Raw genomic sequence first — 142,408 nt, 5'->3', positions numbered from 1 at the left:
GTGTTGCCTGCATGGCTGTGTGGGTCCTCAGCTCTAACATTCCACCAGGAACTTGGGACTGCTAAGAACACTGAGGCCCAGAGAGCTGAAGTCCCAGCCAGGGAGAGGACAAGTGGGGATTTAAAACCAGTCCAGTGTGTCCAATGGCTGTGTGTCCCCCACAGCAGACTGGTGGAGGTCAAAGCTCAAAATCTCACTCCAAGCTTTCTGACAGTTGCAGGAAGAAGGTGAATTATGTCCCACAGATAAGAAGTTCTTACCTGGGCTGCTGCATTTCGTCCTTGGGACAGCTTGCAATTTCCTGAAGAGGGTGACACCTGCAGTTGTTTATGAAGGAGTTTTTTTTATAGAAGTTACCAAGATGGGCTAAATGAGGTGGCTCACATCAGTAATTCCAGTGCTTTGGGAGGCCGAGGTGGGAGGATCACTTGAGGCCAGCAGTTCAAGACCAGCCTGGACAATATAGTGAGACCCCTATCTCTACAAAAATTTTTAAAATTAGTCAGATGTGGTGGTGCATGCCTGTAGTACCAGCTATTCAGGAAGATGAGGTGGGAGGATCAATTGAGCCCTGGTGTTTGAGGGCACAGTGAGCTATGATGGCATCACTGCACTCCTGTTTGGGTGACAGAGTGAGACCCTGTCTCTTAAAAACAACAACAAAAACAACAACAACAAAAGAAAAAGAAAAAAGAAAGAAATTGCCAAGATAGAAGAAGCAGGGAAGAGCATCTTTGGTAGTGGGAACAGTGTATGCAAAGGCACAGAGTCATGAAACAGGATGATGTTTGCAGAAAAGAGTGTGGTAGTTCCATGTGCTGGAGTGAAGGACCCCCAAAGGAGTAAAATATGAGTAGACATTTGGGGAGGTGAGCCAGGATGGAGTGCATTTCTGGCTGGTGGTGGATGGTCTTAAGTAGATACACATTTAGAAAATTCTTCCTGGGGGCTGAATTGGTAAGAAGTTGGCAGGGACAATACTAGATGGGGGAGACTAGTTCACAGGTGGTGGCTGTGGCAGTAATCCAGGCACAGGAGCCTGACTGATGGTCAGGTAAGAGGAGTCCAAATTCAGAGATGCTTAGGGGTGAAATTTATGGCACAGCTTCTGGTGCCCAGTGGGAAGAGTGATGGTGTCTCAGTGGGCAGCTTGGAGGCAAAGAAAGTGAGTTTAACTGGGCATATATCAAGGCTCAGGAGCTGGCAAGTGTATCAGTTACCTATGACCACAATAATGCTGCATAACAAACAGCCACTGACACTCAGTGGATTCAACCTTGGACATATATTTAGCTCATGTATTCATGAGGTTCAGCGTCTCTGCCAGGCTTGCTGGGCTGGGCAGCTCTGGGCTGGGCTTGGCTGATCTTGGCTGGGTTTACAAGTCCTGGTTGGCAGCTGGCTGATCTAGACTGGCTTCATCTGGCATGGCTGGGATGACTGGGCTCAGCCTCACATGTCTCATCCTCCAGCAGACTAGCTCGAGTATGTCCTCATGGCCTTGGCAGAGGTACAAAAGTGAGAGTGAGCCCAATCACACAGTGCTTTTGATACTTCCACTTGCCTCACGTTTGCTAACATCCCGTTGACAAAGCAAGTCACTTGGCTGATCCTAGAGTCAGAGAGGAAGGGCACTGGGTGCCCTTCCTTGCCAACGGTCAAGGTTGGGGATACAGAGAAGGGAAAGAATAGAGGCCCATGAGGGGTTGACAAACCAGCAAGTGGAGAAATGTGTAACGCTCATGGATTTGAGGTGGTTGACAATGGACGGTCTCTGGAGCAATGGGAGGGAAGGCCACTGACCACCAGGCCAGAGGCTGAGAACGATGTTGGATACCTGGGGGACCCTCTCCATTTCTCTTTACCTCCCAACCCTCCTCTGCCTTCTTGTGGGAGAGAAGACCTCAGAGCTCAGGGTGTCAGTGGAGGCCCCCTCTGGCGTGAACATAGTACATACTCAAAAAAATACAAGTTGCAAGAACACAGCTAGTCAGGTTGGCAGGTTAACCCTTTATGGGTCAGCAGGCAAATCCCGGCACCAGTGTGCGCTGTGCATGGTTGTAGGAGCTGGCATGAGCCACAGGGCCTCTCCCTCCAGGGAAAGCTCTGTGGAATTCAATCAGGGACATGTTGTTGTTGCAGGCCCTGCTTTGAACAAAACTGGTGACACATTTTCATTCCAGAATGGCATTTGACCTGAATGAGCTCCCTTGTTATCTCCAAGGTTCCAGAGCCTTCTGGTCTATCTCATTCCATCCTCCCGACAGCCCCCTCTGCGCGCCCCCCGCCCCCAACCAGGGGATACAGAGCTGGTCCCTCATTTTGCAAATGAAGAGCTTGGAAGTGCAGCAATGCCTGAGGTGAGGTCACCAGCCAGTGAAAGGGCAGAGTTCGAAGTCCAGTCCAAGATTCTCAGACTTCAGCTCTTCCCCATGCAGCCCCCAGCCCCACTCTGGGTGGGTTTCATTCTTTTTTGTGCAGCACAAGATCTGTGGTTCGGCGGGGGAGTGTTTAGTCAGGCGGCTTGCTGGTATGACGACCCCCCACGGAGCCACCCAGCCCTCCTCCTCAGCCAAGACCGATTCCCTTGGAAGGTATTTTTTTTTTTAAAGGCAAGAAACAGCAGGAAAATCTCTCTCCCGCTGCTTCTTGTATTTCCTTTATAGTTTCCTTTGTTCTATATTTAATTTTTTGTTTTAAACCCAGTTGAAGAGAGATGGGCGAATCACCGATGGCTATTGATTTATTATTTATGGCAAATCATACGTTGCTTTAATTGTGTCTTTCGTCCTCTTCCTATTCAACATAGTTGAAGGACAACCCAAGGAAATCGTCCGAGGCGTCAAGAGACTCTTGGCAACGTTTCTGTTTATTTCTACACTGCAACCTGTTAGAACCAAACTAGAATCACTTCTTGGGGTAGGATGGCTCTGTCTTTTCTATCTTTTCTGAGACCTGACCCTGGGTCTCAGCTGAGGAAGTGGAATGAACAGATGTGACCTCTCCTTGGTGATGTGGCGTGGCTCCTGGGGGACGCCAAAGGGTTCCCAAGGCCGCTTTTTGGCCCCGTTGCTAAATAGCCCCAATCTCTGTGTTTTCTGGTGACACCAGCTTCTTCCCCTTTCATTTCCTAGCCATGCCAAAGCTTGCTTTGAGGAGCAACTCTCTGCCTCATCTCTGGCATCACGCACTGCGAAATAACAACAACCATCTGCCGAAATAATCATACAAAGAATCGCGATGAACAATAACACATAAGAGCTCTACGTGTTAGAGCTTTGCTCTAACCAACTTTGCTCTAGCCAAATACTTGAGAGGACTCATCTCATTTAGACTCAGATCCTCTTGGTGGATGGTTTGGTTATTACCATTTTACAGGTGAAGATGCTGAGGTCAAGTGGGTATAAGGACCTTGCCCCAAAAGGTAGGGGAGCCAGAACTGAACCTGGGGCCAACCGACTCTCAAGCCTGGGATCTGATCACTAACCTATTCTGCCTCCTTGGAGGACCTGACCCAGAGATTCAGTCTACACGTTCCTGTTACCCAGATACTGCAGTGGAAGGGCTGGGAGGGCATCCTCCTGGCTTCCTGGAGCACGTGTCTGTCCAGCGCTGGAGTCAGCTGTTGCAGCCAAGACCTTCTCCAGGGGCTGTGTCCTGCACCAGGCACCACACTTCCGGCCAATGTGAGGCTTCCGACCTGGGCAGGGGATGCTTCTGGTAGCCACATAGGTATGCATGAGTCTCAACATTTGAGTATGTGTGAGCATGCGAGTGTGAACACGTGGGCGTGTACGCAAGTGTGAGTGTGGGATTGTATGTGAACGTGTGAACATGTGGCTAAGCATGTGAGCGGGTGTGAGTGTGTTTGCATGTGAAGGCGAATGTGTGAACATAAGCATGTAAGTGTGTGTAAGTCTGTGTGGAGCGTGCATGTTTGTAGGAGTATGTGTGGATGTGCATGCACAGGGATGCATTTTGGGGATGCTGCTTTTCCTGTCATTATTATTCCCTTCCTCCCTCTCATAGTGACTCTAGGTCAGTTCCCTTCAATTCTCCAGGACCCCTAAAGGCCATAATCATATGGGTGGAGAAGCCGGCCCAACAGAACTGAACTCATCTTCTGTTTTTCACCATCTGCAAACCATATGACCTTGAGCAAGTTACCTCCCCTCTCTGGGCCTCAGTTTCCTCATCTGTAACATTGGTTTAACTACAGTACTCACTTCATGGGGTGATCAGGAGGTGCCTGGAAGATAGCAGGTGCCCTTTCAATGGTAGCTGCAGCCATGAACAAATTCCTGAGTGCAACAAAAGGAGCTTTCGGTGTAAGGGCATGTGTTCTGTGTTCAGTGTATCTCCTCAGGTGGGACAGAGTGCATGCCTGCTTGCTGCCTAAACAAGGTCTTCTTCAAAAAGGATCCTGGCTCTTGGGGTCAGGGCCAGGGAAGGTGGAGAGGCCCTGAAACTATGAGGAGTCATAGGACAGACCAAAGAGTCTCTTTCTGATTTCACAGGCTCTCACAGTGCAGGGCTCTGTTCAGCAGCTGTCTCTGCAGAAAGGAAGCAGTTTCCACCCAGGGGTCTGTGGTCTTTGCTATTTCACGGCAGGCAGACGTCCCCAAAGGAGAAGGCATGTATTGGGCATGAGTGTTGGCAGAGCTGTCTGGGGCACAGAGGATCGAGAATGCTCAAGTGGGACCCCCAAGTGATGGTAGAAGGGAGGGCAGAGACTGTTGTGTTCCTGAGACTGCTGTTGATGGGGACAGTGTAGGTGACAGCAGAATAATGATGGTAAGGCCTCCTGCATGGACTGTCTTTCCTTCCTGTCATCCCATCAACAAGCATTTATGGGGTCCTGGTGCCATGCTCTGTGCTGGGCAGGAGGGGCGATGGCAGGAAACAAGACATCCCCAGTCTCATGGGGAGACAGCATTGTAATTCAATAATAACCCAAATGATTGTGTGATTATAAGCTGTACTCCTCACTCTCATGGCGAGCCACTGGGCTTAATAGAGAGAATACATAGCAAGGGAACCAACCTGTTAGGCAATCAGGATGGACTTCCTGGAAGAGACAACGCTTTGGGCAGAAGATCAAAAGTATGAGGTGTGGTTAATCAGCTCAGAGGAGGTGGGCAGAAGAGCATCTTAGGCAGAAAACATTGCGTGGGCAAAGGCCCTGGGGCAGGAGGAACGGTGGTATGTTTAAGAGGGGAAAGGGGCCAGAAGGCTGGAACACTGAATGATGGGAAGGGAGGGAGTGGTGGGTGGGGCAGTCAGAGAGATGCAGAGGTGCAACCTCACAGAAACTTGGCAATTTTGGTGAAGATGTCAGAGAATTAGATGATCAAAGCTAGGTGTGGTGGCGATCTGATTAGATTCACATTTTCAGAATCTCAGATGGCAGGCGTGGAGCTAAGCCCTTCATAGACATCTGAAATCCAGTTCTCATAAGAATCTTCAGGAGGGTAGGTGGGTGTGGTGGATTAAAAATGACTGCCGATTCTTTGCCATTCCTACCATTAAGAGTGGGAGAAATATGCCTCTTTTTGAATCTGGGTTAACCTTGCAACTTGCTTTGACCAATAAAAAGTGGCGAAAATGATGTTCTAGAACTTTTGAGGCCAGGTCATCAGAAGCCTTACGGCTTTCACCCAGCTCTCATGGAGCTCTTGCTCTATGTGTTCTGAGCTGCCATGTTGTAAGGAAGCCCAAGTCACATGAAGAAGGCCTGGAGGATGAGATGCCTGTGGGAGTGAGGAGAGAGAAAGAGGGAAAGAGAGAAAGAGAAAGAGAGAGAGAGAGAGAGAGACAGAGAGAGAGAGAGGCAGACAGACAGACCAGGAACCCTGAAGTGCCAGATGTGTGAGTGAGTGAAGAAGGCATTTTGGAAGCGGATTCCCCAATTCATTTTGCCCCGGCAGATATCTCATAGGTCAGAAATGAACTGCCCAGCTGAGCCCTTCCCAAGTCCCTGAACTCACAATGTTGTGAGCAAGACTGATTTTTTTTTAAAACCACGAAGCTTTGAGATAGCTTATCACACAGCAAAAGATGACAGTGAGTATCATTCTTATTTAAGAGGTGAGAAAATGGCTGCTAAGAGGGAAAGGACTGTTCTGTTTACCCCAGAATCAGAACCCAGGGCAGGCTAGGTCCCAAAGCACTGTTTAAATCATGGTACAAATTTACAATTTATTTATGTTTATTATTGTAGAATAATTTAAAAAAATGGAAATAAGGAAACACAAAGTGGGGAGATCATTTGTTGTCAACACCACAAGTGATAGTAACTGTTAGCCCGTGGCTGTGAGTCCTCTCTCTGACTCTTTCCCTGTGAAGATATCAAGTGAGTTATTGAAATGTGGAGATTCTACAGATATTTAGAGACAGCAGTGGATGGCAGGAACCCTCAAGCCCAGTCTCTCATCAGATGTTTTTGGTGACTTTGCTTTTAGCTGTCATTATATATTTCCAAGATGGGCAGGGGTAGGGAAGAGGGATCAGGCCTAGAATTCACATATTTCCTTCAGGACTCATGCTTTTGGGCACTTCTCATCCTCACCTGGGCGCTGCCAGCTATGTTTATATTGGGTTTCTTCTCTACTTTGCAGAGGAGGAAACTGAGGTCCAGCAAAGGGATGCATCTTGCTGAGAGGCTACCACTTGGCAAGTGGGAAAGCCTGTAACGTACCAAAGAAATCATCAGGGACCATCCCAAACCACTCTTTCCCAAACCGTGTTCCCCAGAACACTAAGTGGTTCTGTGGACAAATAAGTTTGGGAAATGCCACATGTATTTCTTCAGTCTGGATGGTCAATGTACATGAACATAGTAAAGGCACTGGCAAGTCCTGCCAACTTTTAGAGCATGTATGTTCATTACCTCACTTTGCTTTATTATTTTGTACTGACAAATAAAAATTGCATATGATGCACAGTGTATTGTTTTGAAATAGGTATGCATTGTGGGATGGCTAAATCAAACTAATTAACATATGCTTTATGTCATACAGCTATTAACATTTTGTGGTGAGAACACTTAAAATCTACTCTAGCAGCCGGGCACAGTGGCTCACACCTGTCATCCCAGCACTTTGGGAGGCTAAGGAGGACAGATTGCTTGAGCCTAGGAGTTTGAGACCTGCCTAGGCAACATAGTGGGACCCCAGCTCTACAAAAAGTAGAAAAAGTTAGCTGGGCATAGTGGTGCAAGTCTGTAGTCTCAGCTCTTTGGGAGGCTGAGGTGGGAGGAATTACTTGAGCCTGGGAAGTTGAGGCTGCAGTGAGCTGAGATCACACCAGTGCACTCCACCCTGAGTAACAGAGCAAAACCCTGTCTTAAAAAGAAAAAAATCTGCTCTAGCAATTTTCAAGAATATACTACATTGTTATTAACCATAGTCACCTTGTGGTACAATCAATCGATCTCTTGAACTTTTTTTTTTTTTTTTTTGAGACGGAGTCTCACTCATCACCCAGGCTGGAGTGGAGTGGCTTGATCTTGACTCACTGCAACCTCCACCTCCCAAGCTCAAGCGATTCTCCTGCTTCTGCCTCCCGAGTAGCTGGGACTGCAGGCATTTGCGATCACACCCAGCTAGTTTTGTATTTTTACCACGTTTTAACATTCACCATGTTGGTCAGGCTGGCTATAAGCATGTATCCAAGGATTGCCATGGGGTGGGCCTTGTCCCAAGCTCATTTTATACTTTTACCACATGTAATTTACAGTAGATGAGAGAATGACTGTGAAGCCCTTTCAACTGCAAAATGTAATATGACTTTTCATCAGTAGGGTGTAAGTGACCGAAGCCCTGGTCATTTGCTATGAGCAGGTCCTCCAGGGGTGGTTGGAAAAAGAGGAGCAGAGCCTTGGTAATGATGTGCAGGGGGAGGAAGACGATGGAGAAGGGAAGGAAGATGTTGGAGAGGGCAGGAGAAGGAGTGGCAAATGACAAAACAAGAACCAAAAGATCTTGCTGAGATGACCAAACTGTGCGCCACCCTCTCCTCCTCTCAACAATGGAGAGAACTCCAAGGTCTTTTGTGCTTTGACCTTTAATTAAATACATTTCTCCAAAAGGAACTAAAAAGTAAAATCTCCCTATATCTGTTAGGAGTCTTTGGTTGTAAAAAACAAACAAAAAACCCAGCTCAAAGTGGCTTAAACAAACAAACAAACAAAAAGGAATTTATTGGTTTCTATAACTGAAAAGCCCCAGTGTAAAATAGCCTTCAGGTATAGTTTGAGCCAGAGGCTCCCTTCATGATAATGGATGTGGCCTCATCAGGCCTCATATCCTCATTCTGTCCCATCTGAAAGGTCATGGATGACCCTCTGGTAACCCTCACTTAAGAGAGAACCATGTCTTCTGATGTCTCTGCACAATCTCTTTTCATGTCATGGGCCTGATTGGGTTCCATGATCTCGTATCAATCTCTGCATCCAGGAGAATGAGAAAAGTTGATCAAGTAGCAGGTCCTACTCTTTGGGAAGGGTGGGGCCAATCCCACCTAAGCCACACAGGTGAAAATGAGGAAGAGATGTTCCCCCAGAGAAAACATCTAGGTGCGCTTGGTGGGAGGAGGAAATAAATATGGAGCAGAAGTCAGCAGAGACCCAAGGAAGTCCCTGACACTCAGCATCTGCTCTGTTCTGGAGGACTCAGGTCCCAGTCTTACCCCATTCCATTCCCTTCAATCCTGGTATTCAGAGATCCCACCAGATGGCCCTGAGCTCTTTTCCTTATACATATTTATCTTCCTAGAAGATAGATAAGTCTTGTGGGGGTCTCCCCACAAGACCCCCAATAGGCTCATTTGTTTCTCCTCAGGCAACACCTTTTATTTTCCCACCTCCACATTTGCTGCTGCTCTTGTCTTTGCCATGAGCTTCTCTCATAATCTCCTTTGCAGATGCTTTCCATTCCTCAAAACCCTGCTCTGACATCACCTCCTCTATGAGGCACTCATGGAGAGATACCATCTCTGGGACTCTCAAAATGCAATCTGTACCAGAACATAGCTGTCACCAGGGAGGCAGCTGGTTTGATTCACTGTTGTATTGCCAGTGTCTGGGATGAACTGATGAGTAAATAAATTGCTTTTCTCCTCTGCTGTGCCATCAACTTTAGGAGGTCAGAAACTATTTGGAAAAAGAAAGAGGGTGGATTTTGGAATCAACAGACTGGTTTGGAGTCCTGGCTCCCCCTTCTGATAGCCGTGGCACCCTGATTCTGTGTACATTTGCAAAATGGTGATAATTACACTTCCCTCGATGACTGTAAAATACCTGGCCCATTGTGGTACATCATTGGTGCTCACTGGTGAAAAAGAGCCCAGGAGCCAAAGCCTCCTTGCTTGGAGCAATGATCAAAGTTTCCAACATAGGGTCTGTGTCTTTTGAAACAGACAGGGCCATAGGCCCCTTTCACAAGGATCTGTTTGCACATGTGCTGAAGAAAATAGTGTTGAATATGATGATTACAGGCAGCCAATCAATTAGCCCTTGTTCAGGAATCTGATCATGGCAGTCAATCGGTGATTGCCAATCTGCATGTTTATTCAGCATCATTAATTATGCATCACACAGCATTAATCCCCATAATATGCATGTGTGCATGCTGTGGAACAAGGCTGCTGGTCCTGTCGTGGGGAGGATATGTGTGTGTGTGTGTGTGTGTGTGTGTGTGAGCAGGGGCACCTCACATGGCAGCAGCCCATGAGCATTGGGCCAGAATGAGTGCTGCGTTTGCATTGGTCATGGAAGCTGGGACTGGACTGGATTCTTCATTTAAATCTGGAGTTGAAAATGGTGGATGGCAGGCCTGATCCAACTTGCAGATGTGTTTTGTTTGGCCTGAACAAAATGACTCTTTAAAAAAAATGGCTATAATATATATAGTCTGGGCATGCCAGTTTGCCACAGTCCCCACCACTCCTTATTGCCTCCTATACCATCTACTTTCAAAGTTTCCTGCCTGGCCCCTATGTGCATTTGAATAGGCAACCTATAGATCACCTTCACCTTTTTTTCTTCACTTCTTTTTTTTTTTTTTTTTATTGGCCCCTAAGTAACTCTTTCAGACATTTTTCCCTACTCACTCCCTGCCCCCACCAATGAAATTTTAATAGCACAGATATATTGGATATCTGTTTATGCACTGTATGTATGTCTGTAAGACTTTGTGCCCTCCAAGGGGAAAACTTCACCCCTGTGGAGAATCCAGGCTCTAGGTTATAAAGTCTCTGCCTGTCTCTGATGGTTCTCATGATGCAGTAGGGATGGAAAGTGGGTTGGCAATGAGATGAGCTGATCTTTGTAATCATTTCTCTCTTATATTCCCTGGATGAGCACTCCATTTTGGCCTTGCTGCTCTCCTTACTTCCCCCTAAATGACCTCTAGGCAGTCCAGACTCATTTTGTCATGCTGTTCTCCCCCTGACACCCAACTCATCCAAATCCTCAAGATCCAGGCATCCCGTCCTCTAGAATCTTTCTGGCCAATTAAAATACTGGTCCATGGGTATTGAAATGTCAGAGGGGAAAGCTCTTAGGGAGTAACAATTTCTAAACTTACACTTTGCAGATGAGCAGACAGAAGCCCAGAGATGGCAAGAAACTTATCCAAGCTGCACAGCAAGTCAGGAAGAGGTAAAAAACCATGACCAGATTTTAAGGCCAATACTTTCCATCCACACTACTTACTCCCTAAGGCAGATTTATTTACCTTTGCATCACCTGGGCCTAGCTAGCACAGAGGTGATGCTTGTGGAGTGTCATAATGCACATTGACACCTTAAAGCATTAAAGGCTTTGACAAGTCTTGCAAGAAAACAAACCATTTTAGTTTTGTGTAATACAGCTTTGTTTGAACTTGTGCTTGACTCTGGAACCTGTTTGTGACTGTAAACCCTGCTATGTGCCAGGTACTTGGGCTAAGACTATTTCTAGTTTTACAACATCTCCCAGCTGGAAATGACCCAAACCACATCAACAGTAAAACAGATTTTAAAACTCTGGTATGTTCACACAAAAGAATATTATACAGCAGTGAAAATGAATAGACTATAGCTCTGTGCAATAACATGGAGAAATCTCACTGTATAATATTGGAAAGAAGAAACCAGACACAAAATAATAATAATATGATTACTATGACTATTCCCTTTACATAAAACCCCAAAACAGACAAGGCTAAACTATGTTGTTTTTAGGTCTGAAGAAAACGCAAGGAAATCATGACCACAAAAGTCAGGATAGTCATGAAATATTGTGGGGAGGGAGGGAGTAGAATCGAAGAGAGTCAAGAAAGTGCTTCTGGCTGGGCGCGGTGGCTCACGCCTGTAATCCCAGCACTTTGGGAGGCTGAGGCAGGCAGATCACTTGAGGTCAGGAGTTTGAGACCAGCCTGACCAACATGGTGAAACCACTTCCCTACTAAAAATACAAAAATTAGCTGGGCATGGTGGTGGACGCCTGTAATCTCAGCTACTTGGGAGGCTGAGGCAGGAGAATTGCTTGAACCTGGGAGCTGGAGTTTGCAGTGAGCAGAGATCGTGCCACTACACTCCAGCCTGGGCAAGAGAGCGAGACCCCGCCTCAAAAAAAAAAAAAAAAGAAAAAAGAAAAAGAAAAAAGAGAAAGTGCTTTAGGTTGTTTCTTGCGCTGGCTGGTGGTTACATGGGTATTTGCTTGATAGTGAATCATTCAATTATGCAAAGTCATATTTTCTGCATTTTGCTGTAGTTTTTAAATGTTTTATAATTGAGAGAATAATAAAGGTTGTGCTATCCTTAGCTCAGAGAATGGACTCTGAGGGCAGGAGTGGAGGTGGGAGGGTTTGAGAGGAGGCTGCTGCAGTCACCACTGCACCGATGGTGGCCTGGACTGCAGTGGGGACCACTGGGATGGAGGGACCAGAGGGATTCACGAGGGACTTAGCAGATAATTTGGCAACCCCCAGTGTGTTCACCAATGTGTTTGAGCTCCTGGCTTTGAACCACTGGCTCCAGGACTTCCTGTTCATAGTCCCTGACATTCAGAACCAGGAGGCCAAATGGGCCTCATTGGGGTGCCCCCAGGACAGAGAATGTGAAGAGCTTCGGAGAATGCCATGGAAAGGCGGCCAGGAAAAGAGATGGGGAAGTTGAGTGCAAAGAGAGAGCGGTGAAGAGGCGGTCCTTTAGAGCTGTCAGCATGGGGCCCCAGGCGCTCCGCGTGCCATAAGCAGCTTCTTTGGATTGTTTTTTGGCCAACACGCACAGGTCGGGTGGTGAGCTGGCCAGGACGACCCGTGCAGATGTGGTTGCAGCTGGAGGGGGGAGGCGTGCAGTGATCAACGAATAGATGAAAACCCAGTCCCCAGGTAGCCCCTCTCCGGCTCCCCAGAGCGTGTTTTCTTGCGTCTTCTTTCCCACCTCCCGGGGGTGGCCGTGGTGTTTTCTGTCTGGCTGGCGATGCCTGGCCGTGCTCGGGAACACAGTCCCCTTCAGAAGTGCCCCCCGAGTCTACCGAGCCATCCAAGCCCTGACAAACTCTTGAGGGAAGCGGGCGTCGCAGGCCCAGCTGTGTAAATGTTTTTGGTTTTCCTGCTGAGGCTAGGGGTTGAGTCCATGCCAAGACAAGCCTCGCTTGAGTTTTCTTTGGCAAGGCGGCCCGGCTCAGGAATGTCAGGCAAACTTTCCAAGTGGGATGGCCTGTTGGTGGGACCTGGGGCTGAAAGCTGAGCCTGGGGTGTACTTTGCCATCATCTAATTACCACATCCCCAATTAGAGTCAAGAAGCTGTGCCCAGGCTGGTCAGATGGGAGCCATTTTCTCGGTGTGCCCTCCCCTTTCCTGGAGGGATCAGGGCTATTTAGGGGGCTTTCTGTGGGCTTCCCCAGTGGGCATGGGTGGGAAAGTGGCATTCAGCATCCTCAGAATGATGGAGCTTTGAAGGGGATGTGCCGACTCCATTCTGGGCCCAGGCTGTGAAATTGGGAGAAGTGGCCACACCATCACTGTGAGGTGTGTGTTTTTCTTCTTCTTGTTTAACTCCATTTGGCTAACTGTGACTTGGAGCTTTCTTGGTGGATCTCATGGAAGAGAAAATCTAGAGCAGGGCTTCCAGATGGAAAATACTCCAGTGGTAGGCAAACTACGTAAATGAATGGAGCTGGCCAAGAGTGAGGCAACAGGGAGCGGCGGGGACTGGGGCAGAATGGGAGCTCATACCCTTTCTAAAGGGGCGGGTGCCTGTAATTTCAGCACTTTGGGAGGCTAAGGCAGGAGGATCACTTGAGTCCAAGAGTTCAAGACCAGCTTGGGCAACATAGTGAAACCCATCTCTACTAAAAATACAAATATTAGCCGGGTGTGGTGTCACACGACAGTAATCCCAGCTACTCTGGAAGCTGAGGCAGGAGAATTGCTTGAACCCAGGAGGTGGAAGTTGCAGTGAGCCAAGATTATGCCACTGCACTCCAGCCTGGGTAACAGAGTGAGACTCTGTCTCAAAAAATAATAAATAAATAACTAAATAAATAAATAAGGGAGTGGGTTCTTCTCAGCTCTAGCAAAGCCCAGCTGCTCTGGGTGAATATAATTCTCATGTGGTCCAAACATCTGAAATTCCAAGAGAGACCCCAAAGTGTATTTTACGCGAAATCTCCCCATCTCTAAATATTGGCAACTAATTAGATTTTTTTAAAAAAATCAATGAAGTGCTGTATTAGCCAAACAAAATACATCTGGGAGCTGGACAAGGTCTCCAGATCACCAATGTGTGACCTCTGGTCTCTGAATTCCTGACCCATAACTGCAAGCCGAGTGGACAGATGGAGACAATGACATCATCCACAACAATAGCAATAACAAAAACCTTTTGTTTCTACTCTGGGCCACCCTAGGTGTCATGCAAGCATTTTGTATGCGGAGCTTCATTGAAATCTCACATCAACCTGATAGGAAGATATCATCACGCCTACTTTATCGACAGGAAAACTAAAATCTCCAAGAAGGGAAGTGACTTGACCAAGGGAACCGATTGGTAAGTGGCAGTGCAAGAATTTGAGCCCGGGTCTGTCTGAATCCCAGCACTGGGCCAGAGTAAAGAGACTCGCCTTGTTCATTGATTCATTCATTCATATATTCAGCAAACATTTATTGAGCTTTTACTGTGTGCCAGCCACTATGCTAAGTTTGCAAGGGTTAAATGAAGGAATACATGTAAAGTGCATGGAGCAGGTAAGAACTGCTTGGTTTCCTAGCTCATATTATTATTATTATTATTACCAACATGGATCAATTTACAGCAGGGTGTGTCCTGCCCAGGCATAGAGGTGGGGTGGGCAAGAAGCTGTAAAATATGAGTAATGTGTAGCTTCTTCTTTTGAAGATGCCCAGCCTCATGGGTCTGAGTTAGAAGCTTCCATATAGGCCCTGGAATTGATCCCACCATTTCTAATCTATGGAATGGGCCACAGTTTGCCCCCAATCAGAGTGATGGGGCAAAGAAGCTTAGTAGCTTGTGCTGGCAAAGCTCTAGACAGTAAGCTCTGGGAGGAGGCCTTGACTTTCTTGGTGGCCCCAGGGACAGCACTGATGCTTGTGAAGGTGCCCAGCTATGAAGGGGTGCTAGTGGGCTTGGGAAGGAGTCAGCCAGCCCTGCAGCATTGGGTAGGTAGAGTCAGGGAGTGAGGGTGTTCCTAGCTGAGGCCCTGAACCTTTCTCTGTAGGATCAAGGGGGTCTGGACTAAGGTCCCCAAGTAACCTGTCTGAATCCCAGCACTGGGTTGGAGTAAAAAGATTTGCCTTGTTCATTCATTCATTCATTCATTCATTCATTCATATATTCAGCAAGTTTGCAAAGCCAGACTAAACTCAGCCCTCCTCTTCTCACAAGCATTCACTGGCTCCCTATTGCCTCTTACATTGCCCATAGGGATCCCGCAATGAAAATGTGAATGAGTGTGTGTAAGTGAATAAGTAAACACCACATACACGCAGGCACCCTCGGGCTTGATGAGTCCTTCCCTATCCACCTGTCCATGGCCTCCTCCCCACGTGGAAGATATTTTGGACAGAGTTGAGTGGGGAGAGCCCAGAGCTTGGCATTCCCACTGAATTCCAGGAGACTGAGGAGTTGGGGATGCCTAGTATAGACACACGGCAAGCCCGAGTCCTACTTTTTGGATGATTCCCATGCAATTATTGGACGAGAATTTCTACTAGGAGAGAGGGTCCACCTCAGGCCTAAGGTAAACGCCAGTCTTGACATCAACAGCCACAATCCCTCATGTTTATGGAGCACTCACTCTGTGCCAAGCACAATGCTCCACATTGCACAAGGAATGTCATGGGATCCTTACACTTGCTTCGTTGTTCCCATTCTGCAGAAGGGGAAACTGAGGCCTAGAGAGAAGACATCATGTAGCAGATGTATGGCGGGGCTAGAATTTCAATGCAAGCTTGCTGTGTCCTGACGCTGCTTTTAGGAGCGCATTTGCTGACTTACATGTCATCCCCACTTTACAGGTGAAAGAAGCCCCAGAGAGGCCCGCCCACTGGCCCACAGCCATGTGGAGTGAACCGGGAACTGAGGTAGTTCCCTCTGCAACGGCAGGGCTACCCCCCATCCCATAGCCCTACCCCTGCCATGCCAATTTCAACCAATGCTTCCCACCCACCCATCAGTTGCAGTTCAGGGCTGATCAGACGTGAACACCCCACCCAGGAAGGTCTCTCAGGGCTTGTAGATGCTCCCAGGTGTGCAGTAGGCACGCAGCCCCTCCCCTGGGGTCTTTGCAGAGCCTGGAGCCCAGCGGGCCTCCAGAAGAGGGTGATTTGGGATGGAAACACACAGGCTCTTCCCTGTACATAATGAGCAGGGAGTGAGCTGATAGATATGCTAATTTCATTATTCATGTACATAATTACAATCTAGAAGTTGGCAGCTTTCTAGGTAATGACAGGAGGGAAGGGGAAATTTACCTAACTTTTGTAATATATGTGTGGTATTATTTAACTCTTAAATTAAGATCAGGGACCTAATTCATTTCAGGAGGCTCGAGGATATGAGGCTCCGAAACAGAGTTCCACCCCATCCCTCCTTCCTTCAGCAAATACCTACCTTGAGCCAGGCCTTGGGCCAGTTTTGGAGTTGCTATGGTGATGGAGGCTCAGCAGTGTGAGAAGGGCAAGATGGAGGAAGAACAGGCAGCCAGGGGGAGCACGGAGGGACCTGCCCACTAAATCCTGGGGAGGCAGGAGGGAGTCAGAGAGAGCTTCCTGGAGGAGGAGGCACCTGCTCTGGTCTGAAAGATGATGTGTAAGAGTCGTGCATGCTAAGGAGAGAGAAATGTCTTTGAGAGGGTGCTGGTGGTTGGCAGGAGTGAGGAAGAGCTTGGACAAAGGCCAGGAAGTGAGGCCACAAGGCATTTTTGAGGATGCTGAGCTGGCTGGAGAATGGAGGGGAGGAGCTGGCGTGTATTTCTGAGAATGGGCCTATCAAGATTCAGATCTTAAAATCGGACGTGCTCAGCCTCACTGGGAACCCCAGCCTGCCAGCCCGATGTGTCTGGGGCCCACAGCTCCTGCCTTGCTCCCCCCACCTGATAAGGCCTGGGGAAGGGTGATAAGGGGAGAGGCCCTTTTGGTGCCTGCCAGCCTTTGGCTGGGCACCCAGCTGGGGGAAGCAGGATTCAGGCATTCAAGAGCCCCCCACCCCCCGCCCAACACGCCAAGATGGGCAAGTTTTGAGCCCTGGCCTCTGAGCAGGGAGGGGGTACGCTCCGGGAGCAGGCCCCCTGCTGTCCTAGGGAGCCTGTTAACAAAGCCAGCTCTGGGCTTTCTTCCAACTGGATGTGGGGGCTTTGCAGAGGGGCCGGGTCGCTGTAGGGGGGTGGGTGTGAAATTCTTGATTAGGGCTGACTGTGGCCTGCCCCCTCCCCTGATGTTGCTCTTCCTGCCCCCTCCCCACACTTGAGGGAGAGGGAACAGCTGCACAAACACAGGCCGGGGGTGCCAGAGGGGGCCGGGATGTGAGATGCCGTGTGGAGGGGGCGGGAGGGTGGGAAGGTTGCTGCATGAATGTATTTGTGTGTATGTGTGTGTTTGTGTGTGTGCGTGTGGCATGCCTGTGTGTTTCACACATGCATGTGCTGGGCACGTGGCTGTGAGTGCGGGACATGGATTAGGATGTGGGTATATCACCTGTGTGTACATGTAAGTGTGTAAATGCGAGTGACTGGGAGTGTGCTTGTGTGCAGGTGCAGATGTTAAGTCTGTGCATATGCATATGTGTGTGCACATAGGCAATTGTGTTGCCATGCACGTTTGAAGCATGCACGAGGGATGGTGTGGTACATTATGTGGGATGATAAAGAATGGACATGTGGTGTGCCTGTAGGTATGATTGTGTAGGTGTGTGTGTGTAAAAGTTACATTTTGTGCATGCACATGTGTAGGTAAGGGATGGGTAGGGGTGTGCACATGTGTGTGATTGTTGGTCGTGCCTGTGTATATATGTATAAGCTATGGTATGTGCACGTGCATGTGTGGATATAAGGGTGTGTGTGTGTGTGTGTGTGTGTGTGTGTGTGTGTGTGTGTGTGCATGTGAAAAGGGGAAGGGCTTGTTTGTGATGCTTTGCAGGGGAAGACCCAAGTTAGGGCTCAGCCCTTGTCCAAGTTCTGAGTGACAACCACGTGGAAAGCAGCCCCCTCCTGGGATGCCCCTGGTCTGCAGTCCCTGCCCACAGCCTGGCATCTCCCCCAGGGCCCCAGGTCCTCCTGCAGGCTAGTCATGTATGGCTGCATTCCTAGGAGGGAATGATTTGTTTTCCCTTGAAGTCCATCCTTCTATAATTCTTTCCATGTATTTCTCTGGATTTGTAGGTTAAAATCCATCCCTGGCGGGGCACGGTGGCTCACGCCTGTAATCCCAGCACTTTGGGAGGCTGAGGCAGGCGGATCACCTGGGGTCAGGAGTTTGAGACCAGCCTAACCAACATGGAGAAACCCCGTCTCTACTAAAAATACAAAATTAGCCGATGGTGGTAGCGCATGCCTGTAATCCCAGCTACTCGGGAGGCTGAAGCCGGAGAATCGCTTGAACCCGGGAGGCGGGGATTGCGGTGAGCTGAGATCGTGCCATTGCACTCCAGCCTGGGCAACAAGAGCGAAACTCTGTCTCAAAACAAACACACACACAAACAAACAAAAAACAAACCATCCCCAGCCTGCTCCAGTCCCCCACCCAGGGCTCAGCTCAGTTCTGGGAATGCAAATGGTATCCTTTCTGCTGGACAAGGGGCGGATGCTAGGTGAAGACCTACTATGTGCCACACACCTGGCAGGGTCAGTTACACTCCTGCAGTTACTGAGCCCTTGCAAGTCTTGAGTGAAAGCTAAGATTTTGCATTAAAAAAGAGGACGCTGGGATTTACTATCACCACGACTAGACAACTTGCCTGAAGCTCATGGAAGTTGGGAACCTTGTATCAAAATAGAACAACTGGGGACCTAAGCCAATATGGGAACCCAGATCTGACTCCTGAATTTAAGCCCTGCCTTGCCTCATGGACCTACTTCATTGCATCCTTCCTGGCCACCATTCCTCAACCAAACCTTCTTCTTAAGGAAGGGGGAAAAATGAGCTAACAGCTGCTAGGAGATTTGGAATGAATGTGAAGTTCTCCAGGTTAAAATGGAGACCAAGGGAAATTCATATGATTCCACTTTCCTCATCTCTCTGGATCCCTCATCGAGCCAGTAATGTATTCCCCCTTCTTGCTAACACACTTTTTAAAATGTTAATAGACTGTAAATTACTTTTCTTTTTATACTTCTTAAAATAAGCGTTTCCTCTTGTAGATGGCAAGACGACGCTGGAGTTACGGGCTTGGTTTTATTACTGTCGAGATGAGATGGACTGGAGAGAGCTCATACAGCTTTTATAGGAACTATTTTATTTATAAGAATTTTCCTAATGTCAGATGGATGTGACATGCCTGGTTTCTTTCTGCCCGCTATTGAGAGAAGAGAGGTATTTAGCATGGACTGGGTCTGGTTCGCATTCCTTTGCCCTGGAAATTCTAGAATTGTAGAAGGAATTTTCTTTAGCAGCCTTAATGCGATAGTCTTCCAGTTTCTCCTTGCATACCTCTGGTGATGGGGAACTCATTTCCTGTTAAGACAGCCAGTCTCAGGTGCAAGCTCCAACTCCTTTCCTATACTTACCTACCCTAGCTCTGTTCTCTGGAACTGGGGGGGGAAACCTCTCCACAGTCAACTTTGGGAGACTCTCAGGGATTAGAAGGCAGCCACTATTTCCTGTTCTGGGTCTTTTTTTTCTGCATAGTCCTCTGACTCTTTAAATCCTTCCCCATCACTTCATCATCTCACCCATCATCCAAAATGTATTCAGAATTCTTTTCTCCAGGGTCAGAAGGACTGTTTCAACATCTCGTAGTTATCAAGACCAGTATTTCTCATGATCACTTCTGAAAAAAATCCCAATTCTGGTCATGTTTGTAAGAATTTTATGTTCGGATGAATTTTGGACATGCTGGGTTAGGGAAATATAAGCTTGTTGCTTTGCAGCAGGACTTATCAGAGCCTTAGATGATTGATACACACTAGGATTCTCAAAGGGAGTGGAGTAGGCAGCACTTCACAAACTCAAGTGACTGTGGATTCAGGGGTTTCCAAAGGGCATCCCAGAGGGCATGCATCCCCTAAAAACAATTCCAAAATGCTGTTTTGGTGTGGCTCTGGAGTGGGAAGTGGCAAACCAAAGGATAATGCCCGTTAGCCCATAGAAAACCAGCCTGTTGGTTCTGTTACAGCATCTCCTTACAGTGGCTTCTTATATTGTGGGTGCCTCAAAATGGCACGTGTGATGGCTGATGCGAAGTTGAATTCATACGTGACTCTCAGCATAGGGGTGTGCCCTCTATTTCCCTCTCATCCCCCAGTCCTAGCTCAGTTTTCCCATTATGAGCAATGAACAAGGTGGATCTGTTAGCCTTTCAAGGTAACTTCTAGCTCTGACCCACTGGAAAGCTGGGGCTTGGGATGGTTGGGTTTGGGCTTATGAGAGTGGTGTTAAAGGAGGAACAGTTGGACTGTTGGGGGACGGGGAACAAAAAGGAAGAGAAGAAACAGTTAAGGTGCTCTGGAAACAGGTCCCAGCCTGCCATGTTTTCCCTGTGGGACTTTGGCAATGATGTCACCTCTCTGACGTTCCGACTTCTCATCTGGAATGTGTAAGAGATTCATCTTGGCACCTTCCTCAGAGGGCAGATGGAACACGAGACCGGGCACAGAGGAAATACTCGATCCATCTGAGTGCCTCATTTACTGAGCTCTTGGAAGAGCTGCTTTCCTCCTGGGAACCCTCTCTCCAGCCAGGCAGGACTTCCTGCATTGCCTCAAATGTGCCAAGCCTACTGCTGCCTCAGGGCCTTTGCATATGCTGCCTGCTCAGCCTGGAACCCACTTTCCAGCTGTATCCCCATGGCCCATGGTAGGGGCTTCATAACCATTGCCTGAACTGTTGTGAGATGAAGGTCCTTGTATGTCTCAGAGAGGCCGCCCAGCTCATGCTCACAGTCTAGCAAGGCCTGAAATCTGCCTTTGTCCTACCTTGAGGGAACAAGCATCAACTCCCACACATGCACCCGTAAGTCTCCATTACAGCAGTTTCCAGCAGCCCCAGGGACAGGAATGATGTTGGCTGGGGGGTTGCCAGTTACACACCCTACCCACCCAACCCAGCCCATGGCCCTTGGTCAAGGTCATCTCTGCAAAGTGCAGACACTGTATTCAGGGCAGACTGATGATGTCCCCTTCCTAGGTTGCCCATGCTGGCCACCAACTTCATCAATCTTGAACAATTGGCCACAGGCTTGTTTTCTTAAAAGTGATGTTACCTCTAATTATCTCCGACAGGACGTGGCGTGTGCTCCTTATTCTCCCTTTTCAGCTCATCCGAGCACGTGCGAGCACTGCGGCTGAGATAATTGAATATCTTCTTTAAACCAACAGGCTGTCTGTTCTCCCCTGCACTGGGCAGGCATCTTAACGTGGTTCCGTGAGGCCAGTCTGGGGCGTCTGCCGAGAGTAGGAGAGGATCTACAGCACTGAAAGGCTCCACTCACCCAAAACGCCTCCTCTCATGGCTTTGTCATGTGCCTGATACTCTACCCTTTGTTGAGTCTTTGGGTTGAGGGGCATTGGGGTTGAGACCCAGGTGGCTGGGTTTACATCCCAGATGGGCCATCTTTGAGCTGTGTGATCCTGGGGAAATTGCTTAACCTCTCTGTGCCTTGGTTTCCTCATATGTAAACTGGAGGTACTAGTCATATCTCATGGGGTTTTTGTATGTAGAACAGCACCTGGCATGTAGTAAGTTCTGTGTCCATGTGGCCATTATTTCTGTCGCTGTTACTGTTGTTTTTGGGGAGTTGTGGGCAGGGCGAGGAAGGGGACTTAATAGAGGATCAATGCAGTTTATTCTTTGCTATTGTTTTTTTTAAAGACACGGTCGGGCACTATCACCCAGGCTGGAGTACAGTGGTGCTATCATGGCTCACTGCAACCTCTGCCTTCCAGGCTCAAGTGATCCTCCCACCTCCATTTTCCAAGTAGCTGGGATTGCAAGCATGTGCCACCACGCCTGGCTAATTATTTCGTATTTTTAGTAGAGATGGGGTTTCACCACGTTGCCCATGCTGGTCTCGAACTTGTGAGCTTAAAGTGATCCGCCTTCCTTGGCTTCCCAAAGTGCTGGAATTACAGGCGTGAGCCACTATTCACATTTATTATTGCAGGCGTGAGCCACTATTCACATTTTTAAGTTAACCTTTTAATCCTTGGGGCTGATCTCCTGAAAAAGGGTGAATCCAACTGTGGTGGCAGAGAAATTCACGAAGTTCAAGGGACAGAATTTCCAACCGGAAATGGTAAAGCAGCAAGGATCCCAGAAGATCATTTGGGCCCAGCCCTTTGCTTTTCAAATGGGGAAACTGAGGCTGACAGCAGGATCAGAACTTGCGCAAGGTGAACTCAGCGTAAACCCAAGGCTTGACGAGAATGGCCGTGATAAAGAAGATGCATTTATTGAGCGCTTATTATGTGCCAAGCATGCCCCTTGCACTGTTTTGTTTAACCCTTAACCATAGCTGTATGAGGTAGGTCTGAGAACTATTCCATTTTTCAGATGAGAAAACTGAGTCTCAGAGAGACTGAACAGATCAATCAGTCTGTAAGAGTGGAATCAGGATTTGAACCTCAGTGTGTTCAGCCCAGAGCTGGCATTCATGCCCACTTGGCTCTCCAATGGGGGACTAGGAGGCACTGGGGGAGGCTGGAACCCCTTTGGCAATTCAATGGAAGACTCTTTGCTTCTCTTGGTTTGATACATTGGGGATCCGGGTATGTGAGCCATGACTACCAGGGTTTCCACCCCCAGCAATGACAACCTCCTAGGAGAATTCTGCTCCCCATAGGCAAGCCCTGAGTGGTCTTTCCTGACAAGGAGGAAACCAGGAGACTCCACAAGGCTCTTGTGTGGGCTGGGTCAGTGGGAGCTTCCCTCAGCCCAGGCTCCTTCCCCAGCCTGCCCCATCTATCCCCAGAAGCCCCAGATGGCAAGTGGCCATCTCTGCAAAGAGCTAGATTTCCTCCCTCTGTCAGCTTCAGGTAATGGAAGGATTATTTCCCTGTTCCCACAATGCACGTGGCCCCGGGGTTATTGCACCAAGGAGATCTTTAAGGACAATCCATACACCTCTGCCTTTCGGCCTCAGAGCAGGATGCAGGCTGTGTGTTCGGATAGAAACGACTGTCCCCCAAAGAGAGGGCTGAGGTAAGAAAAGAAAGTTTCCCCCATTTTCCAAAATATCCCGGGAGTCTGTTGGGAGTGCTGGACACAGCAGGCCAGCAAAGCATCACCTGATCTTGCCTCGGTGCCCATCATTCCCTCCTCCAGCTCCTTGGTCCACACACCTTTCTCTTCCATCTCCAGAGGCCTGCTCTAGGTGCACACCGGCCCCTCTGCAAATCCCCGGCTGGCCGAACGGTGCCCTGGCAGACAAATGGCTCTCAATAATTAAACTGGTATTGGTTTGTTGAGCAGGTGGGAGCTTTGATGTCAGTGGCAGAACTTTGTGGAAGGAAAGCATTTCATTTTCTGAGTAAATGTTGCTCAGCTGCTATGAGATTTTTTTTTTTTTAGATGGAGTTTTGCTTTTGTTGCCCAAGCTGGAGTGCAATTGTGTGATCTCGGCTCACTGCAACCTCCGCCTCCCAGGCTCAAGCAATTCTCTTGCCTCAGCCTCCCAAGTAGCTGGGACTACAGGCATGTACCACCACATCTGGCTAATTTTTGTATTTTTAGTAGAGACAGGGTTTCACCATGTTGGCCAGGCTGGTCTCGAACTCCTGATCTCAGGTGATCCACCCGCCTCAGCCTCCCAAAATGTTGGGATTACAGGTGTGAGCCACCACGCCCAGCCTGCTATGAGGCTTAAACATGTTCTCAACCTTACCCTCTGTATGCTCACAGGACCCTGGCCTCAGGAGAAGGCAGTGTGGAAGTATCAGACTTCTGGGATGGAGCAGTGGGGCAGCTCAGAGCACAGGACCACAGGAGTCCTGAGACTTGAAGGAGGGATATAATAATAATTACAATAATAATAATTATTATAGAGTGCCTGTTATTGGGTCCTTACCATATGCCCGGTACAGTGGAAGCAACCAACACACCCAGACCTTTGGAGAAAAAAATGTCTACTATTCCCATTTTGCAGAAGGGGAAATTAGGCTCAGCAAGAAAGTGACCCTATAAGCGCAGGAGCCAATCAGAGCCTAGGCCTATCTGGGTCAAACTTATGGGCTTTTTAGCTCTGTGGCTGCTCAAGCTCTGTCTAGGTCTGTAGCAGACAATGACTTCCTGAATTACCCTGGTCGAGTTGTTTGCCCTTGAAAATGATGGTGATGGATCAGTCAGCCTCTACTCCCTTGTGGTCGCTTCTTGCGGGCTTGCAGAAGGCCGTGCGTTTGCTTGTGTGACAGTGTATCTCCACGCCTTTGCACCCTGTGAACTATGCATTCCTGTGTCAATAGAGCCTGCGCAGTGTGAACGGATATTCGAATGTGTGTGGATCAGATACGCACCCTCAGGGGAAGTCAGCAGAAAGGAAGCCCCAAGTTGGCCAGCAAGATCCAGTCAATCTATGCCATTTTCCTGATACCCCCAGCTCTTGACACAGAGTCTAGATGCCGTGGTTCTGCACGAAGTGTTTGCTGAATGGCTAAGTGAAGGTCTGTGCAGGCCTGGAGGGATGTATGTGTGTGTGTGTGTGTGTGTGTGCGCTCACGAGTCTATGTAGGTCAGTATGGGAGCACACAGGTGTGAGGCATAGACTTCCATAGTGGGTATGAGGTAGTTACGAATAGGCCAGGCAACAGCTGTGTGCGCTCTGGTGAACTCAAATTCTCTCGTGAGTCTGCATGTGCTTGTGTAAATCCATGCAACCTTTTCATGAGACCACTTAGGTGTGTGCTGGGTGCGTGTCACCCAGAAGGTCAGGGGAAAATGTGCAGCGATCGGGCTAAGGCCTCTAGGGCACACGAATCTGGGGTGGACTGCTAGCTCTGCCACAGGCATGCTGTGTGACCTGAACCTGGTGGCCTTCCTTCCCAGAGGCCCTACTTTCCGTAACATGCACACAATTTCCACACCTCCCTTGTAGAGATGTAGAGGCGTCCCCAAGACAGTATATGTCAAATACTTTACCCAGTGCTTGGCACGCTGTAGGTTCTCAATTAATATATTTTTAAAAACTTCTTGTGTACCACTGGAGTTGGGGGCTGGGCTCCTGAGGACTCCAGGTTCGAGGCTAAATTTGCAGGTCTGCCACCTTCATTTAACAAATATTAATTGGGAACCTAAACTAAGGCCAGGAACACCTGGCGGCACCGCTAGGTATTGTGTCGGGGGCAGTGGCTCTCACAGTCTCATGGAGGAGTCAGGCACAAAGGAAGTTATTGCATTGATAATAATTCCAGCTACCTAACAGGGTACTTCATGGAGGGATAAGGTCAGAGATGACAGGAAGGGCGTCCCTATGGAAATGGTACTTGGCCTGGAGTCTGAAGGATGAGTTAGCTGTAAGGAAGTGAAGAGAAAGAAGGAAAAACATTGCAGCCAGTGGGGACAGCATGTACAAAGGCCCTGTGGTTTGCAGAAGTGTGGTGAGGGGAAGCCCTGACGGGAGGAAGTTCCATTGTGGGTGGAGGCTGGGGAGGAAGAGAGTGTGGGTTAGAGGGGCTGGTAGGGGTTGGTCTTTGTGGCTATGGGGGAGAGGGAGAGTTTGGCCTCCATCCTAGGATTCCAAAAGCCATGGAAGGTTTAAAGAAGGATGTGACAGGCTCAGATCTGGGTTTTTGAAAACTGCCTCTGGCTACCCCAAACCTGGAGTGGACAGCAGCCTTAGGTTGGGAGAGACATGTAGCTGATCCTTCCATGTTAACCTGTCCTGCCAGGGTGACCCCAGGGGAAGGATGTGGCCAGCACAGCCTGTCGGGAGGCAGGGAGCCCAGGTCCCCCTTCGCCTCCAAGCTGGTGGGCTCATTTACATGATTCCTGCTTAATTCTCCCAGGGTATGCAAATGTATGCAAACCACAATCCAGGAGAGGCAAAAATAGCAGGGCGCATTAGCATCCCCCACAGGAATATTGTTTTATGCAAACGATGTGCTTGGAGCCTGCTGAGCAGGCGGAAATGAAAGATGCCTTCCTGGGGGCTCCGGCGAGTCCACCCACCTGACCTTTGCCCTCCAGGACCCTGGCCAGGCCCCTGCTGGGAGGGAAAAGCTCTGGGGTATGGAGGCAGGTGGTGGGTGGAAGACCCTGGCTGCCCAGTGGACAGGGGCCAGTTCAGGGTCCACGGGGTGGGAGGACCCCTGATCCCGCCGCTACCCTCGTCGTGCCCTGGCCTCCACCCTCTGACTGTCTGGTCTTCCTCCCTCCTCTATTCCCCTTCCTCTGCCCTCTGTATGTTGTCGCCTTCCTCTTTGCTTCTCTCTCTCTGATCATTTTTTCTCTTCTCAGCCTCCTCCGGCCTTTCCTTCTCTGCTGAGTCTCTGCCTGACCTCCTGGTCTGCTACCCCAGAATTTGCTCTCGTGCCCCTTGGTCCTTGTCTCACCCCGGGTCTCCATCTTCTGCCCCTCCTCGCATCTCTCCCTGTCTCTGTGGCACCCCGCCGCTTTGTCCCTGTCTGTCTCTGCGATTTCCTGGCTCCCAGTCTCTGTCTCTCTCTCAGTCTGTATCCCCGTCATCTGTCTGTCTGTCTCCATCTCAATATGCACCTCTCTTCACTCCCTTCTTTCTGGCTCTGTCGCTCCCTCTCTGTTTTGTTCGGTTTTGATTTAATTTGTTTTTCTGGCGCTCTCTCTTGTTCTCTTCCTGTCGTTGTCTCTACGCTGCGTCTCCGTCTATTTCATGATCTCTCTGTCACTTTTGCTCTGTATCCCCCACCCCACGTCTCCCTCCTTGCCTCTGCTCTGCTTCTTCTTCCTTAAGAGACCTGGAGACCATCCCAGGACTCACGGCAGCAACCCTTGCTCACATCTGGAGCAGGGGCTATTGGGCGATGTGGGGAGAAGCAGGGACGCCTTCATGCCCCCAAATTCCAGTGGTCACCCAGACCCCTGATGGCAGCCCACAGGAAGGAGCCTGGTCTAGACAGGCTGTGGGTTTTGAGAAGAGGCTGAGCCTTCCCTGATCCCTGGAGGCCTAGGTCTGGCTATGCTGGCCCAAGCTTGCCTGAGGCTGAGGCTGGAATGTTGGGGAGAGAGTAGATAGGAATTAGGCCTGGTTCCCTCTGGGCAGGGACATGTCCTGGCAGCAGATACTTCCTGGCTGTGTGATCTCTGCAAATGGTTTCATCTTTCTGAGCCTCAGTTTCCATCTCTGTAAAATGGGTCAGTACTGGTGTCCAAGTCTTGGATTGGTTGTGGGACTGGCCTGACTCATTGCCATTGTTTACATGTGTTGCACTTACTCAATATTAACCACTACTGTCATGATTGTCATTGCTCCCATATTTCCACTTAAGCTCTTGGTGCCTCAGTTTCCTCATCTGGAATATGGAAAGACTATCTCCTGCCTTTGGGTTGTTGTGGAAACTGGATGATACAGTTGCAAACTTGGCACATAGTAGGTGTTCAATAAACTACCTTTTAAAGTCTTCTTAGACTAGCTGCATGACTTTGGTAAAGGCATGGCTGCCCCTTTCTGGGCCTCAGTTTCCCCACCTGGAAGGAGGTCAGCGCAGAGCACCCTCTGAGGTCTCCTGGCCAAGCTGCACTGGACTGGGGCTCCTCGGGTGGCTGCCAGTCGGTGGTGACTCCACAGTGCCACCAAGTGGCCACCCATGTCACCATGGGGCAAACTTGGGGGCTGGGGACCGACCTGTGTCTAACCTCCCTATCCCTGCTGCAACCCCAGGCCCATTACACAGATGTAACAAGGGCCCAGAGGGGAAGAGCTATGCCCAAGGGCATGCGGCCATGAGTAGAGAGGAAAGCCTAGATTTCTGGGGCTGGATCTCGCTTAGACTTGCTGGGTGACGTTGGGGCAGTGCATTCCCCTCTCTGAGCCATGCTATCCTCACCACATCAGACTGGCCTGGAGGCTTCCTCCAGCAGCCACATCCTCCATCCCTGTGGCTGGTCCAAGGCTACATCACTTCGGTAGTTCACAGTTTTATTAAGCGCCTACTCTGCGCTGAATAGAGGATAAATAATACCAACAATGACAATGACAGTGATAATAATAATGGTAATTATTCACCAGCAATGAAAATGTTCTGTGGGTCAGGCCATGTGCTCAGCATTTGCTCAGTGCCAGCTCATTTAATTAACACGAGGTGGAACTTTCTAAGCACTTTACAGCAATTAACTCATTTAATCCTCACAACACAGTGAGGCTCAGAGAGGAAGGAGAATGCATGTTTTTGCCATTAAATTATTTCACTATATATTTAATGAGCACCTAGTATGTGCTGAGCCCTGTGCTCAGCCCTGGGGGTCCAATGGTGAAGGGCATAGAGATAGTCATGGATCACATGAGCTCACTGTTTAGTGGGGAGAAATACAGTAAACAAACAAACAAAAAATGCCCCGGAATGCAAACTTAGGAAGCATTACAAGAGATTGGAAGGGAATGAAGAGGGAACAGTGAGAGGGAAGAGGGAGGGAGGCAGGTAATCAGGGAATGACAGCCTGAAGGAGGAGGTATTAAAGCTGAGGCCTAAGGGAGGATTGGGAGCCTGCAAACTGTGGAGGTGGAAGGACCAGCCTGCGCAAAGGTCCTGTAGTAGGAGGAGGCTTGCCCCATCAAGAAACGGAGAAGAAGCTATGGCAACCCTCCAACCCAGGAACCCCTCTGCAGCCCCAGATTCCGGTGAAGTTTATATCAGGGGTTCTCAGCCTCTGAGAAAATTACCAGGGAGCTTAAAAAAAAAAAAAAAAAAAAAAAGCCAGGCACAGTGGCTCACACCTGCGATTCCAGCACTTTGGGAGGCCAAGGAGGGCGGATTGTTTGAGCTCAGGAGTTCAAGACCAGCCTGGCCAACGTGGTGAAAACTCCGTCTCTACTAAAAAACATACAAAAATTAGCCTGGTGTGGTGGCGTGCACCTGCAGTCTCAGCTACCCGGGAGGCTGAGGCATGAGAATCACTTGACTCCAACGCTGTGGTTTTGATAAACTTCAATGGCTTAGCATTGTGTAGGGGAGGAGGGTTTCTTTGAAGATAATATTTATCAGTAATTTTCCCCTTTGTGGCCCAGCCCTACCCTGGGGGTCACGTGAGCCAGGATGACTCTCTATGCAGAGTCCTGACTTCCTATCTTATAGACCCCATGTAACAGTTGTGCTAGTAAGTTAACCACAGGTGCCATCTGGGGTAATCTTTGCACCATAATGACCCCCGTAGAGCCTCAGAATGCACACCTCCCCAAAAAAAAGAGTGACCCAAATAAGGCAGCCTTAGGCAGGCTCCACTGAGCTGTGCCCAGAAAAGTGTCCCTCTGGCCATTGCTGGCCCATCCATGGGAATCTTGATTAGAGAGACTGAGGCCACATCTGCATGGGAATCGATTAGAGAGACTGAGGCCACATCTGGGCTGAGTGAGAGTGCTCTGGGATGAATTAGTAATGTCTGCTCTGGTAGCAGCCTGGGGGTTTGGAGGGGTCATTTCTGATAGACTGTAGCTACATTCAGGTTTAGGACATGAGGCCACCCCTGAGAGGTAGGAAGGTTCCAGGCCGACTCCATGGCTTGCCAGCTGTGGAGCCTGGGGAGGCACTAACTCTCAGAGCTTTGTTTCTCATCTGGAAAGTGGGTCCAATAGTTGTATTGTATTAGTTTGCCAGGGCTGCCATATCATAGTGCCACAGACTGAGTGGCTTAAACAACAGGCATTTCTTTCCCCAAGTCTTGGAAGCTAGAAGCCCATGTCAAGGTGTGGGCAGAGTTGGTTTCTTTCAAGGCCCCTCTCCTTGGCTTGCAGATGGCCGTCTTCTCCTCACTGTCTTCATGTTATCTTCCTTCTGTACATGTCAGTGTCCTAATCTCTTTTGCAGATAGGGACACCAGTTGTGTTGGATCAAGACCTACCCCAATGACATCATTTTACCTTAATTACCGCTTTAGAGATCCTATTCCCAAATAAGATAACATTCTGTGCTACTGAAGTTTAGAACTTCAACATATAAATTTTTGGGGGACACGATTCAGCCCATGAGTGCTGCAACTGAGGGTTTCCTATCCATCCAGTTGCCTGAGGCTATACAACAACAGCATAACAAAAACTTTTAAGTGATTTTTAATGATTTAACTAAATAAAAAAAAATTTTTTTGAGACAGGGTCTCACTCTGTCACCCAGGCTGGAATGCAATGGTGTAATCACAACCCACCACAGTCTTGAACCTCCTGGGCTCAATCCAACCTTCACCTCAGCCACCCAAGTAGCTGAACTACAGGTATGTGCCACCATGCAGGCTAATTTTTGTATTTTTAGTGGAGATGGGGTTTTGCCATGTTGCCCAGGCTGGTCTCCACCTCCTGGGCTCAAGTGATCTGCCCAACTTAGCCTCCCGAAGTGCTGGGATTACAGGTATGAGCCATCACACCCAACCTAAAATGTTAATTTTGCTCGTGGATCTGTGAGTTGGGCAGGGTTCAACAGGGTCAGGTTGTCTCTGTTTCATGTAGCGTCAGACTGAGATGGCTCTAAGGGTGGGAGTGGGAAACTTCTGAAGCTTGTTTGCTTACATAGGTAGTTGATGCCTGCTGGGGCTTTTGGGTGAAATGCTCGAGCACAGCCTCTCCATGTAGTCTGGGCTTCCTCACAACATGGCAGCTGGGTTCCAATCACAGCTCTCCAAGGAGAGTGTGCCGTGAGGAAGCCATAGTACCTTTCTTGACCTCATCTCAGAAGTCATGCTGCATCCTTTCTGCTGTATTCATTCATCTATGCTATTGCAAAGACCTGCCCCATTTCAAGGGGATGGGAATTTTTCTGCACTTCTTGTTCAGCAAACTTGGAAAACACAATTTGCTGTAATTAGAGACGAGGCTGATGAGGCTCAGAAGAGGAAAGGCTTTGTGCAGGCCCACACGACATGGGATGCCTGGCCCCTCCATTCATCCTAGAAAGCCCCTTTGAAAGTGTCCACTCCCCAAGCAGGAGCCAGTGAGGTGGCCTCCCTTCCCTAGGTCCCACATAAAGGCCTGAGGCTGGACCTCCACTTGGCCTGTGGAATGGATTTGACACCAGGAGAAAAATATTAATAAGTGAATTTCTGCCTTTTTCTTAGCTCCTTACCCAAATATTGCCCAGCAGGAAGTAATCAGAGTCTCCGTGGTCCTCCTGGCTGGCTTAGTTCATCTAAGACCCCCTGTTCTTCTCTCCTCCTTCCTATTTCTCTGTTTCTTCTCTTTTTTTGTTTCTCTCTCCCTCTCTCCAGGTCTCTATATGTTTGTCCCTCTATCTATCTATCTGTGTCCTTGTCTTTCCCCTTCTATCTCCCTCATATATTTGGATCCCACAGAGACCCTGAGGGAGGGACCTTCCTGCCCCCAGGAAGCATTGTCTTCCTTGGAACCATGCTGCTGGTGGTTCAGTACCTGGGTCCATTTGCTCAGGATGCCCGCCTACCTCACTTCTGGTCCATCACGGTGCATCCAAGAAGGAGGCTGGGAAGAAATGCACCAACTGTCTTATTGGTTTATCTTACTTAAATTTTAAACAATTAAGATAAAATTCACATAACGCAGTATTAACCATTTTAAAGTGGCCTTTGGCACATCCACAATGTTGTCCAAATACCACCACTGTCTAGTTCCAAAACATTCCCAGCACTCCAAGATAAACCCCTGCACCCGTTAAGCAGTCAATCCTCATCTCCCCCTCCAGCAATCACTAGTATTTGCATTCTGCTTTTCATGAATTTACCTGTTCTGCATATTTTAGGTAAATGGAATCATACAATATGTGGCCTTTTGTGACTGGCTTTTTTCTCTTAGCATAATGTCTGCAAGGCTCATTCTTGTTGTAACACGAATCTGTACTTCATTCCTTTTCATGGCTGAATAATATTCCATTGCACAAATAGACCACCATTTGTTTATCCATTCATTTGCTGATGGACATTTGGGTTATTTTCAACTTATGACTATTATAAATAATGCTGGTAAGAACATTTGTGAACAAGGATTTGTTTGAGTCCCTGTTTTCAATTATCTTGGGTATATACCTAGGACTGGAATTGCTGGGCCATTGGGTATGTTTAACTTTTTGAAGAACTGCCAGTTGGCCTCACTGTTTTACCGTGAAGACCTTGCTGATATGTTTAAAGGGATCGCTTTGGCATCCTGAACCTTCTATTCATCATCACTGTTTTGCCCATTTGTGTCTGAGGGCAAGAATTTATACTCACGAATCATGCACTTGCTATTCAGCAATGAAATGCTGGAAGGAATGTGGAAGGAGAGACTAGCACAGTAAGTAGACAGGGCTGGAAGATCAAGAATCATCCATCCATTCATCTTTCCATCCATCCATCCATCCATCCATCCATCCATCCATTCATCCATCCATCCATCCATCCATCCATCCATCCATCCATCCATCCATCCATGCATTCATCCATCCATTCATTCATTCATGGTATAATAACATTTACCAAGCACCCCACTGTGTGCCAGTCCCTGTGCTGGGCACTGGGAAGAGATGAATAAGATAATATCCATGCCCTCAAGAAGCTCACAATCTGGGGGTGGGGAAAACAGGCATATAAACAGAAAATCAGGAAGGAGTGTGATACATTCCCCATAGGGGAGGCTTTTTAAGGTGTTAGGGAAGCACTGAGGAGGAAGCAGCTGTCTGGGAGGGCCAGGCAAACCTTGATAGATGGGCACCATTTTGACCTGGTATTGAAGGATGAGTAGGAGTTCTTTCTGAAGCAAAGGCAGGGAAGCACAGCCCAGGACTAGGGAACAGCATGAATTGAGTTAGAGAATGTGTAGCTATGGGCCGTTCTTACATGTGGCTGAGGTACAGGATAAACCTGGTGGAAATAGACTGAAATGATTAGTAGGTTGTTGTAAAATAACTAGTGCTTTGAATAACATGCTAAGGAGCCTGCGTTCTAACATGTGGGAGGTGGGGAGCTATCAAGATTTACACTTCAGGGACTGGAGGCAATAAATGTAGCCTTCATGTCCCTGTCTATGAAATAGAAAAATTGTAGTAGCTTGTATATGTCAGAATAAACTGGGCTATGATGCAGTAACAAACAGCCCCCAAATCCCAATGGTACAAAACAACATGTTTGTTTCTGGCTCTCACTGCATGTCCACTGTGGGTTGGCTGGAGGATGTGCTGCTCATTTCCATTACCTGTAGTTTAGAACTTTGGGGGGGTAGAGCAGTCACCTTCTGGAGTATGGTTGGTCACTGTCCCAGAAAGAAAAGAGAGCAGAAGACCACCATCCCGAAGCTTCCATGCACAATACGACATATGGCATCAAGGCCAGTCCCGCAGCCACACCTCTCTCTAAGTGGGCAAGGAAGTGGAGTTCTACTATGAGTCCTGGAGAAGAACAGGGCATATGAAGTGAGCAACATGAATGACGACCACGTAGGTCATCTCTGAGCTCCTTCCTTATTTATGATAACAGACCTTTTGCTCAGGGATGTTCACTGCCACATTGGTTGCAACAGACTAAAGCCAGAGGCAATGAACATGTCCATCAACGGGGGATTAATTAAATGTTGCTATAGGCACGCTTTGAAGTATCACACAGCTATTTAGACAAAAATGAGGTCGATTTTTTATTTGTTAAAATGGAAAGAAATGCCCCAAATATATTATTAAATTAAAGAAAAAGTCACACCAAGGTACAGATTAGTATATCTGGTATGATCTAATTCATTTCAAAAAGATAAATATGTGTGTGTGAGTGTAAGAGAGAGAGAGATTATTCACAAATCATTTCTAGAAAGGTAATGCAGGGAACAGTTAACATTGATTACCTCTGAGGGTGGGAATTGGGGCAGAGACTTTGCTGTTTTGTTCACTTCTCCATCCCCAGAGCCTAATACACAGTAGGTGCTCAGTATTGCCCTGCTTGTAGTAGGTGCTCAATAAACACTTGGCAGATGGATGGATTACTATTTCTAAGGAGACAGATTTGACCTTTGCATTTTATCCCCTTCTGTGCGTTTATAATTTGTTTTAATTGCATGTAAATATAAAACACAGAGAATTTGATATTTTTAAAATGCGATAATTCTATCTTCTAATCTTCCTCCCCCATCACTCTGTGAAGCAGACAAAGATTTGGGGGTCCCGTTTCTCTCAAGAGGTACAAAGAGCAGTAAGTAAGTGTGGCTTTGAAAAATCGGGAAAAACTGCCACGTCAGTCCTATAAAAAAATACCAAAAAACAAACGAGGGTGTTCCTGCTTCTCGTTCCATGTACTGCGGAGATATTAGTCTTGCACGGAGCTCTAGGAGGCCTCCTTCGCTTGCCTCCCGGAATGAGACTGCCAGGGTAGATGGATCACTCCTGAAGTCCCCCCACCCGCCAGCCACACTACATCGAGGCTTCAATTAGCCGAATGTGTTCCACGTTCCAGGGACAGAACAGCGCTCAGCCTCTGTGAGATCTTCTGCCACGATCTGCAGCTCGCGTGTGCAGAGGAAGCAATATATATTTTTTAAATCTTATTTTAATTGTTTATGTGCTGATTTCTTGCCTGCCAACGCCCGTCCCCGCTCCCCCCGCCCGAATCGCTACCATCACCAGAGAAACCTCGCTTCCCTGTAAGAATGATGTTCTTGCCTGCAAAACAGCTCAGCTTCACTGAATCATGGGGAATGGGTGCAACGGGGTGGAACTCCTAGGGTGTGATCTCTGGGGTGTTGGTTTGGGGGTGTCAGGGGGTGGATGGTGCCCTGACTTCCAAGCTGGCAGAAGGAGAAAGACCTCAGCCACCACAGAGACCTATCATTGGGTCTAGACTGCCTGGGTCCCAGCAGTGCAACCCTTGGGTAAACAACTCCCCGTCTCTGGCCTCATTTTTCTCATCTGCAAAATGGGGACAATAACAACAGCTTCTATAATAGGATATGACATGAGCATTTAGGGAGATAAAAATTGTAAAGAAGTGCTGAAATGTGTTCACTATGAATATGTGTTTCCTTGTAAAGTCGCTGTCTGATAGACCGGTCACAGATGGAAGAGTGATTTGAGGGCTGAAAGCAAGTACTCTATCCTGGAAAGTTGATATTCAGAAAGCTAGCAGCCAACTCTGGGGGGTCTGATGGATGAGTTTCTGGAAATGGAAATACTACTGGACAAATGACCTCTAAAGTTCTAAATTTAAGTGGAAATAGAGAGGAAAAACCTGAACATTTCCTGCGATCTACATGCCAGGCACAGTGTTACTTATGTATGTATCAGAGGTCTGCAAACTACATCAGCTATCTGTTTTTACAGGACCTGTGGGCTAAAAGTAATTTTACATATCTAAATCACTGCAAAAAAATCAAAAGAAGAATAATATTCTGTGACACATAAAAAATATATGAAATTCAAATTTCGGTGTCCATAAATACATTTTGATTGGAACACAGCCAAATTCATTCTTTTACGTTTCATCTAACGTTGCTCTTTGTCATGCCACAGTGGCGGAGTTGAGAAGTTGCAACAGAGGACATCTGGCCTGAAAATATTTACTATTTCGTCCTTTACTGAAAACTTTTGCTGGCCTCTGGTATCTGTGACTGTATTGAAGTTTCAGACTGGCCAGATGCGGTGGCTCACGCCTCTAATCGCAGCACTTTGAGAGGCTGAGGCGGACAGATCACTTGAGGTCAGGAGTTGGAGACCAGCCCGGCCAGCATGGTGCAACCCCGTCTCTACTAAAAATACGAAAATTAGCTGGGCGCTGTGGTGCATGCCTGTAATCCCAGCTGCTCCAGAGGCTGAGGCAGGAGAATCGCTTGAACCCGGGAGGAGGAGGTTGCAGTGAGCCTAGATCTCACCGCTGTACTCCAGCCTGGGTGACAGAGTGAGACTCCAGAGTCTCAAAAAGAGAGAGAGAAAAAAGTTTCAGAGTAACACAGTGAGGCCTGTTGTCATTATTAACCCATTTTATGGGCACATAAACTGAGGCTTTGAGATGCTAAGTCATGTGGCTGGCCCCAGGACTGTGGAGAGGGTGGTTATTGATAAAAATTATTATTACTCCCAATCTACAGATGAAGAGACTGAGGCCTGCAGAGGATAAACTGCCTTGCTCAAGATTATCCAGTGAGTGAAAGCAGTGTAAGCATTTAATGCAGTGTAAGCATTAAAATCCCACTTTTAGGACCAGGCTGTTTCTCTTTGCAGCCACTCTTCTCCTATGGGGGTTAGAAGTGGATATTCCAGAGAAATTGGAAGGATCTGTCTCTGGTGGTTGGCTCATTCCAAATGCTCCTGCAAGCTGGGAACTGAAGCAGGGCTGCTAGTGGATTAGGCGGGTGGTCGTGGGTCCTGGGCCAGGCATGAGCTTTGAGAATCAGAGTGGGGAGAAGAAGAGGAGGAAGAGGTGACAATCAGGACATCCATGTCTGTTTGCTTTCCAGATTCCTCCCAAGACTCACCACATAGCTGCCCATTGCTCCAATGATGGAAGCAACTGAGATGCATAGTTCTTGAGTTCTTATCATTACTTGGGAAATACCCATTGGTTTGTGTTGTAACAATCTCCAAACACAGACTCTGAAAAGACCTCCTGTCCCAGCCCTGGGAAGGACTGGAAAATATTTTGCCCTTAAAATGATTTTCATTCAGACTCAACCTAAATGCCCATGGAGAGGGGATTATCGTGGGGGCACCCACACACTGAAACACAATGCTGCTACTGACTGTGCAGAGACAGAAGCATGAAATGACGTGGAGAGACACCGATGCTATGTTACAGAATAGAGAAGCAAGTTTTCAAAATGCATTCTGGGGCAATCACATTATTGCAGCAGAGTTATATTTACACAGAATTTGAGTGTGGACTCTGTCCATGCGCCATTGGCCTTCAACTCTTTCTCCTCCTTTGTTTTCTGTCCTGTAAAATGGGGGTATAAAATGCCGCCTCTCAGGGTTGGCATGGCACTGCTTATATGTGATGATATATATAAATCCTTAGTCCAGGCTTATTAATTTTAAAGAAAAACAAAAGAAAGAATGATGTCTATTCCATAAAAGGTGGGGAACTACTGGTTTACACCAACCTAGGTATTTTTAAGTAAGGTAATTTTGGCCCAGAGGGGGTGAGTGACTCACTTGCCCAAGGTCACATAGCAAGTTAGGTGGAGTGGTGGGAACTAAGACCTAGGGCTGCCTTAGCACTCTTTCGACGAGATCTCATTTTGCCCCCCAGAAAACACAGGGTTTTCAGGGAGCTGGTCCACACTGATACTCCTATGACATGGGTGAGGCATATGTTATCTACATGGTATCTATGTGGCTGAGTGTGGTGGCTCATGCCTGTAATCCTAACACTTTGGAAGGCTGAGGCAGGAGAATTGCTTGAGGCCAAGAGTTCGAGGCTGCAGTAAACCATGATTGCTCCACTGCATTCCAGCCCAGGTGACAGAGTAAGACCCTGTCTCTTAAAAAAAAAAAAAGAAAGAAAGAAAGAAAGAAACAAGACTGTCAGCCTTTTAGTTCTGGAATCCAGGGCAGAAACCAAGGCCCAGTGAGGTGAGTGTGAAATCCAGAGGCATACAGCTGGTCTTAGATCTCTCTGACTCTCTAAAGAAAATTCCAGTGAGATCCCTCAGTTTGGGAAAGTACAGACACCTCGGCCTGGGTGGCCACTGGAACTCTATTCCCAATGGGGAAGAACTTAACAGTAGGAGGAACTCAGAGTAGATAACACTTTTTTTCAACATGAAGCATAGAAAATAGAATATAATTCCCTCCTTTAGGTTTGTTTGGGAGAGACATGCTATAGAATGAATAATTTGTTTTGCAAAACCAGGTGTTTAAGTCCTTTGGCTCTGGGGCTTGTGCTGAGATATGAGAAGTCCAGTAGACCACCTCCAGAACATTTGTGGTGGGAGGAGCCTTTGTGTTGTTCTCTCTCTCTGTGTGTGTGTGTGCATGTTTGTGTGTGTGTGTGTGTGTGTGCGCGCGTGTGCAGAGAGGCATGTACATGGTGGGACCCTAGCTGAAGTTCTGGGAACCTGACAGTGCATGAAATGCCTGTAGTGACCAAGAAATGGGAGGGAAACAGTTGCCATTCAGAGGTAGGAATGGCCTTTCAGAGGGAGAAACAACACTTGGGCATGCAGGGAGTATTTCAACTTTTATCTTTCTTCTTCCCATCCACCCACCCTCTCATCTACTCACTCATCTATCCACCGTCCTACTCACTGAACTATACACACCCTCATTCATCCATCCATCCATCCATCCATCCATCCATCCATCCATCCATTTACCTACACATCCAACTAGTCACCCACCTGCCTATCTTCCCACCCACCCATTCATCCATCTACCTACCCACCCACTCACCTACTCATTCACTCATCTATCCATCCATACATTCATCCACTTACCCACCCATACATCCATTCATTCACCCACCCATCATTCATCCATCCATGCATCCACTCACCCACCCATCATTCATCCATCCATGCATCCACTCACCCAACCATCAATCTACCACACACCAATATCCATCCATTCGTCTACCCACTCTTTCACCTGCTCACATACCGATTTACCCATCTATCTACCCACTCATTCATCCATTCATCCATCCATCCACTCACCCAACCATCCATCTACCCACACATCATCCAGCCAGCCATCTACTCATCCCTCATCCATCTGCTCACTCACTCAACTATCCATCTGCCCATCCATTATCTATCCATTCACCCACCCACTAATATCTGTGTATCCACCCATTCAACCACTCAAACACCCACCCACCTATCCATCAATTCACTCACCATCTATCTATCCATCCATCCATTCATCCATCCAACCACTCACTCACTCAACGATCCATCCACCTACCCAGTATCCAGTTGTTCACCCATCCACAAATATCCACCTGTTCACCCACTCAGATACCCATCTACGTATTTATTATCCACCCATCAACTCTTCCACTCACCCATTTATCAACCCATTGACCCATCCACCACTCCATCCATCCATGCATCTGCCCACCCACCCCTCACCCTTCAATCCTCCTTTCCATTTACCCATCTATGCCCTATTCCAACTGTCAGCCTTGCATACAGCAGTGGTTTGCAAGATGACCACTGGCCTGGCTCTTCCCATTTTATATATGAGGAAACCACCATTCCAGTAGGATGACAGAGAATGCAGATTCTGAGGTCAGATCGAGCCAGGTTCAAATTCTGGCTCTCCCATTGGGTGGCTGTATGATCTCAGGCAAGTGACTAATGCCTCTGAGCTTGACTTACTCTCTGTAAACTTGAACTAAGGATGCTAACTTCCTCACACCTGTGGTGAAGACGAAATGAGATGCCGCCTGTAAAGTGCTTAGCGTGGGGTCTCGCCTGAAGAATGTGCTCAATACGTGCCCTCTGTCATTACCTACTGAACATTTACTATGTGCCTGGGCGTGCTTCATGTGTGCTTTCTCATCACTATTCCCTCCAGGCTGACCTGACTCTCCTCATTCTACAGATGAGAAGACTGAGTCTCCGAGAGGTTAAGGAAATGGGCAGGGCCCAGGAGCCCAATCCAGGCTGGTGGAACTCCAAATTCTACTTTCATGCTGGTCCCTGCTCTGCCACAAAAACACATTGTGACCTCAGGCAATATGGGGGCAATATGGGGAAACCATCATTTCCCTATATGTACCATGAGAGGGTGGACTAAATGATTCCCAGGGCCTCTCTTTGCTGGAAGTGTGAAGGGCGCCCTCTCAGCACATATCTGTGGAGCCTCAGATGGCTCTGACCCTGCACGTTGGAGGGCTGTGGCTATCCAAGACCAGGCACTGTACCCTCACCACCCCTTGAGCAATGGCTGACAAGAGGGGTTGTGGAGACAGTCACACCTGGTTCAACCTCTACTGCTATGCCTTTCTCCCTGAACAACCGCAGTTCATAGTGAAATTCCTTAACCTCTTGGAACCTCAATGTCCTAACCTTTAAAATGGGGATAGGAAGAATGCTCATCTCATTGGGTGGCTATGAAATCCAATGAAATAATGCTTTGAACTGACCGAGAAGGGTGTTGCAGTCAGAAGAAGGGGAATGAGCAAAAGCCAGAGGCCACCATCCCCAGTCTGTAACATCTGATCCTATACTCACACAACAAATACCTGAGTCACTACTGTGTACCTGGCCCAGCGCCCAGCATTGGAATACAAAGATGATGGAGATGGACAAGGAGACACATTCTCCTGGAGGAAACAAAATAATAGCCAAGTCTGCAAATAGATGAATAAATCACTTTTGCGGGGGGTGCATGGGTTAAATTCGGTGAAGAACTTAAAACAGGTGAGGGGCTAATGAGCCTGGACAAGGGACAGAATTAGAAACATGATCCACTTTGGGAGGCCAAGGCGGGTGGATCACCTGAGGTCAGGAGGTTGAGACCAGCCTGGCCAACATGGCGAAACCTCATCTTTACTAAAAGTACAAAAATTAGCCGGGTGTTGTGATGCGCCTGTAATCCCAGCTACTCAAGAGGCTGAGGCAGGAAAATCACTTGAACCTGGGAGGTGGAGGTTGCAGTGAGCCAAGATTGCGCCATTGCACTCCAGCCTGAGCGACAAGAGTGAGACTCTATCTCAGAAGAACAAAAACACATGTTTGGGGAAGGCCTCCCCAAGAGGGTACTATCTGAGTTGAGAACTCACCAAATGATGGTTTGAGCCACGCTGCCAAGGCGTCTAGGGAACAGAGTGTCAGCAGAGGGAAGAGCAAGTGCAAAGGCCCTGTGATGGGATTAGGCTGCTGGGCAAATGGAACTGGGGACCAGGGGCCATGCCTGCCCTCCTCTGGGGGTACTTTCACATGGCTTCTCCACATCACATTCAAATCTGGTCCCTAATTACCAGTGGCCTCTTTCCTGCTACCTGGGAGAGCTGGGTCCTGCTGCCTCTTACTTATAATTCTCCCTCATTTTAACAACCTACATTTCAATATTATGTCCCCACATCCCAAGGCCTCTGGGTACCAGGTATATTTCTCCAAATCCCAATAAATAAATACAGTAAATCCATGTGCCTTCAGGGATTTTTATGGGCCAGTCTGCCAGGAAAATGGGCTGGTTGCCTCGGAGGGCCAAGCTGACAGAGCCAGCAAGGTAATTAGCTGCTGAGTTATGGGGGCCACTTGAAGTCTAATTATTGAGAGATTTGAGGCACCCGCCTCATTTGGGTCCAGATTTACATGGTGCTCGACGGGCTCTTTTGGTAGGTGTCTCCGTGGGGATGCAGACAGGAAGGCAGCTACTGGGTCTCAGAGAGGAGGGACTTGGAGGTAAAAGGCTAGAGGGACACCTAGAAATGGGGTGTGCCTGGCGTGGATGGTGGGCCAGGGTGGTGCTGCCTTCTTGGGAAGCCATCTATCTTTTCCTGCAGCACTTGCATACTCTCTGCTTCTATTTTGTTTCTCTGGTTTAGAGCTATCTCATTATACCTATTTGTTCACAAGTGTCTCCTACGAGTCTCATTCATTCATTCATTAAAGAGATCAAGAACACCTGTGATGCATCCGTATTTGATATAAAGGTGCAAGAGATGAGAGAGGTTCTCTTATTAAACTGTGGGTTCGACAAATGGTGCACAATATATATTTGTTGTAAGAATTCAACAATGTGCTGTCTCAGTGCCATAAGACCTTGCCCTGCTCACCACTTAAATTCCAGGCTATACAGGTTTAGATTGTGTGTGCGTGTGTGTGCGTGTGTGCGTGTGTGCGTGTGTGTGTGTGTCTATGTGCACGCGCGCATGCGTGCTCTTATGCAAACACCCAAATTGAAAGTCTCCCATGCTCCAGGCAGGTGCTAGATATTCAAGCCATTCAATGTCCCATACAGGTCACCATCCTCTGTAGCCTGAACAGCTTCAAAAGCTTCCTCCCTGGTCTCTTCCCTTCTCCCTTCCCCACCTTGCATTCCCTCCCACCCCCCCGCCCCCAGAGCAGCACAAGCTGAGCTGGAAAGTAAGACAGATCCTCCTTTTCCTGGGGAGAAGCCAGAGTCTTAGAATGTTCCACAAGGTCCTCTGGGATTTGCCCTCCTACTATCGCCCTCACTGATCTGCTCCAGCCACTCTAGTCTCCTTGCAGCCCCTCCCACACCCCGGCCTCAGTCCCACCTCCAGGCCTTTGCACTCACTGAGCCCTCTGCCAAGAGCGCCGTGCTCCCAGCTAAACATCGGCCTCATTCCTTCAACTCTGTCATGCCTCTGCTTGACTCTAAACTCTCTGTTCTTTCTTCACTCTATTTTTCTTCTTAGCCCTTATCACTGCTTCTCATAGTACATATTTATTTGTTCCTGGATTCTTGTCTGCTGCCTCTTCTGTCTACTACTAGAATTTCAGTTCCACCAGGGCAAATGTGCTGTCTCTTTTTATTATTATTATTAATTTTTATTATTTTTTATATATTTATTATTTTATATATTTATCATTATTTTTTGAGACAGAGTCTTGCTCTGTCACCCAGGTTGGAGTTCAGTGTCACGATCTCAGCTCACTGCAACATCCACCTCCTTCAAGCCATTCTTCTGCCTCAGGCTCACCAGTAGCTGGGATTACAGGTGCCCACCACCACACCCAGCTAATTTTTGTATTTTCAGTAGAGACGGGGTTTCACCATGTTGGCCAGGCTGGTCTCAAACTCCTCACCTCGTGATCTGCCCGCCTCAGCCTCCCGAAGTGCTGGGATTACAGGCGTGAGATGTGCTGTCTCTTTATTTGTACACTTTATTTTCAGTACCTGGAACAGTGACTGGAATGTAATAGGTGCTCAATAAGCAATTTTTTAAATGAATGCATGAGTTTACCTTTTAATCTACAATAGCTAGTGCGGTAGCTGGCCCATAGTAGGGATGAAATAGCTGTTCAACTAAATGTGGAGACAAGTGAATAGACTATGTGCCAAAGGGAGATAAATATTACCATGCATATGCATGGCCCGAGTGCCATAGGAGGGTGGGGTGCCCATGGTGGGTCTAGGGGTAAGAGATCAGCCATGGGCATTTCCCATGAACTAATGACACTTGAGCTGACTGGTGAAGCAGGAATTTGACAGATGGCTCACGTGGGAAAGGGTCTGGTGGAGAGAAACATCACATCACTCAGGGAGGCTTGACAGTACTCAGTGTCAACATAGCAAGGAGGGTAGGGGACTCAGGGCTGAGACAGAGACCTAATCTTGGAGAACCTTGAATATAAAACTAGGAATTAGGATTATTCCTGAGGGTCCTGTGGGGACTTGAGACAGAGGTATGCAGGGAGGGACACAGTCATATTGAGATTTCGGTGTAATCTCTTCCTTGCTGGTGAAGACAGTATTACAGGAGTGAGACCAGCTAACCGTTCCGGGAGGGGACAATGAGGGCTGATTTGAGTTGGTAACACTGGGGGTCAAGAGGAGGGGTAGGTCTACCAGGGGCCGCAGATAAGATTCTTGCATGGCTGTAGAGATCACACGTGGAGAGACTAAAGATTAATAATTCCCAGGTCTGCAAGACAGGCCAGTGTAAGCCACCTCACTGTGGGACCCACCTGGCCCTAAGCTCAATTAACCAGATTTTTAAAGTGTCATAATTGCAATCCCCATCCTTCTTCCCTCCTTTCTTTTCTCTTAAAAAATTTTTATTATATATGTTTTTTGACAGCAAAAGACTCTCAGATACTTGATGTGCTGTATATTAAGCAGAGTGGCAGCTGTGATATTGCCAAGCGAAACAAAATACAAAATTTACAGCAGTAAATTCTTCTCTCTTCAGGGTGGTTAATTATCTTAATTACTTTTATTATCTTTTATCTTTTAAGATCCTAAATTGCTTATTTCTGCCTTTCCTGCCAAAGGCAACCACATATCTTTTATTGGTGCATGCTGAGTAAAGACAGTCATATGTACATCTTTCTGGTGAAATTTAAAGGAAATTTGATTTACACCCGGCTTCTCCTTGTGATTTTAATTGTAGTAACTAGTGAAAATAAAGTTATGGGAAATAGCAACTGCTGGAAACACACACACACACACACACACACACACACACACACACACACTGCCTGCACTCCAAATCTGACAAATGCTTTTTCTTTTCTTTTCTTTTCTTTTCTTTTTAATGCCCCCTCCTTTCTTCTGTGCACTCTTTGTGCGACTTGGGGGAAAACCATTTCTCTCGAGCAAATCTTAACTCGGGAGAGAAGAATTACAGGCTTTGCAAACTGTCACACTTTCCCCAGGAAACGGGGAAAGGTGATTTGGTTTGAAATAAATCCATTCGTGGTTAACATTTTAAAGCAAAGGGAAAAAAGGGAAAAAAAAATCACCAGGCATCTAGACCTGGGGATATTTCAGCCTAGGAGATTTGGTGACAGCTGAACCGGTGGAAGATGAAGAGCACCGCAGCCTGAGCTGGGGAGACCTGGGAGTGTGGAGGGGTCAGGTACCTAGCGAGTGACTTCATTAGGGGAGGGCGCGGTCTGTGGTTAAGAGCTTGAGTTTGGAATAGATGGCTTAGGGTTGGCGGAGTCTGAAAGGAAGCCACGATCCTATAGTCAGAGACTCTCACCGAAGGCATCCTGGAATTTAGAATTATTGCTGGAGGTTAGAGCAGCCTCTCATGGAGGTCACCCTGTAGAATCATGCCTGGAAGCTACAGCTTGGGATCCAGGTGGACCTGCGTTTAAATCCTGCCTCTGCCAAGTTTGAGGTGTGTGACTGGGGCACACCACCTGTTCTCTCTGAGCCCATTCATCTCTACAATGGGGATGATACTAATGAGGATTGAATAGAATGATGGCGTAGGTGTGATGCCATGAGCTCTGCTATACCCCCACTGTGATGGGAAATGAAGGCTCAGAGAGGCCAAGTCACCTGCCGAAGACCACACAGGTTCATGCAGGGAGATGATCACACCATTCCACTGATGCTTCTGATTCCATCTGGGGTTTGGGATTCTGCAAACTCAAAGGGGGAGCCTCAAGACTACCTGGGAAGGGGTGTGAGAGAGAGGCCCAGATGGGAGAGGGCAGAGGGCGGGTGGATGTGGAGAACAGGTCTCTGTGCTCCCTGAAGGGGCAGGGAGAAACCTCTGTGGTTTCCTTTGCTGAAAGCACTTGGTGGGGTGAGGGGAGGTAGCACTAGGGAGGGACAGGTATTCCCTTCCTGTCTCTGTTCAGAGAGGAATGTCATGTACAAGAGCATTTTGTGTGTGTGGTGGGGGGGGTGGTTCTTTGAGCTTCATTGAGGCCTATGGGATTGGAGCCCCAGGTCTCAGAGGCAACGCCATCCATAAGCATGGCCTGGAGGGAGGCACCTGCCAGCCCCTTTGTGACCCCCTCCCTGCCTCTCTCCCTCGCATCCAGGCAAGCATCACTTCTTGCTGTCTGTGGTTCTTGGTGAGCTGATCAGGGGACTTCCCCAATTTTAGCACTGAAAGTCCCACATCCCATGAGACCCTTTCGGTCCCTGTGGCAAGTTGGTCACCAGTGTCTTGGCCTTTTTCTGTTTCTCTGCCTCTCTGTCTGTGTCTGTCTGTCTCCTTCCACCCTTTCTCCTTCTTTCTCTTATGGGTTCCTCTGCCCCCCTGGCCAACAAAGCACTATTTTCCACCTCCTGAGGTGGCGGGAGCGTGGGGCAGTGCTCAAGACAGCCATGTCAAGCGACAGAACTCAGAGGGGGGAAGAGAGGAAGCCAGGTGAAGGGGTTGTCTGGTAGGAAGAAGGGGCTTGCCTTGGGGGAAGGGGCTGCATTCTCCACCCCACAGAGAGACTCTCTAAATGCTCCTGGTCTTCTGCACGTGGGCCTGCTTTCTCATACATTTTTTTTTTCTATACTGAGCTCAGGGAGAGGCGGGGTGTGTGTGTGTTTATGCACGTGCACTCGTGTTGCCTGTGAGCGTGTGTGTGTGCTTGTGTGCATGCCTGTACAGGCTCACCGTGGAAGGGCCTGGAAAAAGAGAGCTTTCCTGGGTGGGTAGGGAGCCTGACCCTCTCCTGCCAGAGGCTGTCTAGTGCTACAAACCTCTCCTGGACTGTGGCCTTTTGGGGAGTTGGGGCAGGAGACACTAAAAGATAGGGAAAGCAGGATTCAGGGGTAGGGTGGGGGGTGGGGGGTGGGGTGGGAGCTTCCCTGCCCCTGAGAGTCCTCTTGGGTAACCCCTTGTCATATGTGGCCAATGAGCACGTGGCATCTGGCTGGTGGTACCTACCTGAGGAACTGAATGTTAAATTAACCCATTTCTTCTTTGCCCCAAGAACACTGTGCTGGCGGCAAGCTGCACTTTTTTCCTAAATGGAAAATGGGTTACATTTAATTTTAGTGATTTAAATTTTAAAATGCAGTTATTGGGAAACGTTTAAGTATGTTTGGAATCACTGATCCACATGCATCCACATTTTCAACCATAGTATCCGAATAGAGATGTGTTATAAAATACACACTGGATTTCAAAGCCTCAGTACCAAGAATGAATGTCAACTCCCTGAATTCAACATTTTTAACACTGATTGATTGCATATTGGAATGATGGTATTTCTGTTAAGTTGGGTTAAATAAAACATATTATTGAGACTAATTTCATGGTTTCTTTTTACTTTTTAAAAGCACGGTTTCTACAAAATTACAAGTGACACAGGTGGCTCCTATTCTGTTCCTCCTGTCCCTGTCACCGAGGAAATAATCCATCAGCCTCACTGCACTGAGACGTGAAGCCACCTTGTCTGCAGTTGTTTTTATCCTCTTCATTGTTCTTTTATTGTAGGAATAAAAAGTTCCACCCCACTGAAATGAACAATTTTTAGAATGGGAGATTAACGAAACCTGGGTTGGTAATGTCGGTTTCAAAGGCCCCCCTCCTCAAACTGTATTTCTTGTCTACTCTGGGTTGTGGGGGCAGGTGGCAGAGAATGAGGTCTGTCTGGACTGGGAGTCATTTTTCAGATTTTGAGGGCTTGAGAGTCTTTCTTCTTCTTGCTGCTGCTGGCTGGAGCTTCATCCTCAAAGAACTGGTTGCGTGAGATGCCAGATAGAGAAAGAGACCCGCCTCTTGGTTCCCCCAGGCTGATGTGGTTTTGCTAGGACCACTGTAGTACCCTGAGGAAGATGAAGAAGTTGGCCCAGGACCCAGATAGATACCTGTGGCCAGGCGGGAAGCTGATGTGTAGATCCACAAATATGCTCTGAGTGTCTTCAATGTGCCAGGCTATGGATGGATAGACACCAGCCCTGCCCTCAGGGATTCCAGCCCTGTGGGAGACAGACGCTGAACAAGAACAAACACATGCACTGCTAAGAGACACCGTGCTTGTTGGTTCCATGCATTACCTCATCTAATCGTCATGTCAGTTCTATGAGGCGAGGCTTACTGCTCACCTTATTTCACAGACGAGCCTGAGGTCAGAGAGCTGGGAAGCCTTGGCCAGGGCATGCGCATTGAAGCTGGGGCTCCAAAGTCAGCTAATCCCCTCTCCTGGGCTGCCTCCTGAGTGCTCCTAAAGGGGTGTGGGTTACAGGTGGCCCACCTGCCCTCTGTGGCTTGCTCCTTCTAGGCCAGTTCCCTCTCCCAGCTTTCCTTCACAGCACTCTCTGAATCCGTCATCCCTGCTTTTAGTGAAAACCCTCAGTGAACCAACGTATATTTTTAGCCTGCACCACCTCTTGGGATAATGAGGCTCATACGTTGACTTCCCACTGAGTAAAGCACTCTAGCACTTTAATTTTTCCTAAAATGGCTTTGAGCGTCCCCAGGAGATGCAGGTGAGAGGAGAGAAGTTACTTGTCTTCCCCCCAATCCGGCTCCCTGTCACGGAGACCGTGTCTCTCTGAGGGGTGGCCGGTGACGATGGGCTGGCCTTGCAATGGAGCCACTTAGATAGGAGTCTGTGCCTTCTCCTTGAGTCCGGGATTTGAGGCTGCGGCAAGAGACTTCCAGCTTGGCCAGTCTGGATTTGCCCGTCTGTAAACGGGGAACAGGAACACAGGTCCTGCAGGGTGTGGGGACTCCATCAAGGGCTTGGGTGTAGAGAAGGAAGCCTTCCTGGCCATCTCAGCTTTGGCATGGCTGCGCTTCACGGATACACGTGGTGGTGGGAAGGGGGTGGATGGAAGAGGAGCATAATGTATAGATCTCCAGTATAAAACACATAGGATGTCAGCCAACATTCTTGCTGTGGCCCTGACACCTCTCTGTCCTCATTCTTTCTCCCTCCCTCTGCTCCAGTGCCCCTGGTCTCTTACAAGCCAGGCATACTTCTACCTCAGGGCCTTTGCACTGAGAACCCCTGCCTGAAACACTCTTTCTCCAGTTACCTGCACAATCACCTCCCTCTTCTCCTTCTAGTTGCTGCTCAAATGTCCCCTTCTCAGGGACACACCTCCAGACCACGTTGAAAATCGCAATCCTGTCCCTGCATTTTCCCGTTTGCCATTTTTTTAATGTATCACCTTCTATCAAACTCTATAATTTATTTATGATGTTAATTTTGTTTATTTTTGCCTGCTTCTTCAAGAGCAGGGATTTTTTTATGGGTCTTGTTCCCCGCTATGTCCTCAGCACCCAGCACTCTGCCTGACACACACCAGGTGCTCAATACACATGTGTGTAATCTGTGCTTTGTCTTCCCAAAGTCTTCTTGACAGGTTGATAAATATTATTATGTGGCTGGGTGCAGTGGCTCATGCCTGTAATCCCAGCACTTTGGGAGGCCGAGGCAGGAGGATCACTTGAGCTCAGGAGTTTGAGACCAGCCTGGACAACACAGGAAGACCCTGTCTCTACAAATAAATGTGAAAAATATTAGCCAAGAGTGGTTGTGCCCGCCTGGAGTCCCAGCAACTCAGGAGGCTAAAGCGAGAGGATCCCTTGAGTCTAGCAGGTGGTGGTTCCAGTGAGCTGAGAGCATAGGTGACAGAGTGAGACCCTGTCTCAAAAAAAAAAAGTTATGCAGCCGAACAACAATAACAATACAATCTTGGAGGGGATGTTTATGCTCAAACACATTTAATAATAAACTAATTTTTTTCAGGAGGGCATTATTTTGGGCTGGGTGAATCAGATGCACATCCAGGAAATAGAGGCTGGGAAAAAACAATCTAGACCAATCTGCCCATTTCACAGCTCAGGAAACTGAGGGTATTGGTCTCGGACTCTTGACGCAGATCTCTGACTTCTAGGACAGCTTTGCCTTGTCCTACATATATACTCCGTCTCTCAGTCCCAGGTCCCCATTCAATAGGGGCTTCTTTAAGACATCACGTGGTTGACCAAGGACTTCAGGAGAAGAGGGATCCTTTTCTCTGCCAGGAAGTATGCAGGGGTGCCGGGGCAAGTGTGGAAGAGACATGGATTTGAGCATGGCTTACTTTTATTAGTCTGTGGCCCAGATTCAGAGCCATTATAAATATTTAAGAAAGCTGTGTATTTTTCCATGCACAAAACGGAATGGCCTTTGATCAGAAATGTCTAATTTTAGTGAAAATGATCATAACATTGCCAGTCATTTGATATGTGCTGACCAATGCTCAGGTTAGAAGCAAGGAAGAACCTTATACCTTGATTTTGCCCTAATTGCCCCACCATGGCCTTTCAAGGCTTGATTAGGCCCATTTTACAGATGAGAAAACTGAGGCTCTGAGAAGGGAGTAATTCGTCCAAAGTCACAAGGCTGATGAATGCAGGAACCAGTTTTCAGCTCCAGACTGAGCCTTTTACCTCTATGCTCTGTGTGGAAAGGGGCTAAGTGGTGGGGAAAACATCATAATTTCTTTCCTTTTATTTTATTTATTTTTTGAGGCAGAGTCTTACTTTATCGCCAAGGCTGGAGTGCAGTGGCATGATCTTGGCTCAATGCAACCTCCACCTCCTAGGTTCAAGTGATTCTCCTGCCTCAGTCTCCCGAGTAGCTGGGACTACAGTCGCCTGCCACCACGCCCGGCTAATTTCTTGTATTTTTAGTAGAGACAGGTTTTCACCGTGTTAGCCAGGATGGTCTCGAACTCCTGACCTCGTGATCCGGCTGCCTCGGCCTCCCAAAGTGCTGGGATTAAAGGCGTGAGTCACTGCGCCCAGCCCCCATAATTTATTATAAGGAATAAAAAGGATGGACTACATAGGGAAAAAAACATCACAAAACCAAACAGAAGAGATGTCTTAATTCCCGTTCCCATCAATGCAACTAGAGGGTATTTTATTGTTTTGTTGTTTTCAGAGTCGTTTGCATCCTTTTTTTTCTTTTTCTCCTTTTAATACTGGGCATCATATTTGCTGTGTCATGTTATGTCTTGTTCTCTTTTGTCTTTTCAATTACTATTATGTTACAATTATGTTTCCATGTTGTTATTCATTTTTGTCAACATTGGAACGGCTGTGTAATATCCTCTCCTATAGACAAGTCATAATTCATTTTTCATTTCCCCTTGGGTGGATATTTAGGTCGCTGCCCATTTGAGGGCTCATATTTAATGTCACAGGGAGCATCGTTCCTTGTGTGTCGTTTTCTTCAATATCTAGAATGTTCCATAGAAGCTGGGACACAGGTCCGAGGAACGCGTGTTTGTAAAGAGCTTGAGGTGTAGCACCACGTTGCTTCAAAGACGCGCTGCCCTCACCACCAGCAGCAAACGAGGGGGCCCTTCTCACCCATCCTGGTTCAGGTGATGGACACATAACCTGAACAACAGCAGCAACAATGTGCTGTGAGAAAATTAAGTGAAAACGGCATCTCCTCACTTGAATGTCTTTTTCTCTGATTCCCACAAAGCTGAGCTTTTCCCCATATGTTTGTTAACCAGATACATTTCCACTTTTGTAAAGAGTCTGTTTATGGGAAGAATATTCTTAAAGTTAAAATAGAATTTGAAAAATATTCAGAAGCAAGAAATTAAGGTGGAATCTAGAAACCAGGCAACGGACCCTGAGCTTGTCCGTTAAACTCATCAGCTAATCTCACTCCCCTCTGTGGACGCAAAAGGCACTGATGCCCTGTGGGCAGGGGGTGGGCAGTGGGTGGGTACTGGGTCGGAGGTTGAGCTGGGGAGACTCAAATGTGGGGAGGGGTTCCCACACACAGATGGACCTTGGGTTGGGGCTGAGAGGGTGAGCTCATCAAGGGATGAGACCCACCTGTCATCCGGAACTCAGACCGCTCCCCATTCCAGTACAGAGCCAGGCAATTATGTTTCACTGTGCTCTGGGCTGGGACGAGGCTCGCCCAGGGGCTGGGAGGGATGGGTACAAGACAGTCTCTGACCCAGCCTGGGGTTGGGGGAAGGCAGCTGTCTGGGGAGGCACTGTCTCCTGGCTTCCCCACAGCAGGTGCTCCTGGCTACCACCATCACCTGTTGGGATGGGACCAGAGCCTTCCCCACTGGCCTCCTTTGGCCATTCTAGCACCTCTAGAGTCCAGCCTCAGTCAGTCAGTCCAATACAGCAGCCACATACTCTGTGATGGATCCTGTCACTCCCCTACAGGGGGAGTCTGCCTTCTACCCTAAAGGAATCCAGCCTCCTTCACTCTGCCCTCTTGCGTTCTCCAGCCTCATCTCCTACCCTACCTCCCATCTCATGCATTTCCAGGAACACCCACTTTTCTGTTCCTGAAACCCACTCAGTGCACTTTGCACATGCTGTTCCCTGTGTTTGGAATGCTCTTCCCCAGATCTGCACAGGGCTGAATGTCACCACCTCAAGGAGGCTGCCCTGATTGCTGCTCACATTCTCCCTCTTGAGACCCTGTTTCTTTTCTTCCTGGCACTGGACTGCCTCGGAAATGTCCTTGGAGCCTCTGCCTGCCACTGATTCTTCACTTTGATTGCCTGTAGGATCCTCCTGGGAGCTTTTAAAAATACTGATGGCCGGGCCCCACCCCAGACTAATTAAATCAGGACCTCTGAGAGGTGCATGGGGGCCTGGGTTACGCTTTAAAAGCTCCCCTGGGGATTCTAATGTGCAGCCAGGGCCAAGACCACGGATGTTTGAGATGCTTATTTATTGCTCAGTTATTGACTTGTCCCACTCACTTCCTCCCCAATGTCAGCTTCACAAATGACAGAAACCACAGCTCCACCCTCAGAGCCCAGCACCTGGTCTGGCACATCTGAGATGCTTAATTTGGGGAATGATTTTTCAACAGAAAATCCTGACTTGCAAAACTCAGCCACTGCAGAATCTACACTACGTCTGAGAACCTTCCAGTAGTTCCAAATGGCTGGGAAAAAAAAAAAGAAAAAAAAGACGGATGGGTCACAGTACTGTCCCCATTTTCCAGATAAGGAATCCCAGTGTGTTCGGAATAGAAGCATCTTGGGTGCTGTTCCCAGTGTGGATTGGAGGAGAGTTAAGTAAACATCGGAATAAAGAGGGGAGCTTCATTTTGTCAATTCAAAGACTGACGATTAAGATTTGAAAAATAATAGAAGAGAAATTAGCAGGCCTTGCATCTAACTCTTTTGAAAACAATAAATAAAAGGACTGCGTGTCTTTAAGGCAGTGAATGTGGGGGAGAAAATAAGGTACCTCATTCTGCGCCTGTTCTCTGGGCTTGTCTGTATTCCTGTCGGCAGCCGGGCCCACATAAACATTCGGCACGCAGCACTTGCAGACACTTTTTAATAGAATCGCTTAAAACAATTAATTACCAGAGTTTTCATTCAAGCTGCACTGCAAAAGATACGCCGGCAATAAAAGGCATTTATCCGCGGGTTTCTCGAGGCCTGTTTGTTATTAAGATGTAAATTAAATCATCACAGATGTTCCATTTTTTAATCTAGGCCTGGGAAGATCAGGGCCAAGCGTGGCCTAAACGGGTTTATTTCATTACCCGCACATTCATTAGAAACCCACCGTCTTATTGGATATCATTTTTCTTGGGTGACTTTTTTTCCCCTTCTTAAACAAATTATCAAGATAATTTGTTCATTTCCCTTTCTGCTCGTTCTTAGCGCTCACAAGCTCCAGGGTGGGGTCTGAGGGCTCCTGGTGAGGGGAATTTGTTTGGGGTTCTGGGGGAGAGGTCATTTGCCTTCCTGGAGATGGGAGAAACCTAGCACCATCTCCAGACATAGAGGTGGGGGAATCTTCTGGGAATTTCTGGAAAATAATTCTCTTCTACAACAGAGATGCATTGGAGAGTGGGATTGAAATCTTTGGCTGTAGCTCACAGAGAGTTTAATTTCTGAATGGGAAGGGACTGTCACACGCCCCGCAGCCTAGCCCCACTCTTTGCCCTTGTTCTACTAAGATGCTTAGAGTGTGTGTGCCACCATCTGAAGGCACCTGCCACCCTTGCCTGCTTTTTTGTTTACATTCCACCTCCACGTCAGGGCTGCGACTGTCTTGTTTACCACTGTATCCTCAAAGACTTGCACAGTGCCTGGCACAAAGTAGGTGTTCAGATGGTAAATAAACGAATGTTAGCAGTTACTGTTTAAATGCCCGGCATGGTACTTAACACACATAATTTCACGTAACTCCCCCGCTTATCCAACAACCTAGGCAGGAGAGACTATTATCATCCTCATTTTAGCGATGAAGTCAGCCTGTTGCAGAAAAGTACGGGAATTTGCCCAAGGTCCCATGACCAGTGAGTGGAAGGGTTAGGATTTGAACCCACGTCTGCCTGGCTCCAAATTCCTTTGATTTAACTCCTCACTATTCCACAGCTAGGCATTTGGGCGTCATTGAGTCTAAAACTCACTGGGGTGTTTAACATTTATTTAGTGTCAAGCACCTCGCTGGGCATAGGGAAGTGCTTACCAATAGCTCAGGAAGGCTCTCAGAGGTGGGCAGGCATCACCCTTAGCCTCCCTCGGTCCCCATCTAATGTAGCTGTTTTGCAGATGCAGAAGCCGAAATGCAGTCATAGAAGGGCTACATAGGCTGAGACTCAGGATTAGCAAATAACTTGCAGGACCCAGTGCAAAATGACAATGCAGAGACCCTTGTTTGGACAAGGGATCTTATCCCATAATAAGAATTTCATGACCATAGGTGACAGAGCATTAAACAGAGCTCCAGGCCTTCAGGGTTCTGAGAGACTGCAGGGGTCACAAGCCAGTGACCTGGCCCTGCTGAGACTTAGGGCCCATCTCAGTTTTTTCCACCACGTGCTGCTCCTCTTCTTCCGGACTGCCCTACTGCACCTCTCCAGCCCACCTGCCCTCCCACCTTTTCTCCATGTTTATCTGAATTTTCAGTAGAATAAGCCCATCTGAGCTTGTGCAGCCCTCATGTATAGGAGGGAATTAACACATAGGATCACACGCTGGGGTGAGCCACTGAGTAGGGTTTGCTCTGATCATGATGATGATGATTACAGATGTGGTTTTGTTGCATTGTGCAGGCTGGAGTATAGTAGTACCATTATAGCTCACTGCAGCCTCAAACTCCTGCACTCAAGGGATCCTCCCGTCTCAGCCTCCTGAGCTGCTAGGACTACAGACGAGTGTCACCACACCTGGCACTTGTCCATGATTTCCTTGTGTTTCTCCAACAGCCAAATGCAGCAGATGTCCCTATTCCCATCCTGCAGGGGAGGAAACAGAGAGGTAAAGTGACTTGCTCAAGCTCACACAGCCTGTGGATTCCAATCCTGCTCTCCTCTGTGGCACCAGTGGCTGCTGGACCTGCTTCTTTTGCAAAAACAATCTTTTGCAGAAACCTGACCCTCCTATAAGACAGAAGCCCAAACGATTTGTCTGAGGTGGGAACCAGCGTCTGAGGCTTGCCCCTGTTGCCCAGTGGCTGCAGGTGGAGGGGCAATGTTCCTTCCCAGAGGTATGCTGTTTCCCAAGTTCAAACAGTTAGTAAGAAGTGGAGCAGCACATGAACTCAGGGCTGCTAGCATCCCTGAACATCCTCTCCTGCTAGAAATCAGAAGGCATTTGCTTGGCTTCTTTAACTCCTAACGCCCCCACAGCAAAGCGCATGGCTCACCTAGAGCCTGGACTTTACCCAGGGAACTCAGGGTATCCGAGACCATCAGAGCAAGGAGGTCGCGGAGACAGCGATCATGGGGGTGCTAGGGCCCGCAGAGGGAAGGGGCCCTGCCAGGCTGTGGAGAGACCATCCCTCAGAGGCACCAGCCCAGACCGCCCCCCTCCCGCTTGACAGCGCACTGTGTACAGCCGCAGCAGCCCCCTGCTGTGAAATGATCATTTTCTGCTTCCTGCCTGTGGATGGTTTCATGTTTTCATCAAGTTCTGAAGAAAAGGAATGGGAAAATATCGTGGCTTTTATCCCCCCACCACGTGCTACAGAAATTGCCTTTTTATGAAAGTCCTTGTGGTTTCTTGAGTATTTCACAAACTCTCAGAGCTGGGAGATCCCTTCAACATACAGCTTTATATTCCCAAACTTCTCTGTCTTTGAAAACTCCAGGAAAACTGGGTTGGAGTTTCGGGAGTGAGCAGGACAAGCGAGAGAATTTAGATGGGAAGGTACTTTTTGCAGAAGATACTTGAGACGACACACATGACTTCAGCTCCCGCGAGGCTGTTACAAGGAGGCAGTGCTGCTGTTCCCTCTGGCACCCAGGGAACAGCTGGTGTCAGGCAAAAAGCCACAGGCTTTGAGAGCAAACACACCAGGTTTCAAACCCTATCTGTGAAAGCTGAATGACCTTGGGCAACTGCCAGGACCTCTCTGAGCCCAGTTCCTCATCCGTGAAATGTTATGGTGATCCCTACCATGTAGGGGTGTTACGAGGATTAAATGAGAGGCTGTTTATGAAGCCCCCAGCGTGGTGCCTGGCACACAGCATGCTCTCAGTGCAGGACAATTTGCCACTAACCCAACCCGTTTCTCTTTAAGTCATTTTAGGACAAAAAAAAAAAAAAATAAATCGCATGAGATTAAAATCTCTCTGTTTTTTTTCATCCCCCCTCCCCCCTGATTTGGTAAATGCTGAATGTATAAATAGTTTCAAAAAAGGCTTGGACAAATTCCTGCATAATTACGCCATGGAGTTATTAAAGGTAAAACACCTACTCTAAGACACTTAGCCGACTTCTGCTCGCACGTCCCTGGGCTTCAGGTTGAACTCGTTTGCCTGGAGTCGGCATGGTTGGCACAGGGAGAAGCAGGCCTAGGGTGTATGGTCTGCCCAGCCAAAGGCCTTTATCATTATGCAGAGTTAATTGAAGGATTAATATGTGTTTTCACGAAAGGTTCCTTTCCTTGTTCAAAATCGAGTTCTCCATAATGAATGAGTAATTGCAACATTCAAGAACAAAACATATACATCTACACAAATACATGTCCACATATATATCTTATTATATATTTTACATAATATATTTTATTTTATATATATTATAAGATTTGTTTTATTTTATTTTGGAGGCAAGGTCTCACCCTGTTGCCCAGGCTGGAGTGCAGCAGTGTGATCATTGCTCATTGCAGTCTTGACTTCCCAGGCTCAAACAATCCTCCTGCCTCAGCCTCTAGCTAATTAAAAAAAATTTTTTTAAGAGAAAGAGTCTTGCTATGATGTCCAGGCTGGCCTCAAACTCCTGGGCTAAAGCAATCCAGCCACCTTGGCCTCACGAAGTGCTGGGATTACACACATAAGCCACTGCACCTGGACTATAAAATATATTTTAAATCCTTAAGTAAGATTTTAACTGCTAGGTACAAATATGTGTCTTTCTCACTGTTTCTTAACAGTTTGTCTTCAGTCTCTCCCCCAAAATCGCAAAACTAAGATTGTTCAGCAACTGAAAACAAAGCAACAAGAAAAAGCACTCTAGCAAATACTTGCAAGGAACAGAATTAGATCACATAAGGATATATTTTTGCAGAATTGTATTTACTGAAGTGATGCCATTTTAAAACAGTACTACGAATGTTGCTCCTTTGAAGGCATTGTTCATAAATTCAATCTTTAGTCTCTAAGTGAAGTCCCATTTGATACATTTATTTCAAAATGGAGAGTAAGGACATATTTGGCCAACATTAAGAAAATTTTCTGAAAAGGGTTTGCAACTTATTTTTTAATTAATTTTATTTTTATTCCTTTTCCCAGGCCTCTAGAAAGTTCCAAGTGAGATTTTATTTCTCATGCCAGAGCATTCTTTTTTTTTTAAAAGCTGATTCCATTTTCCTCTGAATTATTTTTATTTTTATTTTTTATTATATGTTAAGTACTAGGGTACATGTGCACAACATGCAGATTTGATACATAGGTATACATGTGCCACGTTGGTTTGCTGCACCCATCAACTTGTCATTTATATTATTTCTCCTAATGCTATCCCTCCTCCAGCCCCCCACCCTCTGACAGGTCCCGGTAGGTGATGTTCCCCGCCCTGTGTCCAAGTGATCTCATTGTTCAATTCCCACCTATGAGTGAGAACATGCAGTGTTTGGTTTTCTGTCCTTGTGATAGTTTGCTGAGAATGATGGTTCCCAGCTTCAACCATGTTCCTGCCAAGGACATGAACCCATTCTTTTTTACGGCTGCATAGTATTCTGTGGTGTATATGTGCCACATTTTCTTAATCCAGTCTATCATTGATGGACATTTTGGTTGGTTCCAAGTCTTTGCTATTGTGAATAGTGCTGCAATAAACATACATGTGCATGTGTCTTTATAGTAGCATGATTTATAATCCTTTGGGTATATACCCAGTAATGAGATTGCTGGGTCAAATGGTATTTCTAGTTCTAGATCCTTGAGGGATTGCCACACTGTCTTCCACCATGCTTGAACTAATTTACACTCCCACCAACAGTGTAAAAGTGTTCCTATTTCTCCACATCCTCTCCAGCATCTGTTGTTTCCTGACTTTTTCATGATTGCCATTCTAACTGGCATGAGATGGTATCTCATTGTGGTTTTGATTTGCATTTCTCTAATGACCAGTGATGATGAGCATTTTTTCATGTGTCTGTTGGCTGCATAAATGTCTTCTTTTGAGAAGTGTCTGTTCATATCCTTTGCCCACTTTTTGATGGGGTTGTTTGAAGTGCGATGTGGTGCTGAGAAGAATGTATATTCTGTTAATTTGGGGTGGAGAGTTCTGTAGATGTTTATTGGGTCTGCTTGGTGCAGAACTGAGTTCAAGTCCTGGATATCGTTGTTAACCTTCTGTCTCGTTGATCTGTCTAATATTGAGAGTGGGGTGTTAAAGTCTCCCATTATTATTGTGTGGGAGTCTAAGTCTCTTTGTAGGTCTCTAAGGACTTGCTTTATGAGTCTGTGTGCTCCTGTATTGGGTGCATATATATTTAGGATAGTTAGGTCTTCTCATTGAATTGATCCCTTTACCACTATGTAATGGCCTTCTTTGTCTCTTTTAATCTTTGTTGGTTTAAATTCTGTTTTATCAGAGACTAGGAATGCAAGCCCTGCTATTTTTTTGCTTTCATTTGCTTCATAGATCGTCCTCCATACCTTTATTTTGAGCCTATGTGTGTCTCTGCATGTGAGATGGGTCTCCTGAATACAGCTCACTGATGGGTCTTGACTCTTTATCCAATTTGCCAGTCTGTGTCTTTTAACTGAGGTATTTAGCCCATTTACATTTAAGGTTAATATTGTTATGTGGGAATTTGATCCTGTCATTATGATGTCAGCTGGTTATTTTGCCCGTTAATTGATGCAGTTTCTTCCTAGCATTGATGGTCTTTACAATTTGGCATGTTTTTGCAATGGCTGGTACTGGTTGTTTCTTTCCGTGTTTAGCGCTTCCTTCAGGAGCTCTATAAGGCAGGCCTGGTGGTGACAAAATCTCTCAGCATTTGCCTGTCTGTAAAGGATTTTATTTCTCCTTCACTTATGAAGCTGGATATAAAATTCTGGGTTGAAAATTCTTTTCTTTAAGAATGTTGAATATTGGCCGCCACTCTCTTCTGGCTTGTAGGGTTTCTGCTGAGAGGTTCACTGTTAGTCTGATGGGCTTCCCTTTGTGGGTAACTTGACCTTTCTCTCTGGCTGCCCCTAACATTTTTTCCTTCACTTCGACCTTGGTGAATCTGACAATTATGTGTCTTGGGGTTGCTCTCCTCAAGGAGTATCTTTGTGATGTTCTCTGTATTTCCTGAATTTGAATGTTGGCCTGCCTTGCTATGTTGGAGTTCTTCTGGATAGTATCCTGAGGAGCGTTTTCCAACTTGGTTCCATTCTCCTTATCACTTTCAGGTACACCAATCAAACATAGATTTGGTCTTTTCACATAGCCCCATATTTCTTGGATGCTTTGTTTGTTTCTTTTTTCTCTAACCTTCTCTTCTTGCTTTATTTCATTAATTTGATCTTCAATCACTGATACCCTTTCTTCCACTTGATCAGATCGGCTACTGAAGCTTGCGCATGCATCATGAAGTTCTCATGCCATGGTTTTCAGCTCCATCAGGTCATTTAAGTTCTTCTCTACACTGTTTATTCTAGTTAGCCATTCATCTAATTTTTATTCAAGGTTTTTAGCTTCCTTGCATGGGTTCGAACACGTTCCTTTAGCTCAGAGAAGTTTGTTATTACCGACCTTCTGAAGCCTACTCTGTCAACTTGTCAAAATAATTCTCTGTCCAGCTCTGTTCCATTGCTGGTAGGAGTTGCAATCCTTTGGAGGAGAAGAAATGCTCTGATTTTTAGAATTTTCAGCTTTTCTGCTCTGGTTTCTCCCCATCTTTGTGGTTTTATCTACCTTTGGTCTTTGATGTTGGTGACCTACAGATGGGGTTTTGGTGTGGATGTCCTTTTTGCTGATGTTGATGCTATTCCTTTCTGTTTGTTAGTTTTCCTTCTAATAGTCAGGTCCCTCAGCTATAGATCTGTTGGAGTTTGCTGGAGGTCCACTCTAGACCCTGTTTGCCTAGGAGCAGTGGAGGCTGCAGAACAGCAAATATTGCAGAACAGCAAATATTGCTGCCTGATCCTTCCTCTGGAAGCTTCGTCCCAGAGGGGCACCCACCTATATGAGGTGTCTGTCGGCCCCTACTGGGAGGTATCTCCCAGTTAGGCTACATGGTGGTCAGGGACCCACTTGAGGATGCAGTCTGTCCATTCTCTGAGCTCAAACGCCGTGCTGGGAGAACCACTGCTCTCTTCAGAGCTGTCAGACAGGGATGTTTATGTCTACAGAAGTTGTCTGTTGCCTTTTGTTCAGCTGTGCCCTGCCCACAGAGGTGGAGTCTAGAGGCAGTAGGCCTTGATGAGCTGTGTTGGGCTCCGCCCAGTTTGAGCTTCCTGGCTGCTTTGTTTACCTACTCAAGCCTCAGCAATGGTGGACGCCCCTCCCCCAGCAAGGCTGCTGCCTGGCAGTTCCATCTCAGACCGCTGCGCTAGTGGCGAGCAAGGCTCTGTGGGCATGGGACCCGCTGAGCCAGGCATGGGAGAGAATCTCCTTGTCTACTGGTTGCTAAGACCTCGGGAAAAGCACAGTATTTCGGTGGCAGTGTCCTGTTTTTCCAGGTACAGTCTGTCATGGGTTCCCTTGGCTAAGAAAGAGAAATCCCCTGACCTTTTGCACTTCCCAGGGGAGGCGACACCCCACCCTGCTTCAGCTTGCCCTCCATGGGCTGTACCACTGTCCAACCAGTCCCAGTAAGATGAACCACTTACCTTAGTTGGAAATGCAGAAATCACCCGTCTTCTGTGTTGATCATGCTGGGCACTGCAGACTGGAGCTGTTCCTTTTTGGCCATGTTGGAACAGAGGCCCAGAGCATTCTTATCCATTTTTTTGATCTTTTTTTTCTTCTTTTGAATTCCCATTGTATTAGTCTATGGTATGATTCTTCTTATTTTTCTAAACAAGTTTTTGAACTTATTTTCCCAAATGTTATGGGGTACAAATATTATTTTAAAAAGTAGAAAACAATGAATCAGATTTCTCTTTGCTTTGCAATGCTCAGTTTGGTTGGTATTTATGCATAATGTTTGTCCACTGTGCTTCATACAAAGCACTAAGGACTTAGGTAATAGAGATGCCATACCGAAGTATCTTTCAAATGGGAACATAATATGTCCCTGAAATCATTTGAAGTTCACACATGGCAAAATACAGACAGCACTAGATCTCCTGGAAGCTGAGAGGCCACCTTCACTCTGAGGACCCTGTGGTTTCAGGTGGGCCCAGGGAATGAATGCAGAGAGGCTCATATGGACAGAGTGGGGTCCTGGTACCCAGGAGGGTGTGAACCCAGCCAACCTGAAGACACTCTCAGTTCCACAGAAAGGCAAAGCCCCAAGTGTTCTTTGCTGCTGAGCTGCTGCTTCAGCTCCTCTCTGGGGCTGCTGGGGAGCTCAGGATGAATTTTCAGCTGCATTTCAGGTCATCCCAATTCCATGCTGAAGGGCAGAGAAGGTAAATTCACTGGAGCCTGGCTACTTCCCCTTGCTGTTTGGTCTCAGGGTTTCTTGGGGTCTGCCTGACAACTGCCATCATGAAGGGTCATGAGAAAACATGGGTGTCTCTGAGTCTCTTGGGCAGGGCCCTTGAGGCATTTCCCTTCTGTTTCATCTTTTTATTCTTTTTATCTTTCTCTCATTCTCAGTCATTTCTTCCCTTTCCCATTTTCTGTCTTGAGAACCGCTTGCCTATTTCATTTTCTCACTCCTTTCTGTCTCTCTTTTTCTTTGCTTCTCTTTTATTTCTCAATCTTTTTTTTTCTTTTCTCTGGCCATTTTGCTAATTTTTTGTTCCTTGTCTCCTGTCTGTCTGTTCTCATTCTTCACTTTTTTCTTCTCCCTTCTCTTACCACTTCTCTCTCCTGCTCTATTTCATTTCCATGTCTGTCTTTCTTTTCTCTCTCCTTCTATTCTCCTCTTTACCCTGCCTGTCTCCTCTTCTCTCCTCCCCATTTCCTCCCTCTCTCCTTCTCTCTGTCTCTCTCTCTCTCACACACACACACACACACACACTTTCTTGAGAACATGGCAGGAGATCAGGAACCAGACACATTGTGACTTTGGTATGTATTGAAGGTACAGTGTCCTTACAACCTGACAGGCCAAAAAGACAAAAAAAAAAAAAAAAAAAAAAGAAAAAAAGAACTCACCAAGTCTTGCAAGCACTTTGATGCTGAAAGCCCCATGTTTGACACAGGCATGAGGCACCTTGAGGCTCTTATATTGATTAGCTCAAAGGGGAATTGCTTCCTCTCCCAGACCTGTCAGCGTTTTCGACATTTCTGAAAATGATAGGAGACTGGGAACAAAAACCTCCTCTCTAGGCTCCCTGAAATCCTGCGTTAAGCAAAGGTACATGTCCAGTTGAATTTTCTGGTGGCCAAGACTCTGCTGTGGCATGGCTGAAGGTCACACGTTTTGGCTATTTCAAAAGATGTTGTGGCCCAATGGGAAGGTGAGGAGCTCTGCATTGCGAATGTGTCCAAGGCTGGAGACACCAGCAGCCAGTGCCAGGCTGGGTCTGCTCAGCTGCTCAAGTGCCTGCCCCTGGCACCACTCCCCAATCCCCCAACCCTGTCCTCCTCACATGCAGGGCTGGTTACCCTCCAGACATCATCCCCCTTCTGCGTCTGACTCCCCAGGTGTGGGGGAGCAGGTAGGGGTGGGGTGAGATTGATAGGCAGGCCTGGATCTGCCACCTGGGTTCACTGATGCCTTTATTTATGCAGCAAGCATTTATTAAGCACCCACTGTGTATAAGGTATTGAGCAGAGAGCAGTGAATACTGACAGAGACCTGGCCTTCGAGGCCCTTAAGCATAGCTGGGGAGATAGACAAGTACGAGAGGGCAAGAAGGATCTAAGCAAGTATATCTGGACATGCACTTACCTATGAGCCAGCAATTCCACTTCAATGTACACACCCAACGTCAATGAGCCCATATGGTCACCAAATATTTATAGCAGTAGTATTTGTAATAGCCATCCACTGCCCATCAGTAGTAGAATGGATACATAAATTATGGTCTATTCACATGATGGAATACTACACAGTAATAAAACGAATGATCTACAACTGCGCATAAGAGTTTGGATGAATCTCAACACACAATTGTATTCGTCCGTTCTCACGCTGCTATAAAGAACTACCTGAGACTGGGTAATTTATGAAGAAAAGAGGTTTAATTGACTCACAGTTCTGCAGGCTTAACAGGAAGGATGATTGGGAGGCCTCAGGAAACTTACAATCATGGCAGAAAGTGAAAGGGAAGCAAGCACTTTCTTCACATGGTGGCAGGAGACAGAGGAAGCAAAGGGGGAAGTGCCACACACTTTCAGACAACCGGATCTCATGAGAACTCAGTCACTATCATGAGAACAGCAAAGGGGAAGTCCACCCCATGATTCAATCACCTCCCAGCAGGCCCCTCCCCCGACACGTGGGGATTACAATTTGAGCTGAGGTTTGGGTGGCGACACAGAGCCAAGCCATATCAACAATATTGAGTAAATGAAGTGAGATGCAAAAAAGAACATATTGTATGTTTCCATTTTATAAAAATCAAGAATAGGCAAAGCTACTGTGGGGGGTCAATGGGCAGGGTAACAATTATTTTGAGGGGGTTGAGTAAAGTGGGGTGCAAATGTGGCTTCTAGGGTGCTGATAGCTTTCTACTTCTTAGTCTGGGTGCTAGTTACACAGGTGTGTTGACTTAAATGAGGATTCTTTGAGCTGTAAATCATGCTGCACCTTATGACGTGTACCTTTTTAATGATTTTGCATGTGATGTATCAATTTAAATATTTCACTAAAGAAATAGTAAATCATGGAGGACTTTCAGCATCATGGTTGCCTGAGCTGGTGTAGCATTTCCCCTCTCTCAATACAAATGCATAGAATTGTGAATACAATATAATCAAATAATAAACACAATTATAAAAATTTTCCCAGTGTGAACAAAAGAAGGAACATCCCCGGGATTCAGAAACAAAGACAGAAGACAGAGGTTCAAGCTGGGGCCGTGTGAGAAGCTGACGTTAAGAGTAGCAGGCTGGTGTTAAGACCTCAGATCCCAGCCTCAGGGCCAGAGCAGACACAAATCCTGAGGCTGGGGTCTGGGGTCCTAGCACCATGGGCAACCAGATCTGTCACAAAGCAAAGGGCTCAGAAACAAGCCCTCCTCCTCCCCCTCACTCTGTAAAGTGCTCCTGGATCACATAGACTGAAATAATTCACCCCTACCTCCAGCCGAGAGCAGCAGGCAGAAACTCCACAATATGGGGCTTTAAGAGTGGCAAAGGATCAGTCAGGCACGGTGGCTCACACCTGTAATCCCAGCACTTTGAGAGGCTGAGGCAGGTGGATCACGAGGTCAGCAGTTCGAGACCAGCCCGGCCAATACGGTGAAACCCCATCTCTACTAAAAATACAAAAAGTAGCCAGGCATGGTGGCGTGCTCCTGTAGTCCCAGCTACTCAGCAGGCTGAGGCGGGAGAATCGCTTGAACCCAGAAGGCGGAGGTTGCAGGGAACTGAGATTGATCCACTGCACTTCAACCTGGGTGACAGAGTGAGACTCCTTCTCAAACAAAAAAAAAAAGTGGCAAAGGATCATAAAAAGAGAAGAAAATATCCCCCAAAGAAGTCAAAACCTTATCCTGCCCTATGCATGGATGTGGAGTACAGATGCCCTCTTCCTCTGTAGTGTGGGAACCACAAATAAGATAGTAACATAAGAACTGGCCCAGGACAATAGAAGTCTCTTGAACTGCAAAGTAGGAAGCCAGAAAGCCCTCAATGTGGATTGTACTGTAATTCAGGGTACACTAGAATCCCCCGGAACAGTCAGTTCTGCTGAAGACAAGCTCACAAGCAGAATCACAGAGAAGCATAGGAAACAAATCAGCCAGGGGAGGGCCAGCAGCAGGAGCGATTAATGAAAAATCAGTACCTGGAAAACTCAAACATATAGAGTAGTCTGAAGGAGATTTTTTAAACGTGATATTTAAGAGGATTAAAAAGATTTTAAAAAGTACAAGAAAATGTAATAACAAAGAGGATGCTATAAAAGGCAGGTTTGAGGCTGGGTGTGGTGGCTCGTGTCGGTAATCCCAACACTTTGGGAGGCCAAGGTGGGTGGATCACCTGAGGTCACCAGCTTGGCCAACATGGTGAAACCCATCTCTACTAAAAATACAAAAGAACTTAGCTGGGTGTGATGGTGCATGCCCGCAGTCCCAGCTACTCAGGAGGCTGAGGCAGGAGAATTGCTTGAACCTGAGAGGCAGAGGTTGCAGTGAGCTGAGATCGCGCCACTGCACTCCAGCCTGGGTGACAGAGTGAGACTCTGTCTCAAAAAAAAAAAAAAAAAAAAAAAAAAAAAAAAAAAAAAAAAAGAAAGCAGATTTGAAAAAGAAACAAGGAGCATTTGAGTATTTATTATTCTAAATTATCTGTCTATCTCCTTATGTATTTATCTATCTACTCACAATCATTAAAATCTCAATAGATAGGACCAACAGCAAATTACACAAGGGAAGACAGAAATTATGAATAGGAAGATATGCTTGAAGAAACTATCCTGGGTACGTCAGGGAGAAATAAAGACATGGGACATATGGAAAGGCAACTGAGACACATGGATGACAGAATGAGTGAATCCAACTTAAGTGTGATAGGGCTTCCAAAAGAACAGAAAAATGGTGATGGGAGAGAGCATGAGTCAAAGAGATAAAGACAAAACTGAGGAAAGGTGTGTTTTCGGATTGGTGGATCACAGAGCCCTTCTTCTCAATAGAGAAATGAATGAATCAATCAATCAATAACAAACTGTCTTGACCAAGGCACATCTTGATAAAAGTGCAGAACACCAAAGACAGAGGGAAAAATCTGAAAAACTATTAGACAGAAGAGACAAATGGCCTTCGAAGGAACAAGAATCAGACTGACAGTGGATTTTTATTTAGCACCAGTATATGTGGGGAGGCCAAATATAATATTTTCAAAGTGTTGAGGGAACTGATTGTCAGGTTAAACTTTTCTTTCTTTTCTTTCACACAACTAAACCATTATAAAAGGGTGGAGGTTAAATATAGATACTCTAAAACAAAATGAAGAGAGCTTACTTCTCAGAGACACTCACTAAAAGAATTACCAAAGGATATAAGTAGAAATTGGAATGTAGGGAGAAGAAATAGAATGGAAGAAGCAACACTGAGCAAAGAAATAGATAAAGATGTTAAAGAAATCCAAACCAGCACAGAGAATATAGATATAATAATGTCTATGGTTTAAGAGAATTAAAAAAAATGAAACTAAAATATCAGTTACGAAAGAAAGGGGAGAGTTAGGAGTTCTAGAGTTCTTATATTGCTTGACAGGAAGATAATAACAATGATAAATCTTAGCATTCAAGACAAGTTTGCATGTTAAAAATGTATGGGTTGGCACTGGAAGAATAAAATAGAACAAATAACTTCTAAATCAGTAGCGTTAAATAAAAGAGAGAAGGGAGAGGATGTAAGGAAAATATCACACAATAGAAAGTGAGTAGGGAGGATCAGAAGCAGGCTAAAATATATCAGAAGTCATTCTGAAAATACATTTATTTAGATTAAATAAGGACAAAGTTTTTAAAAAATCCACTTCTTCTTATTATTATTATTATTTTGAAGACAAGGTCTCACTCTGTTGCCCAAGCTGGAATAGACGTGCGATCTTACCTTACTGCAACCTTTGCCTCCCAGGCTCAAGCCATCCTCCCACCTCAGCCTCCTGAGTAGCAGGGACTACAGGTGCGTACCACCATGCCCGGGTAATTTTTGTATTTTTTGTGGAGATGAGGTCTCACCAAAAGAGGAGGCTGGTCTCAAACTCCTGAGAGCAAGTGATCCACACACCTCAGCCTCCTAAAGATCTGGGATTACAGGTGTGAGCCACTGTGCCTGGCCACGTATATATTATTTGCAAGTGACCCACCTAAGACTAAAGAAAACCAGTTACTGAAAGTAAAGAATGTAAAAAGACAAACCAGGTAAATATTAAACTAAAAGAAATACTGTAGCAATATCAGATAAAGTAGAGAAATCATTAGGGAAAGGCTCATTATGTAAAGTTGGAAGCCAAAATGTGCCAGCAAGACAATTCTGAACCTATATGTCCCCTCTTACAAAGCCCCAAAGTATATGTTAAAAAATTGACAGAAGACATAGGCAAATTCATAATTGTAATGAGAAATGTTTAGCATAGCTCTCCGAAAATGATAGATCAAGGAGACAAAAAGTTAATATGCACGTAGGAAATTTGAATAACGAAACTTGTGAATAATGAAACTCTATAAACTGGTGTTTATAGATGTGTGCCTGAAGTGATTAGAGAATGCAAAACATTTTTAACTACGTATAGAATATTTACCATTTACCAGACTACAGGGCTAGTCTCAGTATATTTCAAATAATCCACATTTTGTCATTGACCATTATGGAAAAAAAGAAAAAAAGACAAGTTTTTCCTTATCATATGTTTAGATATTAAAACACGTATAAGTAATTCAATTATTAAAGAAGACATTGTAATGAAATTAACCACAAATATTTAGTCTTGAATGATGATTAAAAACAGAGAAAAAAATTACAGATTTCTGGCTTTTAATCCAGCATGTAAGGAACTTAAAAATTGCTGCTCTGTCCTAACAACAAGTAAAAGAATGAAAACAAGGAAATGTCAACAACACTTGTTAAACATGTCGGGGGAAAAGAGATCACAGAGCAAACCACTGCCCCCAAAACTGGAGCGATGAACAGGTGGATACAGAGAATCACAATTTATCATAGCAGAAATCCATTAGCAGAAACCTCAGTGGGAACCAGTGCCAGAGATGGAAAACCTAAACTGGAATCGACAAATTTCTGGATGCTTGGTGTGGACAAGTCTGAGAGTTAAAAACTCCCGGGGGATCCAGTTTATAGGGAGCTACCACATGTTTGTGAGTTTTACCTCCAGGAAGTTTGCCAGGTTCTCATAGTAAATTCATAGTAAATACAGGAAAAAAATATTCCCATGCTTCCATCAGAGTATGTGGAAAAGGACCCATTTTGCCATTTTGATTGTTCTTAGCAAGTCCTATCCTCAGAAGAACCGAACCCATCTGGGGAAAGGAAAATATCCTATTCTAGCTGGCTCTAGCCTTCCATGTGGGGAAAGGCAAATACCCAAATCCACCTACCTCTAGGAATTCTGTCCCACCTAAGAGGGGAAAATAACTTAGCAGCACTAGTGAAATTCATACCAAAAGACTGAGACCTAATCACAGGGTTATAGAATACTTTTTCTCCCCACACAGCTTACCACCACATTACTAAAGGGCTATTTATCATAGTTCCTTGTACCCAGTACATTATGTTCACCTTTTAACAAGAAATTACAGGCATACAAAAAGTAGAAAAAGCACAGTTTGAAGATATTAAACAAGCATCAGAACCAGATCATATATGGCAGGAATGTTGAGATGATCAGAACAGAATTTTTAAAAAACTATAATTGATATTAAGCCCTTTAGAATATTCTAAGGGCTTTAATGAAAAAAGTAGACAACATGCAAAAAGAGATGAACAAAGTAAGCAGTGAGATGGGAATTCTAAGAAGGAATAAAAAATTCTAGAGATAAAAAACACTGTAACAGAAATAAGAATGCCTTTGACGGGCTCATTAGTAGACCAGACATGACTGAATAAAGAATATCTGAGCTTGAGGATATGACACCAGAAACTTTCAAAGCTGAAAAGCAAAGAGAAAAAAGACTGAAAAAAAAAACCCATAACAGAATGTCCAAGAACTATGAGACAGGTACAAAAGGTGTAAATAACATATGCATAATGACAATATCAGAAGAATAAAAGAGAAGAGAACAGAAGCAATATTAGAGCAATAATGGAGAATCTTCCCAAATTAATGTCAGACATCAAAACGTAAATCCAGGAAGGTCAGAGAATACCAAACAGGAAAAATGCCAAAAAACTTAACACCTCAACATATATTCAAACTTCTGAAAGTCAAAAATTAGAAAAATTATTGAAGAAACCAGAGGGAAGAAACACCTTACTTATAGAGCAGCAAAGTAAGAATTACATCCAATGTCTCCTCAGGAACCATACAAACTGGAAGAGAGTGAAAGTATAACAGAAAAAAACCCCACCAATCTAGAATTCTGTACCCTGCAAAATTATCCTTTAAATGTGAGAGATAAATACTTTCTCAAACAAAAATTGAGAAATTTTGGTGTCAGTAGACCTGCCTTGAAAGAAATGTTGAAAGAAGTTCTTCAGGGAGAAGGAAAATGATAATGTAGCAGAAGTTCAGCTCTACACAAAGAGCATCAGAGAATAAATAATTGAAATTAAAATGAAAACTTCTGTTTTTCTTATTTCAAATTGTGTTAACTGATAAGAATTTGTTTAAAATAATAACAGCAACAATGTATTTGATTACATACACACAGGCACACACACATATGCATAAGTGAAAATAATGACTTCAATGATACAGGGTCAGGAGGGAGGAATTTGGAATATTTTGTCATTACAAGGTAGTTGCACTAACAATGAAGAGGTATAGTGTTATTGAAAAGTAGACTTGGATTCGTTGTGAATGTATGTTGCAAACTCTTGAAAAATGAGTATAACCGATATGTTAAGAATGGAGAGAGGCTGAAATTGTATAAGGTGCTCAAGTAAAGCATCAAAAGTCAGAAAAAGTGTAGAAGACAAAATTAGGAACAAAAAACCAAAGACAACAAATAGGAAACAGTAACAAATATAATAGATATTAATTCAATTATATCAATAATTACTTTAAATGTCAATGGTCTAAATATACCAATTAAGAGACAATGATTATCAGAGTGGGTCAGAAAACAAGACTCAACTATATGCTGTCCAAAAGAAACCCACTTTAAATATAAAGATATATAGGATAAAGGGAAAAGAGTAGAGAAAGGTAGCTCATGCTAACACCAATCAAAAGAAAGCTGGAGTAGCTATATAATAATTTCAGACAGAGTAGACTTCAAAGCAATGAAAGTATCAGGAATAGAGAGGCATTATATAATGATAAAGAGGTCAATACTCTAAGAAGATATAATAATTGTTAATACAGAGGTACCTAACAACAGAGCATTGAACTGCATGAGGCACAAACCAATAGAGCCTCAAGGAGATATAGATAAATCCACCAGTGTAACTGGAGACTTTAACACCCCCCTATTAGAAAGGAACAGTTCCAGAAGGCAGAAAATCAGCAAGAACGTGGTTGAACTTGAACTCAACAGCACCATCAATCAAGAGGATATAATTGACATCTATAGACAATTTTATCCTGCAATAGCACAATGCACATTCTTCTCAAACTCATATGTAACATCCACCAAGGTAGACCACATTTTGGGCTATAAAATATGCCTTAACAAATTTAAACAATAGAAATCATACAATGTCTGCTCTCAGAGCACAATTAGGAATAAATAACCGAAAGATAGCTGCAAAATCCCCAAATACCTGAAGATGAAACAACATACTTCTAAAATAGAATTGGATCACAGAAGAAATCTTAAGGGAAGTTAAGAATTATTTTGAAATAAATGAAAATGGAAATACATCTTGTCGAAATTTGTGGGATGCAGTGAAAGCAGTGCTTAGAGGGAAATTTATAGCATAGATGCATGTTTTAAAAATAAGATTGAAAATCAATAATCTAAATTTCTACTTTAGGAAACTAGAAAAAAGGAGAAAATCTAATCTAAAGTAAACAGAAGAAAAGAAATAATAAAAACTAGAGCTGAAAGTAATAAAATTGAAAGCAGGAAATCAATTGAGAAAATCAATGAAACGGAAAGCTGGTTCTTTGAAAAGATTAATAAAATTGATAAGTCTCTACTTGGCCTAAGAAAAAGAAAGAAGACACAAATTACTAATATCAGAAATGAAAGAAAGAACATCATTATATATCCCACGGACATGGAAATGATAATAAAGAAATATTATGGACAAGTCTATGTCCACAGATTTGATAATCTAGATGAAAGAGACCAATACCTTGAAAGACACACTCACACAAGAGGAAGCAGACTATCTGAATAGGCCCGTATCTATTAGAGAAATTGGATAAATAATTAATTACCTTCCAAAACAGAAAGCACTAGGCCCAGATACACTCATTGGTGAATTCTAACAAACATTTAAGGATGAAATTATGCCAATTCTCTACAACCTCTTTTACAAGATAGAAGCAGAGTAACTACTTCTTAACTAACTCTATAAGGCCAGTATTACCCTAAAACCAAAACCAGAAAAAGTATTACAAGAAAACTAGAAACCAATATCTCTCATGAATGTACATGTAAAAATTCTCAAAATATTAGAAAATTGAATTCAACAACATATAAAAATTATATACCACAGCTAAGTGAGATTTATTCTATATATGTGGCACTGGTTTAACATTCAAAAATCAATAAGTGTAATTCATTACATCAACAGGGTGAAGAAAAAAATTTGTTTTCAATAGATGCAGAAAATGCATTTGACAGAGTTCAATACCCATTCATAATAAAATCTTTCAGCAAACTAGGAAAAGAGGGGAACTTCCTCAACTTGATAAAGAACATCTAAAAAAAAGCTACAGCTAACCTCATGATTAACAGTGAGAAACTCAAAGCTTTCCCACTAAGGTCAGGAACAAGGCAAGGATATCCCCTCATAGCACTCCTTTTCAATATACATCCTGGCTAATGCAGTAAGACTAGAAAATAAAATAAAAGGCATACAGATTGGGAAGAAAGAAATAAAGCTGTCTTTGTTCATAGATGACATGACTTGTCTATGTACAAAATGTGAAAGAATCAACAAAAGAATGCCTGGAACTAATTATAGCAAGGTTACAAAATACAAGGTTAATATACAAAAGTCAATCACTTTTCTAAATGCCAGCAATGAACAAATGAAATTTAAAATAAAAAGCATATTATTTCCATTTAAAATAAAACATTTAGGTATAAATCTAAAAAAATGTACAAAATCTATGTGAGGAAAACCACAAAACTCTGATGAAAGATACTAAATAATAACTTAATAAATGGGAAGGTATTCCAAGTTTATGGATAGGAGGACCCAATATTGTCAAGATGTCAGTTCTTCCCAAGTTGATCCATCAAGATTCAATGCAATACCCAATCAAATCCCAGACAGTTATTTTGTGGATATTGGAAAACTGATTATGAAGTTTATATAAACTGGTGAGCACAGTGGCTCACACCTGTAATTCCAGCACTTTGGGAGGCTGAGATGGGAAAATGCTTGAAGCCAGGAGTTTGAGACCAGCTTGGGCACAACATAGCAAGACCTTGTCTCTACAAGAAGAAAAACAAAAGAAAACAACAAAACCAAAATTTATATGGAGAGGCCAAAGACCCAGAATAGCCGACTCAATACTGAAGGAGAACAAACAGACCTGACACTATCTGACTTTTAAGACTTACTATTAAGCTACAGTAATCAAGACAGTATGGTATTGGTGAAAGAAAAAAACTAGAGCAATGGAAGAGAACAGAGAGCCCAGAAGTAGCCTCATGGAAATATAGTTAGCTGATCTTCACAAAATGAGCAAAGGCATTGCAATGGAGCAAAGATACTCTTTTCAATAAATGGTGTTGGAACAACAAGATATCCACATGCAAAAAAAAGTCAATCTACGTGCAAATCTTTTACCCTTCACTCAAGATAGATCACAGACTTAAATGTAAAATGCAAAACTCTAAAACTCCTAGAGATAACATAGGAGAAAATCTAGATGACCTTGGGTTTGGTGGTGACTTTTTAAGTACAACACCAAGGGCACAATCCATGAAAGAAATAATTGATAAGCCGTACTTCATTAAAATTAAAATTAAAATTTTCTGCCTGCAAGAAACAATGTTAAGAGAGCTTGGAGAAAATATTTGCAAGAGACATATGTGATAAAGGATTGCTGTCCAAAATATACACAGGACTCTTAAAACTTGACAACAAACAACCCTATTAAAAAGTGGCCCAGAAACCTTTACAGACACCTCACCAAAGAAGGTATAGGTGGGAAATAAGCTATGAAAAGATGTTCTGCATAGTATGTCATCAGGGAAATGCAAATTAAAACAACAATGAAATACTACTACAGACCTATTAGAATGACCCAAATCCAAAACACTGACAATACCAAATGCTGGCAAGGATATAGAGCCGCAGGAACTCTCATTCATTGCTGATGGGAAGGCAAATAAATGGTACAGCCACTTTGGAAGACAGTTTGGCTGTTTCTTACAAAACAAAACATACTTTTATCATACAATCCACCAGTTGAACTCCTTGGCTTTTACCTGAGGGAGTAGAAACTTTTCACAGAAAACCTGTATATGGATATTTATAGAAACTGTATTCTGAATTGGCAAAATGTGAAAGCAACTGAGACGTCCATCAGTAGGCGAATGAGTAAACGGTGGTACATTCAGACAATGAAATATTATTCAGCACTGAAAGAAATGAGCTATTAAGCCATAAGAAGACATGAAGGAAACTTGAATGCATATTACAAAATGAAAGAAGCCAGTCTAAAAAGCCTACATACTGTATGTTTCCAAATATATGACAGTCTGTAAGAGGCAAACCTGTAGAGATAGTTAAAAATATCAGTGGTTTCTATGGGGTAGGCTCAGGGAAGGATGAATAGGTGGGGCACAGAAGATTTTTAGGGCAGAGAAACCATTCTGTATAATACTACAGGTATGGGTACATGTCATTACACACTTGTACAAATCCATAGAATGTCTGACACCAAGAGTGAAGCCTAATGTAAACTATGGACATTGGATGCTAATGATGTGTCAATGTAAGTTCATTTACTGTAGCACGTGTACCACAGTGGTGGGGGATTTCAACAGTGAGGGAACTTGTGCATATGTGGGGGACAGGGGGCATATGGGAGCTCTCGGTTGTTTCCATTCAATTTTGCTGTGATCCTAAAACACAGTAAAGTTTATTAGTTAAAAAAATTATGCAAAGCAGCTATAGCTGCACTTAGTGGCAGATATACAGACCTAAAATGAATCTGTTTCAAAAGGAGGATGACTGACAAGTAATGAGCAATGTATTTGACTTGAGAAATTAGGGAAAGGAATAGTAGGGCCAACACTTTAATGCTTTCTATTATACTCAGAGTAAAATTCCAACTCCTACCATGGTCTATGAGTTCTGCATGGTCTGGACTTTGCTCACTACTTCAACCTTGACCCCATCTCCTCTCACTGCCCTCAGCAGAGGCATACAAGTGTGCATTTGTGTACACACACACACACACACACAAACACAGTCTATGCCAGGCTTCTGACATCTCACACACCAAGCTCTGCCCTGTCTCAGGACACTTGCACTTGCTGCTGCATCTTCTTGGAACTCCCACTTTTCTCTCTCTCAAACCCCATACACATCTCTTCAAATGGCTGGACACTTGACATTTGTCAGGCATTGGAGAAGCCTTCCTGGGCCACTCTATGGCCTTTCTTTCTTTGTTTCCAACATATCACTTATCATGGGTAACTATTTTATTTTCTTACTTGTTTCTTTTCTTTCCCCCCATTAGACTCCCAGCTCCATGAGGACAGGGCCTGGGATCTTGCTTATGGCAAACTGGAATGATTGGACACCTTAGCTCTTACAGTGTGTGCATTTTGATATGAAAGTGTTCACATTAAATTTCAATGACCTGGTCTAAGAAAATAACTGCTATCCTTCAATAGAGCTTACATTTTACTAATCCCCATATAGATGATCTTATTTAAATTATTTCATAGGACAATCTGCAAACTGTGCCATCATTCATATACTCTGTTTGGTCTACAAACCCAGGAGCAGGGACCCACATCTTTTCCTAGGTACCTGGTTCTACAGTAGCTTTGCTGCTGGCCTGGCCAGAAGCTGGGCCCCAAGTTCTGAACTCCGGATTAAGCAGCGTTTGTGTAACTTTCTCATTTTGTAAAACGATTGTAGGTCAAGAAATCACAACAAGAGAAGGACAAAAGGCTGGGCAAATTGCTCTATTAACTGAGCTAAAAGGCCCAGTAGGTGATAGCTTTGCTACCTATCAGGTAATTAGCTGCCCTGGAAGCCTGCTTTGTCTAAGGCCTCAGAGAAGAGAAGCCCTCCTTTGTCGCAGGTAAGCAGCCCATTTTCCAATCAGTGGCTCTAATTGCCAGATCACTGGCTTGCACACCTGCTAGGGCCAGACTTGCTCTGTTGGGGAGGTGAATATAGACACACAATCTCCTGGGACCTAGTCACCTGGGTCAGTGGGAATTGAGTGGATGTCCTGGTGCTCAGAAGTGTTTGTGGCCAAGATAGAGACGGTGGGGGATTCAGCTCTGGGAGGATGCCACTTTGTGTTTAGAGCTGTCCATGGCTCCCAGTGTCCTTCTGAAATATACAGACCAGCACTTTTCCAGTGCGAGTGTGCTTTCCCAGGGGATCTTGGTAAAAAGCAGATGCTGATGCAGTAGGCCTGGGTGGAGCCGCAATTCTACAATTTCAGCCAGCATCCAGGTGACAGAGACTGCTGGTCTGTGGACCACACTTTAAGGAGCAAGACATGGAGCTCCAGGCTGACTTTGGGAGAAGGGGAAGTACAGGATTTGTCTGGTACCCCTGAAGTCTTGGCTCAGGTTTCCACTCCCACATCCTGGGCTATGCTAGGTGGTCCTTCGGCGCTCTTGTGACCTCCGTGAAGCCCATCACAGTGTGGACCACACCGTATTGTAAATGCTTATTTACCTTTAAGGCCTGGGCACCTCCTGTGAGGCCACTCCTGACAGCAATGTCCACCGTGGGGCTTGCAAAGGGCACACATTGTCATTGTTCACCAAACTGAACTGGATTATGTGCCTAGTTCTGCCACCATAGCCACATGTCACTTCTTCACTCAAAGCTGCACTTTTCTCATCAGCTGAGTGGGCACAGTGAGAGGCAACCTATATCACCCACTCACCAGGTTGGGAATACAAACAAGGTTGTGCTGCTCCTTCTTTCTCTTTTATTTATTCTTCAATTGAGGTATAACTTACTTCAATAGGGTAAAAGATACAGATTTCTTAATAGAATTTGCATTTGTATATACCTGTCTTATTCTGCTCAGGCTGCCATAATGAAATACAACAGGCTGCATGGCTTAAACAACAGAATTTTATTTTCTCACTGTTTTGGAGGCCAGAAATCCTAGATCAAGGTGCTGGCTGATTTGGTGTCTGATGACGGGTCTGTTTCTGACTTGCAGAGCACCACGTTCTTGCTGTGTATTCACATGGTCTTTCCTTGTGCTATGCATGCAGAGAGCAGGAGGAAGAGAGGGAGAGAGGGGGAGACAGACAGAGAAACAGAGAGTGAAAGACAGAGTGAGCGCACAAACTCTGCTGTTTCTTTTATAAGGATGCTAATCTTATGGGATCAGGGAACCGATGGTCTCATTTAACCTTAATTCCCTTCTAAAAGCCCTAGTTTTAAACATAACCATATTGGGGAATAGGGCTTCAAAGTATGAATTTGAAGGTGTGGGGAGACACAATTTAATACATGGCAATACCCATACAACACTACCCAGATTATGACAAGAATATTTCAGGTATCTCAACAGCCTCCTTTATGTCCCATTTTGGTTAATGCTCCTCCTTCCAAAAGTAATCATATTCTGACTTCTGTCATCATAGATTAGTTTAGCCAGTTCTTGAATTTCATATAAATAGAACAATGAGTATGGTATACTTTTCTGTATGTATTTCTGGTTTCTTGTGCTCAATATTAGGGCAGTGAGTTTCTTTCATGTTGTTACATTCTCCTCATCCTTCTTCTTTCTGAGTAACAATGCATTATAGAAACATACCACAATTTATCTTTTTTTAACCTGTTGATGGACATTTAGGTAGTTTCTAGTTTTAGGCTATTACAGATAGTGCTGCTATGAATATTCTTGCGTAGGCACTTTGGTGGAAATATATAAACATTCCTGTGTATATATGTGTAGTAATATCCAGAAATGAAATTACTGGGTCACAGTCTATGCTTTCAGCTTTTGTAGCTACTGCTAAACAGTTTTCCAAAGAGATTGAACCAATTTGCACTCCCAAATTGAGTATGAGAGTTCTAGTTGCTCCACATCTTCCCCAACACTTGATAATATCAGTCCTTATTTTAGCCATTTTCAAGGGTGTGTGGTGATATGTCATTGTAGTTTTAACTTGAATTTCTTTGATGACTAATAATGTTGAATAGGCTTATTTACCATTTAGCTATCTTCTTTAGTGAAAATAACATCTCTTTTAAATATTCAAATTTGTTAATCAAACCCCTAAATTACCAGGAAGTCCACTTTTTTCCTCTTGTGGTCTCTTCCTCTGCCAGCAAATTGTCCAGAAAGTCTGTTCCAAGGAGGTCAGTCTTGCTTCTGAAGACAGGTGTAGAGTAAACTAGAGTTTCATTCATAAATTATCACTATCTAGTCTTTAGTCTCCACAATGTGCCACTGTTGGGAACTTGTCTGGTGAAGTCTGGCACCTGTTTCCCAAGTTTTGAGGATGTTGTTCCAGATTCCTGTCCAGATTACAGAACTGCTCCATGCTCAGGGTCTCAAGTAGTCTTTTAGAAGCCACAGTCAACCACACAGTCACTGAACACTATAGGTTGGTGGTCGTGTTTTAGAAACAATCAAATCAGGGGGCTGTGACTAGAGGGTCTATCCATTTCAGCTATGGTCCTTTTCCCCAAGCACCCAGATGTTATTATGAGGCTGCATCTCTAGACTAGACACCCCATTTCTTCACAGTGATCTCCACTGTAGGGCTTTAGATGTCCACCCCCTGAACCCGCCACCAATTTGCTTCATCCAGGACCTCCCCAACCCTGCAAAGAAGTTCTAAAAATGTTGAATTTTGCAACAAAGTGAGTTCAGGTCTCAATCTCTCTGCTCCCAGGTGGCTTCTTTTCCAACCACAATGTAAATTTATCCTTGCCCATTGAGAAATCTTGGAGGGGAGAGTGGCAGTCATGTGCCAATGGTTCTATTATACCTTTCCTTCAAGGAATGGGTTTTCACCTTAACTGGAGACACCACTTATGTGGCTCTTTTACAGTCCAAAATTTTACCACAGGGTGACTTACCATGTCAACCTAGAGAAGTGACTGGTGGGTTCTTTTAGTGAAAATAAACTAATTTATTAAAATAATATTTTAATGAAAATAAAATAATAATTACAAGTTCTGTTTCACCAAGTATCTCATTACAAATATTTACAGGGCTGTTATTATGCTTAGTGATAATGGATTAAAGCATTTAAGACCCTTGGGTTTGAAAGCTGGTTGAGAGGCTTGGGGTTTGGGGAATGATCTGGAAGCCATCAAGAGTGGCCTCTAGGTTTGATATGGTTTGGCTGTGTCCCCACCCAACTCTTTTTTATTTTTATTTTTTTGAGATGGAGTCTTGTTCTGTCACGTAGGCTGAAATGCAGTGGCACGACCTCGGCTCACTGCAACTTCCACCTCCCAGGTTCAAGCGATTCTCTTGCCTTAGCCTCTGGAGTAGCTGGGATTACAGGTGCGCACCACCACGCCTGGCTAATTTTTGTGTTTTAGTAGTAGAGATGGGGTTTTGCCATGTTGGCGGGGCTGGTCTCAAACTCTTAACCTCAGGTCATCCACCTGCCTCGGCCTCCCAAAGTGCTGGGATTACAGGTGTGAGTCACTTCACCCTGTTCCCACCCAAATCTTATCTTGAATTATAGCTCCCATAATTCCCATGTGTTGTGGGAGGGACCCAGTAGGAGATAATTGAATCATGGTGGAAGTTTCCCCCATACTCTTATTCATTGTAGTGAATAAGTTTCATGAGAGCTGATGGTTTTATAAAGGGAAACCCCTTTCTCTTGGTTCTCATTATCTCTTGTCTGCTGCCATGTAAGATGTGCCTTTCACCATCTGCCATGATTGTGAGGCCTCCCCAGACACGTGGAACTGTGAGTCCATTAAACCTCTTTTTTTTGTTTGTTTTCTAATAAAAAATAAATTACCCAGTCTCAGGTACGTCTTTATCAGCAGCATGAAAACGGACTAATGCAAGGTTTTAGCCGGTAACTGAAGCTGTAGAAGTGGATGAGAGTGTTCAGGAAGATGACATGGAGAGAAGAGAGATGGATGGGACTGAATTCCAAGAGCATCAGCATTTAAGAGATGGTCAGAGAAGATGCAGGAAGCTCAGCAGGTGCAAGGGCACATAATCAGATGTGCCTTGAAGAAGATACCTCTGCCACTCTGCAGAATAGGCTGCAGATGTGCAGGGTTAGATGCAGAAAGACACCTGGGGGTTGGAGTGGAGGTTCAGGAAAGAGATGATGGGAACTTGGGCTTGGGGATGTGGCATTTGGGGAGTCAGGTCAACGGGGCAAGTTGGAGATGAATTGGGCAGGGGGATGAGTGGACAGGATAAGTCAAAAGGTATCCAGCTTGTGTTGGTGACATTCTGCTAGATGGGAAATTCTCAAGGGCATCAGGGGCCTGGGCGGAGGTTCAAGGTCATGAGGATTCATTTGGACATGTTGAGGTTGAGGAGTTTTAGAGATAATCCAAGCAGAAAGACAAGCTGTTATAGGCTGAATTGTGTCTTCCCTCCACTCCCCCACCAAATTTATATGTTGAAGCCCTAACCCTCAGTACCTCAGAAGGCAACTGTATTTGGAGATAGGGCCTTTAAAGAGGTGATTAACATGACCACATGTGTATTTGAGAGTGGCAGGTGGGAAAAGGGAGAGGATGGAGAAACCACCTATTCAGTACTATGCTTATTACTTGTGTGATGAAATAATCTGCACACCGAACCCCCATGACATGCAATTTACCTATGTAACAAACCTGCATATGCACTCCTAAACCTAAAATAAAAGTTAAAAAAAAGGTGATTAAAGCAGGGTGCAGTGGCTCATGCCTATAATCCTAGCACTTTGAGAGGCTGAGGTGGGGGGATCGCTTGAGCCCAGGAGCTCAAGACCAGCCTGGGCCTGGGCAACATAGAGAGACCCCGTCTCTACAAAAAATTTAAAAAACTAGCCAGACGTGGTGGTGCATACCTGTAGTCCCAGCTACTTGGGAGTCCAAGGCAGGAGGATGGCTTGAGCCCAAGAGGTTGAAGCTGCAGTAAGCCATGATTGCACCACTGCACTCCAGCCTGTACGACACAGCAGGACCCTGCCTCTAAATAATAATAATAATAATAACAATAAATAAAGAGATGATTAAGTTAAAATGAAGTCCTTAGGGTGGGGTCCTAATCCAGTCTGATTGGTGTCCTTTTAAGAGGAAACTTGGATACAGAGAAAGACACTCTGCATGCACAGAGGGAAGACCATGTTGAGGACACAACGTAAAGGTGCCATCTTTGAGCCAAGGAGAGAGGACACAGGAGTAAACAACCCTGCTACACCTTGAACGGGGACTTCCAGCCTGCAGACCAGGGAGAAAATAAATTTCTGTTGTTTAGAAGGTAGCCACCCAGTCTGTGCTACATTGTTATGGCAGCCCTTTGCTGATTAATAAAGTTGTCCAGGAGCTTCAGCCCTACCTCAGATGCTGTGATTGACCAGGACGAGCCTAGGGTACGGGAGCCCTTACTGACTCTTCCCTGGTCACTCTAAGCCCAGCCAAGAATACCTAGCTCAGCTTTCTGAGCACCATAAGACTTCCAGTCAGGCTGCCCTGAAGGAGAAAGCTGAACGGACCAGTATGTAACATGAGGCTTGACTTGGAGGCACCTCACTGCCTCCCTCACCCTTGGGTGCTGGCGATGCCAAATTGCACATCACCTCTGACGGCCCATTGTCTGCGCTCTTCACAGACCTCACAATGGCATTTCATGAATATTTACTGAGCTGCTCAGATATGCAGCAGGGAGAACAAACAGAAAGAGAGAGAGAGACAGAGACAGAGAGAGGGAAGGAGAGGGGAAGGGGAAAGAAGGAAAAAGGGGACCTATCCTAATATTTGCGTCACTCAGAGACAGGATGGAGCAGAGGATGCTGGTACAAGGGGAATCTGGTTTGAGAGTGTGAGCTTTTCCAGGGGGATAAAGGCAACAGCTTCTTGTATAATGAGATTGACTTTTAAATTGAAAGTGCTAGTGCTTGTGCTGCGGTTCAGACTTCCCTGCTGTGTGTTTATTCCCAAGGCTCTAACATTAAGACATCGTACATACGAGCTGGGAGCATTCAATTAGGTTTTCTGTTATTAATCAGCCAATTAAGCAGCAATCTCTGGGATATACATTTTCACTCTTAAAGAGGTGAGAAGCGTGCTGGGGCCCCCAGTCTGGTTTGAAACGCCAGCATGGTGTGGAGGGAGAGGCCAGGGATCTGAGAGAGCCAGGAGGAGACAGGATGGGATGCAGTAGCAGGGGAGAGTGGATCCCATCCTATGGGCAGTGTTGGTGTTTTTGTTCTAGAGACTTCTGGGAAGATGGCCATGGAAGGTTTTCCTGTGGAGGAATGTCAACTGGAAGAAAAACCGTTAGTTGTGAAGTTTGGCTGACTTTGGAGTCAAGTCTGCCACGAGAAATACTGCTTGGCTATGCTGAGCCTCAGTTTTCCCATCTGCAAAACGGGAACTTTTAACCTCTATTTTTGAGTCCTTCCTCCTTTATAAGAAGCAAGTCCAATAAGATAATGAATATGGAAAATTTTTTTGTAAGCTATCACATGCTAGAGAGGGCATAAGGAAGCAGTAGTGGCCATGATGGACAAAATTTCTGCATAAATACATTTGAGGACAGTAATAGGTCTTTGAACATGAAAGATTAGTATATAGACTGAGTGGCTAATAAGCACCTATACTTCATTCATTACATTAATTTGATGGTTCCAATGAAACAGACAAAAGGAAGAGAACACTCTTACCCTAAGTAATACTTCTCAGCCTGCTCTAATAGATAAATCCTGGCTAGGTGCAGTGGCTCACGCCTGTAATCCCAGCACTTTGGGAGGCTGAGGCGGGTGGTTCATGAGGTCAGGAGATCGAGACTATCCTGGCTAACATGGTGAAACCCTGTCTCTACTAAAAAAATACAAAAAAAATTAGCCAGGTGTAGTGGCGGGCGCCTGTAGTCTCAGCTACTCGGGAGGCTGAGGCAGGAGAATGGCATGAACCTGGGAGGCGGAGCTTGCAGTGAGCCAAGACCATGACACTGCACTCCAGCCTGGGCGACAGAGCGAGTCTGCATCTCAGAAAAAAAAAAAAGGTTAAATCCTTCAATTCACTATACCCCAAAATGTAATCAGACTGCAACAATTGGGCAGAATTGGGGAAGGGAGAATAAAGAGAAGATCCCAAAACCTTTGTAAATACAGACTCAGACATTTTATTTATATTCATAATAAGTACCAATCAGAAGAAAGCTGTCAATCTGTTGAGATGGTGGGTCCTTAAAGGAAACAAAATAAGAGCAGCTAACCATTAGGACATAAATCAATTGTAAGTGTTTGGATTTGTGATTAGCATACAAATAATTTGTTGTTAGACATTTTTGAAATTAAGTGTCGGTGTAATTAGCACATAAATCATTTGCACATGGGTGTTCCTGAAGTGTCTGATGTGTAATTAGACATAAATCATATGTATCTGGGAGTTTCTAGGGTGTTTGTTATGTCATTAGCACACAAATCATTTTTACATTGGTGTTTTTAAAGTGTGTGTTGTGTAATTAGCACATGGATTATTTGCAAACACTGTGTATGTTTCAGATTATTTGCTGTGTAACTAGCATGAAAATTATTGGTACATAGAAATTTCTAAAGTATTTAGTGGGCAATGAGCATGTATTTAATTTGTAAATGATAGTCTCTAAAATGCCTTTTGTAATTAGCACATAAACCATTTGTATATGTGTATGTTTAAGTTTCTTGATTTGTAATTAGCGCACAGATCATTTTGTGAATGAGCTCTCTTAAGCAATTTATAATTTGCATGAAAATCATTTATCAATGGGTGTTTCTAGAGTACTTGATTTATAATTAACATATAAGCAATTTGTAGATAGGTCTTTAACAACTGCTTGAAAAAAGTTCTTCCTCTTTTAAGAGATACTCTTTTATCCTGTTTACTTTTGCTTAGCCAGCCTAATTGCACTTGTAGAAAGAATTTATAAGTTGATAAATTTTTATGCTTTTTTACTCACTGAAAGTTTGGAATGCATAGCTGTATACTCAAAGTGTTTTATGAGAGTCTATTCTTGGCTTGTATGAGATCAAAAGTCTGGTGCCTTCTTAGAGATTAGGGTCAGATCTCAAAGTCTCTTTCACCAAGGTGGAGTTGTATCTTATGTTTCAGGGGATCATAAAGTGTCCTGTCTTGGACCTATTACTAGGGATCTAATGAAAATAATGACAGGCAACACCAATTTATAAAAAATATGAGCTTTATCCAAATAAGAAGCCCAAATACCCTAGAAAATGACTGTAAAGGAGACAGATAAGATAATTAAAATTGTTGAGCACTCAGTGGATGCCAGGCATCACCCTAATTGTTTTATGAGAGAAATATCAATTAATTATAATAACCATCATGAGAGTCAGGCATTATAGCACCAGTATTAATCAAAGATACAATGGAAAAAAGTTCCAGAGTTAAGGAAACCTTAATAATGTGTCTTGAAAAATATCACCAGGTTATGAACAAAGTAATGAAAAAAATGACCATGACTAGATTAATTCTGGCTTTGAATTCCAAAGGTAAATGAAAAATCTTCTAAGGATTTAGACAGAAAACATTAAACATTAAAATAATAATTTAACTTCAAAAGACTAAGATTTCTCCCTGCAATAATAAATGTCCCCAAAAGGGCAACTTAAAAGAATAAAAGATGAGACCCCATAATTTTATACCCAGCCAAACTGTTTTTATTGTCTGGAAGTGGCAGAAGAAAACATTCTTATCTATTTTTAGTATTAAAAAGCATATCTTCATATTCTCTTCTAGAAAAAATTACTTGAGGATGGTCTACAGACAACAAATATAGCAAAATGTGGAACTCAAGAATGGCTAAATGGTGATAAGAAAGGACTTGCACATAAACCATGTCTTGGTTTGAATCCAGCAAGAGATTCCATCTGACCAATATAGTAAAGAATGCAGCTTAGAATTTGGTCCCAGCAAAGGAAGAGAAGGGGGAAACTCTCTCTATATTACAGGTAGTTAGGAATGAGCAGGGCAGGAGAGGGTTCTCCCCCCACCCACTAGAAATTTGTGGTGATGGCTCAGCAATTATTACATTGCTTCTCTGAAAGTGATAAATTGGCAGCTGGCACCAGGGAGAGGCTATTTCCTGATGGTCCACACTTATTAACAATAAAGTGTTAATTAAAGCCAGGCCCCAGGGAGAAGCAACTCCCTGGGCATACACATTAAGAGACAAAAATGGCAAAGTATGATCTTCTGGGTACACCACCAGAAAAAGGATGAAAGCCTCAGATGGGCATGCATGTAACTCCCTAAATACACTGCACATCCTCAATTCCCAAGGGTGAGGAAAACACTGAACATGCAGAAAGCTCACCCTAAGGGAAGAATCATGGGAAATAGGTGAGCCTATAAAGTCCTAGGATCAAGATTAAATGACCTACTTTTTTCTCTCTCTTTGACCTTCAGGTGCCCACTTGGATCTCTTCCAAGGGTTCTTTCCTCTCTTTCCTGTTCTAAAGACTTTTTAATAAACCTCCACTCCTGCTCTGGAACTTGCCTCAGTCTCTTTTTCTGCTTTATGCCCCTCAATCAAATTCTTCTTTCTGAGGAGGCAAGGGCTGAAGTTGCTGCAGATCCACACAGATACAGAGCAGTAACTTGGGGTAACCCGGATCTCTTCTGCTGGTAACAAGATGTCTCCAGTCATAAGAGATTCTCACTCAGTATTAAGAAAGTCCTGGAGATGACGTGGTACCAGCCTTGCCAAATCACTTGTAGTGAGATTTCACAATCTTTAGTTGTTCATAAACCAGCTTGCAGTATCTGTATCCATAGTGTTATAATTGAGGTTTTTCTTTAAATCAATCCACTTGATTTTTAAAAACATTTATTTCAAAAGATAATTTATGTAACACTTGTAAATGTAAAACCGTCACCATCAGCCATAAATAGAAGGCAATCATACATATAAAAGCAGTGAGAATATTAAATTTTGACATTACCAGGACATACAGGGTTTTGTCTGTTTCTTTTTTTTATACTTTAGCAACTTGGGAATTAAAATGTAACTTACAACAAATGGTCTTTTACAACTAATTGGAAGATTGGTTTTCTTTCTTAGAGGTATGCAAAAATAATGGCGCATTTGAACAATCATGGCATCTTAGAGTGGGTGGAATACAGTTATAATATTCTATTACATGTAGCTGGCCATATAAGCAATTCTCACCAAAAGTTTTGTGTTTGAAGACTATTTGCTGCTTAAAAAGGGAGATTAGCAAGTGCTAGAGAAGTGTTAAAAACAAGTATAACAAGTGAAATCTTCCCATATAATCAGATCGAAAGGGATTTGTGGAAGGTCTACTTCATTCCATGGGTCAAGGCTATTTAAAGCTGTGTCTGCATATGCCCCAGAAGCAGCTCTTCCACGCCCAGTGGGAAGCAGTCATGTGTAAAATTCTTAAACAAGTTCCTCTTAACAACAGTCTTTAAAAGAGTAGTGCAGGGTTTTCCTGGCCATACCTCCGGCCTCACCGCCAAGCCAAATTTGCCCAAATACAAGAAGATTGTCTCCAAGACCCCACAAAAGCATAATGTATTTGTATACCTTTCAAAGAAAACGCAGTGGAGACTTGTGATTTCTATAATGGTATCAATACCGAAGCCCAGGCTCAAAGAGGTTTTCCAGCCTGTTCCTGTAAGTGAGCAGACAGGCTGGGGATTGGTGGGGAGCAGCCAAAAGTCCTACTTAATCCCTAACTCACTGGTACAGGACCACACTGATGGCTCTTAAGCACAGCCATTCTGTTCTAGCACTTTCCGGCAATGGTGGAACCATTTGCACAAGAGTTGGGGGCTGGGGGGCGTTAGGCGGAAGGTAAGGAGAAAAGGATGCAACCAATATGGCCTATTCTGTGTCCACAAAAGCAGAGCTTCAGAGAGCAGCATGAGAGTTACTTTTCCTGTCAGAAACCTGAGAAAATATTTTCTAAATATTAAAAACTGACATTGAATGACCTGATTTCACTGGACTTTTTTTTTTTTTTTAATTGAGAAAGACAAACTGGTTGCCCAGTGGTAAATATTAGGGAATTCTGAAGGGCTCAACCTGTTGTCTTCTGCCTGGGATTCCTAAATGATCCAATGTTAACTTTACCTTCTTTTGAATGAATACACATACATGATGTATGATGTACAGTATATATTAAACACAGAAAAAGAGGGTGAAAAGTTAAAAAGCAAATCCTATAACATTAACAGAGATGACCTCTTTGTTGGTTGAATTCTGATTGATTACTTTTACTCTATACTTCTCTCTCTTTCCCAAATGTTTGACCATGAGTGTTTATTGACCTTAGAATCAGAAAAGAAGACAAACATTAGAATTTACAATATTTACATACCTATCAATCTTAAGGATGTTTGAAAAAGCTTAGGAAAAACTACGATTATTTTTGCATGACAGGTTTTGGGTGATTTTTATTTTTTTTTCCCACTTTTTAATATATTACTTTTTTTTCTTAAACAACAATGGATTCATTTTGTAAGAGCAATGATAAAGTTATTTTAAAAGGGAACAAAAACAAATGGACTCAACTGTACCTTAAAGTAGTCCAATAAACTTCCCAGTTACATGAACAGATGTGTGTGCCATGTGCACACACACGTATATTTACACACACATATATTTACAGTTATGCATCACCTAACAATTGGGGTATTTCTGAGGAATGCATTGTGGGAACATCATACATGATTTCACTGTATGAACATCACACAGTGCATTTACACAAACCTAGATGGTGTAGCCCGCTACATACCTAGGCTTTATGGAACCTAGGAGCTCTTACTCCCAGGCTACAAAGCTGTACAGCATGTTGCTGTACTGAATACTGTAGTCAATTGTAACACAATGGTAAGTATTTGTGTATCTAAACATAGAAAAGGTACAGTAAAAATGTGGGCCGGGCGCTGTGGCTCACGCCTGTAATCCCAGCACTTTGGGAGGCCGTGGTGGGCGGATCACGAGGTCGGGAGATGGAGACCATCCTGGCTAACACGGTGAAACCCTGTCTCTACTAAAAATACAAAAAAATTAACCGGGCGTGGTGGCAGGCGTCTGTAGTCCCAGCTACTCGGGAGGCTGAGGTAGGAGAATGGCGTGAACGTGGGAGGCGGAGCTTGCAGTGAGCCGAGATCGCGCCACTGCACTGCAGCCTGGGCAACAGGACGAGACTCCGTCTCAAAAAAAAAAAAAATGTGGTATCGTATTCTTATGGGACCAGTGTTGTGTATGTGACCTGTCATTGACTGCAATGTCATTATGCAGCATATTACTGTATATATAGTTATATAATGTATTCATAGATATAGTTATTATATATTCACTAACCTAGTTTGAGTTGGGTTTTATAATTTATAGCAGAAGGAGTCCCAATTAATACACTGTTGCAGACCAAGTTGGACTTTATCTTCCTGCAAACTCATGTTCATCCCTAGGTTCCTCTCACTGAAAAGCCCCTTAATACAGGTCATTTTTAATGGTTTGCTTTCAAACTGGTTTTCTAAGAAAACAGTCCCAGCAGGTTTGACAGAGTGAGAGCAGCCTGGAGTGGGTCCGGGAGAAGAGCCCTCCAGATTAAGTTACCGGCTGCGGAGGAGAGTGGACTGAGAATGTTTTCTAAATAAGCCTCGACACAGCCTAACGGCACATGCCTGCTTTATTTCTCCTTGTTAGCTCTGACCTCTCTCCCTCACCCAGCACTCCGCCATGCACTCAGGACTAATTTGTTCAAATAAAACCTGACTGTTTGCAAGCCCAGGTGAAAGCGATATATTTAAATACATCTTTAAAGTCAAATAATATATATATACACACATATACATACTATGAGAATGCTGTTCTTGCTTTATTAGCCTCAACTGGAGAAGGAAGAGGGGGAGAGGAGATCTTTCTCAGGGCTGATTCCCTGGCTGTGCAGCCTCAGGTAAATTCCTTGCCTTCCTTGAGCCTTTCAAATGGGTCAAGATGACCTACAGATGTTCCCTTCCAGTGCTGACATTTTTATTATTTGTGAGAAATGAGAGGAACCGCAGCTATGTTAAACATTGATGCATGTGTTTACTCACTTCTTCCTACCACTCCATTCATTCATTCATTCTGGTGCTTGAGTGAACAAGTAAGCTGGTGAGGTGGGATGGCAAGCGTAATTAGACAGACCTATATTCAAATGTCAGTTCTGTTACCTGGGACAGCTCCCTCAAAGGCCTGGGACCTCACTTACCTGAGGACCCAGGGACCTCTATAAAGTGAGTATAGCATTACCATCCCCAAGTACCGGAGAGGGGAGATCTACATGAAGGTAAAATTAGAGGGCCCGGTACAAAATAAATCCCTAGATCACACCAATTTCCCAATTTTAGAGCCCCTCTTCATATCTTTATTATTTTTTTTTATGAGAACTTAATCATACAAGGACTTTTGCTTCCAGCAAGATGGGATAACAGGGCCTGGATTTACCCTCCCATATGAAACAACTAAAACAGAACAAAAGAAAACACATAAAACAATGGTTTTCAAGACATCGAACATCAGATATCAACGAACAGTGATCCCAGAGAGATGGCAAACAAATGAGGTGAGCTCTACAATTGCCCCAGCTTATACCTTGAGAGAGACTCCAGTCCACAACATAGGGAGAGGGAACTCAGACAGATCTGGGTGTTCTTAAATGGAGGAGATAAGCCTGGGTGTCCAGGGAGGCCAAATCTGCTACAATTGGCAGAGCCAAGTACCAGAGAGAGAAAGCTGGAAAAGAGAGCTCTGGGGATTTGCAGAGGGCTCTCCTTAAGTACTCAGCAGAGTGCTTATCAACAAATGCTTGTGAGGAAATGACCAGAGGCAAAGAGGAAGAAGCACTTGAAAGGATTAGATACCATAGTACTCAGGAATAACTCCTGTTCCATCAGGTGGAGCTCTCAGAAACATTTTACCTTAGTACTCGGAATAATTACTCCTAGTTCAAACATTTTTCTGGTCCCACCTGACAAAGCTTAAAAGCGAGACCTGAAAGGATCAAACTGTTTCCAAGTAACTGCATCTAGGAACAAAGCTCAAGAATATTTATAGAAATACAAAAAAATTAGCACCTGAAAGGATAAAATTCACAATAGCTGGCACACAATCAAAATATTACCAGGTATGCAAAGAAGCAGGAAAATAGAACCCATAATGAGGAGAAAATCAGTCTACTGAAACTGAGTCAAAATGGCAAGGACATTGAAAGAGCTTTTAAAGTTGTATTTCTTATGTTCAAGAACCTAGAGAAAAGATTGAGCATATTAAGTGGAGACATGGAGACATAAACATTTTCAGAAATAAAAATGACCATATCTGAAATGAAAAATATATTGAATGGCATTAACAGAAGATTAGACATTGCAAGAGAAAAGATTAGTGAATCTGAAGACACAGAAATAAAAACAAACCAAATCAAAACACAGAAGAACAAAGAATTAAAAAATAGAACAGAGCATTAGTAAGCATTAGTAAACTGGGGGACAACTTTAAGCAGCCTAACACACATGTAATTGGAGGTTCTGAAAGGAGAGGATGGAAAAAAAGTTTGATGAAAACTCAGATTCAAGAAGCTTAACAGACTTCAAATGCAAAAAACAAACAAATAAAATCTATTCCAAGACAAATGATAAATACCTAAAACAATGAAAAAGAGGAACAGAGAAAAGAACATATTACATGCAGATGGAAAAAGATAAGAATTATAGTAAACTTTTCATAAGGAACAATGCAAGCCAGAAGATAGTGAAGCAGTATCTTAAAAAAAAAATGTTTAGAATTATATATCCAGGAAATATATTTTACAAAAAATAAAGTGAAATAAAGATTTCTTTAAAAAAAAAAAAAGATGTGAAAGCTAAAGCGTTTTTTAGCTAAAGCTAAAAAAAGACATGTTAAACTCTGCAGGAAATGTTAAAGAAAGTCCTACAGGCCAAAGGAAAATGATACTAATGTGGAATATGGGTATTCAAAGAAATAAAGAGCACTGGGCATGGTCACTGAATAGGAAAATATAAAATACTTTTTTTCCTAACATCTAAATCCCTTTAAATGATAATTCATGGTTTAAAGGGAGAACACTAACAATGTATTGTGGGGTTTATAACATACATAGTATGTAAATTGTTACAGTAAATGCACAAATGCCAGGTGAGGAGAAATAGAAGCATATTGTTGAAAGGTTCCTATATAATATATGAAGTAGCTTAGTATTTTTTAAAGGTAGGCTCTAATAAGTTAAAGATGTATGCTATAAACTCTAAAGCAACCACCAATAACACAGAAAGTTATGGTTAATTCCAGAAGGGATAAAACAGAATAATAAAATAACACTCAATAAATCCAGAAGACTGGAAGAGAAGAAGAATAAAACAAAAAACAGATGAGACAAATACAAAGTAAATAATAATATGGTAAGAAGATAGATTTCAGTCCAATCATATGAATAATCATGTTAAATAAAAATTATTCAAATACCTAATTAAAGGAGAGGTTGTTAGATTGAATAAAAAAGCAAGACCCAACTATTGCTTCTTATAAGAAATTTAATTTAGATATAAGGATGCAATAAATTAAAAGATGGAAAGATATACTTCCTAACACTAATTAAAGAAAGCTTGTGTGGCTATATTAATGTCAAACAAAGTAAATTCTTGAGCAAAAAATATTTTTATTGATAAAAAGGAATGCAAGCCTTGGTTTCACATTAAAAAATCAGCGTAATTCATCATATTTACAAACTAAAGATGAAACACCATATAATTATCTCAGTATTCACAGAACAGGAATTTGAAAAAATTCAATATCTATCAATTTCTATTAAAAACTCCTAGCAAACTAGAAACAGAGAGAAACTTTCTTAACTTGATAAAGGTTATCTATGAAAAACTTACAACAAACACAATATTAAATGGTAAGTAAGTGAATGCTTTCCCTTTAATATTAGGAACAAGGCAATGACGTCTGATAGCACTTTTAGTCAACATTTTTCTGGAGATTCTGGCCAGTACAATAAAGGAAGAAAAAGAAAGTAATAAGAGGCATCTATATTTATTAGCAAACAATATAATTATCTTTCTGGAAAACCTGCTGTATCTACACTAGAGCTTGTAAATTTAGCAAGGCTGAAGAATACAAGATTGATATACACACTCAACTACATTTCTATATATTAGTAATGAATAATTGAAAATTGAAATGAAAACCCACTACTGCTTGCAATAGCATGTGAAAATATGAACTAGGGATACATCTGAGAAAAGGTGGGCAAAACCTTCATATTGAAAACTAGGGAATATTGTTAAGAGAAATTAAAGAACATCAAAATAGAGGAAGAGGTATACCATGTTCATGGAACAAAAGAGTCAATGTCATCAAGATGCCAATTTTCCCTAAATTGATCTATGGATTCAACATAATCCCAATCAAAATCCCAGCAGGCTTTTATTATTTGGTAGAAAAAAAGATACAATGATTCTAAAATTTGTATGGAAAAGTATAGAACCTAAAAAACCCAAACCTCTTTAAAAAGATAAATAAAATTGAAAATATATTTACAGTACCTGATTTCAAAGGCTAAGTCCAAGTTTCCTCCTATTCCTAGTATGGTATTAGCAAAAAGATCAATATATCAATGGAACAGAATAGAATCTAGAAATTTACCCATACATATACAATCAGTTGACTTTCAACACAGGTGCCTCGGCAATCTAGTGGTGGAAAGATAGTATTTTCAACAAATAATGTTGGAAAAATGGGCTATTCATATCCAAAGAATTAATACCTTTTGTCCATACTTAATAAAATAAAAATTAGGTTAAAATTGATTAAAGATCGAAATATAAAACCCAAAACTATAAAACTTCTAGAAGAAAGCATATCAGAAAATCTTTGTGACCCTGAGTTAGGCAAAAAGATCTTTGATATGACACCAAAACCATTATCCATATAAGAAAATATGGATAAATTGGACTTCATAAAAATTAAGAACTTTTGCTCTTTGAAAGGCATTGTTAAAGGAATCTAAAAATGCACAGAGTTAGAGAGAATATTTTCACAACACATATTTGATATAGTACTTTTATCCAGAATACGTAAAGAACTATTAAAGCTTGATAACAAGCAAACAAAGAGCCTGATTAAAGAATGGGCACATGCTCAAAACTGATGCTACAACTATCTCAAAATAAGATGCTTAGTTTTGAGAAAGGGCGAAAAAGTTTGAATAGATGCTTGAACAAAGACAATATACAGACGGCAAATAAGCAATGAAGAGATGCTCAACATCATTAGCCATTAAGATACTTCAAATTAAAATCTCAATGATATACCATTGTATACTGATTTGAAAGTCCAAAATGTAAAAGGCTATTCCTATCAGGTGTTGGCAAAGACAGAGAGACACTAGAATTCTTATTCACTTCTGTTAGACATGCAAACTGTACAGCCTCTTTGAAAAATGGTTTGTGGTTTTAAAAATACTTAAACATACTGCTACCATGTGATCTAGCCATTTCACTCCTAGATACTTATCCAACTGAAGGGATCTATTCATACAAAGACTGTACATCAATATTCATGGCAGCTCTATGTGTAATAGCCAAAAACTGGAAATAATCTAAATAACACCCATCAAAAGGTGAATGGATCCACAGACTGCAGTACATTCATGCAATGGAATACTACTTAGCAATAAAAAGGAATGAGCTGTTGACATATGCAAAAACTTGGACAAAACTCAAAGGTATGCTGAGTTAAAGAAGCCAGACACAAAAGATTACATGCTATATGATTCCATTCATATAGAATTATAGAAAAAGCAAAGGAATCTATACTGACAGAAAGCAGAACAGTGGTTGCCTGGATTGCAGGGTGATAGTGGAAGTGGGGAATGATGAGAGGAAAAGATGACAAGGTGACTTCTGGGGCACAATTGATCATATGTTTATGATCTTGAATGTGTTGATGCTTTTATAGGTGCATACATATGCCAAAACCAATGAAATAAGAAAGAATTTTAGAAGTAAACATAATCGCAGAGTCCTGCTCTTGGCAATTTGAGTCTGCTATCAGCCCCTGAGGGTGAGAACTACACAAATTTCCTCTTATTAGTCTAAGGTCCCAACCACACTTGACACGTAGGAGGGAATGGATAAGCCCTTGACTGTTCCTATCAAGTAGATCTGAGTTCAAGCCCCCATCTTACTTTATGCTTGCTTTGAGAATGAGAACAAATGGCTTAACTTCTTGGAGCCTCAGTCTGCTTTCCCATAAAATGGGCACATGAATAGACATCCAGATATTTACTATCACCTCCATCATTCCACACTGTAAAGATCAGTTCACTTGTCTGGCCTCCCTTCTCCCATGCTGGGGTCAGGTGCTCCTCAACCTGCCTCTGCTTCCTAAGGCCTGGCAGAGAGTGGGAACTTTCCATGTTCATCTCACTGTCTCCGAGTAAAAAGTGATATGTGTCATGCAGCACAGAGCCACTCCAAGTGACCAAAGGCTACTACTGTCCAAATCCCAGAGACTCTGACCAAGCATGCTGTGGTCCAGGGTGGGAATGTGGAGATGAGAACTGCCCCCTCTTTGGTGAGCAGTCACTGCAAGGCCCTCTTTGGTGTCTCATTCTACTCATGCCTCTCTGAGTGTGTGGCCCAGCAGACGAAGGTGACCACCATGCCAGCCCTTTGCCATGTCTGTTCTTTGGGAAGACACCTCTTTTCCCCTGAGGGCTCTAGCCTGTCTTACATCACAGTCAGGTACCTGGGGAGATGTAGGCAGGTGGCAGGATGTTGACTGTTAGGATAATCAAATTAGAAAATAAAAGGACAGTGCCTGTAGCAAGTGTTTAGTAAATAGCTGTCATTATTATCATCATGGTATTTACGATAGTGAGTTCTTTGGGGCTGGGTATTGTCTACTGCTTCTCCACTCCCAGTACACTGCCTGCTCACAGTAAATGCTGGGTTCACTAGCAAATAAATGAATTCATATGTTTCTTAGCAAATAAATGAATGAATTCAGGCCTGACTTTACCCAGGTACTGACTGCCTGACCACCCTAAACTTGCCCTATAATTAGAGGCTTGGGCCTGCCTCAGTGTGTGGGGGTGAGGCAGTCTGTTTCAGCCCACATGTGTCCCTGGGCATCAAACTCCATGGAATAGAAAGATGGGGGCAGAAAATCAATATCTACAAGCAGGAAAAACAGAATGTTACTTGCATTCTCATATTCTAATATCTTGAATCCTTAATCAAACCTATAATCTAAAATTCAAAAGAGGGCTCAGGGAAAACAAAGACTGCTTCATGCTCAATAGAAGCTTGGGCCCTGGTTGAAGTGCATTGTGGTTTTGTTCTATGAAGTCAGGAAAAGAGAATGAGATAGAGGAAACAGCAACAACAATATCTAGCTACCATCAGTTGAGTATATCCAATGTGCCAAGTACTGTGCATGCCATTGAATCTTTATGACCTTAGCAGTGGGTGTGATTCTCATATTCACGGGGAAACTGAGGCTCCAAGAGGTGAAGTGACAGGCCTTTGGTCATAAAGTGGGTAAATGGTGGGGCCAGGCAAAGCCAGCTCAACTGATTTGCAAAACCTCTCTCTTCTCCTCCATCCCAGGCTGTCTCTGGTCCCATTGGTTACTCCCTTCCCTCTGCTCACACATTGTCTTTGTCCATGAAGTATTACTATAACAGAATGCCTGAGACTGGGTAATTTATGAGGAACAGAGATTTATTTCTTACAGTTCTGGAGAATGGGATGTCTAAGATTGAGGGGCTGTATCTAGTGAGGACCTTCATGCTGTGTCATTCCATGGTAGAAGGTGGAAGGGCGAGAAAGAGTGAGAGAGCAAGAGATTAAACTTGCAGCCTCGAGTCAGCCCTTTTATAATTGGCATTAATTCATTAATGAAAGTGGAGCCCTCATTAAACACCTCCCATCAGGCCCCACCTCCCAACACTGTTGCATTGGGGATCAAGTTTCCAGCACATCAACTTTGGGGGACACATTCAACCTGTAGCACCCACCTATTAGAAATCTTGGGCCAGGTGGGGTGGCTCATACCTGTAATCCCAACACTTTGGGAGGCCAAGGCAGAGGGATCACCTGAGGTCAGGAGTTTGAGATCAGCCTGGCCAACATGGCAAAACCCCGTCTCTACTAAAAATACAAAAATTAGTTGGACGTGGTGGTTTGTGCCTGTAGTCTCAGCTACTTGGGGGGCTGAAACAGAAGAATCACTTGAACCTGGAGGGCGGAGGTTGCAGTGAACCAAGATCGTGCCACTGCATTCCAGCCTGGGTAACAGAGTGAGACTCTGTCTAAAAAAAGAAAAAATAAAAAAATCTTGGCTCATACCCTTTCAAAGAGCAATTCCAGCAAGTCTGTTTGGCCACAGCCCTTCTGCTCTTGTACCTAATTGGTTGGTCTTTGGAAAATGGAGTGACCCCTGAGAAGTCAAGGTGGACTCTCAGTAACAGCTTGAGCCTGGTAAGTTAGGAGACCTTTTTGAAATTGGATTGCAACCATATGAGCTCATGTGACCCATGGGAGAGGACTTGGAGGAGGGCTAGTGGTAGTGTTGGTGACATCAGGACCCCTCACACACGCTGGCCCTTTGCACATGCTGTCCCACTGCCTGGAATCTCCTCCCCGCACACCTCATCATTCTGAGGTCACAGCCTCACCTTCTCACTCTGGCCTCTCCTTGTTGCCCCCACACCCATTCTCCTCCCCTGCCTAGTTTCCTTCCATATTACTTGATACTTTCTAGAGAATTATATATTTTCCTTTATTTCTTTGATCATTGCATATATAGACCATAGTTTACTCACTTGGCTTTTACTGATGGCCAGTTATGTTTTTGGTCTTTGGCCAGAAGGAGCATCCTTATGCATATATCTTTGTCCACCGTGCAGTGATTTCCTTAGGATGAAAAAGTCCCTGGTGATGGAATTGCTGAACCAAAGATACCCAGTATCTTTCTGATGTGGTACCTTATGACTTAATATCAGCTGTTCAATCCAGAGGAGGCCTGTTAAAGTGAGTTTTTGTATGGACTTTAACTAACCACGCTTTGACTTGCTCTCTTGTTAGGAAGAAGTGTGGCCTGAGCCTAGTGCCATGGTTGTCAATTGGAGCAATGCGCACAAATCTTCACTCCTCCCTGAAACCACAGTCTTTACCATGTGATTTTGCAGAGCCCTTCAACACTGACTCTGGACCACGCACATGACATGCTTTGGGCAACAAGATGTCAGCTTATGGGATACATAGGCTTCCAATATGCTTGTTTGGATGGGCTTTCTTTCTCCTGCTCCTTGCCATCACTGCAAGACGTACATGCGTAGGCTACCCTGGAGGATGAGAGATACATGGAGCAAACTGAGATGCCAGAATCATTCCCACTGAGGCCAGTCTCAATCAGCCAACAGCCAGCCAAGCCCTGGGCATGAGTAATCCCCAGCAAGATCAGCAGAACCACCTGGCTGAGCACCCTAAATGCACAAGCAATGCAAACTTATTGCTGTATGCTGCTGAGGTTTTGTGGTTTTTTTAAAAAATGTAGCATCAGTCAATTAGCATAAGTCAATAGATAACTAATACACAAGGCATGACAGTGAAACCAATTTTCTCACTGCTCTACCAATAGTAGGGGCTTTTGCAGTCATCCTCTGCAGGCCTGGGCATATTCTAAAATAACTCCATTGGTATGCACATTTGTAAAAATTTTTATTCTGCTCATCAGCTGGGGGACTTGCTACTGCTTCTTGGAAGAGGCAGAGCCCTAAGTAAGATTTTTGAAGGAGAGAGGAGGTTGGAAGAACTTGAAGGTATGCAAAGTGATGAATGACGTCAGGCTCATGACCACTGAGTTGTGTTCTAAGCTCCTTGCCATCCAGGCTTACCCCGCACGGTTAGGGATTTCTGATGAGAGAAAGCAAGGGAAGTCATCTACAAAGGCAAGTGTTAACCTTGAAATAAACTTGCATGGGAATTTACCGTGTTAGTTACCGGCATGAAGGACACAAAATAACAAAGAGGGAAAATTTATCAACCACAGTTTTGCAAAAAGCCATGCAGTGGTGTGGTTAAGAGACCTGGTTAGGGCATCAGCATGTCTTGGCATGAATCCCAGGTCTGCTACTAATTTTTGTGACTAGGGACTGATGCTATAACCTCTCCGGATCTCCTTTCCTTGAATGCACAGCAGGGGTAAAAGCACCTACCTCGTGTGTGCTCGGTTGCAGACTTAGAGTCCTTCCTTGGAATGCTTTGCTCTGCTCTTCTTGGCTTGTTGGGCTCCCCGAGATCTCCCTGGAAAACATCTTCTGCGCTGGGTGTCCCCTTTTTATAAATGCTCCCATGGGGAAAGTTCTGATTCATCCACTCCAGCTAAATGGGTGAGACTCAGAGGGATCAGATGGAGAAGCTGGCTTTGGGGAAGCCTCACACTCTTCATTAGTCAACAACAAAGATAACAGCTACCAGGATTTGAGCACTTACTTGGATTATCATAACAGCCCTATGAAGGAGAACCTGTCATGATCACTCCCATGTTACAGGTGAGAATTTGAGCCTTGGAGAGTTGAGTCATCTGCTCAAGGTCACACAGCCAGTAGTGCAACTCAGGTCTGCCTAAGTCTGAGAGGTATTATCCAAGACATATACCAATATACCATAGATCTAGTTAGAAATGTAGTTGCCCTTAGAATAAGAACAAAAATACCTTTCAAGCAAATCTCATCCAGAGCTCAAAACGTAACATAAGAGATTTGAGCCCATCTTAGTGCTCTTTCTTCTAGGCTTATTTCTTTCCCCTCTAGAAGCCTTTGGCCTTGCCGTTGCTTCCATGGGCAGTTAGAATAGGCTAAGCTATTCTGCAGTAACAAAGTAATTCCTGAATTTTAGTGACTTCAGACAATTTTTATTTCTCACTTATGCTACTTGCTCCCCAAGAGACAGCTGAGGTGTTGCAAAGCGCTGGCTTCAGTCAGAGGTAGGACCAGCTCTGTAATTTGCAGAGCTCAGTGCACAATGCAAATGCAGGACCCCTTGTTCAAATATTGCTAAGAATTTGAAGATGGTGACAACAGAGCAATAAACCAAGTGCAGGGTCCCTTTAACTGTGGGACCCTGTGTGACTGCACAGGTTGCTCACCTGTGAAGCTGGCTCTGCTGAGGGGTCCCGACTGATGGAGGCACCATGATTTGGGGCTTTGCTGTCATCAGAGCAGAGGGCTTGGGAGCCCAGCAAATCACTCACTGCCTCTTAGAGTTCTCCTGGAAGGGATACTCATCACTTCCTCTTGCTTATGTTCATACTCTCCACTTCTGTTCCAAATGGAGGGAGGAGAGATGGAATATTTGTACACAGACCTCAATGGCCACCCACCTCCTGCCCCCACCATGGTCTTCTCCAGTATGTGCCCCCTATACCTCCTCTTGCTATTCCTATTCGCCAACCAGATGCCATCTTCCCAGAATACTGAGATGACAGATCACAACAAAGAGGGCACAGCCATCCTTTCCCAACCCCAGTGCATCTACCTCCTACTGAGACCTCCCTTCCTTGCCACTGTTCTCACCCTTGACTCAGCCATCTTCATCATGAATCTGCATGGTCATCTACCTGTAATTCAGGTTATGATGCTTGCCCCCAAATTTATTTTGTAGACAGTAACCTAAGGGCTCTTTAAAAAGTGCCATTCCTCTTTTTCAAACCTTCCAATGACTTCCAGTTGTGAATTGAATGGTGTCTCCCCACCCCAAAGAATATATTAAAGTCCTAATCTCTGGAGCCCGTGACTGTGATCTTATTTGGAAATAGGGTCTTTGCAGATGTCATTAAGCTGTACATTATGATGGGAGTACTACTGGAGTAGGGCAGACCCTTAATCCAACAAGACCAGTGTCCTTATAAAGAGAGGACAAGGAAACTCTAAATGGACACAGAGGAAGAGAATGCTATGCGGTGACAGAAACGGGGACTGGAACAACATGCCTGAGAGGTAAGGAACACTGAGGAGTGTTAGCAACCCTGGGAGCCAGGAGAGAGGCCTGGAAAAGATTAACTCCTTTTTTCTTTTTTCTTTTTGAGATGGAGTCTCGCTCTGTCACGAGGCTGGAGTGCAGTGGTGCGATCTCGGCTCACCGCAACCTCCAGCTCCCGGGTTCAAGCGATTCTCCTGCCTCAGCCTCCCAAGTAGCTGGGACTACAGGCACACGCCACCAAGCCCCGCTGAAAAGGTTAACTCTTAGAGCCTTCAGAGGGAGCATGGCCTTGCCGACACCTGTTTTTGACTTCTGGCTTTCAGAACTGTAAGAAAGTGAATTCTTATTTTTGAAAGCCTCACAGTTTGTCACAATTGGTTACAGCAGCCCTAGGGCACTAATACACTGCCTGTCACCCTAAGAATCAAATTTTAATGCCTCCCCTCACTTGGCCTATAAGTCCCTGCATGGCTTGAGTTCTGCCTACCTCTCAACCTTATTGCAAACCACAGTCTACTATGCCCACTGTACTTCAACGACACTGGCCTCCTTTCTGCCTTCAGACTTTTGTTCTTGCCATTCCCTCTGCCTGAGTAACCTTTCACCACAGCAAGATTGGGCTCTTCTCATTCATCAAGTCTCCACTAAACTGATCTCTTCATGAGAGGCTATTTCTGGGGCCCTATGTAAAGTAGCTCCTTCTGTCTCCACATTGTTCTTGAACTAGCCCTTCACTATCTTTGATCAAAGATCCCTGGTGATCTTCCTGACATTTTTCACTATTAGTGATGATTTTCTTGATCTATGTATGTGTTGTCTGCCTTCTCTACTGGAACATAAGCTCCATTGCCAGTGTGGAGAATAAACTATAAGGTGGGCCCCATGATCTCCACTTCCCAGTACTCACACTCTTTTGTGACACTTCCCTTGAGTGTCTTGCCTCTATCCAATGCTACAAAGGGGATAGGATGCCACCTCTATGATTATATTGTATAAAACTGTAATGCCTATCTTGCTAATATGCGAATACATTATCTCCCTTGCTAGCTTAGATGGTGCCAGTGGCCATGTTGTAAGCCAACCTATGGAGAGACCCCCAGGGTAAGGAACTGGAGACAGCCTCTAGCCAATAGCCAATGAAAAACAGAAGGCTTCATTACTCAGTGTTAATGGAACGGAATTCTGCCAACAAACACATGAATTGGGAAGTGGCTCCTTCCCCAGTCAACCTTGCAGATGAGACTGCAGACCCAGACAACACTGTGACTGCAGTTTCATAAGAGATCCTGAGCGGAGGATCTTGCAAAGCCTGGATTCCTGACCCACAGAAAACATGAGATAATAAGTGTTTGTAGTTTTCGGCCACAAAGTTTGTGGTGACGTGTTACATAACAGTAAATAACAAATACAGTCAATGACCTACTCTCTCTTGTTTGCGCCTCTGACTCAAGGCCTGGCACAGTGTATCTCTTATAGCAGGTGCATAGTTAACATGCATTGGCTGATTTAATGCATGGTGCTCAGCAACATGGCACTGCAGCATGTTGCCAAAGTGTGTGTATGTATGTATTGTGTGCGTGTGTGTGTGTGTGTAATAGATACTATCATATACATATTAATATTCAGGGTAGACATATATAGTAGATAGTACATTATAGATAATATAATGTGTATATATGTATACACACACATGCACACATACACAGGGTAGAAAATTAGACTTTCCAATGGAGACGAAAGATAGCCAGCACTAGACTTGACCTCATGGGTTAGGGATTTTTGCCACAATCTTCCTCCTTGTCCTTCACCATTTATTTTTTTTCTTAACATTTATAAAGAAATAGGTTGAATTGTACCATTACTAGGGTCTCCAGCAGTTTTGCTTTCTATTCCAGTCTTTGGAGGAAGGTCATGAAAATGCTTACTTTTTCATGTTTTTTTTTTTTTTTTTCTGGCCTGGTCTCAAAAAATTTAAGACTCTTCGAGTTAATATAATAAAGTTAAAAAGAGATTGAGATAAATCAAAAAAGATGGAGAGAGAGAGACCGGGGATGGGGGGGAAAGAGAGACACAGAGAGAGAGAAATTGAGAGAACCAAGCAAGGCATCTCCTCCTGGTTGAAGTCTGGCGAGATGCTTATTTAACATTACAAGGAGGGTGAACAATTAGGACATCCTCTCCTTGTGCCTGCAGACTCCATCTCGGAGACTAATAGATATTTACTTAGTCCTGTCGGTCGTGCTGTGTTTAATATTTATCCATCACAGGAAGCTGCTGCATGTTAAATGTCAGCCTCTTGATTTCGACAGCTCGTGGCTACGCAGCTCACAGCTACAAGCAGGCAGAGTTGCACAAACAGCCCCAGCGGCCCCTGGCCTCAAGCCTGCCTGGCTTCCTGGCAAACCCATGCCCCGTGTCTGTGCAGTGCCCAGGACTGGCCACTTGGTGGGTCCCACAATCTCTGAGGGGTCCGACCCAAGGTCCTTGAGCTGGGTATTCTGTTTGGGGTGTCAGTTAATGCCAAGGACAGCAGGGCTGTGGCAGTGGGAGGGGACTTACCTTTAGCGGCTGATACATGCACCAGGGACCATGCCAGCTTCTGACCTCCACTCTCTCCTTACGTCTTCAGCACAGATACGCTCTACATTGTTCACTTCCCCTTCAGATTCTTTTTGCTCCCTGCTACCTTCAGCTACGCACCCCAGGAAGCTGACTTCAGTGGGCTGCATCCAGTTGTGGGGGTCTCCCTTGGCAGCTTCTGGCTGAGTTCAGCCAATAGAGAATCCCAGAAGGAGCTCTGCGGGTGGGACAAGAGAGAGATGAAGGCGTTTATTTCCCTATATTCTTCCCTGCAGAGTTGCTGCGGGCTGGCTTCTTCACTTGCCTGAAGGCGTCAGCTTCCCCTGCCAGGCAGCCCTTCCCTCAATCTCATTCTCCTTCTGTCTCTCTCTCTCTTTCCAGGTAATCCCACCCTACTTCACTCTTTCAGGCTTCGGGGTGCAAACAGTTCCCCACCGTTACTAACCCTTTGGTGGTGTTCTGTATCATCCCTAATGGCTTCTCTATACCCTGCTCCATCTTGATGACCAGCCCCTGGATCGAATAGTCTCAATTTGAAATATGCCATCTCTCTCCTGCGGGAATTCTCTCTATACATCCCTAAGAGGTAGTTATTGCTTCTTACATTTTACAGAAGACAAAACTGAGGCTCAAAGAACTTGGGTGGAGTTTATGACCTTGCATGAGATCATAAAGAAGTTATGGGCACAGCTGGGGTCTTTGGATCACCTGGTTGGTCAACTTTGCCTGACACCATCTAATCTACTGGCCACAGGTAGTGACCCCAGCTTGATTCTTCTCAAATGCAAATATGGCAATGCATATTTTGTTTGAAACTTCATTACTGTTCCTTCATCTGAATGATGACTTCTGACAACATTGGAATATAGTCCCAGCCCCCTCTTTGGCCACTGTCCACACACACACCATGTGTAATCTGCCCCCAGTCAAGGTAACCTGTGCAGAAGCAGCTGTTTGTTCTGCATGTCTCCAGGGGTCAGCATTGGGATGTTTCATAAGCTTAAGGTTTGGACTTAATAGCTATGAAAGTGAGTGAGCTCCCCATTACTGGAGGTATGCAAACAAAACAGATCAAGCATCTTTTTGTCAGGGAAGCCGGAGAGAAGATTCATACAACAGGTGCTGGTGGAGGGGGAATGAGATGATTCTGAACTGCTCACCATCAGATCATGATGGGGAGAGAATATTGAAAATGCAGGTTTCTGGGTCACACCCTTGAAGATTCTTATTCCATAGGTAGGTGTGAAGTTCAGACACCTACATTTTATATGAAAATGCCCCCAAAGTATTAACTGCAGATTTCCCACAACATCTGAGGTCCCTGCTAGCTCAGTAATCAGCCAACCCCAAGCCCATTTCTTTAGGGTGAATGTTGTCATGTCAGTCACAGAGCCAGGCAACACATACTCTGCACAGTCAGCTGAACTGGGGTGGATGGGGCAACAAGGCAGAGTCCTGGGTTCTAGTCCCACTTGGGACACCAAGCCTTGTCCCAGGACCAAGGGGGGAAGACATGGGCACAGGTGGGGGCCACCAGGGCTGATCCTCTGTTTTCTGAACAGTGTAACAGGAAGACATAAGTTCAAATCCACACTCCAGAGCTGTGTGACCCTGAGGTAAGTTATTTCAATATCCAACTATTTCCTCACCTGTAAAGTTGGTAAAATAGTACACAGGCCTACCATTCCTCATCCAGATCTTTTAGGGCCAGGCCTTGTTCATATTTCAGAGAAGTCTCACCACCAGCAGCTGGGGCAGTGCCAGCCTTTCTGCAACAGATTGTGCTGGCTCCCAGTCCAAGGGTTCATGAAGACCTCAGAGTGCCTCTTGTCAGGTGAGGTCAGGATTTGCCGCCAAATGCATTCCAAAAATACTTGAAGTTTTCAGAGCTTTACGGATTATAGATTGAGAATGACGGATTGGATCTACCTAAGAAAGTTCCTTGTGAGGATTAAAGTAATCCTGTATATGAAGTGTTGGGCATATGGCAACTACTCAATAAATGTTAGCTGATTTTTATCATCATTAGCAGTGGTGCTTCAAGTAGTAAAATGCTTAGTACAAATGCTTTATATATAGTAAACACTGGTTAAAATAAGTTTTCTGTAATTATTATTACACGTTTCCACCAGTGCCCAATTTTGCATGCTCCCCATTGCTTCTGCAATGACTAACAACAAAGGCAGAAGAGCTGCTGGTCCCAGAGATGTGAGTGTTGAAGGAGCAGCACCTGTGGTCTGGGGATCTTTCTGATCTCTGCAGAGCTCACTTCCTCCAATCACGTGCTAGACCTAGCTAGTTCCCTCCCACTCCCCATTCAGTTCAGCGAGGTCCTTCTGTTTCGTAAACTGGATATTAAAAACAAATGTACCTAATTAGAAATAAAACGTTCCCAACCAGCTCGAAATAAAATAAAATGTAATTACTAATGATATTTAAATGTTGTAGATATTTCATTTTTTAAAAATCCCCTTAATTTAAAATGAAGTATGACTTTAATTTAGTCGAGAAAACATTAAGCGTAGAGGAAAGTGATCTGGCTTTTGCCGAACGTCTTCTTCTGCTGCCTAAGAAGGAAGATGGGGGTTTCCTAGAGCATCCTTGGCCAGGGAAATTGGCATGAAGGTTGTTTTTTTTCTCTGTGTATGTGGTGGGGGCGGTGGGGCGGGGGGCGGTGGTTAGTGTCTTCCAGGGGGCCCTGAATTTTCTATAGGGATTGTAGACCTATTCCTTGGGTAGGAGACAAAGTTCTTACAGAGATTTTTATATAGATCAAGGTTTGTGTCCTGTCTCTGTCTTTAACACACGATTTGGGCAGCTCCCTGCACTTCTTCATGCCTCAGTTCCTCCTCCAAAAGGGAGCATGCTAACCTCTACTAGGGAGAAGTTTAATGAGGTTACATGATGTAACTATCTCTGGACTATAGGCAACACTTTTGATATGAGAGCAAATGTTACCAAAATGCTTGTGCTGTCACTTTCCCTGTAAACTTCATGAGGACTGGGACCACGTTGATATTTTTTTTGTTTTGTGTTTAACCCGGTGCCTGGTGCCCAGTAAAGGCTCAATAATTGCATGAATAAATCTATAGATGAATGACTGACCATGTATAGGGTGTTAAGGTTGGGAGAAGTAATACAGATCATCTAGTATATCCCTACCGAACATTTGAAGCCCATGTGTATACAGTGATTGACTACTTTCTGCTTGTTTGCCTCCAGGGATGGGGAGCTCTCTACCACATGCCCATAGCCAATTTCAGCTTTGAAGAGTTCTGGCCCTGGAAAGTATGCCTTACACTGGCCCCTTCTATGTTCTATATGTTGTGCCTCTCTGCCCTCGGGGGCCACAGGATGGAGCCCCAAGACAGTGATTAATAGACTTGTCATTTCATAAAATACTTGTTCATCAACTGGGATGTCAGGGCCATATGATGGTGGTTGCAATGTGAGCCCGGGAGCAGGCTGTCACAATTCAAACCCAGGCCCTGCCACTCACCAGCTATGTGATAGAGGAGAACCTCCCGTGAGGCCTTAGGCAGGTTATCTGGCCTCTCTGAGCCTCAGTTTCCTCATCTGTAACTGGGTGGTCAAGAGAGATTCAGTCTCTGCTCATGGTATAACCAAATCTCACAGACTGTTGTAAGCGGGTGTTGTTGGGAGCTTTTGACAGTTGACTGAGGGAGCTGGCCCATAGTGGGGTGGCAACCAAGGAAGCTAGCCCCCACGTCTTCACTTCCAGCTGAGCAGCCCTGCAAAGCTCTCCTCCTGCTATGGAGTGTTCCAGATCCCACAGCCTGTCAGCCAACCTGCTCCTGACCTGTCCTGGGCCTGTGAGTTTCATGAGGGAGATGGTCCCTCCAAAGCCAGTTTGTCTGAGTTCATCACAGAATAAACATGTTCCACTGAGTTAAATCACTGTTTTGTTTTGTTAGTGGGGAGGGGTCGCTCCTGCTAAGCCACACTCATCTCTCGCTTGGACTCTTGCAGCAGCCACTTCCGTCCTTGCCTGACTGTGGTTTGCTTCCCCCTCATCAGCCTGCTGGGTCTTGTTATAATGTGGATCTTGCACAAAACCCTTGGATGGTGAACACCCAAGGCGTTTCTCAGTCCTCCAGGGCCCTACGTGCTCTGGAGACCTCATTGTCTTCACCTCCTAGCACCTTCCCTCTCCCCTCGTGCCCACCCTACTCCAGCTCCACTGGCCTCCTGCTATTCCTTGTTTGTGCCAAGCACCTCTGTCCTGCCTCAGGGCCTTTGCACCTGCTGCGCCTGCAGCCTGGGACACTCTTCTTGGTTCTGTACATGGTTTGCTCCTTCATTCAGGTCTTGGCTTAAATGCCCCACTTCATGGAGAGTGTCCCTGAACTCCTTTTGGCTAAAAACTGGCACATATTTGTCACTTCCTGCCTTTTGTCTTGCTTGATTTGCCTCTCACAGTATATTATCTGTCTATTGTTTCTTGTTTCTCCTCTCCCAATGACTGGCTGCAATTGTCATGACTCCTGAGTTGAAGTAGGTCAGAGAGAGAGAATAGCTCTGTGCTTGGAACCACAGGCTCTATCTCTGGCACATCCTTGCTGTGTGTCCTTAGGGAAGTTACCTGGCCTCTCTGAGCCTCAGTTTCCTCATCTGTGAAATATAGATGTGCAAATCTCTTAGGGCTGGATCAAGATTAGTCTTGATGCATGCCAAGTCCTTGGCATGAAGTAAGGATTCTATAGATGTGAGCCACTCCTCTCATCCCTTGCTTGAGTGGGTAGAGGTGACACTCCAGCTAACTCAGGCTTGGCGTCTAACAAAACGCTCACTCCTAGCAATGGGCTTCGCTTGCAGCCCATTGGCCTACCTGGGTCATAGTAGGTGCTCAAAAAACATGTTGTTGGAGGAATGATGGGACTGTCTAAAAACACCAATGGATCTGCCCCATGCGAGACTCTCAGTACAACTTTGCTTTGAGGTACCCAGGAGTCTCTGAGAACTAAAAAGGGGCAGCTTCAAGATGAAACAGTTTGGAATTGATTGCCATGGTTACATCACTGACATCATCATTATTTTTCAGAGCAAATTCCCCCCCTTTTTTTTTCTTGAAGTTGGGAAAGCAGGAATGGCCTTTCTTTGCCTAATCATGAAAGTCCTATATTGTAACTGTGGAGTGGTCAGTTAACATGAAATATGTAAAAAGGTAGAAAACAAAAATCTCCTGCCACTTAGGGAAAGCCACCAGAATGCTTTGACACAAGTTTTTCTAATTCCTTTTTTTAATGTACTTAAACATTAGTGAGTTCATATTGTATGCATACTTTTATAATATATACGAATTATTTTATTTTATCTTAAATTCAACATGTGTAAGGATAGAAAGGAAAAAAACCTAACACTTTTTTCCTATTCTGTCTCATCACTAATACAGCACAGCACCCCTGGTCACCAGAATGTTCAGAGATTTCTGCCCTCCTGGAACCAATTATTTCTCTAGCACATTCTCTGATGGACACCAGCTAGGTATCCTCTAATTCAACCGAATTCTGACACTGTCTACCTGGAGATAGTGTCAGATCCCAGAGGGTGAGGGCTCCATTCGCCACGTCAGATGCTAGTCACAGGTTCAGGCCTCTGGAGCTTCTGACCTGCTGTCTATAAACTTGGGTTCCCATGAATCCCTTTCCGGGTTCAATTAATTTGCTAGAGCAGGCTCACAAAACTTGGGGGGAACATGTGATTTATGTTTACCAGTTTATTATAAAGCATATTACAAATGACACAGATGAACAGTCTGATGAGGTGATGCATAGGGCAAGGCACGTGGAAAGGGGCACAGAGCTTCCATGCCCTCGCCTGGGTGTACCACCCACAAGGACCCTGCATGTGTTCAGCTATCTGGAAGCTCCCAGAACCCAGTCCTTTGGGATTTTTATGGAGGCTTCATTACATAGTTTTTAATTGATTAAATCATTGGCCATTTGTGGCCAACTCAATCTTCACCCCCATTTTCCTTCCAGGAGGTTGGTGGGGGTGAGGCTGAAAGTCTCAACCCTCTAATTATGTCTAGGTCTTTCCTGGCCTCACCTTGAAGGTATTTAGAGGTAGCCAGCCACGAGTCATCTCATTAGCATACAAAAGACACTCATAACTCCAGAGCTTCCAGGGGTTACAGGAGCCTTATGCCAGGGACAACCAAATATATTTCATAATATCACAACATGTAATTAAACATTTACAATGTGCAAGGCAATTTTTACCTTTGAGGAGTAAAAGAAATTCTTCATTGACCCATCTTCCATCCATCCATCCACTCAGTCACCTTTCATCTATCTTTATTTTTCACAATCTTTCTCTTGTACTACCTGCCTTCCATCTAGGGCTCTGCTTTTATCCCATTCTACCTATCTGGTGGTCTTGGCAAATGTTTTCATTCTCCTCCTTTCTTTTCATCCTGTTTTGTTATAATGTCTGCATGCACCGGTCTCCCAAGTGACTCTGAGTTCCTTGGAGGCAGAGGCTAGAAATCATTTGTCTCCATGTCCCAAGACAAGCAAAGGGCCCAACATGAACCAAGTCTCCAAAAATATCCACTGAATGAGTGTCTGCCTTTTGTCTACCCATCCATCCAACCATCTATCCCCCATCCATCCACCCATCCACACACATTCATCCATCCATCCATCCATCCATCCATCCATCCATCCACCTATCCATCCATCCATCCATCCATCCATCCATCCATCCATCCATCCAACAATCCATCCATCCATCCATCCATCCATCCATCCATCCATCCAACAATCCATCCATCAATTCATCCATCCATCCACCTATCCATCCATCCATCCATCCAACCATCTCTCCCCCATCCATCCATCCATCCATCCATCCATCCATCCATCCATCCAACAATCCTTCCATCCATCCATCCATCCATCCATCCATCCATCCATCCATCCATCCAACAATTCACCTACCTATCCGTCCATTCATCCATCCATCCACCCACCTATCTATCCATCCATCCACCTACCCGTCCATCAACCTACCTATTTATCATCCATCCGTTTTGTGTTGCAGTATTTATTTAAACAAATGAGCTACAAAACTTACATATTAGAAAAGTATATGGCCAAGCTACACCAATCTTCATTGTACAACTTGTTGGGCCTTCACATACATAGACACCCATGAAACTGTCAGACAGAACAAGATTTAGAACATTTCCAGTATCCCAAAAGACAACCTCTTATCCCCCAAATTCATATTTCCTCAGAGATAACCATTCTTCTGACCCCTAGCATAGCTTGGTTGCACCTGTTTGGAAACTCATGCAAATGGGATTGTCCGGTTTCTCTCCTTTTGTGTCCGGCTTCTTTTGCTTATGCATATGCCTGTGAGATTCGCACATGGATGTAGCAGTAGATTGTGCTTTACTGTGTGTAGGATGTCATGTTATTTATATATATATCAAACTTCCCTTGATTCACCTTCCCCTCCTTCCTTTTCTCCCACCTCCTTCCTTCCTTCCTTTCTCCCTCAACTCTGGCATGGGCCATGTGAGACCCTGTATTCAGCTCCAGCCATATAGAGCTTGGCAAGTCTCAGACCCTTGAGAGGCAGACAGGGACACGGCCCTTAACCGTCCAGGGAGGTGAGTGAGATAATAAAGGCTGCAAGGTGCCCAGGGGCCCAGGGGAGAGAGAGGTAATGTGTGGGACCTGGGCTGATCCTCTCCAGACTGCCTGCTCAGTGCCTGTCTGCTCATGTCTCCATCTTTCTGTTCATCCACCCACCCACCACACGTCAATGACCCTCCCCAAGGTCAACCTTAGGGAAAGTTGCCCTTTCCTGCTCCCCTCTTCCTCACCCAGGTTTTCCCTTTCAAATCCCCCTTGTGTGAGCAGCTACTCTCACTAAACAAAGCAGCCAACTGCAACCCAGCCAGGCACTGGGAACCCACATTGGAGCCGGATTTGCTTTGGGGTAAGAAAAAAAATATGGCCAAATGTTGAGAATCGGGCGTTTGAAGTTCGCACTCCAGGACGCTGAGCCGGGGGAGATCACACCTCCCTTGGCAAGGAGCCCCTCAGTCTGCCCGTCCGGCTGCTGAGCCCGAGCGCTCGGGCCCCCAGCCTCTCCACATCTCGCCTCCCCCAGAAGGAGGGTGGGTTTGGCTGCTGCGCCTGAGCTGCGGGAACTGACACCCCATGTTTGGGAGCCACGTGAAACCTTCTGTCTGAGGAGTGGGATGTCCCTCCCACCTCTTGTGGGTTGGCCTGGGGTGGGGGCGGGGGAGCGCCAGGAAGAGACTGAGAACGAGGGTGGAAGAGATGCGATGGTAATTGCTTCCCAAGCCTGGGGAGCCCCACACCTGCCTGAGGTCCAGCCTCACAGAAAAGTCCCAGCCCCTAGAAATCACATGGGCAAAGGGAGAACTGGGCACATCTAGGTGGCCTCAGAAATTTATTTCCCCTCTGAGCATCTGTTTCCCTTCTCCAACACGGGGATAATACCATGAATATTAGGTGCAATATTGCATGCAGAGCTCTCAGGCGAGAGGCAGTCCCCAGTGAGGCTCTGACGAACACGATTACCATTGCTGAGTAGCAAGCCATGTGCCAACACCTTTGTGACAAGTCTTTTCAGTACTCTACACCTCAGTTTCCCCTTCTGTATGATGAAAATACCAATCTCTATTGCAGGGTTAGTCATGAGGGGTTAAACAAAGTAATGTGAGTACGATCCCTGCAAAGTTCTGGCACACAGTAGGTGCCCCATAAATCTTAATCTTCTCAAAGAACCTCTGCGGGCCAATGTGTTGCCTTTCTAAAAATTAGAAGCCTGTTTATTCCTCTGGGTAAATGCAGCTCTCTGCCAGGGTGCATGACTGTTACAGAATGGGAACTGGGTTTCAGCCACTGGTCTTTTACTCAATCAGGGGTTCTTCGTCAGTGTGCAACCTGCACAGCTGTCCGCCTATTCTGTATCCTGGGAGCCCTCGGCTCTATTGATAGCTCTTGTTTTAGCGCCTAGTTCTGTCTCACACACTTCAATTCTTCTTTGTTTTCTGATGCTGGTTGCCCAGCCAATAACTGCCTCTCTCCGCAGCCTCTGACCTCCTGAAAGAAACACCGCAGGTGCAGTCAAAAGACTTGGATTTGCACGAGCTGTGTAACCTGGGGCAGGTGCCTTCCCCACTCTGGGCTTCCGTTTTCCTGAATGCAAAACGAAGATATTTGGTTAGTTGACTTCTGAATGGCATTCCAACCATGGTAACCAGATTTTTGTTCTTTGTAAATTCATTATATCAAAGCGTTATTATTTATGACTCTCAAATATAAACTTTATTGTTTTCAAACTTCATCTTTTGCCAGCAGAAAACTCCCAGTTGTTCCAGAGGTCCCAGATGAACAATTTCTGGTGGCTGCAAGCATTCCCAGCAAATGATGGCATGTTCAAGGCATTATGCAGGTCATAATCCCATCTCACCTTCCTTTTATCACCCTCTCTTTCTACTCTCCTCTTCATCTCTCTTGTTTTCTTCGCTTGTTATTTTAGTCTCTCTTTCCTCCCTCCCTACTTTCATTTTTCTTTCATTCTCTCATGTTATAGACTGAATTGTGGCCTCCCCAGGCTCATATGTTGAAGCCCCAATTGGCAATGTGACTGTTTGGATATAGGGACTTTAGGGAGATGATTATGATTAAATGAGGTCATAAAGGCAGGGCTCTAACCCAATAGGACTGGTGTTCTTATAAGAAGAAGAAGGGACATCAGAGATCTCTCTCAGAGCACAGGGAGAAGAAACGCCATGTGAGGACCCAGCAAGAAGGTGGCTGTCTGCAAGCAGAGAAGAGAGCACTCACCAGAAACAGAATTTGCTGGCACTTGTATCTTGGACTTCTGGCCTCTGGAAGTGTGAGAATATAAATTTCTGTTGTTTAAGCCACCCAGTCTGTGGTATTTTGTTACTGCAGCTGGAGCTGACTAATACTCTCTGTTTTAAAAGATTTTCATGAGTTATCTTTGCTTAGCAGACTCTTGCTACTATCTGCATCGATCTACACTGGGCTTGAGCATGAACATCCTGAGGGGCCACCCTGCTCTGATGCCAGGCCCTGCAGGGGCTCCATGACCATGGGGCATGAGTGAGTTCACAGCACTGAGATGCACATGAACAGGGCTTCAAACCCCAGCTCACCTCTGATGCCCCTGTGAGTGTGGGCACATGGCTTTAAAACCTCCACTTCCTCATCTGAAATCTCCCGTCATGTCCTCCCTGGGAGCTGAGGGATGGGGCTCTAGTTAGATATTTGGAGGCAGGGATGTGTAAGTTGGAGGAGACCAAAATGTCCTGTTGGAGACCAATGCCCTTGGTAAGAGACTTTCACAGCCTCTAGATGGTCTGGGCTTCTTATTAATGGCAGCTGGCACTTAGAGAATCTGAGTTCTGACCCCAGCATTTAGCTTGAGTCAGATGTTATGTGCATTGCCTCCATCAGTCCTCATGGCAGCCCTAGGATGCTGGCCCCACTATCAAACAGCATCAAGCAATGGTTAGAGAGCCAGACCCTGGAGCAAGATGGCCTGGGCTTGCATCTTGGCTCTGACCTGTACCAGCTGGGTGACCTCTGTTTTCTCATCTGTTAAATAGGGAGAGTGATTTAAAATCCACCTTATGGGGAGATTGAGGAGACTAAATAAGTAATGACTCTTAGAGCAGTGTTGGTTACAGAGCAGGTCATCAGTGAGTGTTCGTGATCATTACCATTTCCATTTTACAGATGAGGAAACTAAGGTCTAGAGTAGCTGTGGTCATATAGTCATAATCCAAACCTGGCCACCAGACTCCAAATTCCTGCTCTGAATACCACCTGCTCTTATTTGCAGTGTGACAGCTCTTCACCTGACAAGAGGATGTTGTCATCTTCCTGACATCCCCCAGCACCTGCATAGTGAGATGCAAATCTACCTCAGGGCACTCAGATGCCACCAGACATGGATGTAGCCACCGATTCTCCAGACACATCTTGCCCTTTCATTTGATGCTCTACTGGATCTTAAAATGACAGTCAGGCTACCTGTTTCCTGTCTGCACACCTTTGGCTACACTCTCTGCTACTCATCTTTCAAGGCCAAGTTCAAACATCACCTCCTCACGGAAGCCCTCCTGGTGTCCTCCTGATTGTTCCTACAACCTCTGCATCTATTTCCACAGCAGCCCTTGACACATCATGTCCTGTAACATGTCTGCTTGTCCATTCTCCTCTGAGTGTGAGCTCCTTGAAGACACAGCGATTCTCCAGGGCCTAGCACAATCTCTGCCATATAGTATGTGCTCAATAAATACTTACTGAATAAGTGAATAAATGGAGCAATAACATACTAATTGAGTGGATGAATAAATGGAGGAATAACTATAAAATTGGCTGGAATCGTGGTATCATTCTCTAAACTTCCAGGGACATCATTATACTTTATTATCACAATATTTTTTTTAAATCAGCCCTTCTTAACAGTGTCTTTCATAAAGCAAAATTATTTAAATTTGATCAAGTTCAATATATTGATTTTTAAAATTGTATAACTCATGCATTTTTGGGTTTTTTTGTGTGTGTCTTACTTAAGAAATCTTTCCCAAACTCAAGGTCATGAAGAATTTTCTCTTATTTTTTCATAGGAGTTTTATATTTCTTGAGGCCATGAACAGCGTCTGTCACATTCATCTCTGTGACTCTAGTACTTAGCATAGTGTCTAGTACGTAAGTCTCAATAAACGAATAAATGTATGATGGGTGAGCAGTGAGTGAATAATATCCCACTCTCCACCCACTGAATCCATGTGCATGGAGCTGAGGGGTAAGTAGGTGGATCAAAAACAAAAATAAGAACAAAAACAAAATACCCAACCAATTTCTTCTTCTGGAAGTCTAGCTAAAACTCATTTTGAACTGATTTCCTTAAAAAATGATCAAAATTCTGTATTGCACAGAATAAGAACTGTTAAAGATTTGAAAATTGTATTAATATTAAAAATTAAAAGTGTCTCTTTATTAACAGCAACAGAGTAAAAAGGCAAGCCACAGAGTGGGAGAAAACTATTTGCAATACATGCAAGTGGCAAAGATTCGTACCCAGAGTAAAAAAAAAAAAGACAACTCAAGAGAAAAACAGGCAAAAACACTTGATCAGGAACTTTACAAAAGAGGACAAACACGTGAAAAGGTGGGTAACCTCATTCATTAGTCGCCAGAAAAGTGCAAATTAAAACACACTGAGATCCCACTATGAACCCATCAGGGTGGCTAACACAATAAAACATAATATCAAGCATTGATGAAGATACGGAGCAACTGGAACTCTCATAGTTGGTAGAATGTGAAATGGTACAACCACTTTGGAGATCTATTTTTCAGCATCTACTAAAGCTGAACATACACCTACCCTATAGCCTAAGGATTCCACTTCTAGGAAACATCTACATATGTTCACCAAAGTCACACCCAAGAATATTCATCACAGCACTATGTGTAAGAGTCCCCAAACTGATGATTACCCAAATGTCCACCAGTGATAGAATGGATGTGTAAACTGTGAAATATTCCCACAGTGGAATATTATCTAGAAGTAAAAATGAACAAACTGCTGCAACACATGACATGCAGCGACATGGATGAACTTCACAAAATAATACTGAACCAAAGAAGCCACACATAAAAGAAAACATACTGTGTAAGTCCATTTACATAAAGTTCAAAAACAAGAGAAAGCAGTCTATGAAGGTGGAAAGCAGGAAAGAGTAGTTATCTTGGTGGTGTAAGAACTAGTGGTGCTGGGGCTTGAGAGCTGTTTTTGGGGTGCTGGTAATTTCTATTTATCAATCTGGGTGCTGAATCCTTGGGTGTGTACACCTAGTAGAAAGTCATCAAGTTGCATACTCATGATGTGTTCACTTTTCTGTGTATATATATCCTACATCAAAAAAAAATTTTACTTAAAAAGAAATTGCCCTGCCAAGTTAGGTTTGGGGTGATATTCCCAGCTGCATCCCTGAGCCTTGGTGCCAGCTGGGCCAGGGGGCCTTACTTCCTTCCTCTTGCTGTTTCTCAGAGCCTGCACCAGGGAGAAGAAATCTTTTTTTCCCTTCTTACTCTTTCCTCTCCCTTGGCCTGGAGCTATTGTACATATGCAAATGCAGCAATGTCAGCTATTGAGAGAAGCTCAGCTATTTATAGCTGGAGTCTTGCAACACTTATCACAGCCTCTGCAGACTTTAGAAAGGCTGAAACACACACACACGCACACACACACATACATGCACACACACACATGCATGCAAACGCACACACACTACACAGAGTATATTTTTTTCCCCAGGATATAAATTTCCCATCCCATTGCAGTCTGGGCCGTTGCATGCAACATTGATTGTCTGTTATATTACATTTATTAAGAAGTGATAACTTGTAATAATTGGATGTTAAATTAAAGAACTCTCTCCTAGTTATTGCCGTCTCAATTATAACTGTCGTTGGCTGGCAGTTATAATGATATATGAGGGTTGTATTTTACGCAGCCGACCATGACCTGGTGAGTAATATTCCCCCAGCTATGGGGGCACTCATGCACTCCTTGGCTTCCAACGCCTTGCTTGGGTGCTGATTGGAATATTAAGTTTCTGCAAGACTGAGATGCCGAAATCCACACGGAGAGCCGCGACTCCACAGCTGAGAGCCCCCTCTGGCAATCTCCACCCGCCTCCTGCTTCTCCTCGCTGGTACATGTCCAACTCATTTCGGCTTTGTTTTATGGTTATAGGAATCAGGTTTATTTGGTGAGTTATAAAGTCGTAAAACGTGGGTGAGAGCGTGTTTGTGGTTTCCTTTAAGATGAAGCTTCTGCAATTAGCTCTTGGGTCCAAGTGCCAGTGGACAGAGACAGTTGCAAGTGGAAAGCAGGAGGGTGGAGGGATTGGATTTATTTAGAAGCATCTGATGGCTGATCCTTCTAAATAGAAGGTGGCTGAGTTTCTGCAGGGGTATCAGGGAGAAGAAGCTGGCAGCTCTGAGGCTCTGGAGTGGAGGCCTAAGTGGAGTGCTGAGGGCTTTCAGTGGTTGCTGTTGCTCTAGGCTTCTGACCCCTGCCCAGGTGAGAGGGCCTGAACTTACTTAAGGGGCCACTGTGGGCCCAGGTCTTGGGGACAAGGCACTCTCTCGTCCCCTCTCTCTATGGATAGACAATAGGTTCAATGAGTCACTCATATACACCCTCTTTCTCATCTGCTTCCTTCCCTTCATCAAAGCCAGCAGAAGTGACTTCCAGCACATCAGCGGTGGCTGCAGGGCATTCAAGGAGGATCTGTTAAGAATGGGACCCTGGGGAACCCTCTGGACAAGCAGTCCTCGGGGAAGGTAGGGGTTATAATTCTGGACTACTCCCAGGGCTGCCAGTGACAAAGCACCACAAACCAAAGTGCTTAAAACAGCAGATATTTATTCTTTCCCAGTTCTGGAGGCTGGAAGTCTCGAAGTCTCGAATCAAGGCACTGGCAGGGCTGTGCTCCCTCTGCAGCCTCTAGGGGAGGATATTCCCTTGCCTCTTCTGGCCTCTGGGAGCTGCAGCGGTTCATTGGCTTGTGGCTGCCTCATTCCAATCTCTGCCTCTGTCTTCACACGCTGGTTGTTCCTCTTTGTGTGTGTCTGTGTCCAAATTTCCCTCTTCTTATAAAACTAACAGCCATTTGATTTAGGGCCCAGCCTACTCCAGTGTGACTTCGTCTTCACTAATGACATCTGCAAAGATCCCATTTCCAACTCAGGTCACATTTCAAGGGGTTAAGACCTCAACATATTTTTGGGGGAAGCAATTCAACCCATAACACCTTCCAATTTTACAGGCGAGAAAACAGTCTCAGGTACCTGCAGCGAGAGCCCAAGTTGACAGAGCAAGTAAATGGCTGAGCTGAGATTCCAGTGAGCTCTGTTTGGAGCACCATTCTGACTCCCTCTTCTCCTGTCAGCCTTTAGGCAGCTGGGGCGAGTGGCAGGGCTCTTGGTTCAAGGGAGATCAGGCCCCTTGCAGGTGGGGTGCTCTGGGTCTCACCAGAAGATGTCCACTGGCTTCTTTCTGAGGTCGAACAGCCAATGAATGAATAATTGCTTGAGTCACAAAAGTCATTCATTCAACAAATATTTACTGGGTGTCCCCGTTAATCCCAAACAAACCAGACAAAGATCTCTGCCTCAAGGAGGTAGCCTTTGGAAACAGAGAGACAGAGATAGAGAGAGAGAGAGAGAGAGAGAGAGAGAGAGAGAGAGAGAGAGAGAGAATGAGCACCTAAATAGGTTAAGAATAGAGAATGTCAAGGAAGGGAATACATGCCATGAAGAAATATGAAGCAGGAAGGAGGCTAGGTAGTGTTGTCTTATTACATGGGCTGGCAGCAAGCTCTCCCTAAGGTGACAGCTGGGACTGGAAAAGGGAAGGCAGTGGCATGTGGGGAAAGAACATCCCAGGCCAAGGGACCAGCAAGTGCAAAGGCCCTGAGGCCACCATGTGGGGCAGGCTACAGTGGGGTGAGTGGTGGGAACTTGGGGTTTTCCTCTGAGGGAGCTGGGACACAGGTCGGGGTGTCTCCAGCAGAGGAGGGACTTGACCTGACATACATTTTAACTTGCAGAATCAACAATTGAGAATGGCATAAAAACCCTGGGGACTCTTGGAGGTTGCTGCCATAAACAGGCGAAAGGTGCAGGTGGCCTGGACTTGGGTGGTGGCTGTGGAGGTGGTGAGAATTGAGTGGACTCTGTCTAAATGATGAAGTTGGAAGCAACAGCGCTGGCTGGCTGTATGTGGACTGGGATGTGAGCAGGAGAGAGGAGTCCAGGATGACTGCCAGGTTCTTTTTCTGAGCAAGTGGGAGGGTGGCACTGTCCTAGGCTGAAATGGGGACACCCGTGCAAGTGGAGTAAGTTGTGGGGGTGTCAGGTGGGGATCATGGTTGGAGTTTGGATGATGTTAGGTCTGGGTGTTGTTTAGATGTCAAAGGGGAGATGAAGAGGAGGAGAGGAGGCAGGTGGGCACGGGAGGCTGGTCACAGACATTGGGGCTGATGGCACCCACATGGCATTGAAACTGTTAGCCGAATGAGGTGTCCTAGGGAGGGCATGCAGGGGAGAAGAGTGGCTCCAGGAGTGTCCTGTTGTCAGGAGGAGAGGGCCCCACAGAGCTGATCAAAGGCACAGCCGGTGATGGGAACACAGCAGGATGGGAGGTGCCCGGGAAGGAGGCAAGGACTCCTTTGCAGAAGGCAGAAGTGACCTGATTCTGAGAAGCCCAATAAGACAGGATGAGTCTTGGCCATGAGGGAATCTGCAACTGGCCACAGGGGTGTTATTGGATTAACACCTGCCCCCTGATACATATTCATTCTGTGGATTCAATGTTACTTTCCTACAACAGAGAATAGAACCCCTTTATTTTATAATGGGGGAAATGGAGGGTGGTCAGATGAGTCAAATTGACAGAACAGGGACTAGAAGCTAGATGTCTTGACCATTGTCCCAAGGCCATCCCATCCCCTGATCTCACGATTCTACAAGAAACCAACCTTCCTTTAGGACTTCACTCTACTAACACTCTCCTCACGCAGGCCCTCAGGACAAGCCAATGAAGTCTCCTTGAGTTCACTTTAGGAATGAGACCCTGTTACCTGGCCAGGGTCACACAGTTGGAAGGTGGTGGGGCTGGGATTTGAACCTGGGTTCTGACTTCAAAGCCCATGCATTTTCCCACTGACCTGACCCTTGCACCTGTTGTTCCCTCTGTCAGAAACAGTGTTCCCTCTTTTACCCTCCATTTCCTCCCTACCTCCTACTTACCTTTTCAAGCTTAGCTTCAACGTCACTTCCCGGAAGGATCCTTCTGCTGGTGTCTGCTCCATCAGGACCCCCTCTCAGGTCTCAAAGATCACTGCTCCTTTCCCATAGCACCAACCAGAGTTTGAGATGAAATAATCATGGTGCCTGTGTTCATTTATAATCTGACCCTCTGTCTTGGCTCTAAATGCCAGGAGGCAGGGAGGGACCATGTCTGGTTTCCCTGCAGTTGTGCCCCCACTACATAGCACAACGCTTGGCGCATAGCAGGTGCTCAGAATATTTTTCTTATCTGGAAGGGAAACATTCACTGGGTGTGTCCTGACCTTTGGTTTAAGAGCTCTCACAATATGTAGCAATTGCTAGCGCATAGGCCAACTTGCCCCTGTCCTTTGCAGATGGACCAGGGCTTCCCAACCATATTTTTAGGAAAGATAAAAGGTATGGAGGAAGATATCGACACCCGACTCGGGTGTCTGCACAAGTCACCTTGCTGGCCTCCCCAGGCCCCTGATGACATCATCCAACACAGCTCAGCAGGGCCTTATCTACTTTGGCCCTGCTTTGTATCTTACTTTGTTTTATTTCCCTTCAGGCATTTATCACTGTTGGACACGTTGCCATTGCAGATGTTTAGTAGTTTCTGTCTCCCACCGTTGGATCATCAGCCATACATGGGCAGAAACTTGCCTTTCTTGAAGTTGTAACTTCAAAATCCAGCCCCATGGCATGGCCCATGGCCCAGAGAACGTACTCTGGTGCTAGAGAGTGCTGTTGCTGTGATTAAGGGTGCCAGGGTGCTTGCAAGTCCAAACACACCAAAGCCATTAAAACGGCCACTGATTTGTTCAGGAGAGTGAACGAATAATGAACCAGGCAGTTCTTGTACACTTACTATGTGCTAGCAGCAAGCTAAGCCCTTGATACACATGTCCTCTTGAATTTTGATAGCCACCCTTGGGATTTCCACCTCCTAATTTTCAGATGGGTAAACTGAGGCTCAGAGGCAAGGGATGACTTATCTTGAGCTGGGATTTCAGTCCTGGCCCAGATGTCCACTTCGCCCACACCCTGTGGCTTCCTTTATGAATTACCCCAGAACCAGGCCCATAATGAGTAGTTGACACATGGTTGTTGAATAACCAAATGTCTGCTGGACAGCAGTTTCCATGAACATTTGTATTTCAACATTTTTTCCAGGAGACATTTTTACAGGAGACGTTGCTGTCCTGGAAGGACACTTCTTAGAAATATCTGTTTTCTTTCTTGCTTTTCTGTAAACAGAGCATCCAATCTCTCCCACTCTCTTGCATTTTTTTAAAGAATTAATTGCCCTTTTCATGGCTTTGGTGTGTTTGTACTTGCAAGCACCCTGGCACCCTTAATCACAACAACAACATTCTCTATGAACAGAGAAAATTTGAACAGTCATTAAGCACCAGTGAATGTGGAGCGTATTAATGGGCAAACAGTAAGTCGGGGGAGAAGAAAATGTTTTTCTCTTGCAAAGTACATACGAAAAGTTGATCCAAACCAACATGCTGCCATAAATCTGTTAATTTTGGCAAATTACTGGGAGTTAGCAGGGGCGGCTGGAGAGAAGGAGGCAAAAGGTTGGCCGGAAACTGCCCACCCACTTCAGAAAGGAGAAGCTGCAAGCCGGAGGGAGCCGGTGGCTTCACTCTTTGCCCAGAAGCTGGCTGCCCTTTGCTGGGGTTTCTCTGGTCTTGAAGCCAGTGTGTGACTGTCTCTCTAGGTAGCCGGGGCCGTGGCCCGATTAAGAATGCAGCCTGAAACTGGGATGAAGGGAGGCCCAGGCCTGAGGGCCAGGCCTGAGGGGCTGCAGCCTCTCAGGGGGCTCTACGGTTCTTTCCCATTCCAATTGCATTGCTGGTCCACTCTGGGCCCCTGACCTGGGCTGCCTCCTCCCGACCCCTTTCCTCCTCCTCCCCCACACCCAGACCCAGTCTGGCTTTGGTCTGTTTCCTTTGGCTCAGACCTTGTATTGCTCTCTCTGTTCTGGGACTGAATTAGGTTCAGGGGTAGGGGGAGGGAATTGACTGTGTGCTGTAAGAGTGTATGTGTGCCTCTAGATGGCTGTGTGCCTGGATGTGATGTATGTGTGCATGCATGTGTGCATATATGTGCATGTATGAGGGCACGTGAGTGTATGTGCACGAGTGTGTGCATGTGAATGTGTGCATGTGAGTATGTGTGTGCACATACGTGTGTGTGAATGTATGTGTGTGTGCCTATGCATGTGTGTGTACACATGAGTGTGCATGTATGAATGTGTGAATGTGTGCGTGTATGTGTGTGCCTTGAGTAGGTGTGCGCATATGCGTGTGTGTGCTTGTATGTGCATGCACATGCATGTGTGTATGTGTGGTGCATGTGAATATATGTGTACCTTGAGTATGTGTGCATGTTAGTGTGTATGTGCACGAGTATGCATGCGTGCACATGAATGTGCATATGTGTGTGCATGCATATGTTTGTGTGTGTACAAATATGTGCATGTTAGTGTGTGTGTGTGCACACTTGAGTATGCATGTGTATGTGTACACCAGCCTAGGTGCTAGTGTGTTAGAGAGGGGTGGGGAGGAGCTGCTGGTGTCACTCAAGGCTTTTGATAACAAAGAACATTTTTTCTTCCCAGTGGAAACAAAACCCAGCCTTCCAGAGACAACTCATGCCCTCTCAATCTCCCTCTCTCCACCCCCTCCTTGTTCCCCTCTCTGCCCCTCCTTCTCTCTCCTCCAGAATGTTTTCTTTCTCAGTGCTCTTTTTCTCATCTTAGATTGCTTTCTCTGTCTTTCAGGCTTCTCATCATCTTCTCGATTTTTTTCCCGTTTCTCATTCATATTTCTGTCTCTCGCCATCACTCTCCCGTCTCCTCTCTCTCTCTCCCCTTTCTCTCGCTCCTTCTTTCCTCCTGTCCTCTCCCCTGACCCTGATTCATCCTGTGGAGTTCAGAGCTGTCACACTACGGACTTCACCATGTGAGCAGGAAATGAAGGAGAAACACAAACGCCACTTCTCTTGGAGCCAGTCTTAACTCACAGATTCCGTGGGGCACAGAGGTGACGGCAAGATGCAGAATGCCAAGTCCCCTTCTCGCCACTCCTCTGTCGGGTGGGGCTGTGGGGCCTGCAGGAGGCTCCTCTGTCCCAGGTGCCTTTTCCTGCCTCTTCCTTTTCCTGGCGGACACAATCCTCTCCTTTGCGGCTTGCTCCTTCTCAGCCCAGCGGGGGTTTGCTCTTTGCTGCCTGGGAAGCTGACTCCTCGGCCATGTGCTGCAGCATGAATTGGTTAACATATTTACAGTAAATATGCTCCTGGTTATGCCGGAGGAAGGGGCTGCTTTGGTTAAGCATTTATTACTGAGGCGGCTATTTTCAATGTGTTCCACATGATCATTCGGCAAAGCTGCAATTCGGCACTTGTTCTAGGCTTGAAGGAATCGCTTCCCCAGAGGTGACCCTTGGCGGGAGATTGCATGTCACTACATGAGGAATGGCCGCGGCGGGTGTGATGGGTAGGCTGTCTGCCTTCTCTGACCTCAATCGCTTTCCTGCGGTGCGGCTGCCGGGACAGATGAGGGTTGACACAAAGTGCTTATAATTTCCTTTGGAAAGTGGCAGAATGATAATGGGGTGCTGAGCCCCGACCGGTTGGCCTTCACAGGCCGGGAACTCCTGTTGGGAGTGGCCGTCCTAATGGGGACAGGGAGAGGCTTCGGTTGAATTAAGAGAATGCCCAGCAGGTGGGGAGAAAGTTGCAGATTCAGGAGGCAGATTATTTTGGGACCCAAAGCTAGCGGGCCACGCAAGGAACAGGTTGTACCGAGTGCCTGCTGCGTCCTCAGCACCACGCAGTGAATGTTCTCCCATGCACTGCGATGTCTCCATCAGCGTGAGGCCTAGTTGGGGTGCAGAGGCAGTGCAGCACAGTGGTGACAAACCCCGATCCTGTGCCCACACACTCCAGCTCTGCCCATCCCCAGCCCGGTGGCTCTGCACGAACGACCTGACCACGCTCATGTCTTGGTTTCTCTGCATGTGAGGGGGACGACATCAGTGCCTGCTCAGAGGGCCGTCCTGAGCATCCTAGGGGCCAAAGTTGGGGAGCACTTCGAACAGGGCTGGGCACACAGCAAGCTCTGTTGGAGCGCTATTAGCATTGTTGTCATTGCTGTTGTTGTTATTCTGTGTTTAAGAATGCAATATATGAATAGATGAGGCAGGCTTCCATAAGATAAATCAGAACGCTGAGGCACTGAGACATTGAGAACCTTGTAGCCCAGCGTAAAGCACTCAGGAGTTGGAAGTGGGGTTAGAAATCAGTATTCATATTCCACTTGATGTCTCTGAGGGGCAGCCCTTCCGAGGTTTGTCTCCTGCCCTCCCTCCCTCCCCCCTCCTTCCCTCCCTCCCCCCTCCTTCCCTCCCTCCCCCCTCCTTCCCTCCCTCCCTTCCTTCCTTCCTTCCTCTCTTCCTTTTTTCCTTTTTCCCTGTACCCTTCCTTCCTTCTTTCCTCCCTCCTTCTCTTCTCTCTCTCCCTTCTTCCTTCCTTCCTTCCTTCCCTCCTTCCTTCCTTCCCATCCTCCCATCTTCCTCCATCTCTTTCTTTTTTCTTTTCTATTAAATGTTAATTTCTCCTTTTGAATAATGAGACACGCATGGCAATTGGCCATGTAAAGGACACTTGGGACAAATCTGATCATCCCTCTGGAGAGCATAGCAGCTGGGGACCATGTGGCCCTGCCCACCGTCACCCCATGGCATGCAATAGGTATTCAATGAATACTGTCTCATTTTTCCTTCATCAGAAGTCCCCTTTGGACAGATCATTCCCCATCTCTGGGCCTGAAAATATGCCAGACCAGGTGCCTTGGATCTGGGTCCTCCTGGCCCTGAATCCTGCACCTATCAAGCAGAGCAACCCTGGGTGAATCCTGGAACCTCCCTGGACCTCGGGGCTTCCATCTGCAGAATCTTCTCCTGGGAGTTGTGAGGCTTAGGGGAGGAGAGGAAGGCTCTCTGGGAGCCAGCAGGGCCAGGAGCATCTTGACCTCTTGCAAAGCTGGGCCTTTGCAAAGCAAAGCTTGACCTCTTGCAAAGCTCTTGCAAAGCTGGGCCTGGTTATTGGCAGGATCTATAAGCATCTGGCTGATCTAGGCTATTCTTGGACTTTAAAAAATAGCCAGAGGTGCAATCGTGGTTACACAAAGTAGGCACTCTGAAAATATTTGAGCTCTGCAGGATGCATTAGGAGAAATGCTAACAATGTTAGCATTCCTGGAAGGAAGGGTCTGGAAGAAAGCTCAGGCTAATTTAGGAGATCCCCTCTGTGCCATCCTCTCTTAGGACACCTTCCAGCTTGCAGTGCCCTTTTCTTCTGTTTTCATATATATATATATTTTGTTTTGTTTTGGTTTTGGTTTTTTTTGAGACAGAGTCTCACTCTGTCACCCAGGCTGGAGTGCGGTGGTGCAATCTTGGCTCACTGCAGCCTCCGCCTCCCAGGTTCAAGTGATCCTCCTGCCTCAGCCTCCCAAGTAGCTGGGATTATGGGTGCCCACCCCATGCTCAGCTAATTTTGTGTGTGTGTGTTTTTAGTAGAGATGGGGTTTCACCATGTTGGCCAGGCTGGTCTCGAACTCCTGACCTCAGGTGATATGCCCACCTAGGCCTCCCAAAATGCTAGGATTACAGGCGTGAGCCACCACACCTGGCCCTGTTTTCCTATTGAGTGCATGCATGAACACATGAGTCGGGGTGGGTTGTGTCGCCTTTAGACAGATTTAGTCTCTCCACACAGGTATTTGATTTGGGTATGAGGAAGGTTGCTTCAAGCTGGTCAGGGCTGTGGTAATGAAACATTGTTAGCATTTCCAGATCTGGAAGAATGGTCTGTGTCCTAGCCATCTGGGAATATCGTAACTGGCTGTCTTCTCTCTCTCTTGTCCACTCTAAGACATGAAAATATAACTAATAATTGTTCATTTCAGAGACTCTTTCCAACCACAGGGACAAAAAGAGTGGCCCTTCCTCAGAAACCCAAACCTGACCACATTGCTCTCCTCCTCACATACTATCTTAGTTTGAATTTCCCCAGAAGCAGACTTTGAGATAAGGAACTAGGGACAAGAAATATTTTTGGGGAGGGGATTCCAGGAAGCCCCAAGATGGGAGTGGGAGAAATAATCCAGCCAATAAAGGGTATGTCTTAAAGCCAGTTATCAGTGTGGGTGACTGGAGCTCACTCCAGCAGACAAATTCTAGAAAGCCCTAAAATCCAAGCTTCAGAATTCATCCCACCTGAGGAGTGAGGGAGCTGGGGTATTGATACACCATCTCCCAAGAGTCACTAGCTGAGAGCTGCTTTGGGTTGGGGCAGGAAAATCCCTTGGCACTTCCAGCCTACCCTGTGGATCTCTAGAACAATCCCTAAGACTCAAAGATACCAACAGCTGAGCACACTGAATTAATAAGGCTGAAGGCTGCAAGTAAGTTTCCAACAGGGCTGCTACACAACCCTCTCTCAGTCTGTATACCTTTTGCTCACAGAACTTTCCTGGCTGTTAAATGCCTCTTCCCCATGCTTTTAAGCACTCCTTTCCCCAAATGTCATGCTTCTTGCAACTGTGTTTAACTGTCTGTGCATTTGTCTGCTTGCCCCCATCCTGTGTTCCAGCTGTGAGCCCCATGAGACAGAGCCATATCTTATCCAACTCTCCATTCTCAGAATAAATGTTCAACATTAAAAAAAATGAATCCTATGGAGATGGGGCAGACAGAGGTTCACAGGAGAGGGAATTGTGTGGGAGCAGAGCCTCAAGGAGAGATACTCAAACCCTTGTAGGTAGCAGACTTCACGAGCTGCCAAGGTGGAGATACTTTTCTCTGGATTCGCCCCTGTTCTGACCATCAGTGTCCCCACCCAGCCCAATTTCAGGAACAGGAGAGGGAGAGACAGAACCACACCCTTATTAAAATTGAGGCCTTTGCTCACAGTGAATGGAAACAGACGAATCTGAGATCATCCTTGGCAAGAAATGCTGGGAAACAGAATATTCCTTTTGGGATGTTGATGGTTGAATCTCAGCACAGCTTTTGGCTTTATTTCCATCTTGTTGATACCTGAAATAATTGTGAAAAGTTTGAGATCATCTCTTGGGCCCAGATGCTCATAGGTGGTCCTGGGTCACTGAGCATAAGACAGTGATGGGTAGCTCATGCCAGGGACTTTGAAGAGATGAGTGATTTTAGGCAAAGCACCTTGGCTATGATGCCACAAAGACGGGAGGTGGCCACTTCCTGTGAGACAGGAAGTGGAGACAAATATATAGGGAAGCCATTTTCAGAGCAAGGGTGGCTTGTGGATTCATAGAAGTTCTTAATATTTCCCATCCTGACATATTAAGAATGAAGGATGTGTTGTCCCTTACTAGCTCTCAGTTAAAACATCTTCTTATTTCTCAGTGTTGAAAGAACTATCAGGGGAAAGGAAGAAGAGAAGACAGACCAGCATGGATGCAAAATCAGGGACTTCAAGGGATTTCCAGATCCATCTGAGATGAGAGTTTCATAATAATCCTGCCACACTTCCTAGCAAAGCTCCCTTTCTGCCACTCTCAGAAGCAGGTGACATGTTTACTTCATTTTAAGCAAATTCAACATATGGTTACTCAAGTTATTCCTTTTATAAAATGGATCCCCTACAGTAATCATTGAAGAAGCAAGATCTCCAGTACACATGAAAAGCAATCTGTTTTTAAAATGAATTTTATTTTCAAGCAACTTTTTCAAAAGTAATGTTTGTGATTAGTACAACTAATAATTCTTACATGCCAGACACTGTTCTAAGCTTTCCAATTCTCATTTAATTCTTGCAACAATGCAGTGAGGCTGGTGCTGTTTATATTCCCAATTTATAGATCAAGTAAGTGAGGCATGAAGAAATAAGATAACTTGCTGAAGGCCATCCAGCTAGTAAGCCTCAGAGCCAAGTATAAACCCAGACTGTTGGGGACAGAGTCCATAGTTTTGATTGCTACAATTTTCTGCTTCTACACATGAGAAGGAAACTGGCTAGTATTCCGGTCTGGCCAGACTGGGAAGACCCATGCTGCCATCTGTCATGGGGTGAGCTTCCAACAGGAACAGTCTGCTCTGAACCCTCTTTTATTCTCACCTGTTCTGCTTACCTCTGGAGTTTGTCATTTGGGAGACTTGAGCCTTCCTCAATCTCTAGCTTCTATCACAGAACCTGGAACTGTGTAGATGCTTAATGAAGCGTCTGCTAAATGAATGTTGGGTGAGTGAGACAGTACACACACGGATTCCTTTGCAGTGATGTGAGCTGCTCACACTGGATGCACACAGGCAGAAAAAAGAGAGAAACTGAGGCAGTTATTGGAAGGCTCAGCTCAAATCCCTTCCTACTTTGATGACTATCTTTGGTTCTATTATATGGAAAATTCCATATGGGGACTGCAAGCTCTTTGAATGCAAAATTCACCACCTCTGCCCTATTAATGGATTCCCAATATCTGGCACAGTGCTTGGCTTGTAGTAGGGATACTGTATGCTGAAAGCATGAGCAGTTGGTGGAGTGAAGGAATGACTGGGAGGATGAATACATATTTCCTACCCTGCCAATGTCCAGCTCAGCAGCCTCTAAACTTGTGCAAGCATCAGGATCTCTTGGAGAGCTTGTGACAACACAGATGGCTGGGTACACTCCAGGAGTGTTTGATTCAACAGGTCTGGGTTGGACCCAGGAATCTACATTTCTGACAAGTTCCCAGGTGATGCTGATGCTGCTGGTCTGGGCTATCTACCTTGAGAACCACTGGTCTTAGCAGCCCTAGCTCACTGGTTCTCAATCTTCACTGCATATTGGAACCAGCTGCAGGAATTTAAGAAAATGCAGATTCCTGGGCTCCTTCCCTGGACATTCTCATGCAATTGATCTGAGGTGTGGGCAGGCATTGGGGATTTTAAAAGCTCCCAGTGTGGCAGGGTGTGGTGGCTCACGCCTGTAATCCCAGTACTTTGGGAGGCCAAGGTTGGCCGATCACTTGAGGCCAGGAGTTAGAGACCAGCCTGGCCAACATGGCGAAATCCCATCTCTACTAAAAGTACAAAAATTAGCTGGGTGAGGTGGCATGCACCTGTAGTCACAGCTGCTCAGGAGGCTAAGGCATGAGAATCGCTTGAGCCTGGGAGGTGGAGGCTACAGTGAGCCAAGATTGCACCACTGCACTCCAGCCTGGGTGACAGAGCAAGACTCTGTCTCAAAAAATAAAAAATATTTAAAAAAAGAGCTCCCAGCGTGTTTCAAATGCAGCATAGCCAGAAAAGCTCCAGCCCGGCATTCATCTTTGACTCTTTACCTTGATCTTCTTTGTGGCTGAATGGGTTGGAGGGCTTATGAGTGGTTTAGCTCACGTCTGTGCCTCTTGAGGCCCCCAAAAGCCACCTTCCCTGCTATATTCTGTGCTTGTTCCAGGCAACAGCTTCTCAAGGTGCTGCTTCCCTGAAATTTCATGTCTGTTCTTTGACGCCGTGAGACCCCATCCCAGCCCTCGCCCACCCCGCACGCTGCAGTGTCTATTAAGAGCAGATGCTAAGCCATTTCCAACAGGCCTTGAAGCTAATACGCTGCAGAATGGATTCAGAAGGACCTGTTTGTGCGCTGAGAAAGAGAGTGAATTAATGCTCAATGAAAACCTCCAGAGAACCGGAGTCAGGGCTGGGGGGAAGTTGGTGGCTAAATCAACAGTTATAAACTCGCCCAGTCATTTTTCATTATTTGGTACATTGGAAAGTTATTTTCCTTTTCAAATGCAGTTGGAAATCCATTTGGTCAAAAGTCGGTCAGAAACCTCATCACCATTGCCCCTGAAAACTCACAGCCTCTGTCAGGGGGGTGGAAGGAAAATGGCCCAGGTCCCCAGCAGAAGTCGAGGTGATGAGGCCATGAAGGGGAGTGATGGGGACTGTGTGATTTTTCAAAAATGTTGCCTATGGGTCCAAACTTTTACATGGATCTGAATATATGGTGGTTTAAATTGTGGATCTGGAAGTGAAGCCATGGGTATCCTGTGGTTTCAAGGAAAGAACAAATCCAGGTCCCGATGGCTCTGGCTTCAGTCTAACATGGCCCTTTCTTTTGCAAGAGTGTGAGCAGAGTGTGAGCTAGAGATTGGGCCCTGAGGAGCAAATAGAAATCAGAAATGTGGCCCTACTTTCCTTTCATGGCCTGTGACAGGCTCCTGAAAGGGACAGATTGCCCAAGGATGTGCCACCAATGGTGACATCTGAATTGGTGGTTTGCTTCCTGACAATCACAGTGAGAGAAAAAAACCTTAGACGGGGCAGCAGATTTTAGCATGAACCATGGTTCTGCCCACTCTGGGCTTGTGTGATCTTGGAAAAGTCGCTGGATCTCTCTGAGACTCATTTCTTTCTTTTATGAAAGTGGGAGGATCAGGGCTGGGGTGAGTTGCTGAGATGTAGGCATCTGGTTCCTGCAACCTGCGAGGACACTGTTGAAGACATGAGAACTTAAGCCTGAATCAGGAAGGTTATATCATGGGGAGTCAGGGCAGGGAAAGGAGAGAGATAGAGAGAAGATGGGAGGTGGAGAAAATAACCCCTTCTTCAAGTGGACCTAGCCCTGCAAGGCCCTTGTGTAGTCAACAACCTGAATATCTGTACTTGACCTCCCTTGCTTCCTGCCTTTATTCATTTTTTCTGGGCCATGAAGGCAAGGATATGGCTCTGCAAGGCCTTTGTGCAGTCCACAACCTGAATAACTGTACTTGGCATCCTTTGCTCCCTGCTTTTATTTTTTCCTTCTGATCCATGAATCAAAGAGCCTTCTAACTTACTTCTTTGATGCCATATGTAGACCCCTGTCACCATTCTCCATACACTGATTTGCTCAGGTGCCCTCACTTCAAGCTATTATTATTGTTGAGATGTTGGTCTGACTGTTCTTCAAGGCCTATAGGCTCTTGTATGGCCTGGCCCCTGCTCACTGCTCCCATCTTGTCCCACATCAGTGCCCCCTCCACATCTGGGCTCCAGCCACACTGGCACTTTGTTGGGCTCTCCCTGCCCCAGGGCCTTTGCATGTGCCATCCCTGCTGCCTGGAGCACTCTGTCTGCTCCTATTATTTGGCCCATTTGTCCTCCTTTAGGTATCTGTTGCAGAGACCATCCATTTCAGTGATGATGGCCTCAGGGAGGCATTCCTTGACCCCCAGCTATGTCAGGTTTCTGCTCATGACACCATGTTCCATGTTCCCATTATGTGACCTCTTGTCACAGGTGCAGTTTACATCTAGCCAGTGATAATCAAGAAAGTGTCCATCTCCCTACCAGACTGTGAGTCCCAAGGCGGACTGTGTCTGTTTGGCTCACCAGTGCTTAACATTTAGAAAGTGCTCAATAAATATTCGTTTAATTACTTAATTTATGGACCTGCTGCCAGCTGCCTGCTATTCCTAACACACTAAGCAAGGCACTGGGAGGTGGTTGATAAACCCCCGTGGACATAAGCTTTCTTCATTTAATCACCATAATAATAAATCCCTGTAAGTATTCATAATTTATATTTATCACTTATATATATATAAACAGAGAACCAGAGAAGGTAAGAGGCTTGCCTGCAGTCACACAGCAATAGTCAGGGGCAGAGACAGGACTAGCATCCAGTGCTTCCAGCCTCCACCTCCAGCCTGGGAGAAAGCTTGGAGCTCAGTCACAGGTGCCTCGAGCCTGGTCTGGGTTTGGGGTTGAGTTGGATATCACTGCATCAGGTGCTAGGAGATCCTTGGGGCAGCACTGGGACCAGATTAAAGGGGAGCAAGGGAGCACTAGGCTGGTTCAGACAAAGTGGGCAGTAAGCTTGGACAACCCTGGGCAGTCCCTTCACCTCTCTGAGCCTCAATTTCCTCATCTGGAGCATGAGAACAATGCAGTTCTCCTTAAGGGTTTGAGTCTTGGGGTCTGCCTCATGTTTGGTTTCAGGTGGAATGTTTAGGGGACAAAGGGACCTGGAACAAGTTGAGGATGGAGGGAGAAGAGGGTGATGAGGCAGAGAAGTCAGGATGCCTAGCCAAGCCGCCAGTCTTTGCAGACTCGGAGGAAGAGGTGGATCACTAAGAATGCTAATAATGACCACAGCTGCCACAACGGCAGCTTCTGTTTGCTACATACAGCCTAGTACCACACTGCACGCTTGACGTGCTAGATCTCAGTCATGCCCCACCAGGTTTTAGGAGGTACAGATCATTGGGCCCATTTTACAGATGAGGAAACTGAGGCTCGGGCACATTCACTTGCTGGCCTTAGTGTGCATCGTGTTCCGTTACCACCTTGGGGACTTGGCAGTTCCTCCCTACTGAACAATCAACACGTGAATGAAGCCCACAAGCCCAGTAAGACGTCTCTGAGACCCCCGGACTGGTTGGGGCCTCCTCTGGGCTTCAGAGGCCACAGACTCACCCAGTGGAAAGTAAAAGTACTTCCCACGAAGCTTCCTTTGATACCTGCTGAACTTGTCAGCCTGGAGCCCTGGTGGGCAGACTGGGGCTTTGACAAACTGGTCCAGGGCCAGCGAGGTGCCTGGTGTGTGGTTTGCTCAGCAAATATTCATTACATACATCATATGCTGGTCAAGCTGAGAGGACAGAGTCTTTGCCCTCGCAGAGCTCCACTGACCATTGGACACCTGGTTTACGGTACAGCTGAGCCCAACTCAGACCCCAGGCTCTTTCCTCTGCCCAACTTTTAGCCAAAGCCAAGTTTCAGAAGATGGCGCCTCTCTTCTCCCAGGTATTCAGGCCAAAACCTTGGAATCATCCTTCCTTGCCTTTTCCAGCTTCTGGTGGCCCCAGGAGTCCCTCACCTTGTGGTCGCATCTTTCCAGTCTCTGCCCCCATTTTCACATGTCTGTCTCCTCTTCTTCATGTTTTTGTGTGTTCTCTCCTCTTCTTACAAAAACACCCATTTGCTTGAGGCCAGGAGTTTGTGACCAGCCTGGACAACATCGTGAGACCTGTCTCTAAAAAAAACCCCGATATTGGCCAGGCGTGGTGGCACGTGCCTGTAGTCCTAGCTACTCGGGAGGCTGAGGTGGGAGGATTGCTTGAGCTGGGGAGGTCAAGGCTGCAGTGACTGTGATCATGCCATCACACTCCAGCCTGACGACCTGGGTGACCGAGGGAGACCCTATCTCAGAAAAAAAAAAGAAAAGAAAAAGAAAAAAGAACATGAGTCATTGGATTTAGGGCCCACCCTAATCCAGCGCAACCTGATCTTAATTTAATTACACCTTCCAAGACCCTGTTTTCAAATAAAATCACATGATGAATTTCCAAGTTGATGTGACTTCAGGGGGCGGGAGGGCACTATTTCACTCACTACAGTAGGGATAATTTTTTTTTTTTTTTTGAGATGGAGTCTTGCTCTGTCGCCCAGGCTGGAATGCAGTGGCGTGATCTCGGCCCACTGCAAGCTCCGCCTCCCGGGTTCACGCCATTCTCCTGCCTCAGCCTCCCGAGTAGCTGAGACTACAGGCACCTGCCACCACGCCCGGCTAATTTTTTTGTATTTTTTAGTAGAGACGGGGTTTCACCTTGTTAGCCAGGATGGTCTCGATCTCCTGACCTCGTGATCCACCCGCCTCAGACTCCCAAAGTGCTGGGATTACAGGCGTGAGCCTCCGCGCCCAGCCCAGTAGGGATAATTTTTTAGGGTAAGTCAGCCAGCCCTGGATTTTATCTGCTGGGGCTAACGTCCCAAAGATCATAATAGTGGCTATAATATATGTAGAAAGCACCTAACTCTGTGCTAGGCCCTGTCCCAAGCATTTCTATATGTTACCTTGCTTCATCTTCAAAATAACCTCATTAGTTGGCACATTAATCCCATTTTGCAGATGAGAAAACTGAGGGCCAGAGAGTGATATGCCCAAGGTCACTGAGCATGTAAAGGTTTCCCAGTAGCGATCAGCACTGACCATAGGCCCTGACATTCATATCTTACTGTCTGGAGCCAGGCTAGGGCAGGCAGGGCTGTCACTTGTCCCCACAGCCCACGGAGCCAGATGCCATCTTGATGAAGGGAACAAGAATGGATGCCATGGGTGCAGAGCCATGGGGAGGGGGCATTGCCACCCGGTGGGCGCCCAGCCGCCCTCCCAGGCATAGCTCCTGTCGCTGCTGCCTGGGCCTGGCGCAGGCAGCCCGCAAGTAAACAGTGTCTGAAACCTATTCTCATTAGGCTAATTTACGAATAAATTACCATATTCAATGGCCTTATTTTTACTGCTCGTTAACAGGCCCGTGATAGGATGATAATTACGGGATTTTAAGTGGCTAATGGCAGCTGGGGCGTCAAAAGCAGTTTTTACGAATCTGTTTATGGCAGCGAAGGTGACAGGAGGGGAGGGACATTGAAATGTTGAAATCACACTTTGAGAAAAAAAAGCTTTAATTGTTGAGTATTTATTAGAGAGGAGGGAAGGCTGTAATTTAAAAAATGAAACTCTGAAAAACAAAGGAAATTAATTCGTCTTCCCCCCTGTGCTGTGACCTTCAGGGAGGGGGCGAGGGGTGGGCAGGATCCCAGGAGAAGGGTGCCAAGTTCAGGCATGAGTCTGGGAGGGTCCTTCCTGGTTTCTGCTGCCCCTGCAGGGAAGGCATCCCGGGGCCTGCGATCTTGGCTCAGAGGCCCCTCTGGGATCCAGGGAGGGATCCCTGAGAGAGGTAAGAGCCCAGCAACCCGAACGCAATGACAGTGTGGGCATTTGATTCATTCTTTGATCCTGATAATCGGGATCAGATCTCATCCATTCCAGCTCCCCTGCTAATATTTTACATGCATTATTTCATCCAACTCTTGCAAAAATGTGGAGAGCTAGTAATTATTCCTAACATATACTGAGTGCTCATATATGCTTTCTGGGTATTAATTCACTTAAACAGATACCCTCGTGGGATTGGTCACTATTGTTATCCCCAGTTACCAAGGAGAAAACTTGAGGCACAGAGAGGTTAAGTAAGCTGCACACAGTCACACAGCGAGGGCCCGGACCAGCATCCGTCTGGCCCTGCTTCTTTTATCACCTCCCTCTCAGTGAATCCCTGGCTAGCTGGTGGGGTGGGCTTAGGGCCCCAGGCGACAGAGGAGAAAGCACAAAGCCCAAAGAGGTTAAACCGTGTACCTGGAATCACAGAGGCTGAGTTCAAAGGTCAGCCTCTCTGAGTCCAGACCCGCCGCTGACTTGCCTTGAAATGGGACTCATGAGAGTGGAGGTGAGGAGAGGGCATCTTGGAAAAGGACGCCGGACATTTTGGTGGGGTGATTTCGGGGCCATTGCCCCGCCCTGTGAGCTCTGTGGGTGCCTCTCCTGGGTCCGGCCTTCTCTTCCCCACCTGCCTGGCCTCCTCCCTGCCGTCCTCGGCTCCTCATCTCCCGGCCACTGGGCCGATCCATCTCGCTCCTCCGCTTTAGTATGCAGCCCTCGGAAAACAAACACGCAGCAGCCTGACAGTGGGAATAAATATCGTGGCGATGTTGATTAGCATTTGATCCCAGCTGGGTCTCTGGGAGCTGAAGTACTGGAATGTCTTGGCAGTTTTTTAATGCTGAATAATTTGATTAGATCAGTGACTGAGCCTGCTGCTCCTGGTGAGATAAACCCTCCCCACATTACAGGGGAGAGAGGGGGTGGACCGAGGGCGCGCATCTGAGCCCCCAGACTTCCTGCTCCTCCACCAGCCCTCCCGGCAGCGTCGTCTGCGCGGCCTCCCCCTCCCCAGCTCGGCCCCCTTCCTCTCTTCGTCTCTCTTCCCTGCACCCTCATCTCTCTCTTTCTTTCTCTTTCCTCTTCCTTCCTCCTCCGCTATTTTTCCTCTTTTCCTTCTCTCCTGGGGATATTTGTCTCTCTCATTTCTTTTTCTCCATCTTTTCGTCATTTCTGCCTGCATGTTTCATCTTTTTTATTTCCTCCCTTCTTCTTCTCTTTCTCCTTCTAAATTCTCAATTCTCTGTTTTCCGTTCACCCCTTCCTCCTTCCTTTTCTCCCTTCCTCTCCATCTTCCTCCTTGCCTCTCCCTCCTTTCGCCTCTCTCTCCCATTCTCCATTTCTCTCCCCTCTCCCAATCTCTCTCTGTCTCTTCTTCTCTCTCCCCACTCTCCTCCTTTCTCTCTTTTCCTATCCCTCTTCCTCCTGCCCCCTCCCTCTTCCCCTCTCCTTCATCTCTCCTCACTCTTCCCCTCCTCACTCCCATACCCACCTCCTCCTTTCATGAAGCCTTAAATACATCATTTAATCAGCTCCACAATTTTCAATTTCACACAGTTGTCAGCTCAAATGTCTGACGAGGTGGTGAAGACCCCACAGATTGTGGGCAGAGGTCACAGGGCCACCAGGCTTCCCTGCTTCCTCAGACCAGACCATCTCTCAGCCCCGGCCCCCTCCCGCACCACCCACCCTTCTGCAGCCAGCCGAGGAGGGATTTCGGAGGGTTCTGCTTTTCCCGTGGCAACTGTCAATCAGTCATGTAGATGTTTCTCTTGTCATCGGTGTGAAATTGCCAGAGTGGCCTCATTATCTGCTTACTCCAAATTTGGAGGCAATATTTCTGTTTGAAGGATAATAATCTCCATTTAAAACAAAAATAACATCTTCTCAGGTAGAGGAGAAGAAGAGGAAAGGAAAGAAGACAGTTTGGAACAACCCAAGAAAAACATGAATTATCTGGGCTTTTTGATCCATACACACACACACACACACACACACACACACACACACACACACGCAAAGTCTTTACTGCCCTAACCTAACACAGAGCCCACATTTCCTGAAAACTGTTTAAATTTTTTCCAGCTGGGGTGGGAGTGGGCTGAGAGGAAGAGGAAGGTCCATGTGACTTTAACAGATCTATCCTTTCTTAGATTCCTGTCCCCTTAATCATAACTGAACATTACTAAAGCCATTGCTACTATAACAAAAAAAGTAATCAGATCAAATGGACAGGAAGGAGTGGTGAAGGCTTAGGTTCTTATGCAGATTCAATTAGCAGCACTTCCCCAAGGCTGGGTGTGGGGGTGTGTGTAGGAACCCCATTAATGGTGGGGAATGCTGTCTGTTCTCGCCAGGGGCATTGCAAAGCCAGCTGACCTCCCGCTCTGTCCACCCCTGTCATCTTATCACCGCAGAGTCAGACTCCAGCTTTATTTATTTTTCTCAAATGGATGCAGAAATGGCTGGGGGAGGCACTTCCCAATAATTGAGCGCTGGCTTTGTCGGGAAAAGCCACACTCAGGGCTCCAAGTGTCCTCCAAGCTGCCATGTGTGGGTAGAATCTGGCTGAGCTGACTGTGTGTTGGGGGTGGGGGGTGGCAGGGGGAAGCATTGAAATCAATCCTGGTTTTGTCAATTGTGCGACCTTAAATAAACCTGAGCCTCTCAGAGCCTAGATCTCCTCATCTGCAAAACAGGGGCAGTAAGAAAACCTACCCCACCCTCATGGGGGCCGTAGTAAGGGTAAAATGTGACGAAGCTTCTGACCCCCTTTATGCCCCTCCCACCGTGTCCTGATTATATAATGATTGTGGCTCTGGTCATTTACTGACCACACAGAGACCTGTGCCCATCTTACTGCGGCATGAGCTTGCTTCCAGCTCTTCCTGTCTCTGAGCCTCAGTTTTCCCATCAGCAAAATGGGGCTGTTCTTACCTCCTGGCAGGGTGCTGGCGACTCCTGAATCAAATGTGCATAGCGCCTCTCACTCCTGACTCCTCACCTCCATCCCCTTCTCCGACTTTTGCCTACAAGCATTGAAGCCTTTCCTTGGGATAGCCTGTGCTGATTTAGCTTCCCCACTAGCTTTCCTGCTAAAAATAAAGCCGGCCTCACATCTGCAAGCTGCAGTGTGGTCTCTGAAAACAGTGTTATTGAAACTTGAATGTCTGGTCCTGGTGCCCGGCATAATGCTAGGCACATAGTGGGAGACCCAATGAATGAATGGATAGATGGGTGGATGGATGGATGGATGGATGGATGAGTGGATGAAAGTTACTGGGCAGGCTGAGTGTGTAATGCTTGCTGTGTGAATGAATGAATGAATGAATGAGAACTCTGCTATCTGCAAGCCAGTGTTTCCTCTCGTTTTCTGCAGGCCCCAGCCCTGCCTTCCCTACTACGGCATTCTGAAGTTCCAGAACACAGGAGCCAACAAGAAACTGGGAATAAAGGGGTTTGATCTGCACAGCACAAACACGTCTTGCAAAAAGAGGAATATAAAAAAAATGCCAATTCCTTCTATGGGGGAAAAGAAGGCGTCGAGACATGTTAAACGGTTAGGAAGAAGGTTGCTGCTTGTTTTCCGTCTTCCTTGTGCAGGCTGAAGGCGGGGTGAGGGGAGAGGTTCATTATTTTTCGGCGCTCTGAAGGCAGGTGAACAGGGAAAAGCAAACTGCAGCCTGCCATCGCGTTCAGCGCCTTTGAAACACATAGAGCTCTCAAGGCAAGGGAAGGGTTTGATGCAATTTAAAAAAGACAGACTCCCACACCTCTCAGATCCATATGTTTCCATTCAAGATCTCGTTTCCCTCCGAGGCTGGTGCTACTGCGGGCTTTGCAGTCGGGCCCGGCTGTTCTGCTGACGCTCTGAGGACCCGTGGCTCATGGAGGAGGCAGACGGGCTGAGCAACTGCACGGTGGGCTCGAGGTGCCGACGGCAGGCTCTGGGCTGAGCTGCAGCGGCAAAGTGGTGCCCGGCGCCATGTGGTGCCCTGAGCCTGTGTGAGATCAGGTGGTTGCTGTCTGGGGGAAGGTAAGAAGGTGAAAAATAAAAGCAAGCAAATCAATAAAATAGTGTATGTATATAGACCAGAGCTAAGGGCTATGACTGTGTGTCCTTCTCTCTGCGATGGGGTCAGAGTGCTGAGTAGTTTTGTTTTCTTTCCCAAAGTGTTATAAACAGGTGTATCTTTGACAAAGAAGGTTTTGTGGTCAACTGAGTTTGGGAAATACCAGGTTCATCTAATCTCTCTCCTTCCCTTTGTTCCTCCCTTCCTCCCTCCTTTCCTTTCACCCATCCACTGTCCATTTATCCATCCATTCATCCTTCCATCTTGTTTTTTTCATTTCCTTTATTGCCTTTTTCTTTCTCCCTCTTTTCCTTTCTTCCTTTCTCCTTCCTTTCCACTCTTCCCTTCTTTCCCACTTTTATCCTTCCTCCTTCCCTCTCTCCTATCCATCCAACCATTATCCATCCATCCATCCATCCATCCATCCATCCATCCATCCATCCATCCATGGTAAGGCAGTTGAGATCCTGCCTTTGCAGACTTCAGAGTGAGTGGATAGAGACAGAAAATAAGAAAAAAGTAGAGACATTAGCGTTTCAATTGGTAAGTGCTATGAAGGAAACAAGAGTAACAAAAAGAGAGTGATTGGGTAATGGGTGATGAGTACAGACAGAGGGAAGAACTGGCAGGGTGGGGAAAGATTTTAGGCAGAAGGAACAGCAAGGGCAAGAACCCTGAGATGGGAATGAGATGGATTTGTTCAAAAAATAGAAGGTGTCCAGGGCAGCCACAGAGTCAGGGACACGTGGGATAACCAGAGCTATATGGGGCACTATGGGAAGCTACTAGATGCTTTAAGCCAAGGAATAGCATGATCTGATCCAGCCTTTATAGCTGCCCCAGCAGGACTCCAGTGCCCCGCATTGAGTCAAAGCTAAACCATAATCATTGTAATAAATTGGACTGCTTCCATCTGCCAGGGCTAAGCTAAGCCACGGGCAGACCTAGCTCTCATCACCAGAGTCAGATTTTCTCCTCCAGACATGGCTTGAGGTCTCCTTATTCAACCCTGATCAACAATGGTGGGAGTTTTTTCTGACTCATCTGGAAGCAAACTCATATTCAACAGCATGATGTTCAATTACTAAATTGGAAAAAAGTAAAATAAATAGGCAAGTTATTTCTTGTCCTTGCAAAGGTGCATAAATGAAAGAATAAGTCCAATTGGTAGACAGATGCTTAGGGTGTCCTGCAGTCTTTGCGTGGGAGACACATGATTTATTTTTGGGGGCACAATGAAAGCCACACAGAAACATGCTCCCAAGCAACGTCAGGGAGAAACGCAGGAAAAGGACTTTGAAGCAACTCTTCCTCTGTATACATTCAAACTCACTGAAAACTTGGTCATGCTGGAAATCATGATGATTTAAACTCTTATTTGCCACAATAATAATAAAACCAAGATGTATTGAGCTGCCTACTATGTGGTAGACCCTCGGCCAAGAGTTTCACTCTGGCAATCTTATTACATTGCTCCTTTTATTTTCCTGAATTCAAACCTGAGAAACTGAGGCTCAGCAAGGTTTGGAAACCTGTTACAGAACACACAGATCTCAATAGCCAACTCTGGATTCAAACCCAGCCTGTCCAGATTCCAAGCTCACCTCCCTCCTCCTGACAAGGCCCCATTTTTGACACCTTCAAAGACTTGTCTCTATAAATATGTGTACAGTTGTTGAGAACATCTGGCAGCCCATCACAAAACAAAATCTCTCTTGTTGGAGTTGTTGTTTTCGTAAATATCAGTTACTGACCCACTAGAATCTGCAGGATCTGGTGTGATTTTAGCTGTGTTCGGTCTCTGCTTGTCACCCGGGAAGTTTACGCGAGATTTGATCAGAATTTCACAAAACCAGGCTGAGCCTGTGTGGAGCTGTCAGATGAAATAATTTGTCAGTGATGATTGTGTGAATTCGTAAATATTTATGAATTCACAAGTTATAAATGTGCAGCTTTCGGGAGGGTGGAATTTGATGCTCACCAAGTCACAGATTACAATGAATATTTACAGAAACCCCAATCTGCTAATATTAGTTCTTTGTGCTTACAAAAAAGCTTTCCTTGGGATTGTAACCCTTTCAGGCTAAAAGTATCTGCAGGAAAAGAAGTATAACTAAAGAAATAAGCTCCCCCCAATAAAAAAATAATGCATTCATGATCCATTACATTTGTATAACGTTTATGATTCTCACAGTATTCACATATGCGTTATGCCTCTTGCCAGTCATTCTAAAGCTGTTTGTTGAATCGGTTTTGAACTGAATTGGATTGAAAAAGCTCAAGACAGCAGGTGGTCAAAAAGACCAAATTTTTTTTTACTTCTTGTTGAGTGACCTGCCTGTCCGGAGACCTCATGCAAGTCTCTGCGTCCCTCAGAATCTATTTCTACAAAAGACAGTGTTTCCCAAAGTTCCTCATGGACATACTACCCTCATAACACTTCCCATTAAACACAGTTGCCAGGAAGGCTCGGAGCCTGAGGCCTGCTTTCTCTTTGTTAAAAAATATTAGTAAGCATTGGAAAAGTGTTAAAGGCAGACTAACACCAAGTTGAGACTTTCTTCTTGATGAAATCAGAAGAAAATGAAAGAGAAGTTTAAGGGGAATGAGTTTCTCTTCACGAGAGGCCAAGTGGCATAGTGAGGTGGTTAGAAGCAGAGACCCTGGGCCCAGTTTGCAGCTCACTAGCTTTGTGAGCTTGACCAAGGATTTAAGTCTCTATGTCTCAGTTAATACATCCGTGAAATGGGGATAATAGTAGTACCTGTTTTAAAGGGTCACTCTGATCAGGATGACATGAGCTAAGTCTAGAAAGCACCGAGAGCTGGCAGATGACAAATGTTCTGTGTTTGTTAAATACATGAATAAGGACCAAATGCACCCCAAGTTTCAAGCCATTATGAGGATTCAAAGAGAACCAGTGAGGTGTGAGCCCTAGGTGCCTAATCTCACTCACTGAATGGGTGGCCCTAGCCAGTCTCTTAGCTCATCTGTACGTTCAGAGGGAAGGGTGGGGCTACATGGCCTCAGAGAGCCCTTGTCTCACAGAGTCCACTCAGCAGCCTGGGGCCAGGAACTAGAGGTGACGCTCATCCATTCATAGTCCACAGCAGGACTATTTTTAGGCAACTGCCTGAAACGGGACTCACAGTGGGACACCAGCTTGCATCCCACTCTCTCCTGGTTTTCTAACACCCCCATTCCATTTGTCAACCCCAGTCCAATCTTCTGCCCTCAGGAGGGCCACAATTGGACACTAAAGGCTCTCCCATGCCCTGTAATGAAACCATCCTCCAAGAGAGCTGTGGTTTTGTAAAGGGAGACACCCACTGTCAGAGGTATTTTCCAACCTGGAATTTTCCTACATTGCAGATTTGGTGTGGTTCTGCTTCTTCTGAACGCTGTAGGACCTCAGTTTTCCCATCCACAAAATGGGAGCAAAAGATTATTATCTACATCTAACATTGTTATCCTATATCTAAAACTAAGGCTGGTCTGTCTTCCACAGGCACTAGTACAAATGAACAGCCACCTTCTCCTGCGTGTTCAGCCTGTGCAAACAACGGGCACTTCCAGCACCCCGTTGATGCAGGACTCCATGGGGCCCCCTTGGCTCAGAGCTGGGCACATCCACAGAAGCTCTACCAAAAGGCACCCATTAGGGAGAAAAGAGACATTACCGTTCTAAGCTAAAATCCTCTTCCATGTGCAGAGAGTGGGGAGTTGAGGGGGAAATGGGAACAGGCTTAAATTAATAATCTTCTACCTACTAAAACGAAAAGAATGATTGTAATTTCTTAAATTGTCTCTGAAACACTAAATAAACCTATTTTTCTTAGAGTTCGACATGTCTTCATTTCGTAGGTATTATTGCCCTCATTGTGCAGATGGAGAAACTGAGGCTGAGTCCTGTAGCTGATAGGAAGAGGTAAACCCACACAGATCTTCAGGACTCTAGTGGCAGAAGCTTTCCCATGGTGGGCATTCCACATGGACGCTTCCCCACCTCACCTTCTAATGATAAAAGCAAATACGTATTAGGCAAGGCAATTTTCCAATCAGTTTACATGTACTGTCTTATTCTATCTTCATGACTGGTAGGAGGTAAGCACTTTTATCACCATCAGCTGACACACATGACAGTTGAGGTTCAGAGAGATTAAGTAAGAGGCCCAGGGACACACAGCTAGAAAGTAGAGAAGGCAAGATTCTACCTTAGCAGGCTGATGCTTGTCCCCAGATCCCCAAGACAACAGTACCAATGAATGTACCTGGGTTTGTGAGTCCTTAAGGGTTGGGGTCATACTGCAATCACACCCACTTCCAACACCCAGCCTGGCACAGAGCATGACTTCACAAATATTTGTCAAATGAATTTTTTAAAAATGCACCAGTCTTTCTGATCCTTAAAAATATCAACTTATAAACAGATATGTCAAGGAGCAATTATTCACATTACTCAAGATGTCTTCATTTTATAAAAAGGATTTACATCACTATTTCTTTAAATAGCAAGTCCCCCTAGTGCATTTAAAAATACGATTCAATTTATAGCTCGGAATTACACACACGCTTTCGGAAGCCCTTGCTTGAATAAAGGGAGCTGGCACGAGCGTCATTCATTCATCTGGCTTTTCAGCAGGCAATTACTGAGCACCTACTAGGTACCATATACTCTGTAAGGAGCCGGGGATTCAGAAGTAAACATCATGGCTTCAGACTTCAAGGAACACCCAGTCTGGTATGATAAGGAGATAATTAACAGATGAGTTTCCCAACCTGGAAATGAATTAATGCTTTAAGAAAATAAAGAAAGGAGCCCACTGCCTTAAATCTGGGCATGCTCGATAAGGGAGACGTTCCTGAAGAAGGGCAATGTGAGCTGGGCCTTGTGAGATGAGTAGCAGTTCACCAGTTGGAAACTGTCCTAGTATTAAAAAATTTTCCCCAGATTAGAACATTAAATGTACCTGTATATATTTAATATTCATCAGCTTTCATAAGCAATACTGTTTCTAGCCAAGTGTGGTTATGTTTCATACTCATGT

General features: G+C 45.4%; 3 long non-coding RNA genes across 4 annotated transcripts, besides 13 other annotated features; 1 reads left to right on the top strand and 2 right to left on the bottom strand.

The window, feature by feature from the left end:
• Nucleotides 1-474: part of an enhancer, noted in NCBI's record as "H3K27ac-H3K4me1 hESC enhancer chr22:27828998-27829600 (GRCh37/hg19 assembly coordinates)", that runs on past the window's edge. NCBI's record gives its function as "activates a minimal SCP1, AML or CMV promoter by ChIP-STARR-seq in naive H9 embryonic stem cells {active_cell/tissue: H9 hESC(naive)}" and the evidence as "EXISTENCE:reporter gene assay evidence [ECO:0000049][PMID:30033119]".
• Nucleotides 25,295-25,847: an enhancer, noted in NCBI's record as "H3K4me1 hESC enhancer chr22:27803625-27804177 (GRCh37/hg19 assembly coordinates)". NCBI's record gives its function as "activates a minimal SCP1, AML or CMV promoter by ChIP-STARR-seq in primed H9 embryonic stem cells {active_cell/tissue: H9 hESC(primed)}" and the evidence as "EXISTENCE:reporter gene assay evidence [ECO:0000049][PMID:30033119]".
• Nucleotides 59,657-60,157: an enhancer, noted in NCBI's record as "NANOG-H3K4me1 hESC enhancer chr22:27769315-27769815 (GRCh37/hg19 assembly coordinates)". NCBI's record gives its function as "activates a minimal SCP1, AML or CMV promoter by ChIP-STARR-seq in naive and primed H9 embryonic stem cells {active_cell/tissue: H9 hESC(naive and primed)}" and the evidence as "EXISTENCE:reporter gene assay evidence [ECO:0000049][PMID:30033119]".
• Nucleotides 74,576-75,124: an enhancer, noted in NCBI's record as "NANOG hESC enhancer chr22:27754348-27754896 (GRCh37/hg19 assembly coordinates)". NCBI's record gives its function as "activates a minimal SCP1, AML or CMV promoter by ChIP-STARR-seq in naive H9 embryonic stem cells {active_cell/tissue: H9 hESC(naive)}" and the evidence as "EXISTENCE:reporter gene assay evidence [ECO:0000049][PMID:30033119]".
• Nucleotides 74,689-74,983: a silencer, noted in NCBI's record as "tiled region #1424; HepG2 Repressive non-DNase unmatched - State 24:Quies, and K562 Repressive non-DNase unmatched - State 24:Quies". NCBI's record gives its function as "represses a minimal TATA promoter and a strong SV40 promoter by Sharpr-MPRA in HepG2 and K562 cells {active_cell/tissue: HepG2 | K562}" and the evidence as "EXISTENCE:reporter gene assay evidence [ECO:0000049][PMID:27701403]".
• LOC102724900 (uncharacterized) lies at nt 75,887-102,171 on the bottom strand. 2 transcript variants are annotated; one of them, XR_430432.4, is made up of 5 exons: nt 102,039-102,171; nt 101,573-101,810; nt 98,181-98,353; nt 97,249-97,414; nt 75,887-76,038 (listed from the first exon to the last, which is right to left on the bottom strand). It is a non-coding gene; the product is annotated as an uncharacterized LOC102724900 (long non-coding RNA). The 2 variants fall into 2 exon arrangements; XR_938122.2 differs by lacking the exon at nt 75,887-76,038 and adding an exon at nt 91,223-96,375.
• Nucleotides 103,669-103,963: a silencer, noted in NCBI's record as "tiled region #9271; HepG2 Repressive non-DNase unmatched - State 24:Quies, and K562 Repressive non-DNase unmatched - State 23:Low". NCBI's record gives its function as "represses a minimal TATA promoter and a strong SV40 promoter by Sharpr-MPRA in HepG2 and K562 cells {active_cell/tissue: HepG2 | K562}" and the evidence as "EXISTENCE:reporter gene assay evidence [ECO:0000049][PMID:27701403]".
• Nucleotides 107,139-107,308: an enhancer, noted in NCBI's record as "experimental_63206 CRE fragment used in MPRA reporter constructs". NCBI's record gives its function as "activates a minimal promoter by MPRAs in K562 erythroleukemia cells, with activity observed for both the introgressed and non-introgressed 22:27722249 variant alleles {active_cell/tissue: K562}" and the evidence as "EXISTENCE:reporter gene assay evidence [ECO:0000049][PMID:34662402]".
• On the top strand, nt 111,290-112,571 carry LOC105372979 (uncharacterized). Its single transcript, XR_938121.2, has 3 exons — nt 111,290-111,499; nt 111,619-111,795; nt 112,472-112,571. It is a non-coding gene; the product is annotated as an uncharacterized LOC105372979 (long non-coding RNA).
• Nucleotides 112,909-113,078: an enhancer, noted in NCBI's record as "experimental_63195 CRE fragment used in MPRA reporter constructs". NCBI's record gives its function as "activates a minimal promoter by MPRAs in K562 erythroleukemia cells, with activity observed for both the introgressed and non-introgressed 22:27716479 variant alleles {active_cell/tissue: K562}" and the evidence as "EXISTENCE:reporter gene assay evidence [ECO:0000049][PMID:34662402]".
• Nucleotides 113,350-113,519: an enhancer, noted in NCBI's record as "experimental_63191 CRE fragment used in MPRA reporter constructs". NCBI's record gives its function as "activates a minimal promoter by MPRAs in K562 erythroleukemia cells, with activity observed for the non-introgressed 22:27716038 variant allele {active_cell/tissue: K562}" and the evidence as "EXISTENCE:reporter gene assay evidence [ECO:0000049][PMID:34662402]".
• LINC02554 (long intergenic non-protein coding RNA 2554) lies at nt 115,671-122,860 on the bottom strand. Its single transcript, NR_134581.1, has 2 exons — nt 118,462-122,860; nt 115,671-116,707 (listed from the first exon to the last, which is right to left on the bottom strand). It is a non-coding gene; the product is annotated as a long intergenic non-protein coding RNA 2554 (long non-coding RNA).
• Nucleotides 119,189-119,390: a silencer, noted in NCBI's record as "fragment chr22:27710082-27710283 (GRCh37/hg19 assembly coordinates)". NCBI's record gives its function as "represses an EF-1alpha promoter that drives an FKBP-Casp9 reporter gene in an ReSE screen in K562 erythroleukemia cells {active_cell/tissue: K562}" and the evidence as "EXISTENCE:reporter gene assay evidence [ECO:0000049][PMID:32094911]".
• Nucleotides 121,341-122,114: an enhancer, noted in NCBI's record as "NANOG-H3K27ac-H3K4me1 hESC enhancer chr22:27707358-27708131 (GRCh37/hg19 assembly coordinates)". NCBI's record gives its function as "activates a minimal SCP1, AML or CMV promoter by ChIP-STARR-seq in primed H9 embryonic stem cells {active_cell/tissue: H9 hESC(primed)}" and the evidence as "EXISTENCE:reporter gene assay evidence [ECO:0000049][PMID:30033119]".
• Nucleotides 122,115-122,889: an enhancer, noted in NCBI's record as "NANOG-H3K27ac-H3K4me1 hESC enhancer chr22:27706583-27707357 (GRCh37/hg19 assembly coordinates)". NCBI's record gives its function as "activates a minimal SCP1, AML or CMV promoter by ChIP-STARR-seq in primed H9 embryonic stem cells {active_cell/tissue: H9 hESC(primed)}" and the evidence as "EXISTENCE:reporter gene assay evidence [ECO:0000049][PMID:30033119]".
• Nucleotides 136,591-137,153: an enhancer, noted in NCBI's record as "H3K4me1 hESC enhancer chr22:27692319-27692881 (GRCh37/hg19 assembly coordinates)". NCBI's record gives its function as "activates a minimal SCP1, AML or CMV promoter by ChIP-STARR-seq in primed H9 embryonic stem cells {active_cell/tissue: H9 hESC(primed)}" and the evidence as "EXISTENCE:reporter gene assay evidence [ECO:0000049][PMID:30033119]".

The sequence above is a fragment of the Homo sapiens genome, chromosome 22 (genome assembly GCF_000001405.40).
Source record: "Homo sapiens chromosome 22, GRCh38.p14 Primary Assembly".
In the NCBI taxonomy this organism is placed as follows: Eukaryota; Metazoa; Chordata; class Mammalia; order Primates; family Hominidae; genus Homo; species Homo sapiens.
Note: the sequence above shows the minus strand (reverse complement) of the source record. Positions and strands in the feature narration are given on the sequence as shown.